Raw genomic sequence first — 139774 nt, forward strand, 5'->3', positions numbered from 1 at the left:
ATGCCTGCTCAAGCAAATTGAAGATCAATGGGATGACAAGTGACAAGTGACATTCTGGGGCCTGAGAAATGGTACAGCAGGTAGGGTGTTTGACTCACACAAAACTGACGAGGATTTGGTTCCCTAACACCCTTATACATGGGGCACAGAGAAAGAGAGAGACAGAGAGGTGGTGAAAGGAAGAGAAGAGAGGGAAACTGAAGTCGAACTAGAACACAATGAAGGCTTGTAAGAGCCAGCAACTGGTAGGCTAACTGATGTAGACAGGCAGGCCGGTGTCTGCTATAGGTACTTAAGCAGACAGATCCATTAGTAGTTTGGCAGCAGGGTAGGGGAAACAGACTAAAGTATGAAGCTAAAGCAATCTCAATTTCAGAGCACAGGGCTCACCCAGGGCAGGGGTGAGCACCAAATCAGGTAGCACCAAATCTGTAGCACCAAATCAGGGACTGTTTTGTGGGCAATCTCTTAAGACTTTTTTGTTTTGTTTTGTTTTTGGGTCACACCCGGCGATGCACTGGGGTTACTCCTGGCTCATGCACTCAGGAATTACTCCTGGCAGTGCTCAGGGGACCATATGGGATGCTGGGATTCGAACTCGGGTCGGCCGTGTGCATGGCAAATGCCCTACCTGCTGTGCTATTGCTTATTGCTCCAGCCCCCTTTCTAAGACTTTTTAAGTTTGCTTGGCCGCTTATGTTGATGACTGCACCACCAACTCGGGCACTCCTTTGCGGCAAGCCTAAAGTTTCCCTCAACTAGCACAGTGAGTAGAGAGTTTACCTTGCACGCAGCTGACCCGGGTTCGATTCCTCTGTCCCTCTCGGAGAGCCTGGCAAGCTACCAAGAGTATCTCGCCCACAAGGCAGAACCTGGCCAGCTACCCGTGGCGTATTTGATATGCCAAAAACAGTAACAAGTCTCATAATGGAGACGTTACTGATGCCCGCTCGAGCAAATCGATGAGCAACGGGATGACAGTGACACTCTTATATGGTCCCTTTAGGGGACCAGGAGTAGCCCCTAAGTGCAGAGTCTGGTGTTCACAGCCTGAACACCACTGGATGTGGCCCTGAAACCTAAACCAAACCAACACCAAAATCCATGTACTCCTTAAGGCCCAAAGTCAGTTGTTCCTTGTAACCTGAGGAACAGCCACAATCTCCTCTTTTTTTTTGGGGGGGGGTCACACCCGGTGATGCACAGGGGTTACTCCTGGCTCTGCACTCAGGAATTACTCCTGGCAGTGCTCAGGGGACCATATGGGAAGCTGGGATTTGAACCTGGGTCGGTCGCGTGCAAGGCAAACGCCCTACCCGCTGTGCTATCACTCCAGCCCCCAAAATCTCCTCTTATACCTTCTTGGTTTCTAACAGCAGAGGTCCAAGGGCCCACACACTGGCTCCTCTGTTTAGGTTGACAGGTTGAAATCAAGGCGCTAGGGGACCAGAGAGGAGGACTGGAGCAACAGCCCAGCGGGTAGGGCGTTTGTCTTGCACATGGCCAACTCGGGTTCAATTCCTCTGTCCCTCTCGGAGAGCCTGGCAAGCTACCGAGTGTATCCTGCCCGCACGGCAGAGCTGGCAAGCTACCCGTGGCATATTCGATATGCCAAAAACAGTAACAGGGGCCAGAGCAATAGCACAGCGGGTAGGGTGTTTGCCTTGCACGCGGCCGACCCGGGTTCGATCCCCGGCATCCCATATGGTCCCCCAGCACCGCCAGGAGTAATTCCTGAGTGCAAAGCCAGTAGTAACCCCTGAGCATCGCTGGGTGTGACCCAAAAAGAAAAAAAAAAACAGTAACAAGTCTCACAACGGAGACGTTACTGGTGCCTGCTTAAGCAAATTGATGAACAATGGGATGACAGTATTACAGTGCTACAGGGGACCTGAGAGATTGTACAGAGCTCAGCTCTGGCCTTGCAGGCAGCCAAACAAGGTTCCATCTCTGGCAACACCAGGAGTCATGCCCAAGCAGGGCCAGAACTCTCTGAACCCTACCTGGTGTGGCCAAAAAAAAAAAAAGAAAAGAAAACAAACAAAAAAAAAAAGGTGGAGACTTGGGCTATGGAATCTGATATCATTGGCAGAACTTAATTTTTTTTTTTTTTTTGGCTTTTTGGGTCACACCTGGCGATGCACAGGGGTTACTCCTGGCTCTGCACTCAGGAATTACCCCTGGCTGTGCTCAGGGGACCATATGGGATGCTGGGATTTGAACCCGGGTCGGCCACGTGCAAGGCAAACGCCCTACCCGCTGTGCTATCTCTCCAGCCCCAGCAGAACTTAATTCTTGGCAGGTTTAGAACTTGACATTTGCTGGGCTCAGCCATGGTATAGCAGGTAGGGAGCTTGCCTTACCTACAGGTGATCTTGGTTGGAGCTTCTGCACCCCATATGGTCCTCCAAGCACCACCAGGAGTAGTTCCATACTGCAGAGCAGGAGTAAGCCCTGCACACAGCTGGGTGTGCCCCCTCCCCCCAAAAGAACAAAAATAAAAACCTCCATATCACCATTCTTGATTTGAAGGGTTGCTCTCAGGACCTAGAGGCTGTCCTTGAGTTGAAGACCCCTGCCCTCACCCCCACCCCCACAAATCCCATGTCCCTTCTTGCAACTTGACAATTGCATTTTTGTTTTGGGGGTCACACTCGACAATGCTCAAGTCTTACTATTCCAAGGTTACTCCAGGCTCTGCAATGCTCAGGACTTACTCCTGGCTGTGCTTAGGGGACCATATGGGATGCTAGGGATCAAATCTAGGTTGGAAAAATAATTTGTGTTGGCCACATTCAAGATAAGTGCCCTCCCTGCTGTCCTTTCTCTTAGGTACATAGCTACTTTGCTTTTGTTTGTTTGATTTTTGCTATTATTGTGTCACACCCAACAATGCTCACGGGTTGCTCTTGGCTCTATACTCTGTATTACTCGTGGTGGTGCTTGGAGGACCATATGTGATGCCATGGATTGAACCCAAGTTGGCCTTGTGCAAGGCAAACACCCTACCCGCTGGACTATTGCCCTGGATCTACAGTTGCTTTCTTTATTTTTTCTTTATTTTAATTTTAATTTTTTTTGCTTTTTTGGGTCACACCCGGCGATGCACAGGAGTTATTCCTGGCTCATGCAGTCAAGAATTACTCCTGGTGGTGCTCGGGGGACCATATGGGATATTGGGAATCGAACCTGTGTCGGCCGTGTGTAAGGCAAATGCCCTACCCGCTGTGCTATCGCTCCAGGCCCTACAGTTGCTTTCTTGAATGTCAGAATAGCTTTCAAGGCAGACTCAAGACAAAATCATGCAATATCTCAACATGGGACACAGACCCTTGTGTCTTTGCCATGGAACAAATAGCGAAATATCTATCCATTAATGTCTGTGTCTTTGCAAAATTCATCTTCCTTGGAGTGGCAGAAGATTTCAAGTAGTACTCAGGTGACCAGGGGTGAGGGGCCTTCCTGGTGATTGTTGGCTTATTGGATCTCAATGGAAAGCCTGAGAATGCTGCTTGGGCCTGTGGTGCCAAGGATTACCTGGGCCATCCTGGCAATGTTTGGGCTGAAGATGAGCTCCAGGACCACGTCTGGCAATGCTTAAAGCATCATATTATACCAGAGATTGAGCCTGAAAAGAGGTTGACTGTATACAAAGCATGAACCCTAACCACTGTACTATCTTCTCTGGCCCCTGCATCTTCTTCCTTCCTTCCTTCCTTCCTTCCTTCCTTCCTTCCTTCCTTCCTTCCTTCCTTCCTTCCTTCCTTCCTTCCTTCCTTCCTTCCTTTCTTTCTTTCTTTCTTTCTTTCTTTCTTTCTTTCTTTCTTTCTTTCTTTCTTTCTTTCTTTCTTCCTTGAGGAGGAGGGCACACCCAGCGGTGCTCAGAAATCAGTCCTACCTTTGTGACTAGGGATCACTCCTGATGGTACTTGGGGACCTTTTGTGGTGCCAGGGATCCAATATGATTTAGGTACATGTAAAGTGTCCTACCTACCTATGTGAGCTTGATCCTTTTGGGAAAGGAGGGTTTGGGCTGTACTTGGCAGTGCTCAGGGCTTACTCCTGGCTCTGTGTTCAGGGATCATTCCTGGCAGGGCTCAGGAGCCATATGTGGTACCTTGGATGGAGCTGTATTGGGTGCATGCATGGCACTCTGGCTGAAGCATAAGCTCCATATTCAGTCTGTTGAGGTTTGATATCTGTCCCTACAATGTTCCTGGGCACTGCTGGGTATGGCTTCCAATAAAACATAATAAAAAGACTGTACCGTGATCATGAATGCACTCTTCTGTGATGTCTAGTTATCGGTCAGAAATCTTTATCACTTGGTTCCTCATACTAAATTTTCCATCCCTTTTATTTGCCCTCACCCACCCATGGAACATCTTAGTCTTTGGTTCCTGGTCTCTACTTGGTGAGAAACTTAAGCTTAAGCAGAAGCCTTTTAGGCATCTTTCCCAACCTCCAGGATCAGGCTCCCCTTGCCCCCAGGGTTAATGCATCATGCTACACATGACTAGAGAATGTCAACATGTGGGCTAGCTGGTGTGAGAGAAGAGAAAAAGGAAGAACTGGGCCTGGGAAATAAGGGGAAGAAAGAATGGGGTAGGATACAAACAGGACGAAAACTTAGAAAGGGATTCTGGAGAGGTAATACAGGAGTATGGTGTTTGCCTTGTACATGGCTGATCAGGGTTGGATCCGTGGCATCCCACATGGTTCCCTGAGCATGGCCAGGAGTGATTCCTGAGTGCAAAGTCAAGCATAAGCCCTGAGTATTGCTGGATGTGACCCAAAAAACAAGAGAGAAAAAAAATTAGAAAGGGGCCAGAGACACAATGCAGTGGGTAAGTGGTTGCCTTGCATGCATTAGACCCTTGATTGATCCATGGCACTGCATATGATCTCCTAAGCGCCACAAGAAGTGACCCCTGAACACAGAGGCAGGGCTAATTCTTGAGCATCATGGATGTAGCCCATAAACCAAAAGAAAAAATATATATGAGTAAAAAATAAGAAAAATAAAAATTAGGGAAGTGTAAAGCAAGAGAGTTGAGAGAAAAGAACACATATACAGGAGTTAAGGCACTTATCTTTCATGCAGCCTCAGGTTTAATTTCCTGCACTACATGTAGTTGCCCACGCACTGCCAGGGCTCACCTCTGAGCAAAGAGCCAGGAAGAGCCTCTGCTTAACCCCAGAATTGACCCCCAAATAAAAACATAAAAAGATGTAGGAGAGAGTCCTAGGGTTAGGTTGCTTAATACTGTGTACAGAATGATCCCAAGAGAAAAAATTCATGTTGTTTATAGATCAGCCCTTTTCAGGACCAGGCTGCAATGACTTGTCTCGGCTCCTTTGGGGCACCTGACCAGCTGCCAGAGGATTCTCTTCTGGTATGCTTGGTTCCGACTATTGCCCTATCTGTTCTTTCAGTTGTCTGTCAGTCAGGAACTTTGGTTCTGCTCCAGGTGGACCTTTCAATGGACTTCTGTGCTTTGTTTGTTCTGATTTTAGTGTTTGGGCTACACCCAGCTATGCTCAGGACTTACTCCTGGCTCTGGGCTCAGGAGCCCACATGCAGTGCAATGGGTGGAACTCAAGTGTGCTGCATGCAAGGCAACTGCCTTACTCTGTTGTCTTTCTGGCCCCATCATGGGCATTTCGGAACTGAAAGCACTGTGATAGCACTGTGATAGCACTGTCCTCCCGTTGTTCATCCATTTGCTCGAGCGGGCGCCAGTAACATCTCCATTATGAGACTTGTTTTTACTGTTTTTGGCATATCGAATGCGCCATGGGTACCTTGCCAGGCTCTGCCGTGTGGGCAGGATATTCTCAGTAGCTTGCTGGGCTCTCCGAGAGGGACGGAGGAATCGAACCCGGGTCGGCCGCACGCAAGGCAAATACCCTATCCACTGTGCTATCACTCCAGCCCCTCTCCAAACCTAATTATTAAAGTTTTAAAATTTTAAGAAAGCAAGTGTCCTAAATTATAGGAAGTAAAAGTTGCGCATCTGCGTTTTCATTTACTTATTTATTTCTGTTTCTGGGCCACACTAGGCAATGCCTGGGGAGTTAAGGCAAGCACCTAAACTCCTGTACTGTCTCTCTAGTCCCTTTAAAAATATTACTGCGGGGTTGGAGCAATAGCACAGCGGGTAGGGTGTTTGCCTTGCACGTGACCAACCCGGGTTCGAATCCCAGCATCTCATATGGTCCCCTGAGCACCGCCAGGAGTAATTCCTGAGTGCAGGGCCAGGAGTAACCCCTGTGCATTGCCAGGTATGACCCAAAAAGCAAAAAAAAAAAAAATACTGAAATATTCACACATCATACGATTCAGGCATTTAAAGTGTATAGTTCTATGGGCCAGAATAATAGTGTAGCAGGTAAGGTGTATGCCTTGAATACTGCGATCCCAGGTTCTATCCTGGTATCACATATGGTCCCCAAATCCTGTCATGAGTGCAGAGCCAGGAGTTAGCCCACAGCACACCTCTGGCTGTGCCCCTCCAACCAACCATTTAAACAAAATGTACAGTTCTGGGGCCCGAGTCATGGCTAAGAGGACTGGGATGCATGATTTGTTCTGGGTGACCCAGATTTGATCGTTGGCTCCACGTCAGCCCTGGAGCACTGTTAGGAGTAACTTCTTGATTTTTTTTCTTTTTTTAGTCACACCCGATGATGCTCAGGGGTTACTCTTGGTTCTGCACTCAGAAATTACTCCCGGCGATGCTCGGAGGACCATATGGGATGCTGGGAATTGTCAAACCCGGGTCAGTTGTGTGCAAGGCAAACGCCCTACCAGCTGTGCTATTGCTCCAGCCCCACTTTTTTATTTTTATTAAAATTATTTTCGTCCATTCCTACTGGGCTATGCTCAGAATCACTCCTGGCGAGCTCAGGGGACCATATATGATGCTGGGGATCGAATGCGCGCGGGTCGGCGGCATGCACCGCAAGCGCCCTACGCTGTACTATGTCCCCTGAACCTCCCCGGCCACTCTGCTGTCCTATATTGCGCTTTTAATTTACTTTTAGTTTATTTTCATTTGGGACTTCCTCTTCCATAGAATGGACACTCCTTGGGGGCACTACTTGACTCAGTTGATTGGCCACTTCATGTCACAAGACGCCCCCCTCGACCCGCACTGAGCTCAGCGTCTACGAACACCGAGGTATTAAAGGCGACCGCTGAGGCCACCACGTGGGCTTCCCTGTGGGGCTCGAAGCGCCTCCATGTTTGGCTCAGGATTGGCTGGAGCCGCCGTCACGTGACCCGGCACGAGCCGGCGGCCTAGGAGACCCACGAGATCCTCGTGGTTCTCGGCGCCGCCGGCCGGCTTTGCCGCCGCGGAGGAGACACTGCGCAGGCGCTGTCCGTGGCGCAGGCGCAGACGACGGTGGGGCGCGCGGGCGGCGGCGGTTGGAGGCCCGGCGGTTTGCGTGAGCGGGACGGAGCAGAGGCCGAGCGAGCCGGCGCCATGGTGGAGAAGGAAGAGACGGGCGGCGGAATCAGCGAGGAAGAGGCGGCGCAGTATGACCGGCAGATCCGCCTCTGGGGCTTGGAGGCCCAGAAACGGTCAGGGCCGGCGCGGCTGGGTGGCCGCCGAGGGGCTCGGTTGGGGGGCGTCTGGCTTGAGGCGGCCCGCGGGACGCCGGAGGGTCCCAGGGGAAGACGGGCGGCGGGAATGAGGCCCCGCTCCGCGGTGGGGGGGCTCCTCAGAGGCGCGGAGGTGTGGCTTTGGGGGTGTTCGTGGAAGCCGCGGGGGAGCGGGGTTGCGCTGAGGCAGTGGAAGCCGGTGGGCGTGGGGTCGGGGTTCTGGGGGGCCGGGACTGGTATCGGAGGGTCGGAGGAGCGATGCGGACGGGCCTCGGTCGGGTGCGGGCTTGGGGCGCGGGGAGGACGGGGAATGGCCGGTAGGGACGAAAGGGGGCGAGGCTCATTCATTCTTCACGGGAAGCCATTCGCCGCTGGGGAGGCGGGTCACCCCGAGGAGCCGCAGGCTGCGCGCTCAGGACTCCTGAGGTGCGGGGCGGCTGGGCCACACGGACTGTACGGGGGTGGGGGGGGTCGTGTCAAGTCTCAGGGGTATGGAGAGCCTGGAGGTGCGGGGCGGCGGCGAATGTCCGGTCTGGGGGAGGGGGTGGTAGAGGGGGGCGACTCAAGGGGGGCGGCGCTTGCGGAAGCATCCGGGGAGCGGAGGTGTGATGTGATTGGGCTTTATTTACTTTTAATTTTTTTTGGTTTTGTTTTGGGGCCACCCAGCAGTGCTTGGGGATTACTCCTTGCTCCCATGCTCAGGGGACCATATTGGGTGCCGGGGAGGGAACCCATCCGGAGCGTCTGCATGGCTGGCGCCTTAACGCTGTACTATGACTCCGGCCCCCTCCTGTGAAATCTCCATTTATTTTTCTTCTGGCTTTTTGGACCATATCCGGTGATGCTCCGGAGTTACTTCTGCCTCTGAACACAGGGATCACTCCTGACGGTGCTCTGGGGACCATATGGGATTCCGAGGATCCAACCCAGGTCGGCTCTGTGCAAGGCAAATGCCTTACACGCTCTAGTGTCGCTCTGGCCCCACTTATGCCATCTCTTAAGTCCCTAAGTTTTCTTTTTTTTTTTTTCTCAATTTGCTCCACACCTGGCAGTGCTCAAGGACAGTTCCCTGCACTGCTTGGGTCCCCTGTGCAGTGCTGGGGGATTGAGCTCTGCTCAACAGGGTGCAAGGGCAAGGGCCTTAACCCCTTTGCTGCTATCTCTTGCTTCAGCAGTTTTTGAAATGCTTGTAATGTATATAACTATGATTAACGTCACGTCATTTTTTTGTCATCTCCCACTAAAGACTATACAAATATTCATTAGTAGCTGTTCCCATCTACCTTACCTCAGGTCATACATGATGTTTCTAATTTCTCAGCTTTTACTAATTTCATTATTTTAGGTTTTGAGGGTCACACATAGAGGTGCTCAGAGTCCATTCCTGGCTCTCCACTCAGGGATCACTCCTGGGTTGTGCTGAGGGAACCATATGTGTTGTCCACAGTTGAACCTGGGTTGGCAACATGAAATGCAAGTGCTTTATCCCCTGTACTTGCTCTCCAACCTCTGATTGTGTCTTTAAAGGTGCACTCTTTAGAGTGGGTTGGGTGCTTGTCTTGCACGCAGCCATCCTAGGTTCTGTCTCTGGCAATCCATATGGTCCCTTGGAGCACCACTAGGAATGATTCCTTAGTGCAGAGCCAAGAGTAACCTCTGAGCATTGCTGCGTGAGACCCAAAACAAACAAAAGGTTCACTTAAAAAAAATTTTTTTAGGGGCTGGAGTGATAGCACAGCTGGTAGCGCCTTTGCCTTGCAGGAGGCTGACCCGAGTTTGGTCCCCCGTGCATTGCCAGGAGTAATTTCCTGAGTGCAGAGCCAGGAGTAACCCCTGTGCATTGCTGGGTGTGACCCAAAAAGGGAAAAAAAAATTTAAAGGTTCCCTCTGGAGAACAAGGTGATGCAGGCAGAGGTGGCAAATAAGGCCCTAGGTAGGAGACTCCCATAAGAATCTGTTGGGGGGGGCTGGAGAGATAGCACAGCGGGTAGGGCGTTTGCCTTGCACGCAGCCGACCCGGGTTCAAATCCCAGCATCCCATATGGTCCCCTGAGCACGGCCAGGGGTGATTCCTGAGTGCAGAGCCAGGAGTAACCACTGTGCATCGCCGGGTGTGACCCAAAAAGCAAAAAAAAAAAAAAAAAAAAAAAAAGAATCTGTTGGGGCTGGAGTGATAGCACAGCGGGTAGGGCATTTGCCTTGCATACGGCTGACCGGGGTTCAATTCCCAGCATCCCATATGGGATGAGCACCGCCTGGGGTGGTTCCTGAGTGCACAGCCAGAGGTAACTTACCCCTGTGCATCACTGGGTGTGACCTAAAAAGCAAAAAAAAAAGTTTGTGTTTGTACTCTCCCCTGAAAAAAGGAAAAAAGAGTGTTTGCAGTGGCGGGCGCAGTAGTACAGCAGTAGGGCATTTGCCTTGCATGAGGCTGACCCAGGTTTGATCCCTGGCATCCGATATGGTCCACTGAGCACTATCAGGAATAATTTCTGAGCAATGCCCAAAACAAAAAGAAAAAAAAGTCTGGAACATAAATAGGGGTGACATGAATCTAGAGAAGGGGTCAAATATGTCATCCAGCTGTCTTCTGAAGGCTGTGGGAGGGGGGAACCGTGAGAGGTAGAATGTGGAAGAATGCAAAGATGGCTCCAGGGTTTTGGCCTCAGTAACTGGATAATGGCATGGCCATTGACCAAGATGGGGGGAAGTGCAGAGTAAGGGAGTTGACTCTTCACCCACTGAACTGTGGAAGTCCATTGTTCGCCCTCCAATGGAAGTGTTTCTTGTACTCTCCAATACAGACTCCAGGGTGAGGAGGGTGCTGGGCTTTGGGGCTTATGGCATTCTGGCTGTGGCTTGGCCCCTGACTCTGATAATGGATCATGGTTCTCAGAACTGGAGGAAATAACCATAATAGGAAAGGGCCTTCAGCACAGCCTAGGTGGGTTGAAAAATGAGGTGGCACTAGGAAAATAGCTCAAAGGGTTGGCCTGCATGTCTGGCATGAATTTGAGTCTTTTTTAAAAATTTTTATTGAATTACCATGTGGAAAGTTACAACGTTCTCAGGTTTATGTCTCAGTTATACAATATTCAAACACCCATCCATTCACCAGTGCCCATATTCCACCACCAAAAACCCTAGTATACCCCCGCCCCCGCCCCCCACCCCCAACTGTATAACTGATGAATTTCACTTCATTTTCTCTTTACCTTGATTACGTTCCATATTTCAACACAAAACTCACTATTTTTTTTTTTTTGCTTTTTGGGTCACACCCAGCGATGCTCAGGAATTACTCCTGGCGGTGCTTGGGGGACCATATGGGATGCCGGGGATCGAACCCGGGTCGGCCGCGTGCAAGGCAAACGCCCTACCCGCTGTGCTATCGCTCCGGCCCCCAAAACTCACTATTGTTGGAGTTTTCCCCCAAGAAAGACAGCCCTACTACCAAGGAAGCATTTGATAATTAGTTTTCCATTAAAAGATTGTATGTTTCCAGTTTTTAGAAACTGAAAAAACAGTTCGGAGTTGTCCCAGTCCCACATCCCAGAGCCGTGTTAGTTGCTGCTCAGTGTTGCCAGGGTTCCATCTGGAGAAGGTGTGGTGGCTGCACCTCCTCCGTCTGGATCCCCGGTGTTGCTGGCCCGGTCTCCGGTCCGGAGCAATGAATTTGAGTCTTGAGGTTGGATTCCTGGTACCTCATGGTCCCTTGCACATTGCTGGTGCCCCTAAACATGTAGCCCTGAGCAGTGATCCCTCAGACCCGCGCAGGCAGGCCTAGTATCACTACACTGGAAGTGGCTCCTCTGCTCCCCCTGGGAAGAGATTGAACAGAAAACTTGGCTCTCTCCTGTAGTCTTTTAAGTTTGAAGTTTTTATTTTTAGGACCACACCTAGCTGTGCTTAGGGCTTACTCCTGGCTCTACGCTCAGGGATCACTCTTGGCAGGCTTTGGGGACCTGATGGGATACCGGGGATCAAATCAGTTGCCGGCTGTGTGCAAGGCAAACCTGTTGCTTTATTTAAAAAAATTTTTAAATTGTTGGCGGCTGGAGCAATAGCACAGCGGGTAAGGTGTTTGCCTTGCACATGGCCGACCCAGGTTCGATTCCCAGCATTCCATATGGTCCCCTGAGCACTGCCATGGGTAATTCCTGAGTGTAGAACCAGGAGTGACCCCTGTGCGTTGCGGGTGTGACCCAAAAAGCAAAATAAAAAACAAACCAAAAACAATTTTAAAAATGTCTTTTTTTTGGTTTTTTGGTCACACCCGGCAATGCACAGGGGTTACTCCTGCCTCAGCACTACCCACTGTGCTATCGCTCCAGCCCCTTGTCTTTGTTCCTTTGTTTTCCTGTTTCCACTCTGGAGAAGCCTAAGGTTTTTTTTTTTTTTTTTTTTTTTTGGTCACACCTGGTGATCACAGGGGTCAATTCCTGGCTCTGCGCTCAGAAAATACCCCTGGCGGTGCTCAGGGAACCATATGGGATGCTGGGAACCGAACCCAGGTCGGCCACATGCAAGGCAAACGTCCTACCCGCTGTGCTATCTCTCCAGCCCTGAAGCCCGAGTTTTTCTTTGAACACGTACATCTCTCTTACACTTGCCTCATATCTTTATAAATTAGATTAATAAAGTTTCTTCTTTCATCAAAATTAAATACATGAAGAACGTAAAATTTTAGAGAACACACTATGTTTAAGGCAATTTGAACTCCAGAGAGAATAAATCTACTTTATTTAAAGGAATAATAGGGGCTTTTTTCCTTTGAACAAATGAAAAGGTGAGGGAGCCCAGGAGAGGCCAGGATAGAGGGCCAGCCTTGCAGCTGTGCAGTGCACGTCCTGTCTCTGGTATCACCTCGTGTGCCCAAGTGCAGTCTCTGTGTGTCTCTTGGTGCCACAATAAAGATCTTAGTCTGGTGCACCTCAGCCCGGGGTGTGCAGTCACAGTAGCCAAAAGTGGTGAGCACCCCACCTCTGACTGTGTCCTCCTATCAAGCAGGGAAGGGAAGCAGAAAGCCGGGAGGAAAGTAGAAAGTGCGGCCATCCTTCTGTAGTTTTTGTTATAGAGCCACACCCAGAAGCTCAGGCTTCTGGCTCTATCTCAGGGATCATTCCTGGTGGTGCCCAGGGGACCATAACGGTGCTAGTGTTTGAACTCGGTGTGTGTGCAAGGCAGATGTCATCTCCAGCCCCGGGGACCCTATTCTCTGCAAATTACGGGCACCTGTTTTCAAGAAATTGGTGTTCTTCGAAGATGAATGGGTTGCTTCCCACCTCCCACTCCTGGGATGATGCTGTGAAATTGTGATAGGGAACTTACTCTTTTTTTTTGGGGGGGGGGTTTGGACCAAACCCGGTGATGTTCAGAATTTACTGTTTTTTGCTTTTTGGGTCACACCTGGCAGTGCACAGAGGTTATCTCCTGGCTTTGCTCTAAGGAATTACTCTTGGGGACCATATGGGATGCTGGGAATCGAACCTGGGTCAGCTGCGTGCAAGGCGGACGCCCTACCCGCTGTGCTATTCTCTAGTCCTCAGAATTTACTCTTGCTAGCTCTGCACTCGAAGTATTGCTGGTGGTAAAACCAAAGAGGATTGGGTCAGGGGGAAGGGAAGAAGGGAGAGATGTTATTTTCTAATTTTTTTGGAGGTGGGGGAGGAGGAGAGTATTCAATACCAGGGTTTGAATCTGAGCCATTTGAACCCAAAGTAGATAGCTATTGAGCTATCTCTCTGGTCCTGCTATTTATTTTTTGACTTTTGGGCTTCACCCGTTCTGTGTTTACTCTTGGCTCTGTGCTCAGGGATTGAACCCATGTCAGCCACTTGCAAGACGAGCCCTTATTCACTCTATCTCTCTAGACCCTGGTCTTTGTGATTTTGTTGTTATTATTACTTTGGCTTTGGAGCCATACCCAGGTATGCCTAGGGTTTACACCTGCTTCTGTGCTCAGCAGTCTTCTGGAAGGGGAACCAGTCTGCTGGGGATTGAACCTGGGTCTGGTACATACCAATTGAGTATCTACCCTGCTGTCCTTTGTCTGCAGCCCCCTTGGTGAGTATTAAGGTCAGCATTCTCATTTCCTGCCCTGCCCTTTGTTGTTACGATGATGTAGTGGTACCAGGAATCACACTCTTGCCTGGCTGAGGTGCTCATAGGAGTCACACCCTGGCTGTGGTGGCCAGAAATGCCTGGCAGTGCTGGGAAGCAGGACTGCAGAGCTGCAGGGGCCTGCTAAGCACATGTGAACCTGGACTTTTCTTTGGATCACATACCTTGTGTGCTACTATTGGCACAGTGCTCCCAGTAGTGCTCAGGACCGTGCAGTTCTGGGGATGCAATCCAGGCTCCTGCATACGAAACCTGTGCTCTAGCCCATTGAACCATCAAACTGTCTCCTTGGCTGCCGCATGGGGCATTTGAGCCACACTTCTCAGGCCGGTGCTCTGCGCCATTGTCTCATCTCTGTTTCCTGATTGTGTGTTATTCATCCTCTCCACAGTTCCCCCCTGTTCTAGTGAATGCAGTTGTTTCTAGAAAGACTCAGGTCTGTTAGTCCCTGTTGGGCAGTGGGAGGGAAACAGACCCAGATGTGGGTATGGGAGAGAGATCCTATTAGTCTTCTCTTTACTTTAGTCTTCTCTTTGTTTCCTGTTACCCTTATCTTACTCTTTGGTCTTTTCAGTGAAAGAAATCCAAAATCTGCTGGCAGAAAGAATAAGTGCTGGACCTGATTTATCAGCCAGTTTCCATTAAAGACATCTTTACTTGTAGTGTTCATAAATATTAGAATCATTTTTTAGAGGTCTCTGCATGTTTTCCCTGCTGCTGGTACTTGTTGGGAATGGACTTGTTTCAAAATTAGCAAATTCATCGGCCAGTAGGATGGGCAGAACGGGAATTGACTTGGAACTGTTCTTAGCTCTTAGCAAGTCTCTGAGAAGAATATATTATGGATGAAATATTAATGGGTTTTATTGCATAGTGCTACCTGCATGATCCTGATGGGCTTTCATGATATATGATGTCAATTCTCATTTTCTTATTTAAATCTGAAAGAGTCATGATTTAGAAACACTTCTGGTTCAAGGGATTTCAGAAGTTTCAGTGAACCAGAGCTGCTTCTGTCAGATTTTCGAGTGAAGTCTGCCACCTTGTGGGAACCCAGCCTCTAACCACTCCTTTTGTGTATGGGCCACACCTGGCGGTGCTCAGGACTTACTCCTGGTTCTGTACTCAGGAACAGACCTAGTGGAACTCCGGGGACCCTCTTGGGTGCTGGGGATCAAACCTGGATCAGAGAGGTGAAAGGCTTTACCTGTTGTACTCTCTTGGACCCCTTACATCTTTTTTCAATTTTAATTTTTGTGCTTTTTGTGTCACACCCAGCAGTGCTCAGGGGTTGCTACTAGCTGTGCATTCAGAAATTACTGCTGGTGGTGCTCGGGGGACCATATGGGATGCTGGGGGTCGGACCCGGGCCAGCTATGCGCAAGGCAAATACCCTATCTGCTGCACTATCACTCCAGCTCCTGTCTCTTAAATTTTTATTTTTTAAGTTGCTCTCACCAGGGTTTTAGTTGCAGTGTTCATCTGACTGTGGTACAGCTGGAAATCAATCCTGGGGTTAGAGACTATGAAGCTGCTAAATTCAAATAGAGCTGTCAGGAGTGACCCTGAACACAGCCAGGTGTGGCTCCCCCTCACCCCCGCCATCAAATAGAGTTATCAGGATTAGGCTTAGCACATGTGGCAGTGGCAGTGGCACTGATACTGAATTGGGACTTTATGTTTGAAAGTCAGGTGCTCTAAACCCCTGAGCGATTCTCCAGACCCCAGCAGGTTTTGAAGGGATGCAGGGGATCGCACTCCACCTTATCTGCTTCACCTTTGAGTCATCCCGGGATTGTTCGGTGCCTTTTTTTTTTCGGGCCACACATGGTAGTGCTCAGGGCTTACTTCTGGCTTTGTGCTCAGGAATCACTCCGTACACAAGACCACTACCTTCCCCGCTGAGCTGTCTGTGGCCCTGGATGGTTTGGGTCCTTGCCTATTTGGTGGATTTCCTCTGCTCTGCCGCTCATGGTGTGTTTCCCTTCCAGGCTGCGAGCCTCCCGGGTGCTGCTGGTGGGCTTGAAAGGACTTGGGGCTGAAATCGCCAAGAACCTCATCCTGGCTGGAGTGAAAGGGCTGACCCTGCTGGACCCTGAGCAGGTGAGACGATCATCATCCTGTCCCACCCTCCACAGCCTTGGGGGATTGGTGTGAAGCTGCAGCCTCTGAAGGCAGTACCCTGACGTCCTACGGGTCTGGAGTTCCACTTTCCTCTTGAGCTTGCCTTCTGGGAGAGGCATTCTACAGCTCCCTGGGAGGAGGCGTGGGAGGCCTGAGGAGGGTGCTTCCGGACATTGTGGGGTTTGCAGTGATGTGCAGCTTTTACCCACAGCAATTCTGCTTAGAAAGATCTGAGGTGATGGACCAGAGCGATGGTAGGACACTTGGCTTGTATGTGGCTGACCACCCTATATGGTCCCCTGAGCTCTGCCAGGAGTGATCTCTGAGTGTAGAGCCAGGAATCAGCCCTAAACACAGCTGGGTATGGCCCAAAAATTAAAAAACAAAACTGAGCTGAGTTTTAGGAAAATGAATAAACAATTTAAACAAATGGGCTCTTCTGATAGCAAAGTCAGAGTTCTGGAGTGATGAAATGGTTCTTCCTCTATATTCTCATGCTTCAGTGACATAACATTTTTTTTGGCTTTTTGGGTCACACCCGGCAATGCTCAGGGGTTATTCCTGGCTCTGCACTCAAGAATTACTCCTCGTGATGCTCAGGGAACCATATGGGATTCTGGGAGTCGAACCCGGATCAGCCATCAGCCACAAGCAAGGCAAATGCCCTACCCACTGTGCTATCGTTCCAGCCCCATGACATGTAACTTTTACAGAAAAGTTATTGTCTTTTCCCCTGGGTTTTGTTTGGATGGTATTTAACACTGATTTTCAAAGTTCATAATACAGTTATTCTAAGTCTTTGATACTCCAACACCTATCCCAACACCATTGTGACCTTTCCTCTGCTAACGTTCCAAGTTTCTCACTCCTCAACCTGCTATGGATAGTATTTTAAAACAAACTCCAGAAGTCATGGGTTGTCTTTGTGGTGTGGGGGAGATGGGATCCATGTCTCATGTGTGTGCTTTATCACTGAGCCACAGATGGCGGTGCCATGGGCTAAATCTGGCACTACAGCAGGCAAAGCATGGCTCCAGCCTTTTGAGTCATGCCCTTTGCCCCCCCATGTCATTTTGTGAGGTAAACTTCAAAGTTGTTTTTTTTTGCTTTTGGCTTTTGGGCCACACTTGGTGGTGTTCAGGATTTACTCCTGGCTCTGTGCTCAGGGATCGATCCTTGTGGTCTCGGGGGACCATATATGGTACTGGGGATTAAATACAGACTGGCTGCCTGTAAGGCAAGCACCCTAGCTTCTCCACTCTCTATCTGGCCCCAGTTAACTACTTCAAAGATTAGTTTGTCACATGCTATTATTTGTTCCAGGATTTTGTCTTATGCTAAGTGATTGGCACACAAGTGTGAGGCAAAGACTGAGGGGACTAAAGTTAGTGGGATTTTATTTCTTTTTTGGGTTACATCTGGCAATGTTTAGGAGTTACTCCTGATTCTGCATTAAGGAATTAACTCCAGGTGATGCTCGGGGGACCATATGGGATGCCGGGGATAGAACTTGGGTTGATTGTGTGCAAGGCAAACACCCTCCCCACTGGACTACGCTCCAGCTCAGTTAGTGAATTTTTTTTTCTTTTTGGGTCATACCCAGTGATGCACAGGGGTTGCTCCTGGCTCATGCAATCAGGAATGACTCCTGGCGGTGCTCAGGGGACCATATGGGATGCTGAGAATCAAACTCAGGTCGGCTGCGTACAAGGCAAACTCCCTACCCACTCTGCTATCGCTCCAGCCCCTACAGTTAGTGAATTTTTAAAGTTACATATTACAGGAGGGGGAAAAATTTGGAGCTATATTATTAGATTTTACTACTACATGAAAATGAGGTTTGATTTACTTAATATTATTGTACTTTCTTTTTCTTTTGGGGTCACACCTGGCGATGCACAGGTGTTACTCCTGGCTCTGCACTCGGGAATTAGTCCTGGTGGTGCTTAGGGGACCATATAGGATGCTGGGAATCAAACCCGGGTCGACTGCATGCAAGGCAAATACCCTACCTGCTGTGCTATCGCTCCAGTCCCTGTTGTACACTTTTTAAATTAAAATATGTTGTTAACGAGTCACCTGTAGTTGTAAATTAATTTTTGAGCTATACCCAGTTGTTGCTCCTCTAGGTGCTTTAGGGGTAGGGAGAGCAGGTGGTGCTAGGGATGGACATCTGCTTGTAAAACATGTGCACTGACCCTTTGAGTTCTCTGCTTGACCCCATAAATTGATTCATTTTTGTTGTTATTTTGGTTTTGGGTCATAACCAGCTGTGTTCAGGCCTTACGACTGGCTCTGCATTCAGGGATCACTCCTGGCAGTGCTCAGGGGACCATATGGTATGTTGGGGATTGAATCTCATTCAAGGCATGCACCTTGCCTGCACTGGCCCCTGTATTTGTTTGTGGATGGGTGGGGGTTGCTATATCATTGGTACTCAGGACTTCTTCTTGGCTGTGCACTCAGGAATCACTCATGGTGGTGCTGGAAATTGAACCTGGGTCCACCATGTGCAAGGCAAGTCCTCTGCTAGCTGTGCTGTTGCTCCAGCCCCCTTGACTTGATTTTAAAACTTGTAAGCAAAGAGAATTCTTGGCCAGGGAGACAGCTGGAGGGTTGAAGTACATGTTTTGCCCCAGTGTCACATAGTCCCCAGAACACCACATTGGATATAGGGTGACCTAAATACTTCAACATGAAAAAAGACTAGGTATTTCGGCAAAGGAGCTGCCAGGTTATTAAGAATCTGAGTGCTGTTGGCTTGGACATTTCCCAACCATAGTGCCCCCTAGAGGCAGGGGTACCCCATCCAGAAGAAGGTTCGTGATGAAGGGAGGTAAGAGCAGAGAGCCAGCAAGGGGTGGTTCCTAAACTGGGAGCCCCTTGGCAGGAAGAAAATGAACCCACACAGGGCAGGTGATTTCCTCATCTGGCTGGGAAATCTGAGATTGGGAGATGATTATGTGACTGAGGAGTGTGTGATGTGGTTCCTGTCACCACACCAGTACTGTGATGAAGGCCACTTTGTGGAGTGAGCAGGCTGATAATCATCCCTTCTTCTTTCTTAACATCGTTCCCTTGAGAAGCTGAACTTGGCTCTTGGTTCTGAATTCACTTTAGAAAGCACAGAAGTTTTTCAGGTGAGTCGAGAAGGAAGCTTGAGAACCCGCTCATCATGCTTCTCAATTTAGTCAGTCAGTATTGTCAGCCTGACTCCCATGTGGACATTTAATAATTTCTAATGACTCTGAGGGGATGACTCTGAAGTGGTGTTCCCCCACCCCACCATCCCCAGACACCCTATAAGAACTTGCCCTGGGTGACATTGTTGCATATTGCAAAGGCTTTGGAGGCTTTGGAGTTGTGCAGATCCCATCCCATCTTTTTAAACTGGACAAGGAGGGGGCTGGAGTGATAGCACAGTGGGTAGGGTGTTTGCCTTGCACGTGGCCAACCCGGATTCGAATCCCAGCATCCCATATGGTCCCCTGAGCACCGCCAGGAATAATTCCTGAGTGTAGAACCAGGAGTAACCCCTGTGCATCGCTGGGTGTGACCCAAAAAGCAAAAAAATAAAAAAATAAATTGGACAAGGAACTTTCCACTCAGAGACTCAGTTTTCTGATCTGTAAAACAAGGATGTTTGGGGCCAAAGCATTAGGACAGAGGGAAGGGCATTTGCATTACACACGGCTAGTTCAAGTTCGATCCCTGGTATCCCATATGGTAATTTGTTTATTCTTTTTTTTGGGATCACACTCAGCAATGTTCAGGGGTTACTCCTGGTTCTGCACTCAGATAGTACTTCTGGCAGTGCTGGGGGGACCAAAGGATGCCGGGGATTGAACCTAGGTCAGTCACATGCAAGGCAAATTCCCTGCTGCTGTTCTATTACTCCGGCCCCAGGAGTAATTTCTGAGCTCTTGCAGAGCCAGGAGTAAGCCCTGAGCTCGCTGTGTGACCCAAAAAGCTAAAAAGCAAAAGCCAGGGGGCTGGAGCGATAGCACAGCAGGTAGGGCGTTTGCCTTGCACGAGGCCGACCCGGGTTCTAATCCCAGCATCCCATATGGTCCCCTGAGCACCGCCAGGAGTGATTCCTGAGTGAAGAGCCAGGAGTAACCCCTGTGCGTCGCCAGGTGTGACCCAAAAAAACAAACAAACAAAAAAAAAGCAAAAGCCAAAAACCAAGGGTGTGTCAGCTCTTTTCTGTGTTTTTGGAGTTGGGAGTGGGCATGGACCGTACCTGGCAATGCTTGCTCCTGGCTTTGTGCTCAGGAATCACTCCTGGCTGTGCTTGTGGTCTTTTTTTTTTTTTTTTTTTTCCGCTTTTTGGGTTACATCCGGTGATGCACAAGGGTTACTACTGGCTCTGCACTCAGAAATTACCCTGGTGGTGCTCAGGAGACCATATGGGATGCTGTGAATCGAACCTGGGTCGGCTGCGTTCAAGGCAAATGCCCTACCCACTGTGCTATAGCTCCAGCCCCTGCTTGTGGTCTTGGGCAGCCGTTTGCAGTGCTGGGGATTGAATCAGAGTTGGCTAACACAGGGGATGCAAGTGCTTTAACACTCGTATGATATCTCTGGCTCCAACACTATTTTATTTCGCTCCCTTTAGCTCCTATTTGCTCCCGTAAAGTATGCTGTTTCCTCCTGTTTCACCCCAGAAATGAGAGCAGCTATCTACCTGGGCCAGGTTGTAGTAGGGAGAAATGAAAGGCTTCCTGGAGTTTTGAACCAAGCTGAATCTTGCTAAGTAGAGGTTTATCTAGTTAAGGGGATGTGTTCCAGTGGGGACATTATAGTGGTGGTCCAGAACAGCACCGTAAAAATGGGGGCTGGAGATACTACTGCAGGTAGAGTGCTTGCCTTGCATGTGGCTGACTCAGTTTCAATCCCCAGCATTCCATCAGGTCCCCTGAACACAGAGACAGGTGGAAGCCCTGAGTAATGCTGGGTATGGTGCAAAAAATAAAACAAGCCCCCAAAACACTCATTGTGACTGTTTCACTTAGTTTTTAATTTCTGGGGGCCACACCTGGCAGTGCTCAGATTTGTTCTTGGCTCTTTGCTCAGGGATTGTTTGTGGTGGGACTTGGGGGACTCTTGGGGATGCTGGGGATTGAGCCAGGGTCGGCCATCTGTGAGATATGCACCCTACCTGCTGTACTTTGTCTCCAGCCCCCAGTTTGGTGTTTTTAGATAGTGAAGCCCACAGGAGTTGGGGTGGCAATATTAAAGTTAAGGTCTGGGTCATGAATGAACTTGCTAGAATGCCCCGTTATGAGCTGTACCTCATCCTACAGGTGCTGAAGATTCAGGGACGTGTCAGTGGGGGAGGGGAGCTTGGTTAGTTTGGTGTTATCTGTAAATCACTTTTTTTTTTTAATTGCTTTTTGGGTCACACCCGGCGATGCACATTCCTGGCTCATGCACTCAGGAATCACCCCTGACGGTGCTCGGGGGACCATATGGGATGCTGGGATTTGAACCCGGGTCAGCCGCATGCAATGCCAACGCCCTACCCACTGTACCCACTGTGCTATCACTCCAGCCCCGGTGTTATCTGTAAATCACTGATAAACTATGGGTGGCAGGACTTGCTCACAGAAGGGCTCAAGACATAGTACAGGGATTCAGGTGCTTACCCTTCATGCTGCCGACCTGGTTTCATCCCTGACATCATGTGTAGTTTTTCCGAGCACCATGGAGTGTCATTGACATCCCATCCCCAGCCCCCTGCTCCCCCAAAATAAAGATACCACAGGAAAGTAACCACTTGGAAGGTGTTGGTAATTTCAAGGCATGGTAGAAAGTACCTGAGTAATATAATGAATTGTACTGGTGACATAACCAAAAGCTTGGGGGTGAGGAAAGCATAAATGCTCACATTGGTGGATTGTATGTGTGGTAGAAGGGAAGGACGTAACTGCAGTAGCTAGTGGTGGCTCAACAGACTTGCCTGGACTCTAAAGTGTATTTCTGGGCCCGAGACAGTACAAGTGGGTAAGATGCATACATTGTATGTGGTAGTCCCGGGTTTCTTCCCTGGTACCTCACATGCTCCTCTAAGCCCTTTAGGGGGTTCACTGAACACAACGTGAGTAAGCTCTGAGCACCACTGGGTATGGCCCCAAAACCTAAATAAATTGGGGCTGAAGAGATAGTACAGCAGGGAGGATGTCTGCCTTGCATTCAAATTGGGTTCAATCCCTGGTATCCCGTATGGTCTCCTGAGCACTGCCAGAAGTAATTCCTGAGTGCAGAGCCAGGAATAATCCCTGAGCATCTCCAGGTGTGCCACCATCCCAAAAAAAACAAAACCAAAACGCCAACCCAAAACCTAAATAAGAAAAATTAGGGGGCCTGGAGCTAATTTAATACCCACTATCCACTATTAATTTAATAGTGGGTAGGGTATTATCTTGCATGTGGCTGACCTGGGTTCAACCCCTAACACCCCATATGATTCTTCAAATCTACCAAGATTGTTTCCAGAGCCTAGAATAAGCCTTCAGCACTGCTGGGTGTGTCCCCAAAACAAAACAAGCAAAAAGAAAAAAAAAAAAGAGATGAGCTTGTAGGATCTTCTTCTGGGCTCACAACTGAGAGGTATAGGGATTATGCTTTCTATTTATTTTTTCTTTGTGTGCTTGTTATTTTTTGGGGAGGGTGGAGCACATCTGACAGAGCTCAGAGCTTATTCCTTTCCCTATACTCAGGAATCATTCTTGGTGGTCCTTGGGGGACCATATGGGGTGCTAGGAATTGAGCAAGGCAAGCGCCCTTCCTGCTTTACTGTTGCTCTAGCCCCAATCCTTTCTATTTTATACATACAGAAAATTGAAAAGTGAGGCGCTGGCCTGCCTGAACTCACAGCAGTTGGTGGGATCACCAGGAATCTGACTCCAGGTGGCTGCTGCCGAAGGAAACCTGGAGATTTGAACACCAAGTGTTCTTTTGGTCCACTGCCTTGGTAGCTAGTGTCACTTATTAGTAGATATTGTCTCCTGATAAGAGCACCATCTCATACAGGAGTCACATATGAATGGGAAACCCCAAAGAAGTGAACTGCTCTTCATAGTTTAATATAAGATTTAGGTACAGGGCTAGAGAGAAAACTCAGTGTGCTAAGTGCATATGTATGAGATTCCTGGATTTCATCCCTGTCACCACATGGTCCCCTGGGCTCCACCAGGAGTTCTCCCTGAGCACTGAGATGGAGCCATTGCCAGGTGTGAACCCGGAACCCTGACAAGCAAAAACAAAGCCTAAGGCTTTGGTGGAAGTCAGTCTCTCTCTCCGCTCTCCGCTCTCCTCTCTCCTCTCTCTCGCAGCTTGGGAGAGAAATATTGGCAGATTTTGATTCAATCTATAAGAAGCATTGAGTTTGTTTAGGAGCTATGAAAAATGGAAAAACTTAAGTGATTCTGAGATAGAATATTGGGGAAAGCACCTTAGGTGCCCCACAGAGCTGGGCTGAATAGACGCAGTACAAGGGTTAAATTGCTTGCTTGCAGCCAAATCTGGTTTGATCCCTGGTACCAGGAGTGTTCCCCCAAGCACCTCCACGAGTGACCTCCATGGCCAGAACCAGGAGTAAATCCTGAGCACCTTTGAATATAGCCCCAAAACAAAGCCAGGAGCTCATACATAGCCAGAGAGATACTACAGCAGGGTAAAGTGCTAGCATTGTACTTACTTGAGCAAGGCCCCATCCCTGACACCCCGTTTGTGGTTCCCAGATCCAGCCAGGTATGATCCCTAAATGCAGAGCCAGGAGTGGACTCAGAACAAAGCAAAAAGAGTAATACTGGGAGTGATTAGTAAATTCTGTTTTACTTTGTTTTACCTAGTGTGATCCTAACCCTGTGGTGTAAGGAACCATAAGCAGTGCCAGACCATAACCAAGCTGGATCAGCCAGGTGGAAAACTAGCAGGGCCCTGTGCTATCTCCTCGCTCAGTGAAGCCAGCAAGCATCAACTTTGCTGTTTGGAGTGAATTAGCTTTCTAAACACAAGAGGGTGCTCTTTAGCCATCTGAGCCCAGAAAAAAAGATGTTCAATATTCCTGTTCTGGTGCCTTGGAAGGAAAGAATCTAGGAGGTCTGCATCAGGCCAATGTCTGCAGGAACAGTAAATAAAATTAGATGGTAGACATTTCAGTTATTATTTGAAATGGAAAATTCTGTGGGTTTTGATATGTGCTCCCCATTTCCCCCTTCTCCCATTTCCCCATTCAAATAGTAAAGATAAAAATGATTCCTAGGTATCTCCGGAAGACCCTGGAGCTCAGTTCCTGATCCGTACTGGGTCTGTTGGCCGGAACCGAGCAGAAGCCTCTTTGGAGCGAGCTCAGAATCTTAACCCCATGGTGGATGTGAAGGCGGACACCGAGAACATAGAAAAGAAACCTGAGTCTTTCTTCACTCAATTTGATGCTGTAAGTTTGTAAGATCTGCTGTGGGAACTCAGCTAATTAAAGCTCTTAGTTGTGTGTCCACTAGTTCTACTGGAGCATTAGTCTTCTCGGTCCCAAGTTTTCAGCAGAGCAGATTAATGGGCTGTTCTGTTCGTTAGGCTCAGCATGTCGCCCCAGTGGGCTGCCTCAGTACGTTGCCTTAGTAGGGTGAACACATGGACAGGCAGACCCCGTCTGTTTGATCTGCTGATTCTGTTTGTCACTTGCTGTCTGGTGGTTTTTTGGGGCATATGTTCCCCTAGGTCAGGTTTCATCATTGATGTTTTTTCTTCTAGAATCTTTCTTTGCACATAGCCTTGATACATTTTTATTATACTTTTATTCCAAATGTTTTCTTCCCCAAACTTAACAAGTTGGTGACTGGCTTCTGTAGCAGAGACATTTTTGGTTCCAAATACCAAACTACAGCTTGTGTTTTGTCTTAAGAAAGAGCCCACCTGATCTCAGTCTGTCTGTCTCTTTTATATAGCCACTTTGACCAGGTTGCCATGGATAACTAGACAGAATCATGGTAGTTGTAGCCTGAATGAGGCAGAGACAGCCTCATTTGTTTCCTTGCCAGGTCTCTGCAGAGGTGGGAGGGTAAATTTTGGTGTCTGTGACCTTTTAGACATGGCTCCCTATAACCTGGCGAAAGCTTGACCAATGCTGGCCATCTGTGTAATAGCTGATGGGCTTGGTTTTTTAATTTTATTTTTTTTGTTTGTTTTTTGGGCCATACCCGGTGATACTCAAGGCTTATTCCTGGCAGTGCTTGGGGGACCATATGGAATGTCAGGGATCAAACCTGGGTAACCTGGGTCGGCTTCAAGCAGGGCATGTGCCTTAACTCACTGTGCTGTCTCTCCGGTTGCTCTGTTTGGTTTTTACATATGAAGGGAGAAGTTAGAATTTGGGTTAGGGAGTTTGCTATTCACATTGTTATGTCTTATGTGCATCTGTTCAAATATGGGCTTGGAATGATGGATCATCTGTGCATTTTTTCCCCCTTTAATTCATTCTGTTTTATAACTCCAGGTACTAACATTTTCCATTTGGACATGCCTTCTTTTTTTTTTTTTAAATAGTAACCACATTTGGTTTATTTTGGGTGTTCCCTGAACATATAGCAATTAGAGAGGTTTGTTAGAACTGAAGTGTGGGGGCCAGTTGCTTACATAATTAATTCTAGCCTGTGTATGGGCGAATGACTATCTTGTGGGCCATATTTGACCGGTCCGTGTAGGTTTTGCATTTTGTTTTGCATAACTTTGTAGGCTTCGATTTTTATTTTTTTAATTTAATTTTGTTTTTGGCTTTTTGAGTCCCGCCTGGTGATGCTCAGGAGTTACTCCTGACTCTGCACTCATGAATTACTACTGGCGTTGGCTCAAGGGACCCTATGGGATGAAACCCTGGTCGGTCGTGTGCAAGGCAAAGGTCCTCTCCACTGTGCTATAGTTCCAGCCCCCTAGTGGTGTTTTTTTGTTTTTGTTTTTGGATCAACACCCAGGGGAGCTCAAGGGTTACTCTAGCCTTTGCACTCAGGAATCACTCCTGGTGGGTTTGGGGAACCCTATAGGATGCTGGGGATTGAACCCTGATTGGCCATGTGGAAGGCAAGAGTCCTGCCTGCTATACTATGTACATACATAGTGTACATAGTGGTATCTATGCACTATGTATTGGACTATTTGTATGCTATCTACTATGTACCCTGGCCCCCTGTAGGCTTTTTTTTGTTTTTTTGCCTTTTGGGTCATACCCGGCCATGCACAGGGGGTTACTCCTGGCTCTGCACTCAGGAATTACCCCTGGCGGTGCTCAGGGGACCATATGGGATGCTGGGATTCGAACCCAGGTCGGCCACGTGCAAGGCAAACGCCCTGCCCTCTGTGCTGTTGCTCCATCCCCTGTAGGCATTTTTTTTCGGTTAGACTGTTGAAAGATCAGCTGTGTCTTTCTAACCTTTTGTGTTTGTGTTTTCATGTTTTCCCATGCAGCTTTTCAATGGCAGTAGATACATCCATTCTATAATCATTCTGCCAGGCAAGAGCAGAGATCTGTTCAGTGAAAATGTACTTTTTTTTAAATTAACTTTTAAAAAATTTTGCGTTTTGGGTCATACCTGGTAACGCTTAGGAATTATTCCTGGCTCTGCACTCAGGAATTACTCCTGGTGGTGCTCAGGGACCATATGGGATGCCGGGGATCCAACTTGGATCAGCTGTGTGCAAGGCAAATACGATACCCACTGTACTATTGCTCTAGCCCCAGTAGGAATGTACTTTTGTAGTGACGACTTCTGCCATTTTTCTTCCTCTCTCTAGCTTTTTCTTCTTCTGTGGTGCCACCTTGTGAGGTGGGGCAGTACCTGGGATGGACCCAGGGCCTCATGTAGTTATAGGTGCTCTGCCGCTGAGCCTTCTCCCTGGGCCCTGGCCTATGGCTTCCTGTGTTGAGAAGGAAGCAAGTTCACTCCTAAGTGATCAGAAAGCTTTTCTTGAAAACGTGTTTTATGCAGCAAAATGTAGCTATTTTTCATCTCTTTCCTTACTGGATTATAACCTGGAAACCTCAGCAGCATTGAGAAAGAATTCCACAGCGGGTAACCTCGTTAATTGTTTTAAGTCTGAATGGAAGGTCACTCAGTTCATAACCTTTTTTGTCTTTAAATTCATATAAAGTTTCCATTTCAAAAACAAAACAAAACAAAATCTCTACAGGACTTACATATCTCTTAACATACCATTGAAAATAGATGGATGAAGAAAAAGAAATAGATGGGCGGAAATGCCCTCTTAGTTAATGGGACCTTTGGGTCAGTTGAAAAAATTGGGTTTGTTTCCCAACATGGCTCTTTCAGATTTTATTAGATTTAATAATTTAGAAAACACCTAAATGCTAGTTTATTGCTGTCATTTTCTTTTCATGAGAAGTGGAGAATGTGGCTTTTATATGGTATTGGATTAAGGGAAGCATTCATTGAATGACCTGTTTTTCAGGGGAATACATTTTGTTCAAGATGAAGAATGTAAGGATCTTGTAATTTACATTTTCTCTTAGCTGAAACCTGCAGTTTTTTCTGCCTAGAGTTCTTCTGACACAGGCTCCCAAGAACCTGTTGGACCAGTTTGAAATGGGCATTAGACATGCTCAGAGAGACTATTCATTAAGATTTATTTATTTAGACAGCAGGGCAGTGATTCATAGTAAGCCAAGTTCACATCAGCCCTTTTCTTTGTGCAGGTATGTCTGACTTGCTGCTCCAGGGATGTCATAGTTAAAGTTGACCAGATCTGCCATAAAAATAGCATCAAGTTCTTCACAGGAGATGTTTTTGGCTACCATGGATACACATTTGCCAATCTTGGAGAGCATGAATTTGTAGAGTAAGTGTTGAGAGGTGGGAGAACAGAACATTTTCAAAATATACTTTTGTTTCCTCCTTTTGTTTGTTTTTGCAGCTTTGGGGATCAAACTCAGGGTCTCATAAATGGTGAGGTGTGTGCTGTTGCTTTGAGATGCATCTCAGGCACGAAATGTAATTTATTCTCTGGCGCGAAATGTAATTTGTTCTCTCCTAGGAAATGAATTGTTTAAGGAGAGTATATTGCTGTAGTACTTAGAACAGTTGGCATTGGGGCTGGAGAGATAATTTAGCGGGTAAGGTGCTTGCCTTATACACAGTTGACCCAGGTTTGATTCTTTTTTTTTTTTTGCCTTTTTTTTGGGGGGGTCACATCTGGCAATGCACAGGGGTTACTCCTGGCTCATGCACTCAGGAATTACTCCTGGCGGTGCTTAGGGGACCATATGGGATGCTGGGAACCGAACCCAGGTCGGCCGTGTGCAAGGCAAACGCCCTACCTGCTGTGCTATCACTCCAGCCCACCAGGTTTGATTCTTGGCATCCCATATGGTCCCCTGAGCACTGCCTGGAGTGATTCCCGAGTGCAGAGCCAGGAGTAGCTGCTGAGAATTTCTGGGTGTGGCCCCAAAACAAAAACCAGTACAATTGGGAACTGATTGTCATTTCCACTGATACATAAAGTATGTGTGTTCATTTTATTTATTTATTTATTTATATTTATATATATTTTTTCTTTTGGGGTCACATCCGGCGATGCACAGGGGTCACTCCTGGCTCATGCACTCAGGAATTACTCTTGGTTGTGCATGAGGGACCATATGGGATGCTGGGAATCGAACCCGGTCAGCCGCATGCAAGGCAAACTCCCTACCCGCTGTGCTATCGCTCCAGCCCCTATTTTCATATTTAAAAAATTGTGTGTGTGTGTTCATATTAGAGACAGTTGGCACTTGCTTTCCAAAGTGATGGCCCAGTCTATAGTGTAAGGGAGCTGAATCCCAGGTCAGTCAGCACCTGCTGTGCATACTCAATGCCAACTTTGCCAACTTCAGGAGTGAAACCACACATTCAGGCAGAACTTGCTTTGGATTGTTGGGGTTTTGAAAAGGTGGTTTTTTGTTGTTGCTGTTGATCAAGGATGTTGTGGCTTGGGCCCAGGACTTCACATAGGTGAATTATGCATACGCCTGCTGAGTGCCACTTAGGCCCTTACCTTGGATTGTGTACATTTGTTCTCTACCTTGGGCCGTTGTTTTTAGGTTGAAGGATAAAAACAGTACAAAAAATAGAGCCAGGGGACTGAAGCCATAGCATAGTGGGGAGGGTGTTTTTCTTGAACACACCCATCTGAGTTTGATCCCTGGCATCTCATATGTACCTCCAAGCACCACCAGGAGTGATTCTTGAGCACAGGGCCAGGAGTGATCCCTGATCATTTCTGGGTGTGGCCCAAAAACAAAAAGAGAGGGGCTTGAGTGATAGCACAGCAGGTAGGGCATTTGCCTTGCATGCGGCTGACCCGGGTTCGATTCCCAACATCCCATATGGTTCCCCGAGCACCGCCAGGGGTTATTCCTGAGTGCATGAGCCAGGAGTAACCCCTGTGCGTCGCCGGGTGTGACCCAAAAAGCAAAAAGAGAGAGAGAGAGAGAGAGAGAGAGAGAGAGAGAGAGAGAGAGAGAGAGAGAGAGAGAGAGAGAGAGAGAGAGGGAGGGAGGGAGGGAGGGAGGGGGGGAAGGAGGGGGGATGGGTGGAGGGGGGGAGAGAGAGAGAGAGAGAAAGAGTGTGAGTGAGAAAGATTGAGTGAGTGAGTCTGTCTTAGCTTTTGAGTACTTGTTTCCCCTTTCCCCTGTGTGCGGCTTGGGTGCCACCTCAGCACTGCAAGGAAAAGAAGACTAGCTAGGGAATTCCAGAGGCACACTGAGGGCGTGTCACCATGGCAAGGTTTGATGGTCACCGTGATGGAACAAACTGACGGTCTTCCCAGTTTGAAGATGGAGGTTATAAACCGTGGAGATGGGCCTGCAGTGTTGGAAGCTTCTTGATGGAAGATGGCAGAAGATAATCAATATTGCTAAATTACTGAAGTTGCCTTTTTGCCAGTAATGTATGACTAGAGAGTCGGCGGGATTGCTACTAAGAGTTGAGAACTGCTTGTTTGTTCTGTTTTAGGTTTGGGGCTACACCTGGCTGTGCTCAGGGATTCCCTTGCTCTGAGCTCAGGGGTCATTCCTGGTGGGGTTCAAGGATTGAACCTGGGTTTGCAAGGCAAGCGCCTTCCCCGCTCTCCTATTGCTGTGGCTTAAAGAAGCTGCTTTTTTCCTTTGCCCCCTTAGACAAGCCACTTAAATTTTCAGGGCTGCAGGTTTCTTGTTTGTAAAATCAAGATGAAGGTAAGGACCAGGATCTCATGTAAGTCGGAAAATGAACCTCAAGCGAATGGAGGAGAAAGTCAGTAGGGGAAAGCAGGCCTTTTGTGGAGTCCTCATGGCCCAGGGGAGGAACTTAATTCTTCTCTTTATTTCATGATTCAATATTGTTGATTTTTTTAAATTTTTTTCCTTTTTGGGTCACACCCGGCGATGCACAGGGGTTATTCCTGGCTCATGTACTCAGGAATTACTCCTGGCAGTGCTAGGGGGACCCTATGGGATGCTGGGAATCGAACCCGGGTTGGCCACGTGCAAGACAAACACCCTCCCCACTGTGCTATTGCTCCAGCGCCCCATGATTCAGTATTTACAGGTTTATTTTGAGCTTACCATGTCTCACTAGTTAGGCTAAGCAATTTCTACTCTCTTTACCTCCCCCACTCCCCTTTCTCCTTCTACCCTCTTTTTTCACCCTCTCCCCTTCTGTAGTTGGGATTGCACCAGGGGACTCAGATGTGCAAGGCAGGTGTCCTTCTGCCGGGCCACTTTGCCAGCCTCAAATGATTTCTGCTAGCGAAGCTCTCAGGGTTCGGCTCTTTCCTCCCCTCCGGTAGGTGCCTGCCTCCTCCAAGTGCCATGGCAGAGCTAGGATTCTGTCCCAGATCTCTGTCTCCACAGCTTTTGCTCTTGTGATCTTCCTGTTCGAGGATGCACTCTCTTTTCTGGTGGCATCCGCCTCTGAGTGGAACTCTGCTCTTTCCCTTGCCATCCTCTAGGGAGAAAACCAAAGTTGCCAAAGCTAGCCAAGGGGAGGAAGATGGACCTGACACCAAGAGAGCCAAACTCGACTCGTCAGAGACGACCATGGTCAAAAAGGTATTTTTTGTCGTGGGGGGCAGTGTGAGTGTGGGGGGAGTGGGGGGTGGGCAGAGGTCAGCAAGGATGCAGCCCTGTTTCTTGTCATCTTGAAGGGAGATGCCTGGCTCCCTAGGCATCTGTGCTTGTGCCACTTACAGGGGCCGCAGTGCCAGCCAGCTGTTAACATGAGGGAATGTGACCCAGTGAAGACAGATGGTATTTTTTCAAGAGAATCTTCAATGTAGGCTTTTTATCTATGTTGTCCCAGACATGTAGTACTTGGCCACCTTCTGCCAGCTGTGCCCCCCTGAGGCTAAAGAGAACATGCCTGTAGCCCAGCTCAGCTCTGGCATGCAGCAGCTCAGCGTCAAGCTTTTTTTGGCCATTACCTTTATACAGAAGAAAGACAGTTTTTTATTTGTTGGTGTTTGGGCCACACCTAGCAGTGCTCAGAGAACACTCTTGTCAGGTTCTAGGAACCATATGGGATGCCGAGGATTGAATCCCAGCCATTTGGCTACATGTAAGGCCAATGCTCCACCCACTGTACTATTGCTCTGGCCCCAAGAAAGTGATTTTTTTTTTTTAAAGACCAGTAGTCAGTTTATTTATTTTTTTGCTTTTTGGTCACACCCAGCGATGCTCAGGGGTTACTCCTGGCTTTGCACTCAGGAATTACTACTGGCAGTGCTTGGGGGACCATATGGGATGCCGGGGATCGAACCCGGGTCAGCCGCGTGCAAGGCAAACGCCCTACCCGCTGTGCTATCGCTCCGGCCCCAAGACCAGTAGTCAGTTTAATGATTTCAGTTCTGAGTGGGCAGGAGAGTTTAAATGCCACGTGAACAAGAAGCGGTTCAGTGGCGGTAAGTGGTCTCAGGGTGTATATTTTTAAGTGTTTGAGTTGGGAGCAGAGTCATTTGAACTCAGTGGAGAGAGGGAAGTGGGAAGGGAATCAGAAGGTGACGCGCCTGTAGCCAGTGGTGGAATCGGAGAAGGGAATTATGTGATGGGGAAAACAAGATGAAGTGGCCAAAATTGGTGCTGTTGAACTGAGCAGACAGACGTGGCCAAGCCCATATTTACTCTCTGCTTTGTAGGGTTTAATGTTGGGAAAGAAAAACAGCTGGTCAGGGTGGCGAGCTAAAATGGCCCTAACGGGGGATTCTAAGAGTGCGGAAACCACAGAAGAGACTGCAGCCACCGCAGAGGGGGAGTGCGCTGCCTTTCCAGCAAGGCTGCACTGAAGATTGGCTTTTTCTTGTTTTTTATGTTTGTGTTGGAAGAGTCTGATGCTGTGAGTGTGATCTTGATACACTTGATACAGAGGAATTATTAAGCCCTAATTTTAGTGTCTATTCACAGGACCATAATTACCCAGAGTGAACATTGGTGTTTTGGCCAAAACTTGGGTCCTTTTCTTTCCTTCCTTCCTTCCTTTCTTCCTTTCTTCCTTCCTTCCTTCCTTCCTTCCTTTCTTTCTTCCTTCCTTTCTTTCTTTCTTTCTTTCTTTCTTTCTTTCTTTCTTTCTTTCTTTCTTTCTTTCTTTCTTTCTTTCTTTCTTTCTTTCTTTCTTTCTTTCTTTCTTTCTTTTTTTGAGGCCCAGTCAAGCTTCATCTGAATAGCTTGTGAGTTTGGGGAGAGGGGGCAGAAATTGTTAACTAATAGAGGAGTACAAAAGCAGCTTTGTGGGTGCTGTCAATTTATAAATCACACCCTCTTACTAGTGTGACACTTGGCCTTGGTGTGAAAGGTTTTACAGCTTAAGGGCCTCCTTGGAGGGAGGCGGGGCTTTCACATTGAAATGGAGGGAGCTTGTGAGCACAAGGGGGGGGGAGTGTCCTGAGAGGCCCTTCTGAAGGTGCCCACTGGGGCGGATCCTGGAATCTCTTTCACCTCTGCCCAGAGCCAGTTTCTCGAGCTATGAGGAGAATGTGGGCAGCACTCGGGGCCCTCATGTCCCATTCCCGGGGTTCTTCAGTCCTGGGGCCCTTTGTGCAGCCTCTTCCTCCAGGGAGCCCATTTGAAGGTATCAAAATATTCCCCAGCTGACATTGTTAGCCAGCTGCTTCACTTGGACAATTCAGCTTGGATTCCAGCCCTGAGCCCTTAAAGTAGCGAGGCATTCGGTGCATTCCTGCTGACAATCCCCGGGATTCCAAACCTTGTCTTTGTGCGACTCTTCCAGGAGCGCTGGGGAAGGACGTGGCAGCATGGGCTTGGGGCCCAGCTGTGCCTCCTCGCCACCAAATGCCACCTCTCTTTTGACTGAGAGCCCTGTGAGTCCAAAGTTGCCTTCCGACTGAGAAATTCCACGATCAGAGTCTATGCCTCTGCTTAGGGTTAACAGAGCTGCTCTTTGGGCTTCCTCTTGGAGTGCAGGATGGGGGTGGGGAAGCAGCCACTTCCTGTTTCCTGTGAAGGTTTTCGGGTGAGGGTTCCCCCCCCTTTTCCTTAGCTCAACCCAGTAGTGTCAAGCCACTTTTGCTGTAAGGTTACACATTGTGCTCCTAAATTAGAAATGTTCAAAAACGAAGAGGAAAAACAGAGTTGTGGTTTCTCACACTGTCAAGGAAGACACTAGGCCTTTCTAGCGCAGGGGCTAGAGTGATAAATACGGCAGCAGGAAAAGGGCAAACCCAGAGCTAGGGCTCCGTGGTCTTCCTTTGGTGCCCAGGAGAAGTCTCGAGAGATTTCAGCAGGATCAGGACTTGGGCATGTACCTGATGCCCTGTTGCAGGAGAAAGCAACAGTTTAGGGTTAGGGGAAGGAAGCATGCAGACTGTTTGTCAGATGAAGATCTTTGTGTATTAGTTATTAGTTTCTTTTTTTTTTTTTTTTTTTTTGCTTTTTTGGATCATACCCAGAGATGCTCAGGGGTTACTCCTGGCTCTGCACTCAAGAATCACTCCTGGCGGTGCTCAGGGCCATATGCGGTGCCGGGGATCGAACCTGGGTCGGCCACATGCAAGGCAAATGCCCATCTGTGGTATTATTGCTCTGGCCCCCAGATGATGAACTTTGAAGAATCGGCTTGTAGGGACTGGAGAGCTGTGTATGACTCAGGAGTGATCCCTGAGCATAGAACCTCATGGCTCAGTAAGCCCTGACCACCACCTCATGTGGCCCAGGAAAAAGGAAAAAAAGAGAAAGATTGGCCTGTCATGGTGAGTTTGTTGGGCTGAGCAGTGTTTGGTCACAGGGCATAGGATTGATCGAAACCATGGGTGTAGGGGTCAGGGTAATTCGGACTTGGGCTTCCCAGACTCAAAGACACGAGTCTTTTCTGTGTTCGTCAGTTGGAACATGCAGCCTGCACCCCAGTCCTGTTGTCTCTTCACAGCTGCCACTGAAGTGAAGGTCAGTTGAGTTACCTGCCTGAGCTGCAAGGATGAGGTGTGGGGGTGGAGAGACAGTACAGGCTTTAGTCCTTGCCTTGCATTTACCTGATCCCAGTTCCACCCGCACTACCTAGCATGGTTCCCTGAGCACTGTGGGTGTGTGTGCCTTACCCTCAGCCCCCCAGCAAGGAAGAGAAGAGGAGAGCAGAGACAGTGGCCAAAGACATAAGTTCACTCAGTTATAAAAGAATCAATCCACTTTGAGTTTCTAGGAGAGTTAGGCATTTTGTGAGGTGGTAGGTAAAATGTGTTAATGCTGATCATTCAAGAAAAACTGTTGGGACTGGAGCGATAGCACAGCGCGTAGGGCGTTTACCTTGCACGCGGCTGACCCAGGTTCAATTCCCAGCATCCCATATGGTCCCCTGAGCACTGCCAGGAGTAATTCCTGAGTGCAGAGCCAGGAGTAACCCCTGAGCATCGCTGGGTGTGACCCAAAAAGCGGGGGGGGGGGGGGGGAGAAAAAAACTGTTGATTGAAAGGCTACCCTCAGGGCTGGATTATGAATTTTAGCGCGCACGTTCTCTCTCTCCCTCTCTCTCTCTCTCTCCCTCTCTTCTTTTCTCCCTCTCCCCCTTTCTCACTCTCCCCCTCTTCCTCTTTCCCTCCCCCAAACCCCGAAGTGCTCAGGGCTTATTACTGGCTCTGTGCTAAGAAATCACTCCTGGCAGACTCAGGGCAACCATATGGGGTGCCAGGATTGAACCCAGGTTGACTGTGCATGGCAGGCGCCCTCCCCACAGTACTATGGCTACAACCCCACTTACCTCCTTTTTGTTTGGGGCATGAGTCAATGCCCAATGGAGATTACTGGTTGTTTTAAGTACTCGGAAACAAGCACAGAAGTATGATTTGTTGATAACGTGCTAAGCAGTGCAGATTTAATTTGCCTCTGCTTCGGTGTTTGATTTGGACTCTGTTCATCATCTTCATGAATTAGTTGTAATATTCCACTGTTAAGCATTGATTCATTCACTGTTTGATTTCCCCCTTTCAATTTGTTGACACTCTTTTTCTCCCTTTAATTTGTAAAGCGTATTCTTTTATTCTTTTTACTTTTTGGTTTTGGGGCCTTATCTGGTCATGTTCAGGGTTTTCTCCTGACTCTAGACTCAGACTCAGTAATGACTCCTTTCTGTGCTCACAGGACCATATGGGATGCTGGGGATGGAACCCAGATTGGCCATGTACAGGGCTAAAGTCCTCCCCACTGTACTATAGCTGTAAAGAGTACAGCTGGTGACCAGAGTCATTCCACCTCTTTACCAGGCATTGAGATTATTTATTAGGATGTCTCGTCTCTCTGGAGTTTAATTAAGGTCTATAAGGGCAGGGCAAGTTCAGTCATACTCAAGAAACTTTTATTCATGTAGTTTTGGCCATACCTTGATGATGCTCAGGGGTTATTCCTGGCATTTCACTTGTGGATCACTCTTGGCGGTGCTTGGGGGACCATATGGAATGCCAGGTACTGCACCCAGATTGGCTGCATGCAAGGCAAATGCCCTCCCCACTGTTCTGTTGCTTCAGCCTCAGTCTCAGATTTTTCAGTTGTGATATACAAAAATCATGCCATCTCAGTGTAGGTTGTGGCGCATGATAGTAAACAGTATCCAACTTAAAAACCAAAACATTTTTAGTGTTTTCCTCTGTCTCTGCCCTGGGCTGCTGGTACTTTCATGAAGATTTAGTAAGGTTCCCTGCGGGCTTGAGTATAGCCATACTTGGTTTTGTGTTTTATAATGTGTTGTTAAATTTCAACAAATACAGGCATAAATTATGATACGCCTAACCATACATTCTGTTCTCATGACCTGACTTAAATGAGTGTGGGGGCTTGGATCTTCCAGGCCCCACCAGGAATAATTCCTGAAGGTCCCCCCTTTCCCCCAAAAAAAACCCCCAATAACAAGCAAAACATTCTGCATGTGGCTGAGAGCAGCCCCCTGGATAACCCTCCCCAAGGTACTTCCATCGTGCTGCCTGTTCTGTCCTTTGTTCTTACTCCTGTGTGTGTATTTTTCGGCAATATGGAGAATTGTATGCTTTGAGCTTCTTCAAAAGTGATTCCACATTGTATGCGTGCTGCCACCTGCTTTTGAAGAACCACATTCTGTCCAGGGGGCCATCTGTGCTGGTATGTAGTTCTGGGGCTTCACAGTCCATTTTGGGAGCCACTAGCCACAGGTGGCCATTTAAATCAGAGTTAATTAAAATCAAGTCAGTTTTCAAAAATTCTTCTGTAGTTCTACTAGCCATGTTCCAAGTGCTCAGTCACCCTGCAAAGCTGTCGGCATTGATCCTGCCAAGCCCAGATCCAGGTTTCCGTTATCACAGCCGTTCTCAGGGCCAGCCCACAGGACATTCTGTGTGAATCCATTGAATCCATTCCTGTTTGTTTGGCTGCCTATAGATGGGCATTGAGGTAGATAAGGTTTTGCTATTAACAGATTGTGCTGTGCAATCTGGGGGGGAGGGGAAGAGGGAGAGAGGAGAGAGAGCTGAATAAAGTGTGATTTCTCTAGGATGTACCCGCATAGGAGGAAGGGAACATTTGCAGCTCCAGCCTTCCCAGACCCTGCTAAATGACTTCCTGCTCCTTTGATCAATTTACATTCTCAGCCCTGCAGCATTTTACAGTACCATTTGGGGACTTTAGGCTACCTCACCACTCTGTGGAGTGTGATGATGGTCTCAAATTGGGGTACTGGTTGGGTAGGCTGTGATTCTGGAGCAGAGACCCCAGGAGTAGATACAGAAAGTAAACCCGGGAGCCTGGAGATTTGAAAGTTCTGTGGTTTTGGGGGAGAGGAGAGAAAGAGGAGAAAGAGCTGAAGAGAGGAGAGAGGAGTTGTTAAGAGTCTGGTTTGCATTCAGGTTTACATCCATAACACTGTTGTTACACATGAGCCGACAGATGAGAAAAACAAAATATTTGCACTCCCAAATGTGGAAAGAACAGAAGAAGCTAAGTAAAGGTGAATCTTGCTAGCCATAAATGACTGTACCATTCTTTTCAATATTTTTTCTGAGTCTAAGTAGAATGACCGTAGAGAAGCATGTGGGTTCATATACAGCTATATAGGACATGCTAATACAAATTTGACAAGCATGTTGTGTGTAGCTTTTTTTTTTTTTTTCCTTTTTGGGTCACACCCAGCAATGTTCAGGGCTTACTTCTGACTCTGTCCTGGCGGTGCTTGGGAACCCTGTGGAATGCTGGGGATTTAACCTGACTGGACTGCATGCAAGGCAAATGCCCTACCCGCTGTCCTATTGCTCTGATCCCATGTATGTCTGTCTTTACGCTCTTTATTTCCATGAACACCCAGTGTCTGTGTCTCCTTTGGTTTCAATGGCTAGATGGGTTTTCCCTCTTTGGTCTCGTTGTAATCTGTTGACGTAGTGCCAGTTTCACAGAGGTTACTGAACTTACCTGCTATTTGAAATAGCTCGGCACAAACCCATAACTTGGTGACTGATAGACCGTGTGGGAAAATTCATCTTTTATATTTACTGTTGGGCTTTTTGGCAAATAAAAAAGAGTTGGTACCGTGTCCACTTATTGAAAATCTAGGCTCTTCAGCCCCTCTGCCTGTGGTCCTTGTCTCAGGAAGCTGAGCCCCTTCACAGGAGAGATCAGTTTAAAGATGGAAAAGGACATGTTAGTCTTTATTTTTGTTTGTTTTTGTTTTGGAGTTACACATGGCGATGCTCAGGTGTTTCTCCTGGCTCTGCACTCAGAAATTACTCCTGGTGGTGCTCTGTGGAGAGCAGTGTGCAAGGCGAGTGCCCTCCCCGCTATACTCTCTGGCCCCGTGTGTGTGAGCCCTAACTAGTCGATCATATTGGACTCTGTCTAGCCTAGAATCCTCAGGGAGGTTGGGTGAGCCTGGGACAGGCATGCAAGTGCCCTAATAGTGAAGTCATTCAGTGAGCGCTAGTACCTGTATACCCTGCAGGGGTGCTGCTGTTAGATTCTTCCTGCCTCCGCACACTGGCTTATGTAGCTCCTCTGTAAATCCAGTGCCAGTGAGGTAAGTAGAGCAAGCTTTGTCTTGGCATATGTCCTACCATGAACTAGGTAGTTTGCTTAAGGTTTGTTTTTTGGGGGGATGTGGGAGTGTGGGGGTGAAGAAGGTCAGCCACACCCGGCTGTGTTCAGGTATTTCTCCTGGCTTTGTCTCAGGGATGATTCCTGATAGGACTGAGGTGACTATGTGTGGAGCTGGGGATAGAACTAGGCATGCAAAGCAAGCGTTTGGACCCCTAGATCATCTCTTAGTGTTTTAGTAAACTTTGAATTTGAACCAAAAAAGGGAAAATTTGGTTGGAGGAGGCCTGGAGTAGCAGCAGAAACCTTAGATAACCATCTTGAGCCCAGAAGGGTAAATATGGGAAACGGAGGGGTCCTTGGGGCAGCAGGAACTTGATATTTTACTTTATGGTCTCAATATTAACGTATCTCTGATTCCAATTTTCTTGTTTCTTTTGACCTTCGGGTCACATTGGCGGTGCTCAGGCTTACTCCAGGCAATGCTCAGGGACCATTCCAGTGCTGGGGATTGAGCTCAGGTTGTCTGTGTGCAAGGTCATACCTCTCTCTTACCCTATGATTCTGACTTTCAGAACCTCAATTTCTGGGAGGAAAAAATTGGATTGGTCTTTTGGGGCCATGTGCCACCCTGTCTGTCTCCTAATCTGGAGGGCTGGCATGTGTTACAGGCAGGGCCCCTAGAAGCCTTCTCCCAGGGGAAGAAACATCCCTGAAAGCTGAGTGTCACTCACGATCCAGAAAAGATAAACTTATTGGCTCGAATTCATGGCAGGATTGGAAATTGTTCCGTCTTTAGACTGGGGGAGGAAGAGCCTTGTGCTCCAGGAATCCTGAAGACTCTCTAGCTCTTTTCCTCATGGTCCAGGAGGTGTGTGTCCCCCATCTACACTCCACTGAAGTGAACCTCATTCTGGCACAGGACTGCCAAGGAGTGGGAGTGTTCTGAGCTTGGCCTTCCAGGTATTCATGACGTGGGGCTTAGTTTCCGCTTCCTGGTGTGAGTTAGAGCCAAAGACGGGGACATCTCTGTGGGTTCTTATTATTATTATTATTTTTTTTTGCTTTTTTTTTTTGGGTCACACCCAGTGATGCTCAGGGGTTACTCCTGGCTTTGCACTCAGGAATTACTCCTGGCAGTGCTTGGGGGACCATATGGGATGCCGGGGATCGAACCCGGGTCGGCCGCGTGCAAGGCAAACGCCCTACCTGCTATGCTATTGCTCCAGCCCCTCTGTGGGTTCTTATTGGCACTTGCTGCAGGCTTGAAAATACTAGAAGTTGTGTGCTGGGTTGGGGCCTCAGATGCAGCTTTCCTCATTCCTCATGTGGTATGGAGCAAACCTGTGGGCTCTCTGCATTCCTCTTAGTCTCACAGACGACAAATATGTTGGGTTTGCAGTTAAGCTACAAAAGACTTTAGGTCTCAGTTGTTTTTGAAATCTGAAGACTTTGCTTCCTTGCTCGGATGGCCCATGCTGGTGAAGACTTGACCGATGCTGTCAGACTTGTTATATATATAAAGAACAAAAGTGGTATGGCTGTGTGCCAGGTTCTGTCACTAGGCTGGTAACATAACTGATAGGTGGAGGGTCAGACCGACCCCTTGGCCAGAGGCTTAGAGGGCGACACAAGCATCTTGTATACTAGTTTTACAATGGATCTAAACCCCAAAGGAGCGATTATGTGGCAGTAGAAAGCCCCCTTCACAAACCCTGACTATTTTATCTTCTCCAGCAATTTGAGCTTTCATCTGTCCAGCCCATTGTGGGCCATTGCAAGCTGCATAAACTGGTGGCCGTCTCAGGTCACTAGACACGGGTGTATTTTCTTTTTTGAGAACCAGGTTGGTGTGGATGTGTGCAGATTGTGTATGAAGAGGCACATCTCTGTCAAGCTTGAACTTTGTTGCACGTGCACCACCTCACACCTCACCCTAATAGCCTGTGCCGAGGACCACTTTCTTTTCTGGAACCATTTGGGAGGACGATGTCCCTAGAGGCTGCGTGTTATGCGTATCGATCCCCAGTACTTGATTCTGTGTCTTCTCTAACAAAATGTTTCTCCTTATTGAATATTAGTGAATTTAAGATCTTTGGATTAATGGATATTGTTAATTCAAAGTGTTGCCGTCTGCTGTTATTCTTTTTGGGTGGGGGTTCCACACCCTCACTGCTCAGGAATGGTGGGCTCACGGGAACACATGGGATGCCGGGGATAAAACTTGGATTGGCTTTGTGCTAGGCCAGCGCCCAACCCACTGGACTATTCTCTCCAGTGTGTCTCTTTTAGTTTTGCTTTTTGTTTTGGCCACCCCCAGCAATGCTCACGACTTAACTCCTTGTACTTGCCTAAAGATCACTCCTAGCAGTGCTCGGGGATCATACGGGTTGTGAGGATCAGATCCGGGTTGGTCACATGCAAGGAAAGTGACGTACCCACTTTACTACTGCTCCAATCCCTGTTACTTTATCTTAGTGTCAAATTTTAGTTCCATATCGGACTGGTTGGGACTCCTTAAAGTGGGCTCCTATTTCCTCTTGCCATATCCCCATATTCCTGGAACCCTCCCTTGTTTTAGTCACACTGAGAGACTCGGGGTACTCTCTCTGCCTGGCTTTGACATCAGTCTTCTCTGCTCCGAGCTTCATTTCTCTTCCTGGGGCTCCTGGCTTTCAGAGTGGTACTGCATTTAGAACTCAGGTAATTAAGGTTTGTGTGGGCACATACACGTATGCACCGACATTTGCTCTTGTTATCTGTATATAGTCAGAGTGGGTTCACACCTGTAACTCCCCCGTGTGCTTTATTATAATTTTTTCCTTGTCATAGTTCTCATTTTCTGGCATTAAGAAACCTGTATCCTTAGATTCTTAGGTTATCTCCCATTGCAACCCCCGGGTAAGACTTTCTCTCTCAGCTCTGTCCCTCTAGCAGTGCCACCAACACTCTCCCACATGTGCTCTTCCTGCCTTCCTCAGTCCCAGCAAATGCTCCGTTACCTAGAAAAGGGTAAGGAAAATCATTTCATATTTGTTTATTAAAGTACAAAAAATGTTTTGGCATTTTCAAGGTAATTTGATTAAGCTTAACAGCATTTCACCATACTTTCTCATGCTACAAGGCTTGCAAATGCCACTTCCATTTTCTTTGCCTCATTTCTTTTGTGCTCATTGCCTGTGTTCATAATTTTTATTGCTGTTGTTTGTATTAGTGGAACCATCATCCTTGAATGTGAGAGAAACAGTCCATTGTTATCTTTGTTTACTTTTTTTTTTTTTTTTTGCTTTTTGCTTTTTGGGTCACACCCAGTGATGCTCAGGGGTTACTCCTGGCTTTGCACTCAGGAATTACTCCTGGCAGTGCTTGAGGGAACATATGGGATGCCGGGGATCGAACCCGGGTCGGCCGCGTGCAAGGCAAACGCCCTACCCGCTGTGCTATCACTCCGGCCCCTGTTATCTTTGTTTACTGTTCCAAGGGAGCTGTTAAAGCTGTATTCACTCACACAGGCCTCTGGACAGCTGCTTCACCAGAAAGCTGGATGGACACTAGGTCTCTGGGAGCCAGGCTGTCCTGGTCAGGGCGTACCTGTCACCTATCTGTATGTCTCTAGTGTCACATAGTGAGTGTCCAGAAAGTGGGCTGGATATGTGTGGCTGTGGCCTCTTCGATGAACAGTGAATCGTACACTACTCCGTAGTGAAAGAGCCCCCTGCCTTGTGGCTTCAATCTATTTTTTCCCTAAGTATTATTTTCTTTTTCTGCAGAAAGTGGTCTTCTGCTCCATGAAGGAAGCGTTGGAGGTGGACTGGAGCAGTGAGAGAGCCAAGGCGGCTCTGAAGCGCACCGCATCTGACTACTTCCTCCTTCAAGGTGAACGCTCTGCTTGAGGTGTCTGAGGGGGTCTTGATGTGTGCCTTGAGTTGTGTGGGGGGTAGGGGAGCGAGCCCCCAGAGTTGATTCTCAGCGGTGAATAGAGAACAGCCAGAGTGAATGGAAATGAGGTCTGTGTTGTTTTTGTTTTGTTTTGTTTTGTTTTTGTTTTTTCCCTTTCCTCATTGCTGGAGCGAAACTTAGGACTCTTACATGTCAGGCAAGTGTTCTGATGCTGAGCCATATCCCCAGCTGAATCTGAGGTTTCTTTCTAGTGATTTTTTTGCTTGAAAAAATAAACACAAACACTTAAGTGCACTAAGATGCCAGAGTACTTCCTTGGCTTCAGAACCAGCCTCCTGCTCCTGAAAGGTCCCCGTGACGTTCACAGCCCTTGCTGGTGCTCAGAGGGCTGCTGGCTAAGTAGTGTTTGCTTTCTAAGTGTTCTTGTGTCTGGCATTTAAAACATTTTTGTTTTTGCTTTTTGGGCCATACCCCGCAGTGCTTCAGGCTTACTCCTGGCTCTGCACTCAGGGATCACTGCTAGCAGAGAAGTGAGACCAGTGGTGGAAGCTAACCCAGCTGTCGTGTGCAGGGCAGACATCTTCCCAACTGTACCATCTCTCCAGCCCCACACTTTATAGAGTATATAGATGTACTTTTAAATTGCTCGTGAGGTCTCAGGAAAGTGGTTGAGTGGATTGTAAGCCTCAGCTGTGCAAGCTTCTGGGTTCAGTCCCCAGCACTGCAATACCAAAAATGGAAAAACAATCTTGCTTCACCACCATTTTGTTTCTAGTATGGCTCACATTGGTTAGCATAGAAAAGCTTAACTTTAGGGAGCAATGTCACAGCAAGTAGGGCGTTTGCCTTGCACACGGCCGACCTGGGTTTGATTTCCAGCATCCCTTTTGGTCCCCTAGCACCTCCAGGAGTAATTCCTGAGTGCATAAGCCAGGAGTAACTTTTGTGCACTGCCGGATTTGACCCAAAAAGGGAAAGAAAGAAAAAAAATGCTTAACTTTAGGACTCATCCAGTCTTACTAGTAGTGATTCGAGAAGTTTCCCTCTGGATTAATATACGAAGTACTTGGAGAGGAATGACTTTTCCCAAAACTACCCCATGTGGTTGGGATGTGCCCTGACTTGTACTGGGTATGCGTGTGCGTGCGCATGTGCTCCAGTAGGTATGCGGGTATTTTTGTGGAATCTGCAAGGGCGAGGGAAACGTAGGGTTGCAGTTCTCCTGTCAGCCTCCGGGAGAGGATGGTTGAAAACATGCCCCCACAGGGGCTTTGCCAAGGCGAGGAGTAAAACACCTGTAGGAGTCTCCTGTAGCATAGGCCTGTAGTAGGAAGAGTGGCTGTGGGGTGGGTATGCAGACACTCCCTCAGGCCTTGGAGTGGACACTTGGGCCAGAAGGGTAAGCGACTCTCCCTCTCCAGGGCCAGTCCTGCCTTACTTGCACTTGGAATTATGCGACTTTGGTGTGAGGGAAGTATAATTCCCAAAGCACTTTCTCTCATTCTCTCTCCAGCACTCCCCCCTCCCCCTTAGGAGTCCTCCCATCTCCACTGCTCTCTTTTGCCTGAGCTTTTATTTTTATTTATTTTTTTTAAAGAAATATTTTATTGAACCACCGTGAAAACAAGAAAAAAAATACAGAGCTTTCAGGTTTAAGTCACAGTCAAATACTGATTAAACCACCATCCCTTCACCAGTGCACCCGTTCCACCACCAAGAACCCCAATACAACCCCTCCCACCCCACCCCCCATCTAAGTAAGTACCTAATGATATTCCCATTATTCTCTCTATATATTGAGTACATTTCATATTTCCATACAGAACTCACTATTGTTGATTGGAAATTTTCCCCAACAATCAGGCCTGCTGAATAAGCATCATCTAATAATTTCTCTTCCTTGGTAAGAGTGAAGACTTTGAGTCCGCGCGGCCGCAATAGCGGCCGCGCAGTTTTGGGTTTCTAATATTTTAGCTCAGTTCACAGTCAAAATGGATGGCTGCAAGAATCTGCTCTGGTGCCAAAATGGGTTAGGAGACCTCAGGATCACAGTCAGTATTGCCTGAGCTTTTAAAATGGAAAACAAATGTTTTACCACTGAGCTACATCCCAGCTCACACACCAGTATTATTTGTATACTTGCTGTGTCACTTTGAAAACACAAGTAACCTTGATCTCTCTGTGCTGTTTCCTGGTTCAAACAGGGATAAGTAGGGGTCCGAAAGATAGTACAGCGGGGAAGGCGCTTTCCTTGCACATGACTGATCATGTTCAATTCCCTGGCATCCCATATGATTCTCTAACACAGCTGGATGTGCCCCTAAAAGCAAAAAAAAAAAAAGTATATCCATTGGGCAGAAGTAATTCAGTGGGTTAAATAAGAATGCGTCATCACACATGTGAGTGTGGTATAGGACTCAAAAGTATCTCCTTGGAAGCAAGAGGGTAGGAGTGGAGAAAAAAGTTACTTCTCCTTGGGGCCCGAGCAGTAGTATAGTGGGTAGGGTGTTTATCTTACACACGGCGGACCCTGGTTTGATTCCCAGCATTCCATATAGTCCCCAAGCACTTCCAGGAGTAATCCCTGAGCATCTCTGAATGTGGCCGCCTCCCCCCCCCAAAAAAAAAGTTACTATCTTCAGTTGGGGGTTCAGAGTTAGCCCAGGTCTTGTAGGGCACACAGAAAGCTCTTATGAAAGGGCTCTATGGTCCAGGGGCACACTCAGAAGATTAATTAGAAGATGGGCTTTGCATTTGGGAACCTCAGGTTCAATCCCTAGCACCACGTGGTCCCCCATGTACTGCTGGATGTGGCCCCTCTAAATAATAAAAGGAGCCAACTGGTATTTAGTTTACTCAACTGGGTGCTCCTTGGCCCAGCACAGGAGAGTTGATAGTATCACTCGTGGGAAAGATCAGGGGTGTTGTCATGTTTCCTCTGCTGTGCCTCCATGTGAAGAGTGGCAGACTGAGGAACCCCTGATCTCACAGTCGCCTTTTCCCTGGTCAGGTGCACTAGTGGGGAATGTACTACCCACGGTTTGGTTTATTGAGAGGAGATTCCAAAGAGAATCCCTGTTTTGCCCTGCAGGACATAGGTGATAGATGGCAAAGGAAATAGAATCAGTCTGCCTAGGTCTTTGAAAACTCATCTGAAGTAAAGGCTGTGTGAAGTACCAGGTGATATCTGCACCTTGGTCTTGTGCAGGGTGCTCTTTGGGCATTGCTTTGTATATCCTTGTTCCTTTGGAATAACTGTTTGACCCCCAATAATGGAGATGTGGGCTGTAGCTATCCCTGCCCGAAAGAGTCCTGCATTGAGGTGGGGAGGCATAACCACGGTGTGAGAAACATGGAGGAGAGTTAGGGTTTAACGTAGATGCCACTTACCCCTGCTGTCAATTGTGAGGGACTCCTTGGGTGTGGGGGGTCATGAGGAAGAAGCAGAGTTGCAGCCAGAGAGAGGAGTGGGCTCAAGTGTTTCCCTTGCCACCTGTCTGACCTCGGTTTGATTCCCAGCATCTCGGTTTGATTCCCAGCATCACTTAAGGTTCCCTGAACACTATCAGGTGTAGCCGGCAGGCTTTGCACTTGTTCAGAACAGCAGCCTCTCAGAATCACAACAGCCTGGCTTCCAGTCATGGCTCTGCCATAGTTTCAGATGAGCGATGTTCAACTTCCAACTTAAATTCCTGGAAGCCCACTCAGATTCACATCTACAAAGGGGTGTTGGAGTGCAGAGTGAGGCTAGGACTCCTGTGTTACTCAGGTCTCCCACACTCTTCCCCTTAGTGCAGTGTTTACTGATTTGCAACTGTGTAGTGAAAGTTTTGGGATTACCTCAGTTGCCCCTTTGTTCAGTACTTGAGTATTAACACTGATCATGTACTGGCTTTGGTTTTCTGCTTGTGATGCTTTGTTGGATAATACATACCACTTTCACTTTTTTAGTTATTGCTCAAGTTTCAAGTTCCAGGGCTTTGGATTGAGATTAAAACTATATTCAGGGGGCCAGAGTGATAGTACAGCGGGTAGGGTGTTTGCCTTGCACGTGACTGAGCCGCGTTCAATCCCTGGCATCCCATATAGTCCCCGAAGCACTGCCAGGAGTAATTCCTGAGCACGGAGCCATGAGTAACCGCTGAGCATCACTGTGTGTGACCCAAAAAAAAGCAAAAAAAAAAAAAAAAAGCCAAAAAAACTATATTCAGGGGACTGGAGTGTGTAGGGCACTTGCCTTACACATGGCTGGTCTGGGTTGTATCACCAGCATCCCATGAAGTCCCCTGAGCCCCCCCCCCCCAGGTGATTCCTGTCTGAGTGCAGAGCCAGGAGTAGGCCCTGAGTGCTTGGATATGTGTGACACCTGCGCCTACCCCCTCACTTCCCCCCAGAGAGATCGAGAGAAAGGGGGATGAGAGGGTGTCTTGGTGGTGGTAGAAACCATAGTCAGAAGTAAAGCCTGAGCACTACTGGGTATGCCCCAAACCCTTCCCCTTCCCAAAAAAAAAAAAAAAAAAATCTGAAAGGAGGAGGCTAACCCAGGACAGCGGATGAGTGCTTCCCTCTGCTCCTCCCAGTTCCGTGCCCATGGTGGGCAGAGCTGAAGGAGCCCTCCTTGGTGGCCAGCTTTCCCCGGGGCTTTGGAATCATTTAAACGCTACTGCCTACAGTTACTCTCTGACTTGGCATGAAGAAACCCAATGGAGTGGGCGAGGATGGGCCATACAATAGTGCCCAGGGTCTGTTCCTGACTTAGTGCTCAGGACACCATGGAGTTCTGGGAATGGAGCTTAGGCTTCCCACATGCAAAGCATGCCCCCCTCCCTCCAGTGCTTTGTGCTATCTCCATGGCCCAGGAGCCCACTTCTTAGTTCTTCTTTGGCCAACTGATAAGAAGGAGGCCTCGGAAGGGAAATGAGTCATCCAGCCCCCGTAGCAAGTTAGTATTAGTCTTGGGTCTAAAACCCAAGTTTTCTCTAGAGTCTAGTTTTCTCAGACTCTCAGACTAGATCATCCACCATAATCTCGCCTGGCCTTTCTCTTTGCAGCAGTCTGCAAGTCTTCTTAGGGGTTATCCTGGGTTTGTTTGGTGTTTGGTTTTTGGGTCACATTTGGTGTTGCTCACGGATCACTCCTGACCTGGGGCACAGACCCTGGGGTGCTGGGATTGAACCCAGGTTGGCCAGATGCAAGGCAAGTGCCTGACCTGCTAGATTATTGCTCTGGCCTCTATCCTGATCTGTCGTAACTGTTTTTTCTCTTTGACTGTTCTGAGCAAACTCTTGTCTCTTAGAGGGGCTGTAAGTGCAGCTACAAGGCTGGATGCAAGGGGAGGTGTTTTCTAGGGCTTTTCTATGGAGGCAGTTGGCTGACTCCCTGCTACCCATTGGACTTAGATGCTGACGGAGAAGAAGTTGGCTCTAAACTTGATTTCTTGCCCTGGTTACTGCCAGATAATATAAGGCTCTGAGCATAGAAATGTTGTAAGCTGACTCGCTTACATCGATGTCTGTCACATCGTTCTTGTTTGTTTTTTTTTTTTGTGGGGGGGTTTGGCCACACCCTTGCAGTGCTCTGAACTTGCTCCTGGGCCTGTGCTCAGGGATCCAACCCAGGCCAGCCAGGTGCAAGGCAAGTGCCTTGCCTGCTATACTACCACTCCATTACCTATCTCCTCATTCTTAAACACAGAGAAACTCTTTGGATTTTCTGCTTGTCCCTGTATATGACACAGGCTGTTCTGTCACTTGACCTTGTTGAATTTTTTTTTCCCTTTTGGGTCTTCTTTTGCTTTTTGGGTCACACCTGGCGATGCACAGGGCTTACTCCAGGCTCATGCACTCAGGAATTATTCCTGGTGGTGCTCGGGAGACCATATGGGATGCTGGGAATCGGACCTGGTTGGCAGTGGCAAATGTCCTACCCTCTGTGCTGTCGCTCCAGGTCCCAGGATTAATTCTTGAGCACAGATCCAGTAATAATTCCTGAGCATCACTGGGTATGGGGCCAAAGCCCCATCCCCAACAACAACAAAAACCCAAACAACAAAAACTAAACAGGACTCAGTTGGTATGGCCTGTTGGGTTCTTTCCTCGTACACACTCAAACCTGGGTTTGGTCCTTAGCCTCCCACAAGCTCGCAGGGAATAATGCCTGAACTCAAGAGCCAGGAGTAAGCCCTGAGCACCATCAGTGTGACCCCAAAACAGAAATAACAACAAAATAAACATATGCGTTAGTTCACAAAAATTATTTAGATTCTTACCCAACGAGATGTTATTGCTTGTTCTACCGTTCATGAAATTCTTAAGTTTTTTTATTTTTTTATTTTTTAAAGTGCTACAGTAAAAGATCAAACATAGACAAGTGAGTTTTCTTATTACATTCTTCCCATTTCCTCTCTTCCAAGCTTTAGGGAAACCACATTAAAATTTCTGAAGGAGGGTTTGAGAGTACAGTGGATAGTGCACTTGTCTTACACACAGTGACCTGGGTTCGATTCCATGCATCCCATATGACCCCCCAAGCCTCACTAGAGATAAGCCCTGTGCACTGCCAGGTATGGCCCCAGAAAGCAAAATTTCTGGAGGAGCCAGGGTGAATGTGTAGGAGGTAAGGTGCTGCATATGGCCTCCCGAGATGCCACAGTGGTATGGCTCGCCCAAATCAACCTTCTTCCCTCCAACCACCAAAACATTTTTAAAGTTTCTGGAATAATTCTTGGTAAGTATGTACCCAAATTGAGTGACATGGTGTGACTCGGTGTTTTGTTTTTGTTTTTTCCTTTTTTCTTTCCTTGCCAACCTTGAGTTTCTGGGGGAACGTTGTGCAGAAATCCCCTTTGTCTCAGGAATCCTCTCTTTGTGGCCACTTGAAATATCCACCTTGAAAGTTAATGCTTATTGCTCTCAGTATCTTCCAGTCTGGGGTTCATTGCCTGGAATCTTCTGAGAATGTTCCGATGCTCCTGACACTGTCCTGGAAATTGCTGGATGTACAGCTGAGGAGTGGTACAGAGAGCCAGGCTAAGTTGCACCTGGGCTGCTGGTTCGCACAGAAAGGGCCTGGGTGCAGCTTCCCAGACACTCAGCAGATGTGATGGTCTCTCTTGGGGCATAGTTTGTTAACTCAGATCTGATGGTGCTGGGGGGTCATGGAGTCCTGGGTCTTCCACTCTCTCCCCGATCTTTCTTCTCTCCCCTGCATTTTGTTGTTACTGTCAGCTCAATATCCAGGGGTCACAATCTTTTAGTTGTGGCACTAGCTGGGGATCACGTGGTGCCAAGGATCCCGGTTGCAGTGCTGGGGTCGAGATGATGTGGGGCAGTACCAGGGACTGATATATTGGGTCCTCACTCCTGACTCCTGTGTGACAGGTGTCAACCCCCCCCCCCCCCCCCGTGGCTGGGTGTGCCCCTTGCACGCCTGCGAGGCACTGCGTGCCACTTCAGTCACAATTCCTCGGGGAGTGGGGGAGGGAGCAACTGCCTGGTGTGCGTGTGTTTGCCTTGTTTGGGTGCTGAGTGATTTTCCAGTTTACTTAATAGATAGTGGCCAGACTGAAGACTTCCTGCTGCATTTTTCCACTATCTTGAAACTTGGCTTCACCATCTATGAGCAAAAGGTCTCATCTTTTTATTATTCTCCCATGGCATGTTGCAAAACAGTAAGCGTGAGCTGGTTTCCTGTGGCAAAAAGTTAACTTTGATTTGTTCTTTTTGAGGTTACTGTGAGTTTATCATAACAGGAGTGCTAAAAATAACGAGTCTAGCATGGAAACATCATTCACTTACCAGTGTGAACAGTAACATGACATGCAGGTCTGATCCAGAACAGGAAGAAATGGGCTTCATTTCTAGTGGGGAATTGCTTAGTAGAGAACCTTTGGCAATCATATGTTGGGGCTTGTGATGGGGCAGGGGTGCTCCCCAGCTCAGTGTTAGGGAGTCCAAGTGGTGTCAGGATTTGAACTCAGGGCTCCTAGTGTTGCTCTAGCCCTTTTTCTGGCTCTCCCAACCCATCTGGTCCTCCCTGGTGAGTCATGGAAACATACTTAGGCCACTTTGAACCATGGTATTAGGGCTGAAAATGGTCTGAGAACAAGCATTTTTTTGAGCACCTACTTTGTGCTAGAAAAGTACATCTCCTCGTACATTTCCTCGTCGATGAAAAAGATGGTTCCTCTCTCCTTGAAAGGAGAGCTTGTAACAGAGTTATTGAAAAAGCTGCTGTATTGTGTTCCGCTTTTTGATACATGTGAATTATTCTGCTATCTAAAGCAAACTGCTGCAAAAACTCAGAGAATTGAAGGAGGAACAGGGGGAGAGGGAGACTCCTGGGCTGAATTTTAGTTTGGTTAGTGTGGGGACCACACCTGGCTATTAGAACTTATTTTGGGGAACCATGTGTGATGCTGGGGATCTAACCTGGAGTGGCTGTGTGCAAAGCTGGTGTTTCTGCTGCCTTGTGTTAGCGCTCTGCATTTTTTTTTCTTTTTTGCTTTTTTTGGGTGACTCTCAGCGATGCTCAGGGGCTACTCCTGGCTCTACACTCAGGAATTACTCCTGGCAGTGCTTGGGGGACCATATGAGACTCCAGGGATTGAACTTGGGTCAGCTTTGTGCAAGGCAAATGCCCTACCTGCTGTGCTATTGCTCAGCTTTCTGCATCTTAAAGGCTAGGTGATAAAGATTTTAAAGGAGGTGATAAAGAGAGGTGATAGAATGTCTGCTGGGTAAGGCACACGCAGAGCTGGCCAGAGATGGGATCATTCTGACTCTGCATTTTTAGGCTTTTAGTTTTACAGCCAGTGGTTCTCCCAACTGATCAGATATCACAGTCACTTCCAGAAGAATTGAAAAGTAGATGGGGCTCAGTGGTAGAGCGCCCGCTTTGAGGGCAGGAATCCATGAGTTCAGTCCCTGGCACTGTAGGTGTGATTCCTGGCACTGTAACAGATGCAACCCCTACACTCCTCAACCAGTGAGCTCCAGAATGGAGTCAACACCAAAGGGGAGTGAAGAGGGACACAGAAGTAAAATAGGGCAGGGGTGTGGCTCAGGTGATCATGACACCAAATGACCCTCTAAGCTGCATGTGTCCCCCATAAAAATAACTAAAAACAGCTTTAAAAGGGTGGGGGGAGTATTAAATGTTTTGGTTCTATCTTCGATTAATTGGATCCAGATGACCAGAGGGTAGCAAGGATAGCTCAGTGGTGGGTGCCTGCCTCATATAATTGAACCCCAATACCCTGAATCATGTATGCTGACTGGAATCCCAGTGATGGGACGGAAAAGGCAGGGGATAATGAAAAATAACTAGGGGTAGTTAGCATCAGTATTTTTAATTATTGTTTTTGGGCCACACCCAGCAATGTTTAGGGCTTACTCCTGGCTCTGCTCTCAGGGATCACTGCTGGTGGTGCTCAGGAAACCATGTGTGGTACCAGGGATCGAACCCAGGTCGGCTGTATGCGAGGCATATACTCTCCCTGCTGTTCTACCTCTCTGGTCCCCACATCTGCGTTTTTCAAAAAGCTTTCATGCGTCTTGAGAACCTGCCAGGTGAGGAAGGAAAGCACCGCCATAGGACGGAACCTTGCTTTGTTTGGGGGCCACAGTTAGGACTTATTCCTGGATCCCTGCTCAGGGGACCATATGCAACACGGCTATTACTTTGGAGTCTGCTTTTTTCAAAGCAAAGTGCCAAGAACCAGAACCATGCTTTTAGAGCCTGGAGCAATAGATAGTACAGTGGGTAAAGTGCTTGTCTTGCATGCAGCTGACTTGGGTTCAATCTCTGGCAACCCATATACTTTATCCCAAGCACTGCCAGGAGTAATTCCTGAGTGCCCAGCCAGGAGTTACCCCTGAGTACTGCAGGGTGTAGCCCAAAAACCAAAAAATATATATATTAAAAAACCAGACCGACCAAAAAACCACAGAATGTGCTTTTGTGGAGCGTGGAGGATAGAGAAATAGTACAGCGTGTAGGACCCTTGCCTTGCATGTAACCGAGTAGCTGACCTGGGTTCAATCCCTGGCATCCCATCTGATCCCATATGGTCCCCCAGCCCTGCCACGAGTGACCCCTAAGCACAGAGCCAGAAGTAAGCCTTTAGCAACTTGGGTGTGACCCAGAAGACAAGGCAATGTATGAAGGGACCAGGGAAATTGCTTACGGGCTAGAACACGTGGTCTGTAGGCAGGAGCCTAGAGGGTCCTGTCTTAGGGTCTCCAGAAGGAGCACTTACTTTGGGGGTGTTCCCCGAGCATGCATGACCAGGTATGACCCTGAATTAAAGTAATATGCATGTGTAGTGTACTGCATTTCAAATGAGGATATAGAGGCAGGGAAAAAGGAACTGACCTTTATAGCTCTGAGACTACAGTAAAAAGAAGTATAAACAAATAGCCAGCTCTAGTTAGAGGGTTGTTTTTCTTGGTGGTATGGATTAGCAATTATGAAACTTCATACTGCTTATTGTAAGAGTCAGCAGATGGACTCATACCTGGCGGGGAATGTAATTCAGGATTTTTGATTCCCAGAAAGGGCATTTCTGTGATTCTGGAAGGTGGTATCAGCTGGAGGGCAGGAACCTTGTGGAATTGGGTTGGGATTGCCATCATGTGGATGAGCTCATGGATATGTGGGCCTAGAAAGGCATATGGGTGCATTAATGTTTGTCTGGAAACACTTCAGAGGAATTAGAGGAGAGGGGCCTTGGAATCGGTGGGTTACAAAGAATCTCTTTGGCAGATGGCTGCCCCTGGGGATGTGGAAAGCTCTGGGGTCAGACAGTTACAGCTTGGAGCATCTTCTGTTTGGAATAAGTGCTGTATTCCTGTCTGATGGACCTGGAAGCCAGCTGGAGGGTGCCTCCTATCATATGGAACACAGCTTTTGTTCAGGGCAGGTGCCCACATCCGGGCAGTGCTTAGGGACTGCTCCCAGGTCTGTGCTTGGGAGTCTTTCCGAGCATTGCTCAGGTGACCAGGCCACATCAGGGATCAGATACAGGCCTTCTGCCAGCAGAGCATGTGCTCAGCCCACAGAAAGCTTTCTTTCTGGCCCTGGGACAGCTTTTGGATCAGAATAAATGATCACTGTGACTGGAACGATAGTGTTTGCCTTGCACACAGCCCCCACCTGGGTTCAAGCCGACGTGGCATCCCATGTGGTAACCTGAGTAAAGCCAGGAGTAAACCCTGAGCACCTCTGGGTGTGACCCAACACCCCATGCTTGCCTGCCACTCAGGTGACCTGGGTTCGATATCCAGCATCCCATAGGGTCCCTCGAGCACTGCCAGGGGTGATTCCTGAGTGCGGAGCCAGGAGTAACTCCTGAGCACACTGGTGTGGCCTCAAACCAAAAAGAAGAAAAAATAATGTTAATTTCACAATTTTGAACATTATTAAATATGACAGTGTTATTATTTTGGGAAAATATATATCAAAGTATTTACTTGAAAATTAGGCGAATTTTGAAGTTGTCCCATCGTATCTATCTGGTATAGATGAGACTTCAAATTAATTACTGGTGTGGCTGAATATCTACTTCCGAGGATTCTAGGTAAACTTCACTGGAATTCTGTGTGCAGTTTCTCTGGAAAAGAACACTGTAGGTTTCCCTCAATTCCAGGGTACACTAGGAGACCACCCCTCCTCCTGCTGTGACCCCTTGGTGTGGAGAAACACCACGCTCTACTTCCTAAGCTTCAGCTCTGTTGTAGGTAGAGTGGGGTGGGCTGTAGGGGGCGTATTTGCATACCGACACCAGCTCGCTGCACACCACCTTCTGCAGCTGGGTCTTCTGTGGCTTAGAGGCAGCCACTGGATGTCATTATTGACTGGGACAGAGTAAAGATGCGCTCTGAGAAATCCCCCAGTGCTATAGCTAACCTGGATTCACTTCCCTCCCCGGCACCGTGTATGGCCACTCAAATCCCGCCAGGAGTGATCCCTGAGCACTGCTGGTTATGGGCCAGAAACCCCCTAAGAAAGAAATTCTCATGTGCTGTGTCCTACAAGTATCAGAAATTGGGTCTCCAAGTTGAGCTGTTAAGTTTTGCTCTTACTCGGGGATTTCCGCCTCTACCGTGCACTGGAGGGACACGGCTCTGTGGCTGCCCCTTACCCCAAACCCTAGACACCTGCTCTTCTCGCCCTTGACGGCCAGCCCTTCCCTAGCCTGCCTCCTGCTCTCGTTCAGGTCTAGAGACTGAAACCCTTCACTGAACCTTTCACTGATGTTCTTTTGCCTTAAGGATACAAATTTGGCTTCAGAATGAACATTCAGCAGGTCTCTTTCTCCTCTCACTGGCACCTGACCTCTTGGAGCAGCCTGCTTCCCTTCCCCCCACTGCTCATTTTTCAGCTCTTCATTTATTTCTCAGAGCGCAGTCCCTGTCTTGGCTGGCCATTGGTCCCCATGACCCACGCCTCGAGGGCTGGGACAGCAGCAGCCCCAGCTCCCCACTCTCTGGGAAGTAGAGCGAGGGTTCGGCAGGTGAATGGGTTGGTGCCTGTTATGAGGTTCCCCCATTTCAACTTCAGAGAAAACTGGCCAGCCTAACCTGTGCCTCTCGGCTCATTGATGTGAGGCTTAGCTAGCAACTGTGTGTCAGACCCTGAGTTCAACCCAAGGCACCAAGAAAAAGACAAAGAAAAATTGATCATTTATATGAGGGCCATGTAAAACCGTCTAGCTGGTGCAGAGTTGTCTGGGTGACCTTTGGCCTCTCCTTTACCATATAGCCAATACCCAAGGGCTCCTTAGTAACCAGCAGTTAACAGTTCTGCTTAGAGCCTTGGGTGCAGCCAGGTAAATAAGACCTTAGAATAATATCCACTACCTCTGAGGAAAGGTGGTCTCATGTCCTTTCAGAACTTGATTGGAGGGGTCCCTCCCCCATTCTCAGCACTGCATACATTCTTCTACGGACTTCCTTGGTGATTAACACATCTTTTTTTTCTCTCTCTCTCTCCTTGACAAGATTTGGTTTTGCCTACACCTGGCCCTGCTCAGGGGACCATGGGGGACTGGGTATCAAACTGCAGGCCCAACGTTTTGAGCCCCCTCCCTTGCTGGTCTAGCCTTTCCCTGTACTGGGGGTGAAGCCGAGGGTGTCACACGTAGGAAACGTGCTCCTCCGTACAGACACATCTTAGCTACCATGATAACCCCACCTTTCCCCTAACCCCCATAACCTTCAGTGTTCCGGGGTGCTAGCTGCCCCTACCAAGCTAGTGCTCAGGGGTTACTGGGAGACTGCAGAGGTTGAACCCAGGACTTCAGCAGTCAAAACCTGCACTCAAAGCCATCTCCCCAACCCCTGGCCCCCATTTTCAATTTATGTTTTGGGGCCACACTTGTTGGTGCTCAGGGCTTATTCTCTGCACCGGGATGACTTCAGGCGTGCTTGGGGAGTCCTGTGGGCTTCCAGGACTGAGCCTGGGTTGGCTGCGTGCACCCTGCTTGCTGTCCGATCACTCTGGCCTTCATTTTCAGTTGTCTGAATGTGGCCTCGCCCCTGAATGCTTCAGTGCTCAGTTCTCTTTAGAAAGCACCCCTTCCTTGAGCGAGGGCCTCTGCCCGGGACTGGCCTAGGCTTCTGTTGGGGTCAGCCACGGTGGGGCAGCAGCTGAGTGCTTGTTGATTTGCTGCTGTCATGACCACAAAGGATTAAAAATAATTTGTAACAAGAGAGAAAGAAAAAGTTGATGGGTCTTTCTGTTTGAGGGTTTTTTTTTTATTTGTACCACTGCCTTATCGAGTGTAGAGAACCACACCACAGTCATTCAGAAAGGAGGAAGGCACTGCCAGACAGGGAGGGTGAGGTGAGGCTCAGAGGTGGTCCCCCAGGCAGGCGTGCCTTTTGGGTGTTAGTGGGAAGTCTAGGGAGAGATGTGACTAATCTGTCCCAGCCTCTGCCCCTCCTTGACTAGAAAGCCCAACTGTGTCTCCCATAAGCCTTGAGACTGGTGTGTGCCAGGCACGTTGGGGGGGCATTAGCCACCATACAGCTTCCCTGGCATGGTGCCAGTAGCTCTTCCGTTTCCGTAAGTGGAAATTGAATGTCGTTGAGGCCAAATCAACCTACTAGGCTGGTCCAGAGTTCACCAGCCTAGTAAGCGGTTCAGCTTCTCCCAGCACTGCTTCTACTCAAGTGCTCAGCTTTCATTCTTCACCCGACCAATAATAGGATTGTATTCATTTGGTTACTCTGAACTTGACAAGAGCCCCCAGACATTTTCTTCCTCTCCCCTCTTGCAGATGGAAGCGCTGCCCCCCAAGACCAGCTCGCAATAATAGGCAACATTGTCAGGAACCTGCCTGACTTTCTTTGCTGGCCCCCATCTCCCCCCACCCCCCAGCCAGCGCCTGAGTTTGAGCTGCTCGGGGGCTCCAGCCCAGCTGCGTTCCTTGTTTAAAGCCTCACATCTTTGCTCTGTCAGACACAGTCACGGGGATGTCCGGTGCCATCTTCCCTCGGTAAGAGCGGTGGACGGAGCTGCAGATGCCCAGAGTCAAGGTCATGTGCCGCTCAAGTGCTGGGCTGGAGCAAAGCCCCGCTCTCCCCGCTGCTTGTGACCAGGCAGGGTGGGTGTGAATGGAGCAGGCTTTGTCAGGGCGGCCCTGTGAGCAGAGGGGGGCCATGCGATGGGGGTCCCTGCTTTGTGCTGCCTGTCCTCTCCCTCATCATCTGCTGCTGCATTTCAGATGTGATCCCCTTCTCTCTGCTAAGTCCTTAGATCTGCCTACTAGGTGGAAGTTTCCACTTTGATTTAGTTTTTATTTGATGTGACGTAGATTGGGCTGGGCTACAGTGAAGGTGCTCAGGGTACCATGTGGGTCCGGGGACCAAATCAGGGTTGATTGCATGCCTGCAGACATGCTCGCCCCCTTCCTGCCTCTCCGGCACTCAGAAGGTTCCACCTTTAATGGGAAAGTCAGCTTGGTCATCACTGGACATGTTTTTGAGCATAAATAGGAGATTTGTCAGAGTCTGAGTGAGTGTTTTGCTTTGTTTATTCTACATGTGGTAGGCTTGGGATGAAGAACCAGATCCGTTCCCCTCCCTCCCTCCCTCCCCTCCCTCCGTCCCTCCGTCCCTTCGTCCGTCCCGGCTGAGAGGTCACTTCTCAGTGCTGGGGATCCCTCCTGAGCTTCATGCACACGGAGCATGTTGCCAGCCTTTGAACTCTCCAGAACAGTCACGCTACCACTGAGCCCTGCCTGGCTCCCCCTGTTCCCTCTTGGGTTTTGTGGTTTGGGGTTTTTTTTGGGGGGGCAAGGGGTGTTTGTTTAGTTTTTTTTTTTTTTTTTTTTTTTTTTTTAGTTTTGGGGGTCCACACTCTGTGCTCAGAGCTCAGTCCTTGCTCTGGACTCAGGAATCACTCTTGGTGGGGTTTGGGAGATGGTGTGGGATGCCAGGGATCAAACCTAGGTCTGCCATGTGAAAACGCCATCCTTGGGGCCGGAGCGATAGCACAGCGGGTAGGGCGTTTGCCTTGCACACGGCCGACCCGGGTTCGATCCCCGGCATCCCATATGGTCCCCCAAGCACCGCCAGGAGTAATTCCTGAGTGCAAAGCCAGGAGTAACCCCTGAGCATCGCTGGGTGTGACCCAAAAAGCAAAAAAAAAGAAAACGCCATCCTTACTGTCCTGTCGCTCTGGCCCTAGCTCTCTTTGTTTTGTGGGCCTAGCGTGTTCTTTACTCATGGCTCAGAGAAAAGGGTCTCTACGGGAGTTTGTGCCCAGGACCAAGGACTGACTTGGGTGAACATGGACACTGTTATGTTATTTACACCAGAGAATCTGGAATTACTTTATTTACTAATAAAGTGATTACAAAAACCGTGACACCATAATGTACACTACTCGATGTGCCAAATCTGGGAGTAGTTCCTAGATTTGAGACTCGGCATTGCCTGTGGTCCCCTCAGCACTGCCAGGAATGATCCCTGAGCACAGGAAGCATCCCCAAACAAATACTGTGAGAATAAGCCTGCTTCCCCACGTTTCTTCCTGGCTCCCTGTGCAGGTCTTCGGGGGGTGGTACCATGTCCATCCTGCTGTCTTCCTTGTATTGAATAATCTTGGGCTTGAATTTGATAGGCAAAAAGGCATCTCATTTTAGGTCAGTTCTGAGAAATGCTACTCCTTCCCCATCAACAACTTTCAACCAGTTACCTCAAAGTCTTCACAAGAAAGGGAAATACAAATAATGAGAGACAGTGTGCTTCCCCTGTGCTCAGAGGACACCTCTGGTCTTCTTTACAATTGAGGTTGGCAAGGGCCATGTGAGGCAGGGATTGAACCCCAGAGCCCCAAGCTATTCAGCTGGCTGGAGCCACCCACCCGGCACTGCACATGGTTACTCCTGGCTCTGTACTCAGGGATCACTCCTGGCAGGACTCATTGGGACCCTGTCGGGTGTCAGGGATCGAACCCAGGTTGGATACGTGCAAGGCAAGCACCCTGCCCTCTGTATTGTCTCACGGATCCCCTTTGTGCAGATCCTTGGTAAGATCATTGTTGAGGTTTTGTTGGAGTCGGCAGGTGGCCCCTCTGGAGGCGGTGTGCTCAGTGTTCATGCTGGTGATGGAGGAAGGAAGCGTTTATTGGAGATTCCCTCTGCCTATGAGCTTCACATTTGAGAGCAGGCTTGGCGGTGCTCTCGGTTGCTTCTGGGATACTGACAGGGCTCAGTACAGGGACTCAGAACATGCTGGTGGCAGAAATAAAAATGAATGAGGGGGCCAGAGCGATAGTAGAGCGGGAGGGCACTTTCCTTGAACACAGCCAGTCTGGATATGATCCCCGGTATCCATACGGTCTCTCGAGCACCACCAGGAGTGAAAGAAATAAAAAGAGTGAATCCCTGCACCTACGTACTTTACTTCTGATAATAGTCAGTTAATGTGAGAAATGGAGCGTGACGGGGAGACGGTGGAGCTTAGCTGGTAGAGGACAGACAGAGGGGAAAGTAAGAGCCTGAGCCAAGTCGCCCACCTGCCCTGGACTGGGTGTCTTGAACCTGCAGTGGCCACATGTGGCTGCTTTTATATTTCTTAACTGCACATCCAGTGTCTATAGTGTTTGTAAATACTTGATAAGAAACCACCCTGTCTGATCAAAAACTGTCTTGATTTGGTTAGTAAAAGATAAAAGTGCCTACTTTGGCACTTGTGGGGATCTTGTGTCACTTTGCCACCAGCCCTTGTGCCCTCGTGTGTGACTGCCTCAGGTCTCTGAACATTGAGGCCCCCTGAGGAACAGATCCACAGTGGGGCCCACCTCGGGCTCAGTGGGAAGTAATGCGGCATAGCAGTGAAGGAGACTGAGAGCATCTCACCCCCCAGCCCCGCCATCTGGAGCCGGCTCAGTCCAGACCACTGCCTTTGTGGTCACAGATGCCAAGTGGTGCTGGAGCTGCGGGTGCAGTGGGCATCAGACAGGGTCAGCAGTTTCAGCTGGGAGTACTGGTCACCAGAGCAAGCATGTAGGCATCTCAGCAGAGGTTGCACCTGGGGCTGGGAGACAGGTCTGAAATTGCCCTCTGATAAATGCTTTTGCTGCTCTAGACTCCTCCCTAGGGGCTGTCCACAAGTTGCTCAGAGGGGGGTTGTTTTGTTTTCTTTGGAGAGGGTTGGGCCACATCACTCCCAGCAGTGCTCAGGACTTAACTCCTAGCTGTGCACTCAGGGGTCACCTTGGTAGGGCTCTCAGGGGTTTCGTATGGGGTGCAAGGCAAGTGCCCTACTCGCTGGAATATCACTCTGACCCCAACACAAGTTTGTCTTTTGGGGGGTTTGGGGCCACAGTGGTTCTCAGGGCTTACTCCTGGCTCTGCACTCAGGGATCGGTCTTGGCAGGCCTGGGGGACCATATGGAGTGGGGAGGAGAGTGCGTGCTGAGGGTTGAACCCAGGAAAGCCATGTGCTAAGCAAATGCCTACCCGCTGTACTATTGCCCCAGCCCTAAGTTTATTCTTTTTATCTTTACACCCAGTTCAGGCCTTGTGGCTTCAGATGCATTTCCACACACTGCTGCCTCCCAGTCTCAGAGCTGCCGAGGCGGGGGGTTGGCTTGGCTGAGGGATGGGGAACAGTGAGGCTCCGAGAGCACCCAGGCAGTAGACCAGAGTGGCCAATGGTCACCGTGATAGCAGACCTAGCAACTGACTCCGGCTGCCTCATTCCCCTCTTGTTCCCCCTCTGCCCAGCACAGAACCTGGCACCACAGCTGTGCCCGGTAGACTTAGTGAATGGGCCATAGGTTTCCTGTCAGACTTAGGGGTGTGCCTTAGGAGACAGTCTGACTGTGCTTTTCATATTCTTAGAAGTAGAAGTACACACAGGAGCAGAGCCCAATCCTAGGCTAGTCCCCGAGGTCAACATCAAAATAGTTAAAGAGGAGGGGGAAACCCTGGCGCTGAGTCCTAAACCCCATCCTAACACTAACTGAGTCCTCCAATTCAAAGTGGGTGAGGTTGAGTGAGTTTTTGTGCAAAATGTCGTGATTTAGGGGCTGGAGAGATAGCACAGCGGGTAGGGCGTTTGCCTTGCACGCGGCCGACCCGGGTTCAAATCCCAGCATCCCATATGGTCCCCTGAGCACGGCCAGGGGTAATTCCTGAGTGCAGAGCCAGGAGTAACCCCTGTGCATTGCCAGGTGTGACCCAAAAAGAAAGAAAAAAAAAAAAAATGTCGTGATTTAGTCACGCCTCGTTTTCCTCGGCGCAAAGGGAAGCTGCTGGGTTCTCTTCCGAGCTGCCTTCTCCTGCCCTTGGATGAGGCTTGTGCTCTCCTGGCCCTTCGGCCCATGAATGGCCCCTGGCCCTCCGCAGCCTGGGTCGATGAAGGTTCACATGGGGTTAATCAAAGTGAGGCTCTAATTTCATGCCATGTTTTGGTATGAGCCGATGAGTCATTGTTTGGCGGAGTAGTTCGCCATCCCTGACAATGTTTGATCTTGACAGAAGAGTTTTCTAATCTGGAAATGGTGGCGAGGTGCTCTTCAGAAATGCAGAGTCAACAGTTGGGGAGGTGGCAGAAAGCAGAACAAAGAGGCGGATTTACTAGGCATTGGGCCGGGTCCATTGGAGACTCCTGCCTGGCCCCCACACACCTCCTCCCCCTCCCCCCCCCCGCCACCCTCCTCCCCCACAGGACTTCTTCACGCCCCTCCTCCCCGTCATTGGGAAAAGAGGGAAAATACAGCTTCTGTTTGCTTGCTTTGCTGCATATCCGTGGCTGGACGCCTGGCCCCCTTCCCAGAGTCCCTGAGAGGACTTCAGATGTGGTCGGGGAGGTAGCCGGATGGTGCCAGCCTGCCGGCCCTCATCCAAGCAGACCGCACCAGCACCCAGCAAGGGGCCTAGAGAGGCAGCAAGCCCAGCTGCTGGCTACCCGGGCACCCCCACGCACTCCCTTCTTCTTCTTTTTGGGTCATACATGGCAATGCACAGGGGTTACTCCTGGCTCTGCACTGAGGAATTACTCCTGGCCATGCTCAGGGGACCATGTGGGATGCTGAGAATCGAACCCAGGTTGGCTGCGTGCAAGGCAAATGCCCTACCCGTTGTGCTATCGCTCCAGCACATGCACCCCCTTCTCGTGGCGAGAGTGGTTCCCCCAGGACACTGATGGCGTGCCCTCTGGGGACTTCGCCCCTGCACTCTGACTCAGAGTGGACAGACACACTGGGAAGGGACAAAGCCCATCTGGAAAATGTATCCCCAAACTGGCTACATGAAAGTCTTTGTGAAGTGGGGAGGCAGAGCGCCAGACCACTTGCTGCCCTTGGGGCTGCCTTCCCGATGGCCTCATGCACCTCCTGCGCTCAAGCAGGGTCATGCAGCGCCGGCTGTGAAGCTGGAGCTGAGCTGTCATTTCTCCCCAACTTTTTCCTGGCGTTTGCAATGAGCAAGTCACTGATGTCTGTGTCCTGTCCGCTGCTTCTGGAGTAGGAAGAGCAGCAGGCGCTGCACAGGGTGCTGGCAGCCATCGATGGGTGGTGATGCTGGGGAAGGTGTCTCGAAGCCTGGGGCTGTCGGGGTTTATGTTTTGTGGCGATGACTGAAACCTTATCCTTGTCTCTCCGTCCTGCATGGCAGTTGGAGCTTCTGCCCCAGTGACACAGAGATGGGAGGATTGCACAGGAGACAGCCTGAGCGGGCTCCCTGCTATCCACCCATCAGACCCCCAGAAATGAAACCATTGTGCCCCTTTTTGCAGGGTGGCCATGAGGTCTCTGCTCCCCTGCAGGAGTGACCTGCACTTGGCATTACACGGTCACCTGTTGGGAGCCCTGGAGGCTCAGTTGAGGTCTCTCTCCACCCCAGAGCTAGGCCGGGAATAGCCCTGGCGCGGCATCAGTCCACTCCCAGCACCCTCCGTTTTGGCTGGACCAGCAGCTTTCCAGATTCCTTGGTCTGCACAGGGATTAACTGCTACTTCTGCTGTCTTTTTCCATGCTGGCCCCCAAGTGCTTCCACTTGCCTTTACCCCTGCACATTCTTATCCTGGCAGCACTGACAGGGAAACATTGGTGATGGTGGGGGGCCGGCTACCAAGAAGCGGGTGGAACGGGGGCTACCAGGAGCTGTACTCTTGAGGATGAAAGGAGGGTCAGGTTTTCTGACACTGCAGAATATGAATTCCAACCAGACTTCAACATCTGTCTCTGGGGGCTGGAGCGATAGTATGTTTGCCTTGCATGTGGCCAACCTGGGTTCGACCCCTGACATCTTTAGGGTCTCCCAAGCACCACCAGGAGTAATTCCTGAGTGCAGAGCCAGGAGTATTATCCCTGAGCATCGCTGGGTATGACCCAAAAACAGCAAAAAAAGAAAAGAAAAGAAAGCCTTGTTGGAGGCTAAACTCATTTGTGCTCCGGGAGTTTCATCTGTGATGTCCAGTGCAGCTGATGAGTCTAAGCATTTGGCTTTTCTGGCCAAAACAGCGCTTTGAACTGGTTCCTCCTGAGCCTGACCTCGCTTTGGGTCATACCCGACCCTTCTCTCCTTTGCTTGACTCGCCATCTTGCATCCACCCAGCCGGGACTTGCCCAGAGGCCTTGTCTGACACCACAGGGGGCTTCAGTCCACCTGTGTGATTGTGTGATGGCCTTCCTGTTGGTTGAGTAAACAATTATATGTATGTAGTCCATGTTATAATGTACATTCTACTTTCTGTAGACATAAAGGATCTCTCTCTCTCTCTCTCTCCCTCTCTCTCCCTCCATATTGTATATATTTTAGGGCCACACCCGGCAGTGCTCAGGAATTACTCCTGGCAGGGATTGGGGGACCCCATAGTGTGCAGGGATCAAATGAAACGGAGCCCTCCCTGCTGTGCTGTTGCTCCCATCCCATAGGAAGCTTTCAGGTGCTCGATTTCTCCAGTGTTGGTTCCAGACTGGATTTTAACTTCCCTTCTCTCCCCTCGGTCAGTGCTGCTGAAGTTCCGCACAGACAAAGGCAGAGACCCGGCCTCCGATAGCTTCGGGGAAGACTCGGAGCTTTTGCTCCAGATCCGCAATGATGTCCTGGACTCTCTGGGGGTCAGTCCTGACCTGCTTCCCGACGACTTTGTCAGGTGGGTTATCAGTCTCCGTTGACAAACTGTATCTGCCTGAGTCTGGGGGTTTCCTATATGAAAACCAGAGATCCTGGGGCATGCCTCCTGCTCTTCCTGCTGTTGCGTTCTCTATAGACTGCCGCTCTCATGCAGGGTTGAACTGGAGACAGGCAGGGCCTGCTCCTGACAGTAGGTGGGAGTCACACGATTCAGAGCTGAAGGCACTAGGATGTATGTCCAGACTCTGCCGTACCTTTCTAATTCCTTGTGTTATCACTTGATGCCCCCGTGTCCACAAGGTCCCGCAGGGCTCTGGGTGCAGGATAAGTGACTGGCAGGGACAGTAGCAGGTGGGAAGTAGGAACCAATCTGTTGCATGCTGCCCACTTGCCTCCTTCGACGGCTGGTTTATCTGGAACCAAGCCGCCCGTAGCAGGAGCCTGCTTCCCGCAGCCTGGCCTGTGGACACCCGTCTTTTGCCCTTAGACACAATCCGTTGAGGATTTGGTTAACAAGGCCAAATGATGACTGGGTCATGGGCCCCTTCCAAGCAGTGCCGGGGCCATCTGCTCATTCCCATTCTCTTGCGGTGTCTTTGGGGGCCTCCCAGCACCGCACGGCTGTGCCTCCCACTTGGAGCAGTAACCATGATGGCTGTTCTGTCAAGAGCAGCTTTGATGGGCCAGGCAGTGTGGGGGCTACACGGGCTCTCTTCCCCCCTCCCCCCTGCCGCCGCCCTCCAGTGGACCAGGAAAAGTTGGAGCTCAGAGGAACCAAGTGTTGAGGACTTGCAGGGCCGGCTCCACACAGCCCACCTGCTTGGTCACAGGCATCCCTTTCTGAAGCACTTGGGTTTCCAGACACCGCCCTTCGGGAGAGGCAGTCACTGGACTGAGGCGACCACGTGTGTCTCCCCAGGACTCCTCATGAACTTGGCTCCATTTCAGCTGGAAAGTGACTCAGCCCGTGCCCTCGTGAGTGGCTGGAAACCTCGATTTCTTGGCCTGCAGACCCTCCCGATTCAGGTCTGGCCACAATCTAGAAACCCTGGCCAAGCCCTCAGCCAGAAACAGGCGGCATGGTACATGGTGGTCTCGGCAAGCGGCGGGTCTCTGTCTAACCCAGGACACATCTTAGATAGGGGCAGGGACTGGGCACTTGGAGGAGGCTGCAGGCCGTGAGTACAGAGCTGTGGAGCCGTCTGTGCTTTGGAGGTGAGAGAAAGGCCGTGAGGGGGTCCTCTGGGGGCCGCTGCCGGCCTCACTCTCCGCCTAGGCGCCGTTGCACCCCTTGCTTGCCCTTGAAGGAAGAGGTGTCCAGGGAGTTTGTCTGCGGCTTGGGAGGAGACCAGGCCAGTGCCGGCAAGGAAATGAGCTGCCGTCTGGCAGCGGGCTCCACGCACAGCCGTCCGCTGCCAGCTCCCAGCTCTGTGCTCACTTGAGAGGGAGGCTGTGCACCAGGCTCCGTCTCCTCACCACCCTGCGGTCTGCTCGCTCCATCCTTCTGCCGTCTTATTTCTTCTCCCCACCCAGAGATTGCTTGCTTTTCGGATGCTGAGAGCAACAGACGCCCGCTGCCAGGAAGTGTAAAAGGGCAGAGAGGCTCGCTCTGCGCCCCAGCGCTCTGCCAGAACTGGGGCTAGCCTCGCAGACTTCGCACTGTGTTTGCTCGCAGGTTTTCTCTCTCCCTGTCAGAGTGAGCCCGGGCGCTCCAGACGAGAGCCTCCTTCTGTCTGCATGGCGCGGAGCTGTGTCAGAAACCCAGATCCCCGCGCTCCGCCACGCTGCACTCGCTTCATTGTCTGAGATGTAGTCGCTGACTTAACCATTACCGCACTGGCAGGCTTTTAAACTGTTTTTAGTTTTTCACCAGTCTAAACATTTATCATAAACATTCACATTTTGTTTATGGAATGTAACTTCTGTTTTTCTAAAAAAAAAAAAACAACTATTGTGGTAAAATATATGTAGCACAAAATATAGTATTGGAATCATTCTTCCTTTCCTTTTTTTTGCATCAGATTTTTTTTTTTTTTGGTGGTGCCAGAGTTTGACTCCTGGGTCACACTTGCACACACGTGTGCGCTTTATCTTCTGTGCTATTTACCCCTCCTTTTTTTGTTTGTTGTTTTGAGACCACAACCGTGGTGCTCCAGGATCACTCCTGGTGGGCTCAGAGGATTGTATGGAGTGCCGGGGGTTGAACCCAGGCATCCTGCTCGCTGTACTTTTCCAGCTGGTCCCCCCCACACACACTTTTCCCGCTTTTTCCCGCCTTTTACTTTCCTTCAAGGGCCCATTGCTGCAGTACAGAGTGAGGGTGAGGTGGGATGGTATGGTGGTCAAGATCAAATTCGGGGGCTTTGAGCTCTCTTTTCCACCCCATTTGAACCATTTCGTTATTTTGGTGTTGGTTTGGGGGCCACATTCTGTGGTGCTTGGGGAGCCCTGCAGTGCTGGGATGTACCCCCTGCTTCTTCCTTCAGCTGTATTTAGGCACCAGGATGTACTGTTCAGTTCCAGCCCAGTTTGCTCCCAGTAGCTTCCTGCTTTCTCCCAATTTAATTTTTTCTAAGAAATTTGATTAATCTAGGTGTCTTTTTTTTTTCTTTTTTTTTCTTTTTGGGTCATACCCGGCAATGCTCAGGGGTTACTCCTGGCTCTCCACTCAGGAATTACTCCTGGCAGTGCTCGGGGGACCATATGGGATGCTGGGAATCGAACCCGGGTCGGCCACATGCAAGGCAAACGCCGTACCCGCTGTGCTATTGCTCCAGCCCCCTAATCTAGATGTCTTATAGAAATAGAATCATAGTTGTCCTTTTTGTGTGTTTCATGGGGTTCTTGGTTTTTGATTTGCTCTTTATTGAGGTTGAGGTGCACCCAACAGTACTCAGGGCTACTCCCAGCATAGTGCTCATGGACTATGTGGTGTCACTGATCAAACCTAAGATTCCTACATGCAAACATTGTTCTCTAGTGCTTTGAACTATCTCCCTGGCCTTCAAACTTTCTGTTCTGGATTTTGTTTGGGTTTTTTTGTTTGTTGGGGGAGAGGGAGCGTTGTTTATTTGATTCTGGGGCCAGTCGCACTGTCCACATTGTCAGCCAGTAATTTTAAGTATCTTGCCTTTTTACATGTTTTTATCTTAAAGCATAAACAAAGTTAGTATCTGAGACTTTTTTTTTTAAAGCTTTTTGGGTCGCACCCAGCGATGCACAGGGGCTACTCCTGACTCTGCATTCAGGAATTACTCCTGGTGGTGCTCGGGGGACCGTATGGGGTGCTGGGAATTGAACCTGGGTTGGCCAAGTGCAAGGCAAACGCCCTACCCGCTGTGCTGTTGCTCCAGCCCCAGTCTGAGACTTTTTTTAATAATGCAATTTTTTTTTTTTTAATTTAGGGGCTAGAGAGATAGCAGTCAGTAAGGTGATAAATGTGGCTGACCCAAGTGCAATCCCTGGCATTCCATATTAGTCCCCCAAGTACCACCAGGAGTGATTCCTGAACGCAGAGCCAGGAGTAAGCCCTGAGCACTGCTGGGTGTGGCCCAAAATAAGGGCTAGAGAGATAGCACAGTGGGTATGGCATTTGCTCATACATGCCCAAACTGGGTTCATCCTCAGTACCACATAGGGTCTCCTGAGCACAGCCAGGAGTAAGCCCTATGTGAGTAAGCCCTGAGTGTGCCTCCCTTCTGTATTATTTTTGTTTGGGGGCTACACCATCAGTTCTGAAGGCTTACTTTGGACTCTGCATTCAAGAATCACGCTTGCACAGTGAAGTACATTCTGCTTTGTTAACAGATCTATGAGAGTGTGTGCATTTTGGTTTTGTTTTAATGTTCCATGAGAATGTGTGGGGATAGTGAGTTGTCGCCACTGCCACAGTGAAGATTGGGGGACTAGGGACCCTGCTCCATCGCCAGGTGTTCGCTTCTCATAGTATAGCTTCATCACCAACAATAACCTGTCATGGTGTCTCCCCTGGTAATCAGTTATATGGTCACACCTGCCTTTTGTCCTGCTCGTGCTTCTGAGTAATTTCTTTCACTTAATGCATGGGCCCATTATCCATATGGGAGTGGCCAGTCCACCTCTGATCCCTGAGCCCCAGGGCCCTGGTGGGGATAGTCTGGTCACCAGGTGAGACGCACTGGGTTTGTTAGCAATTCTTGAACCATTGTCCCATTGTCGGCGTTCACAAGTTTCTGTATGAACATTTACAGTAGGTTCTCGGAGGGTACCGGGGTGGAACCGACAGCTCATACAGTGACTCGATGTTTGTCCATTTGAGGAACTGCCGGGTGTCTCCCGCTGCAGCCATGCCCCTTGGCACCCCACCCGCACTTCCCCCTCCTCGTCTCAGCTCAGTGAGAGATAAGTTTGTGGTTTAGCTTTGCGTCTCCCCAATGGACACTGATGTAAAGAGTCTTCTTGAGAATATGTTCTTTAGAAGAGGGTCCCAGAGGTGCTGGAGAGTCAGTACAATCAGGAAGGCGTTTACCTTCCACATGGTCAACCTGAGCACTGAGCCAGGAGTAAGCCTTGAGCACAGCCGGGTGAGCAAAAACCATTGGGGGTGTAAATAGGTCTGGGGCTGTAGCTCAGTGGTAAAACACGCACCTGATGTGGGAGGCCTTGTTAAACCCCAGCTCCTTTAGAAGTAAAAAGTATGGGGCTGGAGCAATAGCACAGCGGGATGGCGTTTGCCTTGCACGCAGCCAACCCGGGTTCGATTCCCAGCATCTCATATGGTCCCCTGAGCACCGCCAGGGGTAATTCCTGAGTGCAGAGCCAGGAGTAACCCCTGTACATCGCCGGGTGTGATCCAAAAAGCAAAAAAAAAAAAAAGAAGAAGAAGAAGTAGTAAAAAGTATATGAAAGTGCACAAAGGATTTCAAGGATCCCCTGGTTGTGCCATACTGAGGGCCAAATTAAGGTTGGCCCTCCCTGTCCTCTGCACTAGCACATGCAGTGATGCTCAGGGCTTAACTCCTGACGGGCACCAGGTGGGATGCCAGGCATGGGACTGGCAGTGGGCCCTGCGGCCCTTGCCCTGCCTGTTCCTAGAATGCCACGTCTTGTTTCTCTCGCAGGTACTGCTTCTCGGAGATGGTCCCCGTGTGCGCTGTGGTCGGCGGCATCTTAGCCCAGGAGATCGTGAAGGTACGTCATCCCTGAGCACATTCAGTAAGGCCTTACTACCTCAGGTCAGTGCTGGGTGGTCACTCCTGGTGGTGTCAGGGACCAACCCTGAGTTTCACCATGCAGAGCACATCCTCCACCAGCCCTGACTTCTCAGGCCCTGGACTCTGATGTCCGGGGATCTTGCTGTGTGTCCAGAAAGGATCTGTGCCACCTGTAGGGCCCTGGGTGCTGCTGTGAATTCGGGTGGTGCCTCATTTGCCATGTCGGGGTGGTGTGTAGAAGGTGGGGCTTGATTCTCTTTTCTTCACCTTGGTTATAAATTTGCTCAGGACTTCTTGTTCTCTCTCCTGAAAGAGGCTCTTCCCTGCTCCCCTCTCCAGATCTCCGGCCAGAGGATCCTTCTCTCTGTCCCCAGACCTACCTTCTGTGGCACAGGCAGGGATGTGCACATGGAGGAACTGGGGGGGTGGGGAGCCAAGAGAAAGAACACACTGGCCCCCAATTCCTTGATTGCACTTGCTTGGCCTACATGGCCAGAATAGTCCCCGTCTGGGTGTAGCTGAGTCTGAGGACAGACCCTCAAGGGTGGGTCAGATGGAAGAGTGGCTATGGGGAAGGCGTGCCCAGACCACAGTAGCAGTAGCCCGTCTTGGCCGGTAAGGTCTCGTGTGACCTGCAGTGTCTGATGCCAGGGCCTCGTATTTGAGCGCCCATTGCCACACCTGTGCTCTCCACACTGGCCCGTAAGCCTGGCTGCTGCCTCCCGCCCCACCCGACCACCTTGCAGCAGCTCCCCCAGCCCCAAAGCACTTTCTGGCCTCACCCACCTCACCCACTGGGTGGGCCCTGTGGGCTGGAGCTGGGGGCGGCGCAGGTGGCCTTGACCCCGCTGTGTGTACCAGCCTCACGAGGCCAAGGCCTGACCCGGGCAGCCCCTCGTGCCCGCCCGCCCGCCGGCCCAGCTGTCGCCTCCCGTTTCTGTTTACCCCAGATGGCCGCAGCGCCGCATTCTTGGTCGCTGGGTGTGTTTGGAATCTCCTCTCATCCCATCTTGTTTGGGAAGCACTTTACCTTTTGCCCCATGTTCACCCCAGCCCTGCTGTCCTGTCCCCCACTCTCCCGCCCTCACCACAGGGCCTGCCTTCTGCCAGCTGCACTGGGGTCCCCGTTTGTCAGACAGGGTCGGGGGGCAGGGAAGCCCCTTCCTTGGAACCACCTGCTACCTTCGCTTCCTGCTTGTGACCCTCAGGCACACTCCTGCCCCCCAACTCAGCCCCTAGCCCCCACAGTCCCTGCCCCTCGGAACCCAGGTATGGGTGCAGGACACCCAGTTGGTCCAACTTGGGTTTCTGAATCTCAGATCTTCCTGAGGGGGTCCCTGGTCCCTCCTTAGGGGGAATTCCTCTCCATCTCCCACCTTTATTTATTTTTTTTTTTTTGGTGGGCCCAGGATTGAGTATGGGCCCTCACATGCAGGGCAGGCACTCTCCCAGGCTCCGCCCAGCGTGCTCACAGCCAGCAGCGTGTTTACCCTTTCCAACGTGCGCGGGGTGCAGGCTCCATGCTGGGGAAGCCTGGGGTTTGGTGTGGCGAAGATGGGAAGGGTTTGCCAGCCCTTGGGCAGGCCCTGTGCTCCCATTTTGCAGGTGAGCGTTGGTGCTTAACCGAGGAGAGTTGGCCATGAGGAGAGCCAGTTCCTGTCCTTGTTTGTGCAGGTGTCCCTGTGAATGACAGCCAGTGTGTGCTCTGGGACGCTTTATTCTGCTCTGTCAGTGCCGAGCCACGGGGTGAGGGGCAGTTAGTAAGGGGAGCCCAGGCACCACCAGGAGTGACGCCTGGGCACCGCAGGTGTGACCAGAAAGTCTTTGAGGGCCAGGGGTCTCCCGGGGTTGGAGCTTCTCTGCCATTCTCAAACAGCACTGTGATAGGGGGCCCTGAGTACTGCCTGGAGACACATACCCGCCCCCCACCAAAAAATTTAAAAATCTGGATGTAGCTGAATAACCTCTGGGTACAATGGGCCTCAGTGGCAGAGCCTGCCAGGCTGCCTTTCAGAGGCCTGCTTTGAGGTGTTTTCTTGCTCCCCCATTTTCTCCTCTCCAACTTAAACCTTACTTTCTCCCCAGGCTCTGTCCCAGCGGGACCCTCCTCACAACAACTTCTTCTTTTTCGACGGCATGAAGGGGAACGGGATTGTGGAGTGCCTTGGCCCCCAGTGAGCTGGCCTTGGCACCTGGAGGAGTGTGTGCAGCGTGCCCTGTCCTGTGCGGGGGGGAGCTCCCCCCCCCCCCCCGTGTGCCCCCGTCCCCCCCCATGTGCGGAGGCCTTTCCAGGCCAGCAGACAGTGACGCCACAGTTGCCACTTGCCCTCCATTAGGGTGAGGGCTGGAGGCCAGCCCCAGCTCTGCCCACTGCTTTGAGTGCCCGCCTGTCCCCTAGAATTGCCTGAGAGCCTCTCCATCCTGGTATCTTCCCGGATCACCCACCCCCCAGGGCCTCATTGCTACAGAGGCCTGGCCATGTTCCTCGCTGTGCTCGCCTTCTCTCAGGGAGCAGGCTTCCGGCAGGGCGTGCGCCTGGCCCCGGAAACGCCCGTGGCTCCCCCGTTTTGCGCGGGACAGGCACCCTGAGAGAGGAAAGCCGATGGAATGTATTTCCTCCGAAGCCGGAGATTCTGAAAAACAACAGGTGGCCTCTGGTGCGGGCGCTCGAGTTTAGTTTAGGATTAGTTGAGTTCCAGCCGGGCTGTGGAAGAGCAGAGACCTTCTGAGGGCCCGTGGGCAGGAGGGCAAGATGCTGCAACTGAATATGAGTGGGAAAACCGGTTTCCAACCGCAGGCTGCCCGGCTGCCCCAGGGGACTTGATGCTCAAGCAGGGCTGGCTCTCCAACCCTGGGGGGGTGCTGTTGGGTCGTCCCGTCCCCCCCGTATCGCAGCTGTCTCTGTTTTCTAGTGTTTCTACATTTCTTTGTTTTTTTTTTTCAAATAGAAAATTGAAATAAAGTTTTTTGCTTTAGAATTTGTGTTTCGTCTGTGTCGGCAGTTTTCTCCCCAGGACGTGAGGCGACCAGTGGCCTTCCAACACGGCTGCTTTGTCACTAAAGAGTTTCCTCTCGCCTCTGGACAAGGCCGCAGAGTGGGCTGGTTTCAATCCCAGAGGGCATCAGTGCTCCTGGTCTTTGGGTCACTCACAGTGGCTGTGGGGAGACACTTAGGGACTTGGCACAGGGGGATGCCCAGTTCCACCCCCAGCACCGCCAGGAACAGCCCAAGGAAGCCCCTAGTATTATCGATTGTGACCCAGAGGTGGTACCACAGGGAGGCTCTTTCGCACATGGCTGGCCTGGGCTCAGTCCCCAACACTGCATACAGCCCCCCTCCCCTGAGTGCCAAAGCAGGCATTGGCACTGGGCACTGCTGAGTATTGCCCCCATGCTCCCAAAGACACCCCTAGCCATGCCCAGAAGTTAGAGTTGTCAAGGATAAAACATGACATTGAAGCACCCACATCTGACTCAGAGTGCCAGACATTGTGCTAAGAGCCAGCAGCCTCGTTTTCTCTTTTTTTTTTCTTTTTGGTTTTTTTGTCACACCCAGCGGTGTACAGGGGTTACTTCTGGCTCTGCACTCAGGAATTACTCCTGGGGTTGCTCAGGGGACCATATGAATGGATTGTGGGGTTTCGAATGCAGGTCAGCTGTGTGCAAGGCAAACGCCCTCCCCACTGTACTATCACTCTGGCCCCCAGCCCCCAAGCTGGTAGGGGCAGAGCTTTCCATGGAGCACTGGGTTTGGTTTGGTAGGGTCAGGACCACAGCCAGCTCATTGCTCCTACAGTGCTCAGACCGGGCCCGTGGAGCTCCTGCCAGGTCTGTTCACTCTCCCTTACCGGTTCCCCTGACATCACTTGGGAGGGGTGGGGTGTGGCTGGTCAGTCAGCAACTTTTGACTTGCCTTGCTGCATCCTCAGGAAGTAAAGGTGTGGGCTGAGAGCTAGTGCAGATGGCCAGGCACTTGCCTTGCACAAGGCCAACGGAAGTTCCATGCCCAGCTCCTTGTGGGTCCCCCCCGCCAGCCCTGCCAGGACTGATCCCTGAGCACTGCCAGGTGTGGCCCTCCAAGAAATAAAAAATCAAAGTAAAGGTTTCTGGGAGCAGGGACTCCATTCCCTAGCCCTGCTGCTCTCACCCAACCAGGGGCGTCCCGGTTTAGCACCCTGGCCTAGAGGTGTTGAGCCAATTCTAAGCTTTCGGTTGCGATGTAAGGATTTGGTCACAAGGGGGCGCAGGCAGGACTGCGCTGAGAACAATCCAACATTGTATCCAGCACAGGAGGATTTGCAAACTCCTCCCTTGCACCTCCTGTGGCTAATTGAGTCATCCAGACAGGACCCCTGGGGAAGGGGGCTGAGGGGGGGAGACAGGAGGGGTGCTGGAATCTGCAGCCTCAGTCAAGAAATATCTTATTCCCATTTCATTGTGACCACCTCCCATGCTGCGGTTGTAAAAGTGGCGGATAACGGGCTTTTCAAGCATGCGAATACCCAGGTCCCATGCCTGCCATTGTGTATGGTGGCTTCCCATCCCCACCCCTATGGCCCCAGGAGTGACCCCCAAGCATCACCTGATGTGACCTACCCATCACCCCCCAATAATGGCCTTCAGGACAGGAGAGTCAGCTCAGAGGGCTGAGCACGTTCTTAGTTGTCTCCCTACCCTTGGAGCCCAGGAAAGGGCCTCTAGTTTCTAGTACACCCACCCTCCGACCCCTGCAAGAGATACAGAGGTTGCTTGGGGAAGCATTGTTGATCTGAAAGAGGCACAAACTTTGGTGGCACTAGGGTCACCCAGTTGACAGGGAACAGTCATCTGGGAAGGCCAGGCCGCCTGCCTGGTACCTCTAACAAGGAGAAATTAGTCCAAGTTTGGGGCCGGAGCGATAGTCCAGCTGAGAGGACATTTGCCTTGCACACAGTCAACCTGGGTTCAATCCTTGACTTCCACTAGGATCCCCCAAGCACCACCACCAAAAACAAAACGTATTCCAAGTTCATGGCGGCTGTGATCCTCAAATTCAGTGCTTAACATGTTGAATCTCAGTGGGTACTCAATTGGTACTCAATCCACTTGGGTGAAAATACACATTCCAAGGGGGCTGGACCAGTAACACAGTGGGTAGGGTATTTGCCTTGCACGTGGCCAACCTGGGTTTGATTCCCAGCATCCCATATGGTCCCCTGAGCACCGCCAGGAGTAATTCCTGAGTGCATGAGCCAGGAGTAACCCCTGTGCATCGCCGGGTGTGACCCAAAAAAAAATAAAGGAAAATAGACACTCTAAGATGGAACCTGGCCCGCACCCCTACCCAGTGTGCTGCCCTTGCTCTGGGCTGTTAACTGTTCCTGCCGGTGCCTCTGACTCGGAAGACAGTGAGTGTGGGTATCCGTTGAGGTAGGTGCTTGGTACCATGCGTACCTTTGAGGTGGGAAAGTGAAGGCTTAGTTCCAGCTGGCTCTGGGCTCGCCCTGCTCTGTCTATTTCCCATCCCTTGTACTTAAGCTAGAAGCCCATGTTGAACCTCCCCCAGGAAGGAAAAGGTGCAGGGAGGCTGCATCTGGAAAGCTGCCGCCACTTGCTTGGTCCTCGTGTCCCCTGCTTCACAGCGTGACTTCCCATTCTCCCCGGGAAGCTAGAAAGATGCTGGCTTTGCCTTCTGCAGACCCAGAGCCCCAGTGCAGAGCCACTTCTGAGGGTGGTCTGTGCACTGGCCCCATGAAGCAGGTCTGTAGTTTTTTTTGTTTTTCTCTTTGGGTCACACCTGGTGAGGCACAGGGGTTACTCCTGGCTCTTCACTCAGCACTCAGGAATTACTCCTGGCGGTGCTCGGGAGATCCTTTGGGATGCTGGGAATCGAACCCAGGTCAGCTGAGTGCAAGCAGACGCCCTACCCGCTGTACTATCGCTCCAGCCCCAGGTGTGTGTTGTTTTTCAGCCATCACCACACAAACTGGTCGCCACTCAAAGTTCTCGTTGGCTTCACAGGAGAAGGGTTTGCCTGAGCTACTTTGAGTTGGGTCCACTGTCACTGCCCCCTCCCCAGCGGCCCTGCCAGCCATAGGCCAGAAATCCTCCAAACACAGATTCAAACCTCACTCAACCCCTCAGCTGTGGTCCAGCCAGCCCCCTCAGCCACCCCATCTATAAAGTTGTCGGTTCAGGGAATTATGAGATTCTTCGAGGAGAACTTATTTCAAGTTTATGGCTGTGGGGCCGGAGCGATAGTCCAGCAGGTTGGGTGTTCGCCTTTTACGCAGCTGACCCGGGTTTGATTCCCCGGCATCCCATAGGGTCCTTGAGCACTGCCAGAAGTGATTTCTGAGTGCAGAGCCAGGAGTAACCCCAAAACAAAAAGGCCAAAAGTAAAGAACCACGTTCATGGCTGCTGTGATCAGCTGACCCCACACCCATTCCAGGCACCCCATAGTTTATGCTCTTTGAGCACTGCCAGGAGTATAATCCCTGAGTACCGCCAGTGTGGCCTAACCCCTCTCCCAATAGCTGGTTTTCAAGGATTTTATTTTTATTGGGGCCACAATCAGCAGTGCTCAAGGCTGACTCCTGGTACTGTGCTCAGGGATCGCTTCTGGCAGGATCAGGAAGGCATCAGGAATGCTGGGGATCGAACCTGGGTCCTGAGCATGGCAAGCACTTCCACTGTGTGCTGTTTCTCCAGCCCCTCCAAAGAGCTTTCAGGCTACTTTGGCTGTTCCTGGTCCTTATCGGTCCATCAAATTCCGAAGCCTGAGATAACCCTGTGTTATCTCATCAGTGGACTGGTAGATGTGGAGCTTGTTTTCTTGGTGCACTTGGGAAGGGCTCAGCCAAGCTGTTCTCACTTTGGGTGGACCACCCCCCACCCCCCACCCCCCGCCACCAAGGGCTGGGGGCAAGAGCACTGCACATAACATTTTCATTTTGGGGTAGATAATGCACATAAGTGATGTAGAAGTTCGAGGCTGATCTAAAGGGCATGTTTACCGTGTGGGAGCTCTAGGTTCATTCTCCCACCGGTGAGAGTGAACCCCAGTGAGCCCCCAACCACAGGGTCTAGCAGGAGAATAGTGCCCTCGCACCCCTGCATCAGCAGTGTGATGCCCCCCCCCAAATAAAGGAAAACCGGGGGCCAGAGAGATGGTGCAGGGGGTAAAGCAGTTGCCTTGCACATAGATACAACCACAATCCCCATCCCTGAAGTATTGCCATGAGCAACCTCAAAGCGAGTTGGGAGCAGATCCCCAAACACTGCTGGGCGCGACCCCCAAACTAAACAGAAAATTGAATCAGAGAGAGTGTGCAGGCGGTAAGGTACTGTCCTTGCATCCAGCTGACCTCAGTTCAATCCGTGGCACCCCATGGGGTTCCGCAAAAACTGCCAGGAGTGATCCCTGAGATCAGAGCCAGGAGAAAGCCTGAGTACTACCAGGGGTGAGGCCACCCCCCTAAAGGAGTACAACAGGGAAGGTGTTTGCCTTGCATACAACTGAACCTAATTCAGTCCGTGGCACCATGTACAGCCACCAAAAAAGGCGTGACCTCCCGAGCAGAGCCAGGAGTGACTCCTGGGTAACCATCAGACATGGCTTAAGCCACCCCTCTCGAAAGGAAAAACTGATAATAAACTTCGTAAAAGTAAACAACTTGTGACAGTCAATATGAAAATGAAAAAGGAAGAGAAAAAAAATCTTCAAAGCAGCCTGACAAAAACAAGTTACAAATGTGAACTATGATTCAAATGATCCTGGATTTCTCATCAGAAAAGGCAGAAGCCAGAGCAGGGGGAAAATGTCAGGAAAGGGGCTGGCGCAATAGCACGGCGGGTAGGGCGTTTGCCTTGCAGGCGGCCGACGCGGGTTCGATTCCCAGCATCCCATAGGGTCCCCTGAGCACACTAGGAGTGATTCCTGAGTACTGGAGCCAGGAGAAACCCCCATGCAACGCCGGATGTGACGCAAAAAAAGAAAAGAAAATGTCAGGAGAAGGCCAGAGAAATATCCTACCCAGCTGAGCACAGCCTTTGTATGTGGGATTCCCAGGATCAATCCCCAGCACCACATGGTCCCCTGAGCACAGAGCCAGAAGTAACCCCTGAGCAGTGCCAGGTGTGGACCAGAAACAAATAGGAAAATGCCAGAAAAGGGGGTGGACCTCAGAATTACGTTAACAGTGAGAATAGCCTCCAAGGTGTTGAAGTTGTGTGTGTGTGTGTGTGTGTGTGTGTGTGTTTGTGCCACACCCAGCAATCCTCAGGGGCTACTCCTGGTGCTACTCAGGGGACTATATGGAATTCTGGGGATCAAACCCAGGTCAGCCGCATGCAAAGCAGGAGCCCTCCAAGCTGCTCTGTCGCTCGGGAGCAGTGTGCTTTTTCCTGGGTTTGAAGCCTCACCCACCGGTGTCAGGGTTTACTGACAGGCACGGCTCTGCGCTCAGGAGTAAGCCCTGACACCAGTGTGTGGTGCCAGGGATCAAACCCGGGTCGGTGGTGTGCAGGGTAAACCCCTTCCCTCTGTACTGTCTTCAGCCTTTCTCTCCAGTTCCCTCCCCTGCGTGGCGGCTGGTCCCTCTGGTCTGGTGACGGGCAGGGGTTGCGCTGGGAGATTAGCTCGTGCAGGGGTCAGGGCTGCAGTGACGGTTCCTACGGGCCCAGCGCAGCTGTCTAGGGTTGCAGAACTGAAATCCAACCTAGGCCCCTGCCGGACAGGTGTGGGAAGGGCCCCTGGAACATGCTAGCCCGGTTGCAATTTCCTGTTTACACATTCTTTACAACCATCAGGCTCCACCTGATGTCCACTTAAACCCCCACGTCCCCTGCCCTCTGGGGATCATCTTTTTTGGGGGAGAGGGGGGTTTGGACCACACCCAGTGGTGCTCCGGACCTTTCCTGTTGATCTCAGGTGGATCATGTTGGTGCCAGGATCAAAATCAGCCCCCTGGAACCTGCTCTCTGACCTCGTCTGTTTATTGGCATATGGACAGGTCTTACTCCTGACTCTGTGCTCAGGGATCTCTCCTGGTGAGACCCAGGGGATCCCAGGCTGTGCTCAGGGACAGAACCAGTTCAGCTGTGCGCAAGGCAAGCACCTGCCTGCTGTGCTCTCTCCAGCCCAATGTTTGGTGTAGTGCCAGGGATCAGACTGGGGCATCCCAGGAACCAGGCAGCCCCCAGCGCACCAGAGCTTGTGCGTACATCTGTGCCTGTTCCTTTTTTTTTTTTTTTGGTTTTGCTTTGTGGATCACACCCGGTGATGCTCAGGGGTTACTCCTGGCTCTGCACTCAGGAATTACTCCTGGCGGTGCTCGGGGGACCCTATGGGATGCTGGGAATTGAATCTGGGTCGGCCGCGTGCAAGGCAAACGCCCTCCCCGCTGTGCTATAGCTCCAGCCCCCTGTGCCTGTTCCTGACCCTTTCTGTTATCCCAGCTATCTGGATGGGAGAGGGGGTGGGGGGTGCCCGAAAGCTGGGTCCAGACCACTCAACCTGCGGTGGGGAGGGGGAAAAGAACAGCAAGTACTCACTGTTCCAATCTGATTTTATTGAAAAGGAAACATACAAAAATCATGTACAAAAAAAATTAACCAAACATGTACAGAAAATCCATTCCGGTATCTACAACAGCGCATGTACAGTATCTTACAGGCTGGGCCACCCTCCCCCCCAGACTCCCTCTTCTGAGGCTCCCCCCCTCCCTGACTCCCCTTATCTTCCTCCCCAGCGCTTGGCCTCGGGGACTAAGGCTGGGGCGGCTTCTGCCAAAGTATCCCACCCGCCATGAACGCCCCTGGCCACGCGTGCTCTCTCTAAACCTAAGCAAAGGGATGATGGGGGTCCGGGAGGGGTGGTCGCGGGCAGAGCACAGGATTCACAGTCTGGGCCCCTCTTGGCCCCCCCCACCCCTCCAGATGATGGCGAGGCAGGCATGCCCACCACCCGCCGGCCTCAGGGAAGATGGCTGGGTGCTGGGCTGGGCACCCCACAGACGCACCCCATTTTCTGGCTCCAGGAGGCTAGTGGTCACGTTTGGCTCATTTGCTCTTCACGGCCCCCCCATCCTCATGAGGAGGGGGGGAAGCACCAGAGGCCTGCGGCCAGGCCGGAAGTGAAGGCGCACCGAGAGGGGGTCCCCCCCCGCAGTGCCCCCCACAGCTGGAACGGGCACCAGCACCAGCGTCTTCCCTGAGATGGTGGTGGGCGGCGGCGACTCCCGCCGGGGACCCAGGAGTCCTCGTCTCCGTCAGGGCACGCCAGCTTGGCCGGCCGCCCCTGGGACAGGCCGGGCTGGTAGTCCAGTATGCTACATGGTGCAGGAAAAGTCCCCCGCGCGCGGGCCGGGGCGTCAGGCGGCGGGAGGGTCCGGCCCCCCAAGCCCCCAACGGCCGCTGGGCGGGTGCAGGCACCTAGTTTGGCTCCATTTCAGGGGCGCCGCGGCCCGTGGGTAAGGGCAGGAGTCCCATGATGAGATTGTACAGGACCCTCCAGGGCGAGGGGCGGTGTCGCTGCTGCTCCTCTTGTCTCTGCAGAGGGGGAGAGAGAAGGGACAGGACCTTAGAGGTGGGCGTGTCCAGGACGGCGCCCGCGGCGTGGCTAGCCAATCAGGAGGGGGGATCAGGGCGGGGCCTGGGCCAGTGAGACCCCCCAGTGCCAGGCGCCTGGGTGGCCACTCCTGGAGACAGACCGACTCTCCAACCTGACCCAGGTGGCCCCTGAGTCTCAAAGCTGAGACTGGGGTCTCGGAGATGCGGGCAGAGCGTGCGCACCCCCACACGCCTTCCCCATACACCGGGGCCAGGACAGTCAGTTCCTGCAACGTTCTGCAGGAGAACCCCAGTGGGTCCCTAAAATACTGAGACGTTAGGGAACGCTTGGTCTGGGTCATTCTAGAACCTTCCATGGGAGGAGTCAGCCCCCCTCCCCAATGCGTGGAGGTGGCAAGGGAAGTATGTCTAGACCACACTGGGGTCTGCGTGGCCTTGGGAACAGCCAGAGGAAGCCAGATATAAGAAAAGCTGCTGTCTGGGAAGGGGGCCAGAACAGTGCTTGCCTTACATGCAAGGGACCCCGTTTGATCCCTGGCACTGTTTATGGTCTACCAAGTACAGCTTTTATCCCCAGCTTTTATCCAGTTTTATCCCCTGTACCACATGGTCCCCAGCACAGAATTGGAAGCAGCCTCTGGCCTAAACACTGCAAAGTCAAATCCTTACCTCCCCCCACCAAATAAAGGTCAATATCAGAGGGCCGGCAAAATACTACAGTGGGTAGGATACTTGCTTTGCATCAGCCTGGTACAGGTTCACCCTCCCAGTACCTTAAATGGTCCCACAAACTTCACCAGGAATGACTCCTGTGTACAGAGCCAGGAGTAAGCCCTGAGCATTGCTGGTTGTGGACGCAACAACCCCCCCCCAAAAAAAAAAAAAAAACGGGCCTGAGCAATAGTACGGCGGGAGGGCATTTGCTTTGCATGCAGCCGACCTGGGTTTGATCCCTAGCATCTCATATGGTCCCCCAAGCACCACCAGGAGTACACCTGAGTGCAGAGCCAGGAGTGACCCCTGAGCATCGCTGTGTGACCCAAAAAGCAAAACACACACACACACACACAAAGAACAAAAGGAAACAATGTCTGAATGGCTATGTCTCTCAGTCTCTGAGTGCAAGGCTGTGTGCCAGTATAGGCAACAGATCCTGCTTAAATGCATTCCCATAAAACAGGAAAGAGAAATTATTTTACGGATGAAAACAAGGGGGCTGGAGAGAAATATTACAGGAGGTCAGGCACTTGCCTTGCATCCAGCCTGCCTGGTTTAATCCCTAGCACCATATATGCTCTCCTCAAGCACCACCAGGGGTCACTCCTGAGCACAGAGCCAAGAATAACCCCTGAGCACCAGCAGGCATGACCCAGAAACCAAACAAGTCAAAAGCAGAAGAGAACAAGGTTGGATATGGGGACTTGGGGCGGGGTCAGGAGATAGCTAAACAGCTGGACTACAGGCTTTTCATGCAGGATGCTGGGGTTTTATAACTGGCACCACACAGTCCCCTGAACACCAACTGAAACAGGGTCGGCCATGTGGCAGGCAGGGGCCCTACCCGCTGTACTATAGGTCCAGCCCTCAAAAGCCAATCCAATTTGAAAAAAAAAAAACATGAATAAAAAAACCTTCTCAAGTTCCATCAACGCCAAAAGGCATAAGGGTTCTATAAGTGGGTCCCAGAGATTCCTAAAGGGCAGGGGAAATGAGATGTCTTTGCCCAAACTGGGTGCACCTCAAGCACAGCGGGAGAAAAGTTTGGAACACACAATGTCAAGTGCACACAAATCCTGAGGCTGGCCCCTCCGCGCCCCGGGCCCGAGAAACACTGTGGCTCGGGACTCTGATTCTGCAGCAAAAGCCTCAGCACCTGCTTAGGATGGGGATGGCTGACTGGGGAGATTTCCTTTGGAAGCGCTGGGAGAGGAGGGGGATGGGGGGCAGGGGGGAAACAAGGGGTTTGACAACATCCGGTTTTTGTTTTCCTTTGCAGCGGCAAACAATGCGGGTGGAATGTGTGCACTGGACAGAGCTAGCTAAGTGGGAGGTGGGCGCCGGGGGCTCATTATTCTCCTTTCTCGGCTGGAGGCTCCAGCTCGGTCGGTTTTTTCCGGAGGGAGGGGCGGGGCTTTCTCCGGCAGGTGGGCGGGCCCCACGGGGGGGCCCGCCCCGCGCCCCGCCCCCGGAGCGGGCGGCGCGCGGCGGTGGGCAGGGCGGGCGCGGCGCGCGGCGCTGCTGACTCACCGGCTATAAATAGCCGCGGATATATGAGCCGCCGCGCCCCCCGCCGCCCTCAGTCCCCGCGGCCGCGGGCCCCGCGCGCCGCGCCGCTCCGCGCCCTCGCCCTGGCCGCCGCGCTGCGGGCCCGCGGGCGGCTCCGCGGCCGCGCCGCCCCCCACCTGCCTGTCCCCACCGCGACCCCGCCGCGCCGGGCAGCAGCTGCCGCACATCTGGCGGGGCGGCCCGCGGCCCCCGCCCCGGCGGGAAGTCCCACCTGCCGTCTACCCCGCCCCCCGCACTCACCCGCCACTCGTACAGCGCGTTGAGGTCGTCCGCCATCCGCCGCAGCTGGGCCCCGATCTCCCGCGCCCACTGCTCCTCCTCCCCGCGGACCCCCGGGGCTGCCTGGGTGGGGCCGCCGGCCAGGGGACCCGGGGCGCTGCGCAGCGTGGATTCCAGGGGCTGCTCGGCTGGCGAAAGTGAGGGCTGAGGACCTGGAGAAAGCGGAGGGGTGTGGTCAGCACCCCCACCCACCCCCGGCCCGGAGGTGTCCCCCGAGCCGCCTACTGCCCGGGGCCTGCTTCTCCCTTCCCCAGCCGCCAGCTTTCGCTTCTCCCACCCCATTTTAAGGCTGCCGCGGCCAGCGCGCTGAGCTCCGACTTGCGCCCCAGGCGCTGGAAACCGACGATACCCAGGCGAGGCCGCCAAGGGGGTCGGCTAGCCCTGCCCCTTCTCCCACCTGCGCAGCCCTCGCCCACGAGGCCCAACTCTTGCTGGCTCCATTTAACAGATGGGGAAACTGAGGCTTCCCACTGGGGAGCAGCCGAGGTCACATTGGAATAAGGTGATCTCGGCCGCACCCCAGAGTCCACGCCTCAGGTCCACTGCTCTGGGACATCTAGAACACGGCGAGGCCACGAGGCCACGCCTCCGGATGTGGCAGCGCCTGGCCACGCTGGGGAGGGAGATGCCCTCGGGTCCCAGCGTCCCTTCCAGCTCGCAGACCTGCGGGTGCACCTGTGACTCGGAGCCTCCTCTCGGGCGGCGGGAAGCCCAGCCCGGGAAGTTTCCTCAGCCCCGCTCTGGGTGGACAGGGGCACGGGGTGTGGAGGGGGCGGCTGCCCCTCCTGGCTGCGGGCCACCGGGGAGCCCGAGGGGCGGGGACTGGGCTGGGGCTGGCCGGGCACCACAGGGTTAACAGCCCATCAGGCAGGGGACCTTTAACCCTTCCCTCCCCAGAACCCCCCCATTCCCAGCACAATGGCCCCTCCCCCTCTCCTTCCGCCCTCCGGCCCAGGCCTCGGAGATGCAGATAATGGCTGAGGCCACCAGGCCCGGTCCCCAAAGTCCCGAGGTCACAGTCCTCCCCCCACGACCGTGCGGGGGAGGCGGGTGGGGGCGCCCGGGGAGGGGGACTGGGAAACAGCTGTCGCGGGCCTGGCGCTGCTGCTGGGGGCCCGCAGTGAGATTCCAGAAGGGACTTCCCACTGCCCCCCCACCCCGTCTTCCTGCTTCTTGCGACACAAAGCCCACGCTAGCCACACCCTCCCAGTGGCCAGGCGGGCTGGCCACCTCCCCCCACCCGCCTCCCCATCTGGGGTGGGGGCGACGGGGGCGCCTTGGGGGTTCCCCTCCTTCCGGTCCCCTCTGCTGGTGGGGGTGGGTGGGGCGGGCACTCACCGTCGGGGCGCGGACCTCGGGGCCGGCTGCGGGGACCCCCAGACCAGCGGAGGCCCCCCAGGGCGGCGGGGGCGCAGAGGTAGGCGGCGGGCAGCAGGCCGGGGGCGGCGGGGCCGGCGGGCAGGCCTGGCTCGCAGAGGCCGCAGGTCACGGCTGAGGGTACCATGCGGCGGAGCGGGAAGGGGCGCGGGCAGTCGCGGGCCAGACCCTCTACCGGCTCGGGGGAGCTGCCCTCCTGGCGTGCTCGGGCCATGGCGCTCCCGGAGGCCTGCGGGACAGGGGACAGGGCTGCGGTCAGCGCCAGCTGCTGAGGTGGGGTCGCGAGGGGCCCCAAGGCTCCAGGACCCCTCCCCCACTCCTGCACCCTAGGATGAGGGCATATGGGGGTCAGAGAGCACCCCCAGGATCCAGACGGAGGAGACCCTGTGAAGGGCCACAGGACACTCGGCTGGTAGTCAGCTTCCTTCCACGCACATGGTGAGGGGCACACGAAGGACAGTCTCCCCCCCCCTGCAAATACTGGACTCAGGACCACCCAGCACCCTGGGACCACTCCCTCAGGCCATGGCTGCTGGGCCCAACTTTGGGAACCCAGCGGCAGACACGAGGACAGGATGGACAGCACTCCCCCTCTCATGCAACCCCAGGGAGAAGACTTGGGGTGTGTATGAAGAGGGACACATAAGGACCATGCAGGACCACCCACACACCCCCTCTGCCCACACAGAGGGTGCCAGTCATGACCCCAGACACTCAGGACAGAGAGAGTACATGCACACACATGCATGCTTGCTCTCTCGCGCTCACTCGCTCTCTCCCTCTCTCTCTCTCTCTCTCTCTCTCTCTCTCTCTCTCTCTCTCTCTGCCCCAACCTACAGCTAGAGACAGTGCCACGCACACAATGCCTCTGACCAAATCTGCACCCCTCCATTCCCAGCTACACACATGTACAAACTAACCACGCGTGCGCACATGCACACAGCAGACACGCCACACTACCACACACGTGCCTCTCTGTGCCCCATGGCAGAGAGAAGCCCTCCACACCTCAGGACACAGCCCCTCCACCACTCCGGAGGAGGCAGTGCCAGCACACACCCCCTTGTCTCCAAACTCTCAGACCCAAAGGGAAAGGGGGCACAGGTCATCCAGTGGGAGGTGCCACCGCGCCCCGGAGAGCCCTAGTGGACCTCACTGACCCTCCTGCCCAGCATCCCCCAGCATCCCCAACTCGCACGCAGCACATGCAATATCCCCCCCCACACACACACACACACTCACACTCACACACACCCCTCGGCTAAGTCATCCCCCAGCTTCTGGCTGCTCTCACCTAAAGCACCCACAGAAAGCCTGGGTCTCACGTGACCGACATAAACACTACACACAGACAGCCCACATGACAGGCACGAGCCAGGGGAGCGCAGCACTGAGCCCTTCAGCCCCCATAAACACACACGCACACACACGCACACACATGCACACATAGCCTGGCACAGGTGGGGGCAACACCCTCTCAGTGCAGACCCCAGACAGCCACCGAGCTCCATTCCCAGACGCTGATGCCAGAGACACAGGGCAGACCCAGAGCGAGGGAGACGACCCCTAACACACACCCGGACAGAGAAGACGCAGGGAAGCATCGGGCTCCGCCGAGCCACGCTGGAGAGAGCAGACGGCGGGCAGGGGAGTCAGGTCCAGAAACCCACATAAACACGGCACCCACACCCAGAGACGCACCGGGGCAGCGCCGAGGCGCAGCGCTCGCCCGCAGCGCGGCCCCCCCCAGCACCCCCCAGACAGCCCACGCGGACAACTCTCCCCAGGAACGCGCGCTTACACAGGTACCCCACGCGTCAACACAGCAGCACCCAGCCCGCAGGCACGGCGGAGCCAGAGCCCCGCTCACACACACACGCGCGCGCGCGCGCACACACACACACGCACACACATGCACACGCGCACACACGCGCGCAGGGACTCACGCGCGCGCCCCGGAGCTGCCTCCGGACTGGCACCACCCCGCCCTGCAGCCCAGCGCACAAACTCGCCGCCAGACACGCGCACACACCCAGGCGACGAGGCTGCAGCGCCCCAAGCCCGCACACGCGCGCTCCCACGACGGGCCCCGCCGCCCCCCTGCGCTGTCACGGCCCCCCGCGCCCCGCCGCCGCCACGTGCGCCCGCCCCGCCCGCCAGGCGAGCGCGGGGCCAATAACCCGCTGTTGCTGGGGCGCTGCCCCCGCCCGAGGAGCCGCAGCTTCGGCGGCCCGCGAGCCGCCCCCCGCCGCCGCCGCCCCCGGCGGGCGCGCGCCCGGGTGTGGCCGCCCCTCGGTGCGCACCCCGGCCCCCCCCCGCCCTGCCCGGACTGCGGGGGCCGGGGCAGCCCGGGTCGCCGCTCTTCCCCGGGGCCGCACTGGCCGCCAGTGGGCGCTGCCGAGCCCGCACCCCATTGTTTGTAAACAAACCCGCCAGACCACTGAGGGATCTGCGCGCCCGGACCCCGCGCCCTGCCTGCTCCGTGGGCCCCCGCCCAGGGACCCCTACCTAGGGAGACCCTGGAGGGAGTGGCGGGGTCCGTGAGGACGGAAGGGATCTGAGGGAAAGAGGCGCCGCGGAGGAATGCAGCGCGCCTCTCCACGGTTTTCCCGGTGCACGCTGGCCACCTCCTCCAGGGAGCCCACCCGGCCTGCCGGCCCGTGGCGGCAAGCGGGAATTCGCGGTGTGGGTGGGGTGGGGTGCCCACACTCACCCCGGGGGCATGAACACGCCGGAGGGGGCGGTGATGGGGGCGCGGGCGGCTTCCTTCAGGAGGGCGCCCCCGCGGAGCGCCGCTCCCTGCGGCGCCTGCTGCTGTTGCTGCTGCTGCTGCTGCTGCTGCTGCCGCTGCTCTAACCCCAGTGGGTGTTGCTGCCGCCGCCGCTCGAGACGCCGCCGGCGCTTCCGCGTAGTCGCCTCGGCCGCGCTGGGCTGCTGCCCGCTTGCATGTGGCTGGCGTTCTTGTCTCCCGCGGCCCGGCGGCTCCCGGGCTCACTCGGCGACCGCCCCGCCCCGCCCCGCCCCGCCCCGCCCCGCGCGGCCCGGCCGCTCCCACGCTCCGCCCCCGCGTGACGCCGCCGGCCCGCCCCCCGCCGACGAGTCTGGACTTGCCACCGCGCCCCCGGCCTCGGCGCGGGGGGTTCCCTGCAGCCGGGCGGGGCGGGGCGGGGCCGCGCGCAAAGCCATCCCGCGGGACGGACAGCCGGACCCCCGCAGGACACACCCTCACCCCGCCCCGGGGAGCTGGGGTCAGGTTGGCGCTCCCGGGTACGGAGTCCAAAGGGCACAGTCGCCGCGAGGCACACCTGGACACACGCCCAGATACAAATCCACCTGAACTGCCGGGCAGGGTCACCGGCTGGCGCCCGCCACCCAAGGACAGGGACACACAGGGGGCACCCCCTCACCTAGCGATGCGCGTCCGGGTGCACCCCGCGGCCGAGTTCGAGTTCCCGGGCGCTGCGCAGGTTCAGGCGCCGTCGCGAAGGGCTCCTTCCCAAGCACACGCTGCCCGCCGCCTCGTGGCCCGCAACCTGTCCCAAGACTTGGACACACAACTCGCGCGACACGCGCACCCCCGCCCCGGGACGCGCGCGCACACAACGCCCGTCCCCCGTGGTCAGCTCACAGAGCGCTCATCACCGCCGCAGCCAAGCCCCGCACAGCCCCGCACATCCAGAACAGCGACAGTGCAGTCACCGGTGAAAGTTCCCCTGGGCCACACTCGGCACGAACTCTGCACCCCGCGTGGCTGGCCGCACACTTGCCACCCACATGGGAGTGTGGACGAGGCTGGCTGCAGCCTGGGGCACCTGGCACAGACATGCCCGGGCAGCCCCTGCCCCGCTCGCCCCGCTGCGGGCTTTTGCTTCCCCTTCCCTTTTCAATTTTTCAGGCTTGGTCCCTCCCCCTTCTGTCTGGGGACCTCCTCCGGGTCTCGCATCCTGGGGTCGCAGGGGCTGCCTTCCCTGCACCATTCCTTCCCTCGGTCACCTCACATCCGTAAACCAAACTGTGTCAACTAAGTGCCCAGCTTGCAGGAATAGGCTCAAGACCCGGTAAAGGGGCTGAAAAACTGCGTCCTTTCATTTCCCGCCTTCCGTCTCCCCTAGGCCGTGGCTCAAGGACTGAGTGCTCACTCTGTGTGCAGGAGGCCCGGCTTGGATCCCTGATACCGTCAGGGCTCCCCAAACACCACCAGGAATATGATCCCTGACCACGGAACCAGGACTATCTCCTGAACACTGCTAAATGGGATCCAAAAAAATAATAAATAAATAAATAAATAAAAACATCTCCTTATTGGAAATTATGCATTCATTCAGCCTTGCCATCCTCTGCAACCTGCATCCTTTTCCTTCCCATATTCAGTCACCCACCTACCCTCCATCCATCCAAACACCTCTTAATCCATACATCTGCCAATATATTCGTCTGTCCATCCATCCATCCATCCATCCATCCATCCACCCATCTATCCATCCATCCACTCATCCATCCATTCATCCACCCATCCACCTGTCCATCCATCCACCATCCATCCAGTCACCCATTCATCCACCCAGCCTCCCATGCACCCACCCATCCATCCACCCATCCATCCACTCACTCATCCAGCCACCCAGCCACCCAGCATCCTTATGCCCTCCCACCCACCTATCCATCCATTTCCCCTTCTCTCTCTTCTTCCTTAATTGGGGTCACAGGCAAACCATGAATTCTGGAACATAATTCATAGGTCTTGTTTTCCATTCATATTTATTAAGATTACACATTTAATTTAAAATCCATTCATTTTTGGATCGCTGGAGCGATAGTACAATGGGTAGGGCATTTGCCTTGCACACGTCCGACCCGGGTTCGATTCCCAGCATCCCATATGGTCCCCTGAGCACTGCCAGGAGTAACTCCTGAGTGCATGAGCCAGGAGTAACTCCTGTGCATTGCCGGGTGTGACCCAAAAAGAAAAAAAAAACTAAAATCCATTCCTTTAAGATGTAAGCTTTGGAGCGTTGTGACAAATACACAACTATGCATGGTCACCATCAAGACTCAAGAACCTTCTATTGATCCCAAAGCTTCCGGGTGGGGGGGGGAGGGCTGGAACAATAGCATAGTGGGTAGGGCATTTGCCTTGCATGGGGCTGATCCGGGTTCGATTCCCAGCATCCCATATGGTCCCCTGAGCACGGCCAGGGGTAATTCCTGAGTGCAGAGCCAGGAGTAACCCCTGTGCATTGCCAGGTGTGACCCAAAAAGCAAAAAAAAAAAAAAACCCAAAACCAATGCTTCCCTCAGGCCTCTAGTCAATTGCTTCTATCTGCAAATTTAGCAGTTCTTTATTTTCCTGGGGGGTGGGGTCACATTGGCGATGCTTGGGGCTTACTCTTAGCTCTGCACTCAGGAGCTAATACTGGCAGTGCTCAGGGGACAAATTAGATGCCGGGGATTGAACCCGGGTCGGCAAGGCAAATGCCCTCCCTTCTGTGCTATCACTCCTGCTCCACCTTTAATAGTTCTTGACCAGACTTTAAGAAAGAAACATGGGGGGCTGGAGCAATAATACAGCGGGTAGGATGTTTGCCTTGCACGCGGCCGACCCAGGTTCAACCCCCAGCATCCCATATGGTCCCCTGAGCACTGCCAGGAGTAATTCCTGAGTGCAAAGCCAGGAGTAACCCCTGAGCATCATCAGGTGTCATACAAAAAGCCAAAAGAAAAAAAGAAAGAAAGATGAGCCAGAGCAATAATACAGCAGGTAAGGTGCTTGCTTGGCTTGCAGCTGACATGGGCTCAATCCTTGGCACCCCAGATGGCCTCCCAAGCCAAGTGATCCCTGCATGCAGAGCCAGGAGTAAATTTTGAGCACTGCTGGGTGTGCAACCCCAGCAACAACAACAAAAAAGTATAAGATCATATGGTCTGGGAGGGAGGTCGGGCACTTGTCTTGCACAAGATGGTCTGTCCCCAGCACTGCTTGGTCTCTGAGCCCCACCAGAAATTCAGCCCTGAGCACAGAGGCAAGAGCCCTGAGCACCAATGTGGGACCATATGATGCCCCCCCAAAATGGATGAAATAAAACCATGACCCCGAAAGGAGGTATTTTTTGGTGACTTAATTGTTCTAGGAAATCTGATGGGTCACAAGACGGTGTTTCTCCCCCTCCTGCCTCCCCCCCCACGTTTTTTTTTCTTTTTGGGTCACGCCCAGCAATGCTCAAGAGTTACTCCTGGCTCTGCATGCAGGAATTACTCCTGGCGGTGCTCAGGGGACCATATGAGAGGCCGAGGATTCAAACCTGGGCGGGCCGCGTGCAAGGCAAATGCCCTACCCACAGTACTATCACTCCAGTCCTTCCCCTTCCCTTTTTTAATTTGTTTTTTGGGCCACACGAGTGGTTCTCAGGACTTACTCTTGGCTCCGCACGCAGGGATCTGTCCTGGCTGTGCTTAGGGGTCCCACAAGTGGTATCAGGGATCGAACCCAGGGCTGCCACATGCAAGATAAGTGCCCTCCCTACTGTGGTCTCTGGCTGTAACCATTTCTTTGATGTAGCCATACATGACAGCATTGAGAGCTGTCTGGTGTGGAAGGATCTAACAAGTGTCAGCTCTTATCTCCAGTATCCTGTTTTGTTTTTTTTCTTTTTGGGTCACACCTGTCAGTGCACAGGGGTTACTCCTGGTTCATGCACTCAGGAATTACTCTTGGCGGTGCTCAGGGGACCATATGGGATGCTGGGAATCGAACCCGGGTCGGCCGCGTGCAAGGCAAATGCCCTACCCGCTGTGCTCTTGCTCCAGCCCCTCCAGTATCATGTTTATTGTTGCTATTGGTGCAGTGTCTGCTCCAATATAGAGTCGCCAGAGAGCCAGGCTCCAGCCCCGGGCTAGTTCCCCAACTCAGCTGTAGGCCCGTAAAGTCCTCACCAGTGTGTCAAGCTGCCCAGTCTGGGATTGGACACCAGGAAACCAGATGGGCTGCCAGGCTCTGCTGAGATAAAAGCAGTGTGAGGGACTGTAGTGATGTGGTGTGCTTCGGGGGCAGACCGGGGGAGGGCAGGGAGGGCCAAGAGTCTCCCCAGTCATTGGCATGAACTTTGCCACTCCCCCAGTCCCGATGCAATTCCAAATTTTGATATCTTTCACCCAGCCTGGGGACCTCCAACTCAAGAGCTCCAACTTCATGAGCTCAGGGAGAGGAACCAGTCCAGTGTAAGGTAATAGGGAGTGGTGGGGATTGTGGCTAAGGAAATGCATATTTGGGTGTTCCCTCAGGAGACAGACAGAGGCAGTGTCGAACAGCACTTGGGCAGGCAGGAGAGACGGTTCCAATAGTGCAGGCTTTGCATCCAGGAGGCCCACATTCCATCCCCGATGCCTGCCTGGTCTCAAGCACTGTCAGGAGAGATCTCCAAGGCCAGAACTGGGAGCTGCCCTGGAGAAGGGTAGGAATTAAGTCCAAAAACAAGCAAGAAGATAGTCTGTGAGCCGAGAATTGTCTGTGGAATGGGCCAGAGAGACAGTTGGGGCTGGAGGAGGCACTTGCCTTGCAGGTAGCTGACCTGGTTTAAATCCCCAGCGCTACATAGGATCCCCTGAGCACCACCAGGGGTTGCTCTTGAGCACGGGGCCATGTGCAAATCCTGAGCCCTGCTGCCGAGTATGTTTCATTCCCCAAAAAAGTCTGTGGGTGGTTCTCGCTCTAAGATGCATTACCCTAGGGCATATCCCCCCCATCTCTTGAGCCACACCACATCATGGGTGAGGCCCCAGGACCCCCTCTCATAAAGCCCCTCCCTGGAGAGCTGATTGGGGGACGTGGGAAGCAGAGATGGATGCACAGACCTGCAGGGCTCAGATGAAGGGGGCGGGGTGTAGAGGCGCCCTAAAAGAAGAACCGAGAGAGTGGGGTGAAGGGAGGGGGCACCCCACTTGGCCTGCAGGTGGGATCCCCAACCTTTCCTGGTGCTGGCGTCGCAGGACTCCTGAGTACACAGGTCTGTCTTGTGTTTTGAACAATGCTGATGTTTATTTGTTGTATTTGGAGTCTCACCCAGTGGTGCGCAGGGGCCATTATTCCCGGCTCAGCCCCTGGCTCTGTGATCAGGGGTGACCTGAGACAGTGGCCAGAGGGCCAGGGATGGAACCCAGGGGAGGTGCATTTGGCTGTGGCTTTTGCTGCCAGCAATCCCCTGGGCCCTGCGGGCAAGGATTTATTTGTTTGTTTATTTTGGCTTTTGGGCCACCCTTGGCAGTGCTCAGGGCTTAGTCCTGGCTCTGCACTCAGGGATCACTTGTTGGGAGGCACTACCGGGTGCCAGAGCTCAAACCTGGGTGGGTTGCACTGTCTGCTTGGAAGGATGTGTAACAGCATTTCTGATCTCTAACCTCTGAGGCTTCCTAGCTGCAACAGCCCCAGACGTTCCCAACAAGGCCGAACACTCCCTGGAGACAAAGTCACCTTCTCCCGCCATGTTGGACACTCCACCCCCAAGGTGTGATTGCTGCATGGTCCTGGGCAGGCGGGACCCCCTCCTAGGTCTAAAACAGGACACAGTGTGCTGAGGGTAGCTCAGCTTTGCCTTGTCTGTGTGAGGCCGCGAGTTTGATCCCTGATGCTGCCAAAAAAAGAAAAGGAAGGACAAGGGGCAGGAGCCATAGTACAGCAGGGATGGCGTCTATTTGCCTGGGTACGATCCCCAACAGGCATACGGTCCCCTGGAGGCCCACCAGGAATGGGAATTCCTAAGTGCAGAGTCAGGAGTAAGCCCTGAGCATCACCGGGTGTGGCCAAAAAAACAACGCCCTGCCCCCTAAAAAAAGGGGGAAAAAAGAGAAAGGAAACAGGAGATATACAGATGTCACCCACCGCCAGTGGTGGGCGTGCCCATGTGGGGTACTGTGAGGCCTGGGTTTCTCAAACCCAGGAGCTCTGGCGGAGGGGGGGGGGGAGGGGGAGACAGGCTGGCATTTCTCCTTTTGCATTAGGACACCCTGATTCTGCAGCCTGGATCCTAGCTTCAGAAGGTGTCCTTGTTCTAGAAGCTTCCTTCTATGTGCCTCAGTTTCCCCTCTGAGATCGGCGTTTCCCCAACTCTTGGGAAGATGGAGTTTCTCCTGATCATGCATATGGATGCGGGTGCGGGGTCGGGAATGCAGAAGAGCGTGTGGAAGAGGGATGGGAGAGAGCCGGACAGTATGCCCCCCCGCGCCCCCTCTCAAGTCCCCCCCCCCAGTCGCTCCGCGTATCTTTCTCGGGGAGCGGCTCTCGGGGCGACTGGGGGACAGGGAGTTGGACAACTAGACTTAACTTTCCGCGGCACGGCCCGATCTGGGATGGCCGCGGTGGAGTGTATGTGTGTGTGTGAGTGAGGGGGGGTGCTGGGGTGCCGGGGTGCGCCGGCCGCCCGCGTCCCCAGGCTGGCCAGGCCTGGTGGGGGCTGGGCGGGGGCTGGGGCGTCCGCGGGGTCCGAGCGGCCGGCGCGTGTGAAGGTGACGGCTCCCTGGCGGGGCGGGGGCGGCGCGCTGTTGCTGGGGTCTGCGGGGCCTGCCTGCGCCCGCGCCCCCCTTCCTCCGCGGCCAGCCAGTGAGCGGTACCCGCCGCCGTTGCCAGGGGGAACTCGCCGCCCCGTTACCCAGCAACAAGCCTGGCCCAACCAGGCGCGAGGACCCCCCCGGCCCCGCCCGCCGCTGCCCACCGCGTGCCCAATGCCAGGCGGGCAGAGCCGGCCCAGCTCCCGGAGACGGCGAGCGCGCTCATTGGCCGCCGCCGCGCCCGCGCGCCCGGATCTGGGGGAGCCCTCGGCGCGGGGGGCGGGGAGCCGGGCCCCGGGGAGCTGCCGAGCCAGCTAGCGAGCGCGCGAGCGTCGGGCCTGCAAGCGGGCGGGCGGCTAACGGAGGCTCAGACTGCACCCCGGCCCCCCCCCGCCGCGCACCCCGCCGCATCCCTGCGCCCCGAGCCCCCCTCGGCCCCGGAGGGGCATCCAGGCTGCGTCCCCGTGGCCGCCCCGCGAAGATGCGCTGGATTCGGCTTTGTGAAAACAGGAGCCAGGCACTTCCCTCCTGAACACTCCAAGACGACAGGGACAGGTGGGGTCCCGAAAATGCCCCACCAGGTTCAGACATCTTAGCTCTTAAGCAACGGTTCAGGGCCCCCCTCCCCAAAAAGGCCCCACGTGTGTGTCCTGAAGCCATGAAAATAGGGGTGTTCCTGCCCCTCCCATGTGACCCTGGCATGCCCCACTCTGTGGCTGAGAGAACCTCCGTCTCCCTGGGGGCGCTCATTTCCCAGCTCCAGAAAACCCAGGGTGGAGGGTGTCCCCAGATCCTGGGAAAGTTCTCACTGAGCGCCCCATGCCGCTGAAAAAGGGGAGATAGGTCTTTGAACCAGAGGCTTCTGAACCCCAAATCCTGGTGCTGCCCTTCCCCAGTGCTCCCGATGTGCCCCCAGCGTCCCCCTGTATTCCTCCACCCCTCCCCAGGAGCAGGGTACAGGGGGGGGCTGTCTAGGACCCTAAAGTCTAAATTCCGAGGGTCCCGGAAACCGTGTCCCCTGGACATCTGGGTCCAGGTGGTACTTGTGGGCATACCAGGACCCTGGACTCCGAACATCTTCCAGCTCCCCAAATTAGCCCAGACTCCGGGGACCCTGATGCGTGCTCCTCGGCCACCCCAGAGAGGTGCAGATTCCTGAGGTTCCCCCGCCCCTCAACCCGAGGCGGCTGCATCTCCAATTCCGGAGCGCAGCTAGCCCAGGTGCAGCCCACCGCTAGCCGCTACCTGGAGGGGGCGGGGTGGAGATTACTCAGCCTCCGGAATGAGGCGATGACATCATCGGGGGGGGGGTGACTAATGGCCGCGCGCGGGGGGGGGGCGGGGAAGCTTACCCGGTAACAGCGCCCGCCGCGCGCCCCGCCCCCCGCGCCGGCCGCGGGAGGGGTAGCGCACGCACACGCCCCGCACAGACGCGCGCGGCCAGCCGGGCCCCAGCGCGCAGGGCTTTCTGGGGCAAAGGCAGGGCTGTGTGTGCGTGTGTTTATCTGTGTGTTCTCTGTGAGTCCCAAGCTCAGTTGTTGGCTCTTGGCTGAGTGGGCATCAGAGGGAGATGTGAGAGCGCTGAGTGTGTGATTGTGTCTGTGCTGTTGTGTGTTCATCCGTGCGCTGGGGCAGGGGCGGGGGGTGGGGGGGCGCGGTGCAGGTCTGTGTCAGGGGGATGTTGCGGCTATGTGACTGTGTAGTTTGTGGAGGTATGCTATTCTCTGTAGTGTGTGGTGGTGGAGTGTGTGCATCTATGAGTGGGGGGGTGTTGGGAGAGGGTCTGATACTGCTGTCATCCGTGTGCTGTGTGCTGTTGGAGTTGAGTGGTGTAGCTCAGCAGGGTGAAGCTCTGTGGCAGTGTGGCTGTGTTGCTATGAGTGTGAGTGTGTGTGTGTGTGTGTGTGTGTGTAGGGTCAAGGATGTGGCTCAGCGGTACTTTGCCTTAGGGATCTGAGACCTGGGTTCAGTCCCGGGGCCCCCCTCCCCAGACCCCCTCACAATGCTGTGTGTGGAAGCTCTGACAGTTGGTGTGTGCACATTGCTGGGTGTCCACGGGACTGTGTGTGCCACCGTGTGTCTGTAGGACGGTGCATGTTGTGTGTGCTGGGTTTGTGCCTGGACACTGGAGTATGATTATAGTGGGACTTTGTGTGTATCACCGGTTGTGTCTGAGCTGTGTGTCTGCATTGTTGCTGAGAGTCTGTTTCTGTTTAGTTTTGGTGCTTGGGGACCCTCTGTGGTGCCAGTGAACCCAAACCCACCCACATCAGCTGCCTGCACCTTAACAAGTGCCAGACCCGCTGCACTGTCCCTCCAGCACCATGGCACAGTGGGTAAGGCCCTGTACCCTGCTGACCCAGCCTTCATCCCTGGCACCACATGGAGTTCCCTGAGCACTTCAAGAGTGATCCCTGAGCACAGAGTCAGGAGTAAAGCCCTACGAAGCACCACTGGGTGTACACCCCCCCTCAAAAAAAAAAAAAAACCACCAAAAACTATTTCTCTGGCTACAATGCTGAGAGTGTGTGTGATGGGGGTTATTCATTTTAAGAGGTGACAGCTCCGGTGATTGTGCACACATGCACCCCTGTCTATGGCCATGAGACTGGTGCAGCCGCTGTGATCTGATGTCGCTGGGATAGTGTGTCAGGCTGGGGGATTACGAGGTGCCACTGTGGTCACCGGTGGCACTGCTCTAGCCATGTGTCGGTCACGCCGGATGTCCGGATGTTCGTGTGTTCCCGTGGATCGTGCGGACTGCGGGGCTGGGGCTGAGATATCGTCTTAGTGATGCTGCGTGTGTGCGCTCCCGGGGACAGTGTGCGTGCGTGTGTGTGTTTGTGTGTGTGTGTGTGCGTGCGCGCCGGGGACCGCGCGTGGCCCGCGCTCTGTCCCCGCGCCGCCCTGTGGGTGCGGGAAGGTGCGCGCCGGCTCCTGCCTGAGAACAGCGGCGCCGCGCGCTGATTGGCGGAGGCCGCGCCAGTGAGCGGCTGGCGGATCCTGCGGTAACTTGGTAACTCGGGGACTAGCCGCCGCGGGGTTGGGGAGACCGGGGCCCCGCCCCGATCGCGCAGGGCCCGCCCCTCGCCGGCGCGCCCGCCCGGGCTCTCGGCCCCCCGCCCGTTCCCCCAGCCGAGTCCCGGCACCCCTGATTCCTCCACTCCGTCTCTGTCCCGCGCCCCCACTTGCTCTCTGCGTCTCTGCCCCGCTTTCTCTTTTCTCTCCTGCGTCCCATCGCGGACTCGCCCCGCGCCCCGCGCCCGCATCCGTCTCGGTCCCAACCGTCTCGGTCTCTCCTGCTCTGCCTCCCCCATCTGTCTGCCTCCGCCAGCGTGCTTCTTCCATCAGACTCTCCTGGTGCCTGTCTCAGGCTGCCTCCGTCTCCCCAGCCCTTTCTCTTCGCCCCCTTCGCGCGCAACATTCTTGGCGTTTCCCAAAGGGCCGCGGGGGGCTCGGCCTCAGGCCCCGCGCGGGGCAGATTTGCAGACAGGACTTCCCGCCCTGCCCCGCGCCCGGAGCTTTATCGCGGGGCCCAGGCGGAGGCCGGGCGGCCCCGCCGCTTCCGGAGGCGCCCGGGCGGGATGAGCTCACCGCGAGTTGGCGGGGATTTCATCAGCTTCCTCCGCCCGCCAGGGCTGCCCCCGCGGCTCGGCCGGCGCGGCCCGCGCGCTCATCCCCGGGCGCCGGCTGCCCCCCAGCGGCCTGCGGCGGGAGTGCAGGCGCCGGGCCAGTCCCGGGTCACTAGTTCACCACCCCCCAACCCCCTCCTATTGGAGACTATTTGTCTTTTTAAAATTTGTTTTTTTGGGTCACACCCGGCGATGATCAGGGTTACTCCTGGCTTCACGTTCAAGAATTACTCCGGGATGGGCGCTGGAGCGACAGTACAGTGGGTAGGGCGTTTGCTTTGAGATTTCTAAAAGTGAAATCTCGAAGTGCGAAAAGAAAGGAGAGGGAGCCGGAGAGAGGGGGGCCTTTAACCATTCGGGTCACCGGGGAAGATCTTTCTGATAAAGGGATTACTGACTGAATGCCCTGAGGTGGTGACCCTCGGGAAAAGGGCAGGTGTAAAGGTCCTGAGGCTCACAGGGGCGTGTTCCAGAGAGCGAGGCGCTTCTTCAAGGGTGGACGGGCTGGAAGGGAGTAGCTAGGGGAGAGGGTGGGAGGGGATGTCGGGGCTGGCGTTAGAGCGGAGGAGGAACTTCTGCGTTTATTCTGATCTGAGTAGGTGCAGGAACCCTAGAGTTCCGGGCCAATAAAAAGTATTGCTCATTGGCGCCCTCTGGCGGTCCAGTGGGGAATAGGCTTTGGGCAGAGAGCTGTGCACAGAGCCAGGAGGAAAACCTGAGCACTGCAGAATGGGAGCCACAAACAAAAGAAAACAAAAAGGATGTGTGGGCCGCAGATATAGTACAGTGGCTAGGGCATTTGCCTTGCACGCGGCCGACCCAGCTTCAATTCCCAGCATTCCATAGGGTACTGCCAAGAATAATTCCTGAGTGCAGAACCAGGAGTAAACTTGCATCATTCTCGTGTGCTTCCCACAAAAAAAAAAAAAAAAAAAAGACAAAAACAAGATGTGAGTACAGGGATCCCTCCTGATGGGAATCAGGAGACCATATGGGGTGCCAAAGAATTGAACCCAGGTCAGCTGCATGCAGGCAAGTTCCCTACCCACTATATTCTCTGGCTCTTGTTGCCTTTTTTTTTAGGTGGGGAGAGTCACACTCAGCGATGCTCAGAGGTTACTCCTGGCTCTGCACTCAGGAAGTGCTCCAGCCCCTCATCTGCTCTTGTTAACCCTTACCGTCACCCTCCTGAGTGGCAGGAAGTGGAGGACCATTTGGTAGGATTTGGGATCTTCTTATCAAAGAGTTTTTTTTTTTCTTTTTGGATCACACCTGACAATGCATAGCGGTTACCTCCTGGATTTGCACACAGGAATTATTCCTGGTGGTGCTCGAGGGACCATATGGGATGCTGGGAATCAAACCCAGGTCGGCCACGTGCAAGGCAAACGCCCTACCCACTGTGCTATTGCTTCAGCCCCTCAAAGAGATTTCTTTCTTTTCTAGTTTTTCTTTTATTTTGGGGGGTGGGGGGTCTCACTGGGTGGTGCTCCGGGCCTACTCCTGGTTCTGTGCTCAGGAATCACTCCTGGCAGGCTCGAGGGACCCTAGGAGGTATCAGGGATTAAATCTGGGTCAGCCATATGCAAGGCAAATGTCCTACCTGTTGTACTATTGCTCCAGCCTGGAGATTTATTTATTTATTTATTTTCAAAAAGAGTCCCCCAGGGGCTGGAGCAATAGCACAGCGGGTAGGGCGTTTGCCTTGCACGCAGCCGACCCAGGTTCAATTCCCAGCATCCCATATAGTCCCCTGAGCACCACCAGGGGTAATTCCTGAGTGCAGAGCCAGGAGTAACCTCTGTGCATTGCTGGGTGTGACCCAAAAAGCAAAAAAAAAAAAAGACAAAAAGAGTCCCCTGCCCACCAAGGTTGCTCAGCCACTGATGATGGAGCTGGAGAACAATAGCTAGCACGCTGCCCGCGCTTATTGTACACAGTTCTCCCCCGGGACCACAGGCGCCACTTTACCAGTGCAGAACCCAAGGCTCAGAATGGTCAGAGCAGAGGCCAGAGGGAGAGCCCAAAAGAAAAACAAAGGGGGGCTAGAGCAATAGCACAGCGGGTAGGGCGTTTGCCTTGCTCATGGCCAACCCGGGTTCGATTCCCAGCATCCCGTATGGTCCCCTGAGCACCGCCAGGAGTAATTTCTGAGTGCAGAGCCAGGAGTAACCCCTGTGCATTGCTGGGTGTGACCAAAAAGAAAAGAAAAAAGAAAAAGATAAAGGAAAAAGGGAAGAAGGAAGGGATAGAGGGAGGAATGAAGGAAGGAAAGAAGGAAGGGAGGGAGGATGGAAGGAAGGAAGGAACGAAGGGTGAGAGGGAGGGAGAGAGGGAAGGAAGGGAGGGAGGGAGGGAGGGAAGGAAGGAAGGAAGGAAGGAGGGGGGGAGGACGGACTCCTGACCTTGGGGCCTCCCATGGTTCCCATAGACTGGGCTGTGTCACTTAAGGTAGAGGCCTGGCCTGAGTCGGTGAGGCTCACAGTGCAAACGGGAGCACATGGTGTCAAAAAATAATTTTGTTGTTGCTGTTATTGTTGAAGTCACACTCAGAGGCAGTCTTGGGGCTTCTCCCCACACCTTGCTCTGGGGCTCACCCAGCAGGGCTCAGGGGATGGTGTGGTGCCGGGCCTTGAACCTGGGTCTCCCACAGCCCTTGAGTTATCCTCCTGGTCAGAAAATGCTCGTTATGGGCCCAAGTGAGTACTGGAGACGGTGCTTATCTTGCATGTGGCTGACCCTGGTTTGATGCCTGATACCACATGGTCCCCCAAGTGACTCCCAAGCTGCAGAACCAGGAATAGACTCTGCATCACAAGGTGTGACCAAAAACAAACAAACAAACCAAAAAAAAAAAAAAACACCAGCCAAAAACCCTCGTCACTCATGATAAAAACAGATTCAGTCACCAAGAGGGGCCTAAAAGCCCCTTTGGGGTATGGGCCTCCTCCTCCAGTCAGAACTCACGGATTGCTCCCCCGTTTCTTCTGTGCTCATTGAAACTCATTTTGTCAGTACCTGGGCCTGAGCTACCTGTGTCAGAGAATATGTCCGCCTTGGTCTCCTGTTGGACCCATCCAGCTTCAGCAAAGCCACTACATCCTCACACCCCACCACCATATGCCTCATCCTGGCCCCAACGTATAGAGCTGGCTGCTTCTCAAATGTCACAATGTCACCTCCTCAGAGATGTCTCCTGGGATTGTCTCTGACTCCTAACCAGCATTTATAATGTATTCTTTTTTTTTTTCTTTTTAGTCCACACCCCCATCATGAATTCTTTTTCCTTGGGTTGTTTTATTTTGAAGTGAAACAGATTTTATTGGGAGGGTTTTCGAAAGGAGGGAGGGAGAGAAGGTGAGAGAAAGAGAGTAATGCGTTCAAGAGAGAACACAGGCTCTCCAAAGGCAGAGAGAACCGCTACACACACCCAGTATTAGATATGGAAGCATAAAGTAGACATCTCAGAAGAGAAGATGCGGGGGACACATGTGCTCAGGAGCCACTCGTACTTGGCCATGGGGGCACAAGCAGCACATGGGCTCAGGCAGCATATGCGCCTTTCTTGGTTCCCTCCACCCACCCTTTCTTTCTCTTTTTTTCTTTTTTAAATATTTTTTTTTGGGTCACACCCGGCGAGGCACAGGGGTCACTCCTGGCTCTGCACTCAGGAATTACTCCTGGCGGTGCTCCTGGGATGTGGGATGCTGGGAATCGAACCCGGGTCGGCCACGTGCAAGGCAAACGCCCTCCCCCCTGTGCTATCGATCCAGCCCTTTCTTTTTCTTCTGACAAAACAGAGCCAGGGAGTAATCTCGGCTATGCTAAGGGCTGACTCCTGGCTCTGCCCTCAGGAATTACTCCTGGCCGTGCTTGGCAGGGACCACATGGGATGCCAGGGTTGGAACCCAGGTTGGCCCCAGCCCTAAGTATTTTTTTTCTACGTATTCTTTAAAAAAAATATTTTCGGGGGTGGGTAATTTAAGTACTGCTCACCAAACAGTACTTCCCGGCAGTGCTCCTCCAGCAGTGCTCAGGGGCTATTCCCTGCTCGGTTCTCAGAACGTCTCACGCCCACCTACTCTACTGGGAAATTGAACAAGGGTTATCCTGCAAAACAAATGCCGTAACCCTCTGTACTATCTTTCTAACTTGTTCCCCAGTTTTTATTGAGGCGTCATGATTTACAATACATATATTCTTTGGTTTAGCTACTTCTTCAGCAATTAGAGGAACAGCTGCGCCTTTCACTCTGCTGGGCGCCCATAGAGCCCGTTTCCAGTTTCCAGGTCTTAAGGATTTTGTGAAATAATGCGGCAGTGTGCGTGCCACACCGCCCCCTTGTGGCCTGTGGGAAAAGTATACCTAAACGCCCAGCAGCTTGGCAGCCCCATTTCTTAGATCTTAGGGGAATGTGATTATATATATATGTGTGTGTGTGTGTGTGTGTGTGTGTGTGTGTGTGTGTGTGTGTGTATACATATATATATATATATATATATATAGGGGCACATTCGGTGCTTCTCAGGGATTACTCCTCACTCTGCACTCAAAAATTACTTCCGGGGGATGAAGGGGCTGGAGCGATAGCACAGCGGGTAGGGCGTTTGCCTTGCACGGGGCTGAACCGGGTTCGATTCCCAGCATCCCATATAGTACCCCGAGCACCACCAGGAGTAATTCCTGAGTGCAAATCCAGGAGTAACCTCTCTGCATCGCCGGGTGTGACCCAAAAACAAAAAAATAATTACTTCTGGGGGCTGGAGCTATATTACAGCGGGTAGGGGTTTGCTTGCATGTGGTCAACCCAGGTTTGATCCCTGGCATCCCATAGGGTCCCCAAGCATATCCAGAAGTAACCTATGAGTATCACTGGCTATGACTAAGAAAAGGCAAAAAATGTTTGAAAATGAAAGAAATTACTTCCAGCAGTACTTAGGTGACCTTATGGGATGTCAAGGATCCAACCTGGCAGGGCTGTGTGCAAGGCAATCTCCTTTTCCTCTGTACTATCGCTCCAGCCCCAATTTTGTACTAATTATTAAGAATTAGAGGGGCTGGAATGATAGCACAGCGGGTAGGGCGTTTGCCTTGCACGCGGCTGATCCGGGTTTGAATCCCAGCATCCCATATGGTCCCCTGAGCACCGCCAGGGGTGATTCCTGAGTGCATGAGCCAGGAGTGACCCCTGTGCATCTCCGGGTGTGACCAAAAAAAAAAGCAAAAAAAAAAAAAAGAATTATAGAGCTGGGGCCAGAGATATCTTAGTGGGCTGAAGCACATTCTTTGCATGCAGGAAGTTTGGGTTTGCTACCTGAGCACACAGGGAGTGACCTCTAGTATTAAGTCTGGAGTAGCCCCCAGAACTACCAGTATGGCCCCAAAAGCAGAACAAAAGAATTATAGGGGCCTGAAAGATGGTACAACAGGTAGGGTGCTTGCCTTGCACCCTGCCAACCTGTGTTCAATCCCTGGCACCTCAGATGGCTCCCCCAAACCCCACCAGGAGTGATCCCTGAGCACAGAGCCAGGAGTAAGCCCTGAGCACTGCGGGGGGTGGCCCCACACAAAGCACATAAAACAAGAAGAATTATAGGGCCGGAGAAATGGTATAGTCAGTAAGACAGCATTGGACTGGTCCAGGCTTGATCCCTGGCACCCCACGGGATCCCTAGAAGTTGTCAGCAGCGATCCCTGAGCACAGAGCCCTGGAGAGCACTGTGCACTGCCAGGGTGGCCTCAAAAGAAAAACAAACAAAAAAAAAGGAGTGATGTAGGACTGGAGTGATAGTATAGCGGGTAGGGCATTTGCTTGCATGCGGTCGACCCAGGTTTGATTCCCAGCATCCCATATGGTCCCCTGAGCACACCGGGAGTAATTCCTGAGTGCATGAGCCAGGAGTAACCCCTGTGCATAGCTGGTGTGATCCAAAAAGCCCCCCCCCCCAAAAAAAAAGAAGTGATGTAGTAATGCTGTGACATAACTCTGTGTCACATGATCACTCTGTGCTGTTTCACTGTGGTTGGTGCTCCCAGGAGCTCTCCCAGGTAGAGTGACATATTCTGCTGCTGAGCTGTCCCCACCCTGGCACCTTCCAGTTCATGCGGGATCCCCTTCCTTTGATGCTGCATGGAGGGGGGTGTCACACGCAGCTGCGTGGCAGGTGGTCCGAATGCTCTCTGGGCCATGCTCCTCACTGGCTGTGCCCCTCAAAACATGTGCTTGTCGAGGAGCTTTTTAGTGACTGACTTTTTGGGGAGTGGGGGTCACTTCTGGCAGTGCTCAGGGGCGGTGATTATTTTTTTTTTGCTTTTTGGGTCACACCCGGCAATGCACAGGGGTTACTCCTGGCTCTACACTCAGGAATCACCCCTGGCGGTGCTCAGGGGACCATATGGGATACTGAGAATCGAACCCGGGTTGGCTGCGTGCAAGGCAAACGCCATCCCCGCTGTGCTATCGCTCCAGCCCCAGGGGCGGTGATTCTTGCTGACTGATTCTTGCTCAGTGATCGTCCCCAGTATAGTTGGGAGATCCCGCAGTTCTGTGGGTGGAGCCCGCAGTTCTGTGGGTGCAAAATCTATGCTCAGCCCTTGATATCGCTCCCACACCTCATATTTATTCATTGTTTTAGTCTTTGGGGCTTGGGGCCAGACCCAGTGGTGTGCAGGAGTTGTTTCTGCATGACCACTGCATGACCCCTGGTAGTGTTCATGGTGGTGCTGCTGACTCGAACCTGAGTCAGTTATGTAGCTCACTGACTCCTTCTGTGTATAATATTTTGAAGGTACCTTTGATGGGGGATGTGGTCAAGGAGACCATGGATCTTGAAATCAGATACTAGGGGCAGCGGTTGAGTGGCGGTTGAGGATGTTGAATTACACATGTGTGCGCATTGTGCACACACATACACACATACAGACACAGACACACACAGACACGCACACAGACACACAGACAAAGATACAAACACACAGACACTCTGCTTCTACTCCATTTTTTTTTTTTTTTTGCTTTTTGGGTCACACCCAGCGATGCTCAGGGGTTACTCCTGGCTTTGCACTCAGGAATTACTCCTGGCAGTGCTTGGGGGACCATATGGGATGCCGGGGATCGAACCCGGGTCGGCCGCGTGCAAGGCAAACGCCCTACCCGCTGTGCTATCGCTCCGGCCCTACTCCTTTTTTTTTTTTTTTTATTTTTGGGTCACACCCGGCGATGCCCAGGGGTTACTTCTGGCTCTGCACTCAAGAAATTACTCTTGGCAGTGCTCGGGGGACCATATGGGATGCTGGGAATCGAACCTGGGTCAGCTGTGTGCAAGGCAAACGTCCTACCCTCTGTGCTATCGCTCCAGCTCCTCTGCCTTGGCTGGGAGGGTCTGGAGACTTGGACGGGGAGAAGGCTTTTGCCTGGTGCGCAGCTGACCTCCCAGCATCACATAAGTCCCTGGAGTCCTGCCAGGAGTCATCCCTGAGCACAGAGCCCAAGAGCACAGCTGGCTATGTCAGAAAATCTCAAAGGTGTTTTTGTTTTTCTTGTTACTTTTGTTTGGAGCCATACCTGGTGATGCTCAGGTGTTACTCCTGGCTTTGTGCTCAGTAATCATTACTGGTGGGGCTTGGGGGACTACATGGGATGCCCAGGATTGAACCCAGATTGGCCGCATGCCAGGCAGACACCCTCTCCGCCGCTTATCTCCCTGGCTGCTCAAAGGGGTAGTTTTCTTTTTTCTTCTTCTTCTTTTTTTAATTTTATTGAATCACCGTGAGATAGTTACAAGCTTTCATGTTTGGGTTACAATCACACAATGATCAAACACCCATCCCTCCACCAGTGCACATTCCCCACCATCAATATCCTGGGTATACCCCCCTTTCCCGACCCTCCCCCTGCCTCCATGGCAGACAATATTCCCCATATTTTCTCCCTACTTTTGGGCATTATGGCTTGCAACACAGACACTGAGAAGTCATCATGTTTGGTCCATTATCTACTTTCGGCACACATCTCCCATCCCGACTGATTCCTCCAGCCATCATTTTCTTAGTGATTCCTTCTCTATTCCATCTGCCTTCTCCCCTCCGCTCGCAATCCCCTTGGCAAAGGGATAGTTTTCTGAGGGCATAGCCTGGTGGCTGCTCTCCACTCGGTGCCCTAGGGATGGGACTCAGGCCTCCTGCACACAGAGCGAGTGAGTGCCCAGCTCCTTGGAGCACCCCGCTCATCCAGCCCTCCACGGGTGTGGACTTTATTCAGGGCCTTCAGGGCTGTACCCAGTGCCAGGGGCTGGACTGGGATCCTGTTGCCTGCTGCACTGAAACTCTCGGCCTGGCACCATGCCCTTTGCCCTTTACAATTTTGGCGGGGGGCTAGGGGGATAGTACAGCAGGTAAGGCCTTGCAAACAGCTGACTCAGGTTCAGTTTCCAGACCCAATATGGTCTCCAAGTTTGACCCCACCAGGAGTGATTCCTGAGTGCAGAGCCAGGAGTAAGCCCTGAGCATTTGGTGGGGATGGGTCCAAGACAAACAAATTAACTTTTTTTTTTTTTGCTTTTTTGGGTCACACCTGGCGATGCACAGGGGTTACTCCTGGCTCTGCACTCAGGAATCACTCCTAGCGGTGCTCAGGGGATCATATGGGATGCTGGGAATCGAACCCGAGTCAGCGGCGTGCAAGGAAAACACCCTACCTGCTGCGCTATTGCTCTAGCCCAAACAAATTAAAATTTTGAATTTTATTATTATTTACTGCCTTGGCTTTTGGGTCACATCCCAACCAATGGTGCTGAGGGGTTGTTCCCTGTGATGCTTGAGGGATTGTACAAAGCTAGAGGTCAGACATTGACTCCCAAAACTTGTGACTTGTGTTTCAGTGCTTTTAGCTAGCCCTGAACACACCTTTCTTTCCTTCCTTCTCTTTCTCTCTTTCTTCTTTCTTTCTTTCTTTCTTTCTTTCTTTCTTTCTTTCTTTCTTTCTTTCTTTCTTTCTTTCTTTCTTTCTTTCTTTCTTTCTTTCTTTTCTTTCTTTCTTTTTCTTTCTTTCTTTCTTTCTTTCTTTCTTTCTTTCTTTCTTTCTTTCTTTCTTTCTTTCTTTCTTTCTTTCTTTCCTTTCTTTTTCTTTCTGTTTTTTTCTTCCCTTACTTCCCTTCTTTTTTTTTTGTTTTTGTTTTTTGGGCTACACATGAAGATGCTCCTGGCTCTGTGCTTAGAGATCACTCCTGGAGGTGCTTGGGGGACCACATGGAATACCAGGGATTGAATTTGGGTCGGCCTTGTGCAAGGCAAGTGCCCTCCTTTATTCTGGCCCCCCTTATTTTCTTTTTGGGTTTTTGGCTCCCTCATGGCTGTTATTAGGCCCTACGGCTTACTCCTGGCTCTGTGCTCAGGATTGATCTCTAACAGTGCTTGAGGGACCATATGTGATGCCAGGGATAGAACCAGGGTGGGCTGTGTGTAAAGCCTCAAACTTGGTCTTTTTCTTTTTTGGGGGTGGGGTGCACACCCAGCGATGCTCAAGGGTTACTCCTGGCTCTGTGTTCAGGAGTTACTTCTGGTGATGCTTTAGGGATGCCTGCGATGGAACTCGGTTGGCCGTGTGCAAGGCAAGCTCCTACCTGCTGTTCTATCGCTCCAGTTCCATGGTTTGATCATTTTTCAAACAGTGGTTTTGGGCCAGAGCGATCGTGTAGCAGACCTCTCACGTAGCCAACTCGGGTTCCATCCCTGACACCCCATATGTTCTCCTGAGCACCGCCAAAAATAATTTCTGGCACACAGCCAGGAGTAAGCCCTTAGCATTACTGGGTGTGGCCAAATAAGAAAACACAACAAACAAACAAAAAAAAAAACCTAAACAGGAAGGAAGGCTCCTGTTTAATCTGGATTAGGAGCTCAAGCAAGCAGGTGTTTGAGAAATTAGGAGGATTAAGATCTCAGGGTATGGTGCCACCAACAGGTCAACCTCTACCTCCAGGATGAGTGCATCAGCAGTCTGATGGTGCCTTCAGGCTTCCTGACACCTCGAAATTGCCGCTGTGCCTTTGGCTGGACTCCAACACCTGGGACCAAGTTTACGAAGAAATTAAACAGCTAAAAGTTAGGTTTGAGCCATACCCACAAACCACTTCCGGCTCAGCTATACAAGCTCATTTATTGGCCTTATTTCAGAGACCCATAGATAAATTTCGGAAGAGATCACAAGTCACAGTTCAGACCCATGCAAGGCTGAGCAGACTGTGGTAAATCGGAGGGGGACAGGTTGGTCTGTACCTGCCCAAGCAGAGTCTCCAGCAGCCGCTTACTTCCACAGTCCAAAATTGCTGCCATACCCGTCCTGACTCAGGACGTCCATCACCAATATATAATCTGCTGAAAATTCAGGTATGTGGGTTTCGTGACTGAAATCTCCAGGCTTTCACGGAGTTGCAGTGGGCTACCTCCCCCCACTTCTCAATCCACATGGAAGCACTGGCAGTCACCCCCACGAACCAACTCCAGCGCCATCCTGTAAACTCTATTACTGGCCTTGCTTCAGAGACCCATAAATAAATCTGGAAAGAGGTCAAAAGCCAGAGACACAGCAGCAAGTCCGGAAGACACCACAGAGCCGGAGATCTCTCTGGGCCCCATATCGATCCAATTTCACCGGGGCACCCAAGATGGAGCAGGTACAGTCTCCCTGCCTACTCCAGATGGAATCCTGGCAACCAAGAGCTTCCACAAGCAAGGCCCAGGTATGCCGGTTCCAGGACTAAATCTCCATGCTGCAAGATGGAAGAGGTGCCAGGCTGTCCCTCCCTGGCTGTCACCCCCACAATGTGCCTTCAGGCGTCATCTTAGCACACCAACAGCCCTGGTCCACAGGCCCAACTGAATTCCAAAATGGATTAGTGCCCCACAGAATGTTTCTGGAACCCAACCATTACAATCTAGGATTCCAGAAGCTCACAGCCACAGCACCATGGTATTCAAAATGAGCAATGAACAATAAATGATCTAGCATCTGCCCCTCGCAGACAGGCTTGAACGGTGATGGGAAAATGCGAGCAAAAGATAATGCCCAAAAGTAGAGAGAGTATTGGGGAAATTGCCTACCATGGAGGCAGGGCGAGGACTGGGTTGGGGGGAGGAGAATATACTGGGGACACTGGTGGTGTAAAGTGTGCACTGGTAGAGGGATGGGTGTTTGATCATTGTACGGGTGAACCCTGAACAGAAAAACTTTGTAACTGTATCTCATGGTGATTCAATTAAAAACATTTTTTTTTTTCAAAATATTTGAAAGGCTGTTAAGACCCTGTAGTGCCCTGGCAAGAGAGAAGCAGGTATTTCGATTATCGTTTTGGGGGGTGGGAGTTGCAGGGAGCAGGCTGAGGTCCTTCTGCCTGGACACAGTTTCTTGGATGCGAGCTTCATCTCCTGCCCTCTTACATGAGATATATTTGTTATTTCACAGTCATTCCGTGTCTTTCTGCATGTCAAGGGTGGGTGGCTGTGGATCCTCATGTCTCCTCCCCACAACTCAAGCATTGAACCTGGTAACTGTCGATTTAGAGACGGAGGAACGAGGCTGCAAACTGGAAAATGTAAACGTCTACACTTCTGAGGTGTGTGAATGTAATTTAGCGGGATGGAGCATGGGAAGAGAGACAGAGAGAGAGGTCTCCTTCCCCTGAAAGGCGATATAGTCCAGGGAGAAGGAAGATAATCAAGCTTCTGAGAAACTCGCGGGGACCAGCAGCACCCACACTTGCTTCCACCCGTGGGGGGCGCGGTCCCTTTAAGGCTCCCGGAAGCGGCCCCACAGAACCGGAAGTGACATCTCTATTTCCCTTATTCACGTGGTGCGGGCGGGAAGTGACGCACGGCGCCCGGGAGCTGCGGACTCGGAGCCCGACGGAGCCGGAGTCGCGGACGCCGCGGGGTCTCGGCGACAGGTGACCGGGGGAGGGGGCCGGGAGCGCGCCCGGAGAGGGCGGAGCTTGGCGCCCCACGTGCGGGGCGAGGGCGCGGGAGCGGGCGGGCGCGGGCTGGCCCGCGGGGGCGGGGTCAGTACTCGGCAGGGGGCGGGGACAGGACACCCACATGGGCAAGTATGGGGGAGCCGGAGGGGTGGGACGTGCTCGGGTGGGCAGGGCCTGGGCGGGCGGGGCCGAGACGTGTGCGGGGCGTGGCCTAAAAGTTGGGCTTTGGCTGGGGGAGGAGCCATGTCCTGGTCGAGCGAGTTTAGGGCCCGGCCCCGACACTGGCTGAAAGGCTTGGGGGCGGGGCCATAAAGTTTTGCCGCCGCTGAAATTGGGCGCATCTAGCATCTGACTTGTGCTGGGGCGGGGCTAAGGAGCGGGCCAATGGGAGGGCGGGCCCTGAAGCTGAGGCGTGGTGGGGGCGGGGTCTGCTCAGGAGGCGGTACATGGCTGTAGGGGCGGGGCCAAAGCTTAGATGGACCATCCGGTGCGGGAGCCCATTGACAGGAGTGGGCGGGTTCACCGGGCGGCTGACTGGGCTACGGACGCGCGTGTGGGCGGGGCAAGGGTCTGGCAGGAAAGGCGGGGCCGCCAAGTTTTCCCTGTGGCCTGGGCTGGCGGTCTCCGTGTTTGGGGAAGGGGAGGCTGGGGAGACTTGTCCACGCCCGGGCTGGTATGGTGAGTCTCGAGGGCCTGGAGGCGTCCCCTGCCGCCCCCGGGCCAACTTTGGGTATCGTTGCAGGGGATGCCTAGGCTGCAGTCCTTTTTTTCTGCAGCAGGAGGTGGCCCAGGGGCTGCTCCAAGGGATCAGCAGGCTTAGCATGTTTTCTGAGGGTGGGGCAGTCAGTAGAGTATTAGGGGATGTTTCTGAAACTTTCCTGGGAAGGAGACCCCGGAATTGGCATTGAAAGTGGACCCAGGGGCTGAGCGGGTAGGATGTTTGCCTTGCATGCCGCCCACCCGGGTTCGACTCCTAGCATCCCATATGGTCCCCTGAGCACCGCCAGGAGTAACCCCTGTGCATCGCCGGGTGTGACCCAAAAAACAAAAACAAGGAAAAAGAAAGTGGACCTAGACTTTCCTGTGCAATGAGTGACAGGGAGGAGACGTCGCTGACGTTCTCCCGACATGGCACTGGGTGAAGGCCCAGCTCGGGTCTGTGGACCGGCTCCTTCCTTGCTGCAGCGCCGGTTTTGTGGCCTTCTGGCAGTGAGAGGGGTACAGGAGGAGACCCAGGAAGAGGACCCAAGCACTCCTGGAAGATTGAGGATCAGAATTTGCTTGGGTGAAGGGGTTACTGTGGAGGGGGGGGCGCCTCCAGCGTAGGAGAGGGGGAAGCCGGTTGGGGAGCCCTTTGGCCTTCATTCTTTCCTTTCCTCCGTATTTAGGAGACCCCCAGTACTTCGATCTGATTCTGCAGGCGAGCTTTGCTGGGGCCCCGGCCCCATCCTGCCAGCAGCATGGTAAGATGCAAAATGAGGACTTCAGAATCAGAGGTGTGGGCGCAGCTTGAGCTAGGGGAAGGCGGCGGGAGATGCTGAGACCCTGGGTGGAATGACACTGGGGGTGGGTGGGGAGACGTTCTCCTTACTGTGCTCCACTCCACTCCCTCCCCTCCCCCCAGGCAGCCACGTTGGACCTGAAGTCCAAGGAGGAGAAGGATGCTGAGTTGGACAAGAGGATTGAGGCTCTGAGGCGGAAGAATGAGGCCCTCATCCGGCGCTACCAGGTGCCCTAGCCCCGCCCTGGGAGACCCCACCCCCTGTCCTCCCCGCTGTGAGTTTCTCCCTCCCCCCTCCGTCCCGCAAACCTTTCCATGGCTCCCCATCATGCTCAGGTGCAAAGCCAAGGGTCGCTGCCTGCCGTGACTCCATCCATGCCATCATTCCATCCCACTCACAAATCCTGGGGTGTTCACTGGCCCAGGGCTCTGTGGGTACTCAGAGAGAGCTCCTCACCCAGTTTGTGTGCTCGGCCAGGACTCTGCGGCCCTAGGGAGTATGGATATCGGCCACTCAAGTCCTGAGTTGGGTGAGGGGGACAGTGTGTGCAGAAGCCCAGAGTTGGGGGCAGTGGGTTGGCACTGGCTGACGGCCTCCACTGCCTTCTGTGGTGCTTGAAGGCTTTGAAGCTAGATTGGAACCAGTCTGAAGTAATCTTTTTTTTTTTTTTTTTTTGCTTTTTTTGCTTTTTGGGTCACACCTAGCAGTGCTCAGAGGTTACTCAGGAATTACTCCTAGCGGTGCTTGGGAATCATATGGGATGCGAGGGATCGAACCTGGGTTGGTCATGTGCTAGGCAAACGCCCTCCCCACTGTACTATCGCTCCGGCACTGGGCATTTTCTCTTTTGAGAGGCCATACTTGGTGATGCTCGAGGGTTACTCCTGACTTGGTGCTCAGGGGTGGCCCCTGGTAGTGCACGTGGGACCGTGTGTTGCCAGGGACCTCACTCAGGCCTTCCGTGATGTAGATGTATGTGCCATTTGAACTCACTCCCTAGCCCCAGAATTGCTTTCCGGAAAGGCCCCTCCAGCTGCTGTGTGCTGGCGCCAGGGAGGGGTGACCCGGGGGATTGGAGCTGAGGGGTTCAGTGGGATTAGAGCTAGGCTGTGGGGAGCACAGGGGGTGGGCAAGGAAGGAGGGTCCAGGACGAGGCCCCCGCTTCTGTCAAAGGTGATTGGTTAGTGGTGGGGCTGCTGAGAGACGGGACCTGGACAGGTGAGTGGGTGCCCTGGATTAATTCTTCATGCACTCATTCATCCTGAGCAAATGAGCACATGCCGCAGCTCCTGTTCCAGGTAGCTCTCGGCCCAGGGTTGGTATCAGCCGGGGTGCGGGGGGGCAGGTAGACCCAGACAGACAGCACAGGCAGAATGCCAGGTGGTCTCCAGGGCAGTGGATGAGAGTGGGGGCGGGGGGCTGAGGGGGGACTAGTGAAGAGATGCACACAGGAGCAGCAGGGGCTAGAGAGGACCGCAGGTGCAAGGGCTCTGCAGCAGGCCCTAGTCCAGAATGTTCTAACCAGGTGAGCTGCGGGGGGCTGGCGGGAAGCAGGGCAGGGTGTTCCCGAGTCCGGATCCTGAAAGCCTTTTCCTCCCGCCAGAGCTGGTGCCCTTCGGGGGTGTTCTGAGCAGTGTGAAGGAACGGGCCTGCTTGTCTTGAGCTCAGGAGAGGGGCGGGGTGAGTCAGATGGGGGAGCAGCTGCTGGGCACTCTGACCCTCCCCCCTGCCTCTCCCCAGGAGATCGAGGAGGACCGGAAGAAGGCAGAGCTCGAGGGGGTGGCCGTGACGGCGCCCCGGAAGGGCCGTTCCCTGGAGAAGGAGAATGTCGAGGTGGAGCTGGTGAGTTGCCGGGGCCCAGCACCTTCCTGCTTGCTCCTGACCCTCCCTGCCACCGTGACACTCTTCCTTCCCTTCCAGGAGAAGAACCTGGGTCCCACCCGGAGGGCTCCTGGCACCTCTCGGCCCCCGGGAGCACCCAAGGGAGGCCGGCCCCCTCCTCAGCAGCAGGGAGGCCGGGCAGGTGCGGGCCGTGCCCCCCGCAACTGGGAGGACAGTTCCAGGGACCATGCTCGGGGGACTGGAGGTCGTGGCCGGAGGGGCCGCGGCCGGGGCGCCCCACATCTCTCGGGGACCGGAGACACTTCTAGTTTCGACCGCAAATCCAAGGTAGGGGCTGGAGAGTGAGCCAGTGTCGGTCACCTCTGGCCAGTGGCCTTGCTCCCCTGTCTGGTGCTCTCCCCATCTGTCTCCTGGGGCTACACCCGGGGTTCTCAGGATCGCCCCCGGAGGTGCCTGGGCCAACCTGCTGTGCTGGGATGGCGCCTGCTCAGCTGTGCCACCTTTTAACCAACTCCCCTCCACCCTCTTCCTGCTTTCTGGTGGTTTTTCTGAAATGTAATGGCCAGCTGCTGTCTCCCCTGGCCTCCTTTCTCCCCGGGTGCTGTCTGTCTGTCCACCTTGCTCTGGTGGACAGAGTTGGTGGCAACCCTGTGATTCATGTTTGTGTACCCTCTGGTGTTTTCGGTTTTGAAAAAGAATTCTGGGCCACACCCAGTGGGGCTCAGGACTTCCCCCTGGCTCCTGGCGAGCTTGGGGGACCATTTAGCATGTTGGGGATTGAACCTGGGTTGGCTGTACACCAGGCAAGCACCCTCCCCGCTGTACGTTGCTCTGGTCCCCGCACCCTCAGTATCTTGCTCCACCCCTGGTGCTGGTGGGGAGGGTTGGGCAGTGGCGCCCTCCCCATGTGTGTGCCCACCTACTACACCCTCACACAGCGGGAGGGGGCGGAGCATGTGTTGGGCCAAGCTGGTGTTGGGGGTTCCCTGTCCGTGGGAGCCGGCTTCTCTGGGAATGTCCGGGTTCATGCTCTTCAGCGGACGTCGTGAGTGGGGCTTCTAGAGGGCATTGAGAGCCACAGGAGCCCTCGAGAGGGGCCCAGGCTGGCTGCTCTGGGTGCACCCAGCTACCCCTTAGCCATGCCACCAAGTGCCACTTTCTCTCTTGGGATTGAAAACACGCCCCCAGTAGCTTGGTCACACGCAGGTGTGAAATCCAGTAACCACAGAGGCCAGTGTGATGGCACAGTGGGGTTGGCACTGGCCTTGCACACAGCCAATGTGGGTTCAACCTCTGGCACCCTGTATGGCCCCTCAGGAAAGGCCCACCAGGAAAGGTCCCTGAGCTCAGAGGCAGGAGTCAGCCCTGATCACCACTGGGTGTGGCCAAAAGAAGCAAACAAAAAAAATTTTTTAAATGCAAAACAAAAGCCTCTCCCTCCCTCCCTCTCTCTCCCTCTCTCCCTCCCTTTTTCCCTCCTTCCTTCCTTCCCTCCTTCCCTCTCTCTCTCCCCCTCTCCCACTGCCATGCCAGTGTTGAGCTCCCAGCCTCACTCCCTGGTTCAATGCTTTTTGCCAGAAAGATTCACAGCTAAGACCCCCCAGGGGGGGTTCGGCACTAGTACAGCAGGCAGGCGCGTGCCTTGTGTGCGGCCTACCCAGGTTCCATCCTTGAGACCCTATGTGGACCCCGAACACTGCCAGAAGTGATTCCTGAGCACAGAGCCAGGAGTAACCCCTGAACATGCATCACCAGGCATGGCCCAAACACTGGAAAAATAAAGATAAAAAAGACTCACTCCAGAAAGGGGAATCACGGCTGTCTGGATGAGCTGAGGAGTGTGGAGGGAGGTGGGGAGACACAGGTGCCCCTTGGGCCTGGCCCAGGGCCCAGGGGTTCTCAGTGTTGAGCTGGGCAGGACCTTGGGGCTCCCAGTGTCCAAGTATTTAGACCCCTGGGGTCTCAGTGACCCCTGGGGCTGCCAGTGTCTAGGACTGGGGGAGAGGGATGGGGGGTATCCCTCTGTCTGGGTGGGTAGTGCCCAGGGGTCCCTGTGTCCAGGTGGGCAGGGCCCTCGGCCCAGCGCCTGGGTGGCCAGGCCCCTCTGCTGCGGGCACAGCCAGGCGGGTGCGAGGCTGGTCCCTCTGTTCCCAGGAGTGGGAGGAGCGGCGCCGGCAGAACATCGAGAAGATGAACGAGGAGATGGAGAAGATCGCCGAGTATGAGCGCAACCAACGGGTCAGTGCCCAGTGCTCGGACAGCCCCACGGGGCAGGGGGGCCGGCCCCACCCCGCTCTGCCCTGCCCATGCGCCCCTATGGGCCCCCAACGCCCTGCCCTGTGCCCGCAGGAAGGCGTGCTGGAGCCCAACCCCGTGCGGAACTTCCTGGACGACCCGCGGCGGCGCGGTGGGCCCCTGGAGGAGCCGGAGCGGGACCGGCGGGAGGGCAGCCGGCGACACGGGCGCAACTGGGGCGGCCCCGACTTTGAGCGGGTGCGCTCTGGCCTGGAGCAGGAGCGGCAGGTGGGCGCCGGCAGCCCCGTAGTGGGGGAAGGAAGGGCCCAATGGAAGATGCTGGGGTTGGGGGGCGGGGGTGGGGTCCCGTGGGGCTTGGCCCCGCCCTCACAGGCTGCTCATCCGTCTGTCCCTCTGTGCTGGCGCAGGGCCGCCGTGCGGGCCAGAGCGGGTCCGGGGACATGACGCTGTCCATGACGGGCCGCGAGCGCTCCGAGTACTTGCGCTGGAAGCAGGAGCGGGACAAAATCGACCAGGAGCGGCTGCAGCGGCACCGCAAGCCCACGGGCCAGTGGCGGCGTGAGTGGGACGCAGAGAAGACCGAGGGGATGTGAGTCCCCCGGGGACCCCCGTCAGGCTGCGGGAGCCCACCCAGGTGGGGGGCACCGGAGAGCCCGCCCCTTCCTGCTGCCTATCTGGGCCAGCTGGGATGAGGGGCCTCATTCTGCTCTGGAGGACGTGGGCGGAAGGAATGGCTCCAGGTCCCCATTGAGGCGGCCAAGGTCACTGCCAGTGCCAGCTGGACACTGAGTCTCACTCCCTTAGAGTGGGGGTGCAGTGGCCACAGGACCCGGAGTTTGGACGTCAGTTCTAAGGGGAAGGGAAGGCGCGAGAAGGGCATGCCAGGCACAGACCTCTGCCTGGGCCTTCCACCATCCTGGCCTGCCCTCCGACCGTCCTGGGTATCCTGGGTCCGTCCCAGTGAGACTTAGCGTGAAGGTTTCATGCCATTGACTGGAGAACCAGCTTCTGTACCAAAGAGGGAAAGATGGAGAAAGTTCTGGAACCACCATTTTTGGCGGAGGGGAAGGTTTTGGACTCCCAGCGGGCGGTGTGCAGGGTTAGAAGGCCTCTGAGCTGAGATCTGAAGCCAGTGGGGGTGCACCCAGGGGAGATCTGGGGCTGTTCAAAGGGCTGCCTGTGCAAAAGGCCTGGGCCAGTGCGGGGAGACTGGGGCTAAGGTGCTCGCCCCAGATCCGTCCCCAAAACCCAGGGGCCCCTCAGTGCCACTGTGAGTGACCCCTGCCCCCAGCAAACCCCACCCTGGGAAAGCACTGAGGCCAGAACTGCAGGGGGCAAGGCCCTGCCCCTGGGGCGCAGGGCATAGTGACTGGGGAGCTCCGAGCTCCGAGCGCCCTGGCAGGAAGCTGGGGAACCGGTGCTCTTTGAGGGGGTTAAACATTTCCCGCTTGTCGCTGTGATGTGAAATTTGCCTCTTGTCTGGGACCGTGTTTCCCTTCTATTTGGTGGGGGGCAAACTCAGGGCTGCTTGGGGTGAACTGTTCCCGGCAGTGCTTGGTGCCCTGTTGCTCTGGGCATGGACCTGGCCTCCGGTGGGCAAAGCTGCCTTTGAGCTCTCCTGCCCCCAGGCCTCTAGGTCCACACTGTGGGTGTTGGGGGTGGGGTGCCAGGGATGACGGAGGGGCCCTGCCCCGAGCTGTCCGTCTGACCCAGTGCTGGCTCTCGACCCTGGCCCCCACCTTGTTGCCTGTCTCCCCGTGGGCCCCCAGGTGCCCACTCTGCTGTCTCTGTCCTCAGGTTCAAGGATGGCCCCGTCGCGACCCTCGAACCCCCCCACCGGTTTGGTGAGTGGGTGACCCGGGGTGGGGAATGTCAACCAGGCCCCCAGCCCCGCACCCCAACTCATGTGGGCTTCTGTTGCAGATGACCACTCCTGGACTCGGCCTCCCAAGCCTCCCACTTTCGGGGAGTTCCTGTCCCAGCACAAGGCTGAGGTCAGCCGCAGGAGGAGGAGGCCCAGTCGCCCCCCTGCCAAGGCGGCCCCCCGCACCTACAGGTAGGGTGCCCCTTCTCCTGGCATGCTCACCCCTCCCCTGCAGGCACTGCAGCCCTTTCCCTCCTGTGTATGTGTGTCTGTTGGTCCAGGATACTTCTCTAGGTCAAGTGCTCAGTCCCTTAGGTGACCCCTTCCACCCCACCCCAGCAAACCCATCCCTGGGCCCGCCCCCCAGAAACTCCAAGCTCTTGCTTCCCCCCAAGTCGAATTATGGACCCTTTCTGGGGTGAGGCTGGGGGTGGTGGGGGCCTGGTCTCACCCCTTGGTCCCCTCCAGTGACCATGATGATCGGTGGGAGATGAGGGAGGCCACGTCCCCGGCCCCCAAGACGCTGCAGCCTGTGCCCCCCACAGAGACAACTGCTCAGGTAGGACGGGCTGTCCACTTCCGGGTGGGATGGGGTGCCCAGGCCTTGCTCCCTGCCTACCTGCCTTGTGTCCCCCACAGCCTCCCGGGACCCCCAGCCCTGCCCATCGGCCTCCCGAGGATGACGGGGAGGAGGAGGTGGGCGAGGAGGAGGACGAGGATGAGGACTGGGAGGACGTGAGTGATGAGGAAGAGGATGCCGAGGAAGAGGAAGAGGAGGAGGAGGAAGAGGAAGAAGAGGAAGAAGCTGAGGAGGAGGAGGAGGAGGGAGAGGCAGCCGGAGACAACCCCTCCCAAGAGGCTGAGCCCCCTGGAACGCCAGGCAGAGAGCAGGCCGACGCGGAGCCTGCCACACCCCAGGAGCCAGCGCCACTTCTGGCATCGCCCCAAGCCCCGACCTCACCCCCCAGACCCTTCTCACCCCCCGGGGGCCACCAGCCCGTGTCCGACTGGGGTGAAGAGATGGAGCTGAATTCTCCGCGGAGCACCCACCCGCCTGGCGCCCCCTCCCAGGGTGAGGCCTGGCCGTTTGAAAGTGCATGAGGCTGGCTGCGTGTGCGTGCTGAGGGGGGCACAGCGGGACCGTGGGGGCTGGGTCCCGAGGCCCTGTGTGGCTCCCCTTCCTGGGGCTGGGGTTGGGGGACATCCCTGCCCATCTCCCCAAATGCTGCCCCACTCTGGGCAGACCCTTTCCCAATAAAGAATTCACAGCTTCCGTCACAACCCCCATGTGTGTCCTTGACACCCCCCACCCCTGCTCCTAGGGTCCTTCTGTCTTGGGGAGGCTTTTTTGGGGGGGGTCTTGACTGGGCCTCCCCCTTCCCCAGGAGGAGACCAGCCAGCCCCTGCCTCCCTGGAGAGCGGGCAGAGCCACCCAGGAACCCCGAAAGCCGAAGAGGAGGGGTCTGAGGCCGCTCCAGGTGGGGGTGTGCTGGGGCTGGTGGAGGGGGCTGGGGGCAACGGGAGAAGATCTGGGAGCGATTGGCCAAGGTTGAGGATGGCGGCTGGGATGGAGGGGGCTGGGAAGAGGGGAAGGTGCTGTGGCGGGTAGAATGGCATTGAGGAATAACTGCCAGGGTCTGTGTTTAAGTAGTTTAGGGCTCTACTTGGGGAAGGGTGGCAGAAAGCATTTGGTGGTGGTTGAGTTCAGGGGAGCTGGATTCCAGGGGTCTCCCTAACTCTAGCTCCTGCCCAGGGCCAGGGTTAGTGTGGAGGCAGAAGGGGCGAATAGGTTAAGAGCTGCTGGGCGGCCTTAGAATACTAGGCCCACTGGGGAGCCGGCAGCCACCCAGCCTCCCTGAGAAGGCCACTTGCAAACTAGGACCTTTGGTCCTCTAAGATTTGGGGGCAGAGCCGAGAAAGAGGGGGGACAGGTGGACCTTGGGCTGGTGGGCTGGGTGCTGGGTCACGTGACCTGGAGCCCATTCACAGGGATAAGTTTCCCCCTTTGCAGAAAAGCTGTGAAATCGGTGGGGGGGGTGGGGGTGCGTGGGAGGGCCTTTGCTCCATGGTGGGCTCCAGGTGAGAGGAGAGAGGAGTTGGGCCTGCAGCTAGCCTCGAGATGCGGGACAGGATTCTGAGGGGCAGTGTACGGACTCTTACGGCCCCTTCTTTCCTCAGAGGCAGGCCCTGAGGGCCGGGAGACCGCAGAGATCACCGACTTCCAGAGGGTGCGTTTCTGCAAGGTGGTGGCGGTTGCCCCGCCCCCGGGGGCCGCCCGCTGACCGGGGCCGCCGCAGGGGGCCTCTGCACCACTGCACTAACCGCCTGCTTCCGCCACCCTGCGGCCAGGAGAGGGTTGAACGAGAGGGCTAGAGCGGGGGAGCGGGGCTGGCCCTGGGCCGTCACCCGGGCCGCCTGCCGGGAGCGCTGTGGCAGCCGAACGCTGAGACGGCGCAGGCCCCCGGAGAGTGGGTGCCGGTGTCCGGCCGCGCCCGCTGCCGCGCCAGCCACTCGTGGCCAGACTCGGCGTCTTGATTAAACGCTGTGCTTCCGCTGACCTCCGCTGCAGTGCTTGGCGGGCTTGGCGGGTGAGGCCGGCGGGAGGAAGGGGGGTCTTCCTCCGCACCCATAATTCATCTTCCTTCCCACCCTCCCGCAGGCCACCCCGAATTCTTGAAGACGCTGCCGGGAGGGGACTGAAGCTTCCCCGCCTGGACGGGAGGGAGTGGGGGTTAGTCTGGATCCCCGGCCTGGGCTCCGGGAGGGGCGTCCCGGGCAGGCTGGAGCTGCGCGGCCTACCTGGACACCTGGGCCCGCGAGGGGCGTGGTTAGAGCGCCTTGGCGGGTCCAGCACTAGGGAGGGGCTGAGTTTGGAGTGGGAGTGGGGTCAGGTCTCGAGAGCTGGTTTAGAGGAGGGAGTTCTTGGTCGTGGAGAGGGTACGCGCCCCCAGGGGGAGGAGGCCGGGTTAGAGAAACATGAGGTCAGAGAGAGGAGAGCCTAGTTTGGAGGGGAGGCTTGAGGCTTGGAGTGCGATTTTTCTTTTTTTTCTTTTCTTTTTTTGCTTTTTGGGTCACACCTGGCGATAGATGCACAGGGGTTACTCCTGGTGGTGCTCAGGGGACCATATGGGATGCTGGGAATCGAACCTGGGTTGGTGGCGAGCAAGGCAAACTCCCTACCCGCTGTACTCCAGCCCCTTGGAGTGCGATTTTTCTTGGAAAAATCCAGAGCACCCCTTGGGATGCTCAGGCCTTACTCCTGACTCTGCTGCTCTATTACTTCTGACAGTACTCGGGGGACCCTATGGGATGCTGGGGATTGAACACGGGTCAGCTGCGTTGCAAGGCATGCGCCCTCGCAGCTGGCATATCGCTCCAGCCCCTGAAGTCTTACCTTCACTAAGGGCTTAGACAGGCGAGAGTACTACCCTGTACGCCCCCCCCAAGCCGTCCAGGAGCGATTCCTTAGTGCAGAGCGGGAGTAAACCCTGAGCACCGTTGGGTGTGGCCAACAACAATAGGAGGATATTAGAAAAAGTGCTGGGGCCGCCTGGACATCTGAGGACAGCTAGGTGTGATGCAAGTCTGTCCGATGTCTGCGGGAGACCTCCTTGGGAGGGTTGTAACCCGCGGGGGGCGGGGCCAGAGCCAGGTATGGGCGGAATCAGGGCCTTAGCTTGGTAGTGGTTGGCTGGAGGCTGCGAAGGGGCGGGTTCAGGGCGCGGGCAGGGGGAGGCCCGCCCACGCAGGGGCGTGCCCGTGCCGGAGGGGGCGGGCTTGGGTGCGGGGGCCCGGGGCGTGGAGGCCGCCTCCGAGGGGGCGGGGTCTGGCGGGCCGCAGCGCGGGGCCGAGTGGGCAGCGGGGATGCGGGGCACGAGCTGCGTGGGCGGCGGCGGGGAGAGCCCGGGGAGCGCCGGGCTGAGCGAGGGGCCGCGCGGCCGCTGGCTGCGCCTGGCCCCGGTCTGCGCCTACTTTCTCTGCGTCTCTTTGGCCGCCGTGCTGCTCGCCGTCTACTACGGGCTCATCTGGGTGCCCACGAGGCCCCCCGCGGGCCCCGCCGGCCCGCAGCCTAGCGCTCCCCCGCCTCCGTGCGCCGCCCGCCCGGGCGCGCCGCCCGCCCCGGCGCCTGCCGCCGCCGCCTCGGTCTCCTGCGTCCTGGGAGCCCCCGGTGGGCCGCGACCCCAGCTCGAGCTCCCGCGCAGCCGCCGCCGCCGCCTGATGCCCGGGGCGACGCCGGAGGCCGCGGCGGGCTGAGGACGCGGGCCCCCTCCATGCAACCGGAGCTGGTCGCCGGCGCCCCCATCGCGCTGCGCCCGGACTCCCCTTCGTGACGTCGCTTAGCGTCCCTGGAGCCGGCACCATGGAGTACAGGAGGCGACGAGGGGCCGGCCCGGGGTCTCGCCTGTCGCAGCGTCTCCAACGCAGGCGGGTCCTCCACCGTCTGGCCGCCCCCGTCCCGGTCTGCGCCTCCTGAGCCTCCCGCTGGAGCATCGAGCCCGCCACCCTCCCTCCCGAATCTCCATGTCTATCCGTCCCCCTGCAGTAAACTCCAGCTCCAACACCCTCGTGCTGTTGTTTGTTTTGTTGTCTGCAGTGGGGAGTTGGGGGCTGGTGGTGGTGACCCAGTTTGGGGCGGGAAGCCTTGACAGCGTCTGACCTATGTTCCTCCTTCTCTGGTAGGCTGAGCGGGCTTTTGTTCCAAAGCGCACTCGTTTCTTTTTTTCGTCGTAGATTGGGGTTTGGGGTAGGGAGGAGAAGCGTGTGCGCACCCGGACACTTGAAGGTCAGATGGCGTGAAGGACTCGATGGTAATCTGCATGTCCAGGGTGAATTGCCTTCCCATTCCTGCCGGAGAAGGGAGGAGGGGTTCACTGATCCCAGCAAGAATCGGGTTCTGCGTCGATCGCACTTGGCGCCGCTATAATGTGGGGGGCGGGCTGTCACGCTGAGCTGTCACCACGCAGCTGGGAGCCTGAGAGGAGAGTGGCCAAGTGGAGCGGGGGATTCTCGACTCTACGGGACTCGGAGTGTGGAGTGAGGGATGAGCTGTAGGGGGCGCTCGCGGGAGGTGGTAGTCGGTGAAGATGCCAGGGTTGCGGAGGATGGTGTCTGGATTAGTAGGGGCCGAAGAGGGGAGTAGGAGTGGTCAAATTGAGCTCAACTCACAACACGCTTCTATCTGAGAATGTTCCAACAACCTCTGTGGCCTGCGAGGCTGCTGGTAAACGAAGGGACAGAAACGCAGGTGTGGATCTTACATAGAAAGATGAGTCTGTTTTCCCACCGGGAAGAACGAGGCTAGACACCGGGAAAGATGTGTGAAGCGGTTTTCCTGTCCAGCACCCTCCCTGTACCTGCAGGCTTCCAGAGCAACAGCCCAACCTCTTCCTGGGTCAACCGTGGGTCTGGACCTGGTCAAGTGGGGTCAGTTCCTGCCCTTACCTCTCTCCTTCCCCTTCTCCCACCCCTCTCCGAGAGGGATGTTCAGACCTAAGTGGGCACCTGTCCTGGTTAGCGCAGTCCCCAGAGGCACAGATTCTGAAGCTCAGAATGTCTGGTGGGCAACCCAGCTCTTTCTTGATTTCTGTGTAGATTTGAGATATTCCTGGCTCTGTTCCAGTGCCGGTGGCCATCTGTGGTGCCACGGATGGAGCCAAGCCCAGCTGTGTCAAGGCAAGTGCCTTAGCTCATGAACTGCAACTCCGGATCCTGTCACCTGCTCCCTTTTCTGGTTCTTGAGCCATACCAGGTGGTGCTTAGGGCTTACTCCTGGTGGTACTCAGGGGACCTTATATGGTGCTGGGGATCTAATCCGGGTGAGCTGCATGCAAAGCAAGAACCTTACCCACTGTACTATCTCTCCAGCCTCTGTCTCTTGATATTGATTTCAATGTCTCCCTCTGAAGTCTCTCAATATTATCTCTTTGACTATACCTCTCACTGTCTCTGATTTCTCTATCTCTGGTACCCTCTGTCCCAGAAACTTCTAGTTCCTCAGGGACCATATGTAGTGCTAAAAACTGAACTGGGGTCAGCCACATGCAAGCACCTTAACTCCCGTGCTACCTCTCCTTTCTTTTTTTTTTTTAAATAAAAATTTTATTTTATTAAATCACCGTGTGGAAGATTACAATGCTTTCAGGCTTAGGTCTCAGTTATACAATGCTGAAACAACCATCCCTTCACCAGTGCCTATATACTACCACCAAAAAAAAACCCCACACAGTACACCTCCCATCCCGCCCCCCCACCCCCTACCTTGTAACTGATAAGTTTCATTTTACATACTGTTTACTTTGGTTACATTCAATATTTCAACACCAACCTCACTATTGTTGTTAGGAGTACCCCACTAGATTCAGACCTACTGTGAAGACAAATAAGGTCGCGCGGCCGCAGTAGCGGCCGTGTGGTTTTGAATTTCTGTACTTTAACACAAAGTCCAGGGAGATTTCTTCCAGATATTGGATCATTGCAGGCTTGAAAACCCAATCTGTGGTCGTCTTAATATGGCGGACACCGCGCCCTTCATCCCCGGAGAGAAAGAGGCGAGAGAGAGAGAAATACCTTTCCCCTCCTGGGCGGGCACGGGGCCGAGGCTTAGTTCTCAGGCTGGAGACATTCTGCGAGGAGTTGCCCATGCTGAAAGAGGTTTTGCTGGGTCTGGATTCATGCTTGTGCAGCTGTGGAGAGGCCGCACATGCGTGCGGCCCCCGGGATCACATCTCGGCGGTGGGAGGGGCCGGTGCCTCCCACCTTCCCAAGAGCACCCTCGTGTCCTTTTGCTGCAGTTTTTGTCATAAATCCCATCTGTGGTCGTCTTAATATGGCGGACACCGAGCCCTTCATCCCCGGAGAGAAAGAGGCGAGAGAGAGAAATACCTTTCCCCTCCTGGGTGGGCATGGGGCCGAGGCTTAGTTCTCAGGCTGGAGACATTCTGCAAGGAGTTGTTGCCCATGCTGAAAGAGGTTTTGCTGGATCTGGGTTCACGCTTGTGCAGCTGTGGAGAGGCCGCACACGCGTGCGGCCCCCGGGATCACATCTCGGTGGTGGGTACTACCTCTCCTTTCTTCTGTCTCTTTTGCTAGCTATACTTTTTTCATTTCACCAATGTTTATTGAGCACTTATTCTGCACCAGCCTCGACTTTCAAATTATGTGGGGAACTGCTGAATCCAGTAGGTACACGAGTGGACGCTGGTGTTCACTAGACTGTGGAGTGGAGAATGGGCTGTAAGGGGGTGCTGGTGGAAGGTAGTAAGAATACCATCGTTGAGGGCAGATGGTGTCTGCACTACAGTGGTGGTCCTGGGAAAGAGGGAGATGTGAGTGACCAAAAATGGGTATATATCTGTGTGTATGTCCTTGAGCAACAGAATCCCAGGTCACGTGGCCATACGATCCAAGGGAAGGTTGGTCTTGGCACCAGGGCGGAGGGTCTGTGCTCTCAACAACAGGACCTCTTCCAGGCGATCAGAAAGGAACCATTCCATAGGCATTACAGGGATTTCGGCTGTTTCTCGGTTTGGCCTCATTCCCAAGTTACGTCACTGGTTACCCATAAACCCTCATTTCTAGTTTAAACCCTCATTCCCTGCGCGCGCGCGCGTGTGTGTGTGTGTGTGGGGGGGGGGGGCAGGATATCTGGCCAGGGCTTGCTTCAAACCAATTGGGTTAACTTGGGTCACGTGACATGCCCGTTCGGTTGGTTCTGGCTCGGACGCCTGAGCTACTACTCCCTAGCTAATGGAAGTGGTATGACTATGAAGATTTCTTTTCTCTTCTTTCCTTTCCTTTCCTTTCCTTTCCTTTCCTTTCCTTTCCTTTCCTTTCCTTTCCTTTCCTTTCCTTTCCTTTCCTTTCCTTTCCTTTCCTTTCCTTTCCTTTCCTTTCCTTTCCTTTCCTTTCCTTTCCTTTCCTTTCCTTTTTCCTTTCCTTTCCTTTCCTTTCCTTTCCTTTCCTTTCCTTTCCTTTCCTTTCCTTTCCTTTCCTTTCCTTTCCTTTCCTTTCCTTTCCTTTCCTTTCCTTTTCCTTTGGCAGGTGTGTGGGGCGGCCGCAAACCCAGTAGTGGTCAGGGGCTACTCCTGGCCCTCTTCTCTAGGATTGCTGCTGGCAGACATGATGTGGAGGTTGGAACCAGGCCAAGTGCAGTACCACTGGTCTACTGCATTGTCCCAGAAGCTTTAGGTTCATCAGAACCGATCACAGAATGCCAGCGAGCCTGACTATCCCACTGCAAGATCCAGCGCTGCCTAGAGGGGGCGCCAAAGACTCGCGGTCCGGTAGGGTCCGTTCTTCCCGGGACTACATGCTCCCCTCAATAGAAGAGTCTAACAGTGCAGTGGTATATATAAACTATCTATACCTATATCTATATTATAGACTCTGCGCCATGCTGTTTCCACTCAGGGTGCCCCAGAGGGGGGCGGGTGAGAGCCCTCCCCGCCCCAAGGGACCCAGCCGGGGCAGCCCACCTCCACTATCCAACCCCTTGCACGCTCCAGGCCGCTTTCCACACACTGGGGCAGAGCCTCACGCATGAGTGAACATACTCCTGGACACATCATAAGACAGACACTCCCTACCCATTTTCCATAAAATCATAGAGGGAAACACACACACACACACACACACACACACACGCCTCTAGAGAGCCTGACAAGCTAACAAGAGTACCCCATCTGCAGAGCAGAACCTGGCAAACCTCCCCTCCCCCTGTGGCGTATTTGATATGTCAAAACACAGTAATAATAACAAGTCTCATTCCCCTGGCCCTGAAAGAGCCTCCAGTCTTTGGGAAAGATGAGTAAGGAGAGGCTGCTAAAATCTCAGGGCTGGGAGATGTTACTGGTACCCGCTCGAGTAAATCGATCAACAGCGGGATGACAGTGATACAGTGATCCAGGTATATTATACATAACATATACATAACAGGTGGGGTGCTAATAGACTCTCACAGTCCCTATCTGCAATCCAGAATTAAAAAAAGTTTTGACAACAAAAATATATTTGATTGAGGGGTGGGACATGATTTTGGCTCAGACTCCCATGGTGGCAGGTCCACTAACAGGTTATTTATACTCATTTCAGGAGAAATTTTTGCCCCTTTCCTGCAAGTGTTTTAACCAGTTTGGTCAGGGAGAAGCTACTCCCGTGTTCCCTAATATTTGCCATGTGCTCAGAGTTATTTTTCTAGGGCCAGAGCCCTAAATAGCACATCAGTTAGGGCACTGGCCTTGTCCGCAGCTGACCTGGGTTCGAATCTTGGACATCTCATATGGTCCTCCAAGCATCTCCAAGAGTAATTCCTGAGTGCAGAGCCAGGAGCAACTCCTGAGCTTAGCCGGTGTGACCCAAAAGACACCTCCCCCTGCAAAAAATAGAAAAGTAATTATTTTTTTTCCTTTTGGGGCCACACCCAGTGATGCTCAAGGGTTTCTCTTGGCTCTGCACTCAGGAATCACTCCTAGCAGTGCTCAGGGGACCCTATGGTATGCCGAAGATTGAACCCAGGTTGGCCATGTGCAAGGCCAATACCCTACCCACTGTGCTATTGCACCGACCCACAATTACCTTTTTTTTTTTTTTTTGCTTTTTGGGTTACACCTGGCAATGCACAGGGGTTACTCCTGGCTCTGCACTCTGGAATTACTCCTGGTGGTGCTCAGGGGACCCTATGGGATGCTGGTAATTGAACCCAGGTCAGTTGCATGGAAGGAAAATGCCTTACCTGCTGTGCTATTGCTCCAGCCCCACAATTACCTTTCTAAAATTGAGAGAGTTCTGAGCTCTGAAGGGCGTCTGTTTCTGCAGACTTCAACTGGTAACTGGGTGTTGTCACCGAACATCTATTTTAATTATTTATTCAGTGCTTATTTAATGACTTTGGGAAGAAACCCATGTTTATGACAGTCTTCCAGCTTCCATTTTTCCTTTTTGGGTTTTGGCCCACACCCGGAAGTGCTCAGGATTTACTCCTGGCTCTGTGCTCAGGGTTGACTGCTGACTGGGGTTTGGAAGACCCTATGCAGTGCTGAGGATCCAACCCAGTCAGTTATGTGCAAAACAAATGTCTTAATTCTCGCACTATCTCTCTGGCCCCTTGACAGTATTTTTTTTTTATCTTTTTGGATCACACCTGGCGATGCACAGGGGTTACTCCTGGCTCTGCACTCAGGAATTACTCCTGGCGGTGCTCAGGGGACCATATGGGATGCTGGGATTTGAACCCGGGTCAGCCGCGTGCAAGGCAAACGCCCTACCCGCTGTGCTATCGCTCCAGCCCCCCTTGACAGTATTTTAAATTTAAAGAAGTGTGTGTGTGTATGTAAGTGTGCTCTTGTGTACGTGTATATGTGTGCATGTGCACATACATGCATATGAGAAGGCAAGGGGCAGGGGTCAGAGGGATAGTACGGTGGATAAGACATTTGCCTTGCACATGGCTGACCTAGGTTCAATCCCTGGCATCTTGTATGCCCCGCAAGCACCACCAGAAGTGATTCCTGTGTTCAGAGCCAGGAGTAACCCCTAAGCATTGCCAGGTATGACCCAAAAGGCGAAGGAGAGAGAGAGAGAGAGAGAGAGAGAGAGAGAGAGAGAGAGAGAGAGAGAGAGAGAGAGAGAGAGGCATGGGGCAGTGTTAAAAGCGAACAGGTTGTTTTTTTTTTCTTTTTGGGTCACACCTGGTTACTCCTGGCTCCTGCACTCAGGAATTACTCCTGGTGATGCTGGGAGGGACCATATGGGATGCTGGGAATCGAACCCGGGTCGGCCACATACAAGGCAAAGGCCCTACCCACTGTGCTATCGCTCCAGCCCAGAGAATAGGTGTTTTTTTTTTTTAATCAAATAAATTGGTGGGACCAGAAAGATAGAAAAAGTTAGGATGAGGGGACTGGAGCGATAGCACAGTGTGTACGGTGTTTGCCTTGCACGTGGCCAACCCGGGTTCGATTCCCAGCATCCCATATAGTCCCCTGAGCACCGCCAGGAGTAATTCCTGAGTGCATGAGTCAGGAGTAACCCCTGTGCATCACCAGGTGTGACCCAGAAAAAAAGCAAAAGCAAAAAAAATTGGTAAAATCCCGGCACATCAGCGGGTATGGCCCAACTCCCCAAAATATTAAAAGGAAAGAAAGAAAACTAAGGTTGAGAGGCTGGGCAGTACAGGAGGTAAGGTGCTTGCCTTACCTGATCCTGGTACCATCCCCACTACCACATATAACCCTTCCCTCCACCCTGCAGGGCCTGGAGGAGTATCCCCTGGGCATCGCCAGGTATGAGCACAAAACAGAAAAAACAAAATAAATGGATTGTTCTCTGTTGGGTCTCTGAGACTTCTGCAGCTCCAAACATGATGACCTCCTAGTGTCTGTGTTGCAAGCCATAATGCCCAAAAGTAGAGAGAGAGTATGGGAATATTGTCTGCCATGGAGGCAGGGGAAGGGTGGAAAAGGGGGGGTATACTGGGGATATTGATGGTGGGGAATGTGCACTGGTGGAGGGATGGGTGTTTGATCATTGTGTTATTGTAGCCCAAACACGAAAGCTTGTAACTATCTCACAGTGATTCAATAAAACTAAAATAAAATAAATAAATTTGTGAGAAATTGTGTGCTGTCAAGCAATACCACATCTGTCTACTAGAGGTGGTCTGTGTACATTATTTATTTTATTAAAAAAAAATTTGGGGGGTTGTCACACCCAGTCACACCTGACATTGCACAGGGGTTACTCCTGGCTCTGCACTCAAGAATTACTCCTGGAGGTGCTCGGGGGACCATATGGATGCTGAGAATCAAACCCAGGTTGGCTGCGTGCAAGACAAACACCGTACCCGCTGTGCTATAGCTCCAGACCTGGCCTGTGTACTTTAGTCAGAAGAAATGGCTACACTTTGTCAATTACTATCCTTTGCAGGTAATGGGCCACTTGCATTGGCCAGTGAAATTGGCTTCACATAGCACTGCAGTTCTCAAGCTTGTGCCCCAGGGCATTCTTTTTCTTGAGGAGGGGAGGGGGAAGACACGGATTGGATTGTGCTTAGGGCTTTCTCCTGGCTCTGCACTCAGGATCACTTTTTTTTTTTTTTTTGGCTTTTTGGGCCACAGCCGGTAGTAATTCAGGGCTTTCTCCTGGGTCTGCACTCAGGAATTACTTCTGGCGGTGCTCAGGGCTGCCGAGGATCAAATCCTGATAGGTGGAGTGAAAGGCAAATGCCCTCTACACTTTCGCTCCTGTCCCACAGGGATCACTCTTGGTGGGGCTTGGGGGATTGTACGGGGTATCAGGGGTCAGATCCTGGTCAGCTGCTTGTAAGGTAAGCACCTGACCCCCTGTACTATGTATGATCCGGGCCCTGTTGACTTATTTGGTTTTGGGGGCCACACCTGGTCGTGCTCACAGCTTACTCCTGGCGGGCCCGGGAGAATCATTTGGGGTGGCAGGGATCGAACTGGGTTCTGCCACCTGCAGGGCAAACTCCCTCCTCGCTGTACTACCAGTCTTCTTTCCTCCCTTACACTGGACACAAGTAGAATAAAGAAGAAACATCTTTAAGTTTCTCCTGAGGGTCCTTCCTGCCTGGTTCAGTCTTGGCAGTTTTGGAGAAGGAAGGAGAGTCCCATCACACATGGCACCTGAGATGACCAACATCGGATCATGGTCATGTGATCTTGCAGTGTTTTTTTTTTTTTTTTTTTTTGTGTGTGTGTGTGTGTGCCACACGCTATGGTGCTTAGGGGTTATTTTTGGCTCAGAGGACCCTGGAGAGCTGTGGATTAACTCAGTATGTACTCTAGCCCTTTGAGCCATCCCTGACCATGGAACTGTGTGTTTTGGGGGGCACACATGGCCGTGTTCATGGCTTACTACTGGCTCTGTGCTTGGGGGTCATTCCTGGTCAGGGGACAAGGGATATCAGTTGCATACAAGGAGAGCACATCACCCACTGGACTACTTCTCCTGGGTTTTTGTTTATTTGCTTTTGGGCCACAGCCGGTCGTGCTTAGCTTTATTCCTGGCTCTGTACTCAGGGATCACTCCTGGTGGGCTCAGGGGACAAAAGCGTTGCTTGGGTTTGAAGCTGGGTCCGAAAGGCAAGCGTCTTTCCCCCTGGTCCCATAATTGGTGGTTTGTTTGGTCCACGTGGCCCCAGTGATTCAACTCAATCTCAATCAAACTTCAGACTCTCATCTCTACCTCAGAGCTTCAGAGTCTGAGCCGGGACAGAAGGACCCCAGGAGGACAGGGAGGGAACTCCTGGCTGGGTCTTTGATCTGTCTCTGAAGCTTGGGGAAACAGCCACGGCTTTTTAGGGTGAGGGAAGAGAATGTGTGGGCGTCTCTCTGCAAATGGAAAATCTCTCAGCCTGAAAGGGAAGGAAGGTCTGGTGGATGTCTTGAAATTTGGGTGCCTGGGTTGCCCAAGGACACACATTATCTAATCGCTTTTTTTTTAAAGTTTTATTTTATTTTTATTTCTTTATTATTGCTTTTTGGGTCACACCCGGCGATGCACAGAAGTTACTCCTGGCTCTGCACTCAGGAATTACTCCTGGCGGTGCTCAGAGTGTTGGACACAGAGGGGGGCAGTCGCAACTCCATCATGCCTGGTTCCTGCTTCACGTTTTGTTTTACTTAAACCTTTTTGTTTTTCTTAAAACCCCGCTTCTCCCCCTGGCCATCTGCAAGGGAAGGACAACTGGGCTGGAGACTCGGCCTTGGCAAATAGTTTCATCACCGATAGCCGCTATCTGTAGAAGCCACCTAGACGCGGGCAGGACAAAGAGCTTCCAGGATGGTCTGAAGCATGTTGTAGTGACCCGTCTGTAACTGCCTGTTTGTACTGTTTGAGATGAGGAATGAAACTTGCAATTTTCACTTACGTTTTTGTTTGAATGTGTAAGCGCAGGCTATAATGTAAGCAAGAACTATAAAACTAGCAGCTTTTCCCTTGCTCAGGGTCTTGCTTTGGCCTGCGTGCCTAGAGCTTGACCCCTATTATTAAGTATTAAGCTTTATTGAGCTAGCTGGCTTAATAAACTCCACTTGGGTATTACATTACTGGCTGAACTTTTTTTTTTTCTTTTTGGGTCACACCCGGCGATGCTCAGGGGTTACTCCTGGCTCATTCACTCAGGAATTACTCCTGGCGGTGCTGGGGAGACCATATGGGATGCTGGGGATCGAACCCGGGTTGGCCAAGTGTAAGGCAAACGCCCTACCTGCTGTGCTATCGCTCCGGCCCCTGGCTGAACTCTTTGTGCGGGTATGGAGAGGGGGAAATTATCGACACCAAACCCTAACAGGGGGACCATCTGGGATGCTGGGAATCAAATGCAGGTTGGCCGAGTGCAAATGCTCAACCCATTGTACTATCACTCCGGCCCTCGATCTAATCTCTTTCTGAGCTTCCCAGAACCTTGTTTCACGAAAAATGGAATAGATGAGGAAAGAGGTGGGAAAGGCAATCCAGCGGTCCAGCCACTCGCCTGGCACGAGGTCCAATTTTTTTCTAATGGAAGAAACCCATGAGCACACACCTGGTAGTAGCCCCTGAGCACTGTCTGGTGGGGCTCAAATAGAAAGAGTCGGGGGGCCCCCGTGTGTAGGGCGTCAACCGCCTGCAACCCAGCTTGCAGGCAGTCAACCAGGATTCATTTCCCAGCCTCCATATGGTCCCCCAAGCAAGGCCAGAAATGATTCCTGAGTGAGAATCAGGAGAAAGCCCTGAGCATCGCCAGGTGTGACCCAAAAGTCCAAAAATATATATATATGGGGACCAGAGTGATAGCGTAACAGGAAGGGCACTTGCCTGCGGTTTACCTGGGTTTGATCCCAGCACCCCCTAGGGTCCCTCCAGCACCAGCAGGAGTGATCCCTGAGTGCAGAGCCAGGAGTAACTCCTGAGCATTGCCCGGATATGGTCAGAAAAGCCAAAAACAAACAAACAAACAAAGAAACAGGAATAAGCCCTAAAGCACCATTGTGTGATTGCGCATGGCCGGCAAGAAATACATTTTTGAGTCAACTATTAAATGTTCTGAGCCAATCATATAAAAAATCATAAAATAATTTTCACCTATCCCAGGAAGGGAGTACTGGCATCACTTTTAGAAATTTTGATGGCAAAAGCATCAAGGTATGCCTTGCTGGATGTTGATAAGGCAGAGCGCTTGGGCCCGGCTAGGAAGTGGGGGTGGGATGGAGCAGTGGTGTGGCTTCCAGGGCTCTGGGCACAGATGATCATCTCGGTCCACAGGCCTCGATGGGGATGAAGCTGGGCATTTCTCAGGGCTTTCCCCAGACCACTCCACACAGCCCCCTCTGATCTCACTGTGACTTGTTTACATTTTTATTTATTTTTTTGCTTTCTTTGGGCTACACACAGCAGTGCTCAGGGCTTCCTCCTGGCTCTGTACTCAGGAATCATTCCTCGTGGCACTCCGGGGACCCTCTGGGATGCCAGGGATGGAACCTGGGTCTGCCACATTCAAGACAGATGCCTTCCCATTATGCTATCGCTCCGATCCTTGTTTCCTTCTTTGGGTTTGGGGGCTACCTCTGGTGCAGGGTGGAGACCAGGTGGTGCAGGGGTGCAACCCAGGGAACCCCAGTCTCCTGAGCACCCCTGGGCTGTCGGTCCTAGGTTCTTCCACCTCTTGGGTGGTATGTGTCTATCTGCGTATGGAAGTGTCTTCAGCGCAGTCAGCTTCGGATAAGATCCTCTGTTCCGGTTCAGACCATTAGCTGGTCACAAGAGCCTGTCACTTCCTTATCACTTTCCATCTAGAGTGGCCTTGAAGAGAATCAGATATTCTCTAACTTTCTGGAAATATGGGTGAATTTTGCTATTTAAAACATTTGTTAATTTAATTTCTTTTTGGTTTTGGGGTCACACCCAGAGGTGCTCAGGGCCCACTCCTGGCTCTGCACTCAGGGATCACTCCTGCCACACTCTGGGGACCGTTCAGGGTGCTGGGGATTAATCCCAGGTTTGCCATGTGCAAGGCAAATGCCAAACCTGCTGTACTATCACTCTGGCCCCAAGTTTCCCTAGTTCTGCAATAATTTACAATTTTATCCACTGGGACCAGAGCAATAATACAGCGGGGAGGGTATTTGCATTGCATGTGGCCGACCCAAGTTCAATCCTCAGCACCCCATATATTCCCCTGAGCACCACCAGGAGTAACTCCCGAGTGCAGAGCCAGGAGTAAACCATGAGCATTACTGGGTGTGACCCTAAAAGCCAAAAAATAAAAGAAAGAAATCAAGAAAAAAAAGAAATAGAGAGAGAAACAAACAATGATACGAACTTGCTTTGCCTCCGTCTGACTCAGGTTCAAATCCCAGTTCATTTGATTCCCTGAGCACTGCCAGGGATCACTCCTGAGCACAGGGCTAGGATACGCCCATGAGCACTTCTGGGTGTGGGCCAACTCCCCTTATCTCTAAGAGAATAGGTGACTTAAAGCTTCTAAGGATTGTTTTTTTTGGGGGGGTGGGGAGAGACCCAGAGGTATTTAGGGACTATTCCCAGAGTTGAAGTGCCAGAAAGGTGCTCTGTCACTTGAGCCCATTCCCAGACCCTAAATGAGATTTTTTTTTTTCGGAGGTACACCTGGCTTTTCTCTCGGCTTACATCTCAATCTGCACTTAGGGGACACTCCTAGTGATATGGTCATGTGGGGTGCCAGGGATCAAATTTGGGCTGGCTGTGTGCAAGGTAAACTCCCTACCCACCATGCCACTGCTCCAGTCCTAACATTTGCTTTTCCCATTCGCAGTGCAAAGCAGGAAACAGGGACGCAATTTGGGGAGAAAAGTAAATTCTATATGAAATATCCTATACCAATCACACTTTAAAAGTAAGAAACATGGGGCCAGAACCATAGTACAGCAGGTAAGATGTTTGCCTTGCATGTGGCCGGACTGGGTTCTTGCGTAAATAACCCCTGAGCACTGCAGGGGTTAGCCCCAAAATGGTAAAAATAAATTAAAAAGTAAACAAGTCACAGTGAGATCAGAGGGGGCTGTGTGGAGTGGTCTGGGGAAAGCCCTGAGAAATGCCCAGTTTCATCCCCATCGAGGCCTGAAGACTGAGATGATCATCTGTGCCCAGAGCCCTGGAAGCCACACCACTGCTCCATCCTGCCCCCACTTCCTAGACTGGCCTAAGCGCTCTGCCTTATCAACATCCAGCAAGGCATACCTTGATGCTTTTGCCATCAAAATTTCTTTTTTTTTTGGGGGGGGGTCACACCTGGGGATGCACAGGGGTTACTCCTGGCTCATGCACTCAGGAATTACCCCTAGCGGTGCTCAGGGGATCATTTGGGATGCTGGGAATCGGACCCAGGTGGGCCATGTGCAAGGCAAACACCCTCCCCGCTGTGCTATTGCTCCAGCCCCTGCCATCAAAATTTCTAAAAGTGATTCCAGTACTTTCTTCCTGGGATAGGTGAAAATTGTTTTATGATTTTTTTTATATGATTGGCTCAGAATACTTAATAGTTGACTCAAGATGCATTTTTTTTTTTTTTTTTGCTTTTTGGGTCACACCCGGCGATGCACAGGGGTTAATCCTGGCTCATGCACTCAGGAATTACTCCTGGCAGTGCTGGGGAGACCATATGGGATGCTGAGAATTGAACCTGGGTTGGCCACTTGCAAGGCAAATGCCCTACCCGCTGTGCTATGCTCCAGCCCCGGGGTCTCTAAGATTTTAAATAGGATAATACAGCTAGAATTAATTTTTTTTTTTGCTTTTTGGGTCACACCCAGCAATGCTCAGGGGTTACTCCTGGCTTTGCGCTCAGGAATTGCTCCTGGCAGTGCTTGGGGGACCATACGGGATGCCGGGGATCGAATCCATGTCGGCCGTGTGCAAGGCAAATGCCCTACCCGCTGTGCTATTGTTCCGGCCCCTAGAATTAAATTTTTATTTGGATGTTGACTTTGGGGTCTAGAGGCATCTCTGTGGCTTTTTATTGCTCTCTTCCTCTTCTGAGGTTTATTTGTAAGTCTCTGGATTGTGGCCATTAATGAGCTTATATGCTCCAGCAGCAGTTTGTGGGTGTGATTGCCAGACTACTGGAACCACAGGGAGAGGGAGGAGGTTACCCATTCCAGAAACCATGCAAGACTGAATATTTTAGTCACAAGTGCCACATACCTGGGTTTTCCAGCAGATACACTCATGGATGAAGCTTGTCCGAGCCTGTGGAGATCAGCCGTAAGCATGGCAGCAGTTGAGTTCTGGAAGTTTTCAGCTGCTGGGGCTTGTTGGTGCGGGTGGTGGGATTCAATGCCGCCCCACCCCCGATCTGGTTTGCCCCTGTTTAAACATCCTGGCATGGGGTTCGGAGGCATCTCTGTGTCATATTTCTTTTTTTTTTCTTTTTGGGTCACACCCGGTGATGCACAGGGGTTACTCCTGGCTCATGCAATCAGGAATTACTCCTGGCAGTGCTTGGGGGACCATATGGGATGCTGGGAATCAAACCCCAGTTGTCTGCATGCAAGGCAAACGCCCTACCCACTGTGCTATTGCTCCAGCCCATATATCTTAATTTTTTTTTATTTTGCTTTTTGGGTCACACCTGGCAATACACGGGGGTTACTCCTGGCTCTGTACTCAGGAATCACCCCTGGAGGTGCTCAGAGGACCATATGGGATGCTGGGAATCAACTCGGGTTGGCCGCATGCAAGGCAAACGCCCTACCTGCTGTACTATTGCTCCAGCCCATATTTCTTATTTTTAAAGTGTGATTGGTGCAGAATATTTCATATAGAATTTACTTTTGCCCCAAATTGCATCCCTGTCTCCTGCTTCCACTGCGAATGGGAAAAGCAAATGTTAGGGCTAGAGCAGTGGCACAGTGGGTAGGGAGTTTACCTTGCACACAGCCAGCCTAAATTTGATCCCTGGCACCCCACATGACCATACTACCAGGAGTGTCCCCTAAGTGCAGATTGACGTATAAGCCAAGAGAAAAGCCAGGTGTGCCTCTGCAAAAAAAAAAAAAACTCATTTAGGGTCTGGGAATGGGCTCAAGTGACAGAGCACCTTTCTGGCACTTCAACTCTGGGAATAGTCCCTAAATACCTCTGGGTGTCTCCCCCCAAATAAAACAATCCTTAGAAGTTCCAAGTCACTTATTTTCTTAGAGATGAGGGAGAGCACACCCAGAAGTGCTCAGGGGCATATCCTAGCCCAGTGCTCAGGAGTGATCCCTGGCAGTGCTCAGGGAATCAAATGAACTGGGATTTGAACCTGAGTCAGACGGAGGCAAAGCAAGTTCGTATCATTGTTTGTTTCTCTCTCTATTTCTTTTTTTTCTTGATTTCTTTCATTTTTTTTTCGACTTTTAGAGTCACACCCAGTAATGCTCATGGTTTACTCCTGGCTCTGCACTCGGGAGTTACTCCTGGTGGTGCTCAGGGGAATATATGGGGTGCTGAGGATTGAACTTGGGTCGGCCACATGCAATGCAAATACCCTCCCCGCTGTATTATTGCTCTGGTCCCAGTGGATAAAATTGTAAATTATTGCAGAACTAGGGAAACTTGGGGCCAGAGTGGGGCCCCAAGTACAGCAGGGATGGCACTTGCCTTGCACATGGCAAACCTGGGATTAATCCCCAGCACCCTGAACGGTCCCCAGAGTGTGGCAGGAGTGATCCCTGAGTGCAGAGCCAGGAGTGGGCCCTGAGCACCTCTGGGTGTGACCCCAAAACAATAACAACAACAACAAAATTCACAAATATTTTAAATAGCGAATTCACCAATGTTTCCAGAAAGTTAGAAAATATCGCTCCCCCACCCCGACGAGACCCTGAGACACTACCTACGACGGCCCTCCTGGCTACTTATTTTTCTTTTTTTTTGCTTTTTGGGTCACACCCAGCGATGCTCAGGGGTTACCCCTGGCTTTGCACTCAGGAATTGCTCCTGGCAGTGCTTGGGGGACCATATGGGATGCCAGGAATCGAACCCGGGTCGGCCGCGTGCAAGGCAAACGCCCTACCCGCTGTGCTATCGCTCCGGCCCCCTCCGGCTACTTATTAAGCTCCCTGACAGCCATCATCCCAGAGACACACAAACAAATCATGGAACCGAGCAGCTCTTGGTAGAAATCTCTCCAAAACTGTAGCACTGTAACACTCATCCTGTTGTTCATCGATTTGCTAAATTGGGCACCAGTAACATCTCCATTGGGAGACTTGTTGTTACTGTTTTTGGCATATAGAATACGCCATGGGTAGCTTGCCAGGCTCTGCCTTGTGGGTGGGATACTCTCAGTAGCTTGCTGGGCTCTCTGGGAGGGATGGAGGAATCGAACCCGGGTCGGCCCTACCCACTGTACTATCGATCTAGCCCCTCTCCAAGCTTAATTATTTATTTTATTTTATTTTATTGCTTTTTGGGTCACACCTGGCAATGCACAGGGGTCACTCCTGGCTCTACACTCAGGAATCACCCCTGGTGGTGCTCAGGGGACCATATGGGATGCTGGGATTTGAACCGGGGTTGGCCACGAGCAAGGCAAATGCCCTACCCGCTGTGCTATCACTCCAGCCCCTCCAAGCTTAATTATTAAAATTAAAAAATTCCAAGATCGTGCGGCCGCAAGCATCATATGCTACTCGTAACCAGCAGTATAAAACAAATTGTCTAATATAGCCTTTTTGGCAGGTCTGAGTGTTGGAGGAAAATTTCAAATAATAATGTTGGGACTGGTATCGAAATATTGAATGTAATCTAAGTGGAGACAAAGAATAATGTGGAAATTATTTGCCACACAGGCAGGGGTAGGGTTGCAGGGGCGGTATACTGGAGTTGGTGGTGGTGGGAAATATGCACGGGTGAAGGCATGGGTGTTTAATCATTGTATGACCAAGACTCAAACACAAAAGCTTTGTAACTGTTCTCACAGTGATTCAGTAAAACAAAATTAAAAAAAAAAGAAAAAAGAAAATATCTGATTCTCTTCATGGCCACTCTAGATGGAAAGTGATAAGGAAGTGACAGGCTCTTGTGACCAGCTAATGGTCTGAGCCGGAACAGAGGATCTTATCCGAAGCTGACTGCGCTGAAGACACTTCCATACACGGACTGACACGTACCCCCCGAGAGGTGAAAAAACCTAGGACCAGGGGTGCTCAGGAGACCAGGGTTCCCTGGGTTGTACCCTAGTCCCCGCCCTGCACCAGAGGTAGCCCCCAAACCCAAAGAAGGAAACAAGGATCGGAGCGATAGCATAATGGGAAGGCATCTGTCTTGAATGTGGCAGACCCAGGTTCCATCCCTGGTATCCCAGAGGGTCCCCGGAGTGCCACGAGGAATGATTCCTGAGTACAGAGCCAGGAGGAAGCCCTGAGCACTGCTGTGTGTAGCCCAAAGAAAGCAAAAAATAAATAAAAATGTAAACAAGTCACAGTGAGATCAGAGGGGGCTGTATGGAGTGGTCTGGGGAAAGCCCTGAGAAATGCCCAGCTTCATCCCCATTGAGGCCTGTGGACTGAGATGATCATCTATGCCCAGAGCCTTGGAAGCCACACCACTGCTCCATCCCGCCCCCACTTCCTAGCCGGGCCCAAGCGCTCTGCTTTATCAACTTCCAGCAAGGCATACCTTGATGCTTTTGCCATCAAGATTTCTAGAATTGGGGACTGGAGCGATAGCCCAGTGGTAGGGCGTTTGCCTTGCACGTGGCCGACCCGGGTTCAATTCCCAGCATCCCATATTATCCCCCTAGCACCGCCAGGAGTAATTCCTGAGTGCATGAGCCAAGGGTAACCCCTGTGCAATGCCGGGTGTGACCAAAAAAGAAAAAATAATTCTAGAATTGATTCCAATACTCCCTTCCTGCAATAGGTGAAAATTATTTCATGATATTTTATAATGATAGGGGGCTGGAGCGATAGCACAGTGGGTAGGGCATTTGCCTTGCACTTGGTCGACCGGGTTTGATTCCTCCATCCCTCTCAGAGAGCCCGACAAGCTACCAAGAGTATCCCGCCCGCCCGCATGGCAGAGCCTGGCAAGCTACCCGTGGTGTATTCGATATGCAAAAAACAGTAACAACAGAGGCTGGAGAGATAGCACAGTGGGTAGGGCGTTTGCCTTGCACGCGGCCGAACCGGGTTCGATTCCCAGCATCCCATATGGTCCCTCAACACTGCCAGAAGTAATTTCTGAGTGTAGATCCAGGAGTAACCCTTGTGCATCGCTGGGTGAGACCCAAAAAGAAAAAAAAAACCAGTAACAACAAGTCTCCCAATGGAGACGTTACTGGTACCTGCTCAAGCAAATTAACAGTGCGACAGTGCAGTGCTTATATGATAGGCTCAGAACATTTAATAGTTGATTCAAAGATATATTTCTTGCCAGCCACACAGAGTGGTGGAGGGATGACTCCTGTTTGTTTGTTTGTTTGGTTTTGGCTTTTCTGGCCGTACTTGGACAATGCTCAGGAGTTACTCCTGGCTCTGCACTTAGGGATCACTCCTGCTGGTGCTGGAGGGACATATGGGGTGTTGGGATCAAACCTGGGTAAACCGCAGGTAAGTGTCCTCCCTGCTGTGCTATCACTCTGGCCCCCATGTATTTCTCTCTCTCTTTTTTTTTTTTTTGGCTTTTTGGGTCACACCTGGAGATTCTCAGGGCTTTCTCCTGTTCCACACTCAAGAATCATTCCTGGTCTTGCTTGGGGATCATCTGGGATGCTGGGGATCAAACTTGAGTGAGCTGGGTGCAAGGCATATGCCATCCTGCATTGTTGGAATATAGCTATGAACATTCTAGGTTTAACATCAGTATGTCCATTCTCCTTTGCCACAAAGAGTTTAGGTTTATCTGGTAATACCCATCACAATGCTCCTGAAGCACCTCTATTCCTCTGTGTTTATTGGAATGTAGCTCTAAACATTGTAGGACAACATTGGTATGTCCTGTTTCCCTTGCCACAGGAAGTTGAGGACTATCACAGTGCTCCTGAGGCACTTCCATTCCACTGTGTTTATCTGTAAACTCCTCTCTGTGCTTTCTTTTCCAGCCCGTCTATCACCTTTTCCCCCTAGTCAGACTGTTAACTTGTAAGGTCAGATTCCTCAGAAGTCTATGATTTTATATGTATGAGTGAAATATTGCCTTTCTCCTCTACTTATGTCTTTTTTTTTTTTTTTGCTTTTTGGGTCACACCTGGCGATGCACAGGGGTTACTCCTGGCTCTGCACTCAGGAATTACCCCTGGCCATTCTCAGGGGACCATATGGGATGCTGGGATTTGAACCTGGGTCGGCCGCGTGCAAGGCAAACGCCCTACCCGCTGTGCTATCTCTCCAGCCCCTACTTATGTCTTTTGAATAGTTTACTTTAAATCAATGTCCATTTTGTACAGACACAGGAAGACAATCAATATGATGCTTTATAACTTGGGATTTAATTGGCTTTGAATATTGTTCTCTCCCGGGCTTTCTTGACTTAAGCCTCAGTTGCCCTAAGTTCCTAGCACCACAAAAGCAGGGTCCCGAAGAGGGACTGAAAGGACCCAGGACAAGCTGTGAGCTGCCCTGGCATCAATATGGGCCAGGCCAAAGCGCCATG

General features: G+C 52.8%; 4 protein-coding genes across 9 annotated transcripts; 3 read left to right on the forward strand and 1 right to left on the reverse strand.

The window, feature by feature from the left end:
- The first annotated feature begins 7391 nt into the window (after nucleotides 1-7391).
- SAE1 (SUMO1 activating enzyme subunit 1) lies at nucleotides 7392-72040 on the forward strand. Its single transcript, XM_004607707.2, has 9 exons — nucleotides 7392-7588; nucleotides 15724-15835; nucleotides 24126-24299; nucleotides 27567-27709; nucleotides 30839-30938; nucleotides 42146-42251; nucleotides 63745-63889; nucleotides 68970-69039; nucleotides 71148-72040. The coding sequence occupies exons 1-9, from the start codon at nucleotides 7491-7493 to the stop codon at nucleotides 71238-71240; spliced, it is 1041 nt and encodes a 346-aa protein (XP_004607764.1). The 5' UTR covers nucleotides 7392-7490; the 3' UTR covers nucleotides 71241-72040.
- A 6717-nt stretch (nucleotides 72041-78757) lies between these two features.
- On the reverse strand, nucleotides 78758-86604 carry BBC3 (BCL2 binding component 3). Of its 5 annotated transcripts, none has more exons than XM_055145591.1 (4): nucleotides 86270-86604; nucleotides 83518-83785; nucleotides 82141-82331; nucleotides 78758-79593 (listed from the first exon to the last, which is right to left on the reverse strand). In XM_055145591.1, the coding sequence occupies exons 2-4, from the start codon at nucleotides 83768-83770 to the stop codon at nucleotides 79477-79479; spliced, it is 561 nt and encodes a 186-aa protein (XP_055001566.1). In that variant the 5' UTR covers nucleotides 83771-83785; nucleotides 86270-86604; the 3' UTR covers nucleotides 78758-79476. The 5 variants fall into 5 exon arrangements, with proteins under 5 accessions (XP_055001566.1, XP_055001569.1, XP_055001568.1 ...); XM_055145594.1 differs by lacking the exon at nucleotides 86270-86604 and adding an exon at nucleotides 85589-85718; XM_055145593.1 differs by lacking the exon at nucleotides 86270-86604 and adding an exon at nucleotides 85503-85655.
- A 21941-nt stretch (nucleotides 86605-108545) lies between these two features.
- Nucleotides 108546-118984, forward strand: CCDC9 (coiled-coil domain containing 9). 2 transcript variants are annotated; one of them, XM_055146118.1, is made up of 15 exons: nucleotides 108546-108667; nucleotides 110083-110157; nucleotides 110319-110423; nucleotides 111937-112038; nucleotides 112117-112365; nucleotides 114193-114276; nucleotides 114388-114561; nucleotides 114702-114883; nucleotides 116092-116138; nucleotides 116218-116350; nucleotides 116627-116717; nucleotides 116798-117230; nucleotides 117544-117636; nucleotides 118337-118386; nucleotides 118818-118984. In XM_055146118.1, the coding sequence occupies exons 2-15, from the start codon at nucleotides 110155-110157 to the stop codon at nucleotides 118833-118835; spliced, it is 1764 nt and encodes a 587-aa protein (XP_055002093.1). In that variant the 5' UTR covers nucleotides 108546-108667; nucleotides 110083-110154; the 3' UTR covers nucleotides 118836-118984. The 2 variants fall into 2 exon arrangements, with proteins under 2 accessions (XP_055002093.1, XP_055002092.1); XM_055146117.1 differs by lacking the exon at nucleotides 118818-118984 and having other exon boundaries at nucleotides 118337-118715.
- Nucleotides 118985-119880: 896 nt separating this feature from the next.
- On the forward strand, nucleotides 119881-120721 carry INAFM1 (InaF motif containing 1). The gene has a single exon (XM_055146119.1). The coding sequence runs from the start codon at nucleotides 120023-120025 to the stop codon at nucleotides 120410-120412; it is 390 nt and encodes a 129-aa protein (XP_055002094.1). The 5' UTR covers nucleotides 119881-120022; the 3' UTR covers nucleotides 120413-120721.
- The last annotated feature ends 19053 nt before the right edge of the window (nucleotides 120722-139774 follow it).

This window comes from Sorex araneus, chromosome 8 (genome assembly GCF_027595985.1).
Source record: "Sorex araneus isolate mSorAra2 chromosome 8, mSorAra2.pri, whole genome shotgun sequence".
NCBI lineage: Eukaryota > Metazoa > Chordata > Mammalia > Eulipotyphla > Soricidae > Sorex > Sorex araneus.

Bases quoted from the DNA above. Each gene is read 5' to 3' on its own strand.
- BBC3 (XM_055145592.1), bottom strand. From the start codon at position 85,160: ATGCTTCCCTGCGTCTTCTCTGTCCGG. The intron at 83,786-85,133 runs GTGTGTGTTAGG...CCTGTCCCGCAG, and splicing joins CCTGCGTCTTCTCTGTCCGG to GCCTCCGGGAGCGCCATGGC. The intron at 82,332-83,517 runs GTGAGTGCCCGC...CGCTTTCTCCAG, and splicing joins CCGAGGTCCGCGCCCCGACG to GTCCTCAGCCCTCACTTTCG.
- SAE1 (XM_004607707.2), top strand. From the start codon at position 7,491: ATGGTGGAGAAGGAAGAGACGGGCGGCGGAATCAGCGAGGAAGAGGCG. The intron at 7,589-15,723 runs GTCAGGGCCGGC...TTTCCCTTCCAG, and splicing joins GGCTTGGAGGCCCAGAAACG to GCTGCGAGCCTCCCGGGTGC. The intron at 42,252-63,744 runs GTGAACGCTCTG...CCCCTCGGTCAG, and splicing joins TGACTACTTCCTCCTTCAAG to TGCTGCTGAAGTTCCGCACA.
- CCDC9 (XM_055146117.1), top strand. The intron at 116,718-116,797 runs GTAGGACGGGCT...TGTCCCCCACAG, and splicing joins CCACAGAGACAACTGCTCAG to CCTCCCGGGACCCCCAGCCC. The intron at 117,231-117,543 runs GTGAGGCCTGGC...CCCCTTCCCCAG, and splicing joins GCCTGGCGCCCCCTCCCAGG to GAGGAGACCAGCCAGCCCCT.
- INAFM1 (XM_055146119.1), top strand. From the start codon at position 120,023: ATGCGGGGCACGAGCTGCGTGGGCGGCGGCGGGGAGAGCCCGGGGAGC.